The 117,411-nt window shown below is 39.3% G+C and overlaps 1 protein-coding gene and 1 long non-coding RNA gene across 3 annotated transcripts; one reads left to right on the plus strand and one right to left on the minus strand.

The window, feature by feature from the left end:
• Window positions 1-18,012: 18,012 nt before the first annotated feature.
• Window positions 18,013-75,303, plus strand: SLC27A6 (solute carrier family 27 member 6). Its single transcript, XM_045565933.1, has 10 exons — window positions 18,013-18,915; window positions 42,163-42,366; window positions 45,260-45,418; window positions 46,710-46,834; window positions 58,860-59,054; window positions 66,825-66,915; window positions 68,890-69,085; window positions 70,072-70,169; window positions 71,287-71,417; window positions 74,738-75,303. The coding sequence occupies exons 1-10, from the start codon at window positions 18,435-18,437 to the stop codon at window positions 74,912-74,914; spliced, it is 1,857 nt and encodes a 618-aa protein (XP_045421889.1). The 5' UTR covers window positions 18,013-18,434; the 3' UTR covers window positions 74,915-75,303.
• On the minus strand, window positions 56,332-75,999 carry LOC123648227. Of its 2 annotated transcripts, XR_006738532.1 has the most exons (4): window positions 75,688-75,999; window positions 66,509-66,596; window positions 64,965-65,130; window positions 56,332-56,348 (listed from the first exon to the last, which is right to left on the minus strand). It is a non-coding gene; the product is annotated as an uncharacterized LOC123648227 (long non-coding RNA). The 2 variants fall into 2 exon arrangements; XR_006738531.1 differs by lacking the exon at window positions 56,332-56,348 and having other exon boundaries at window positions 64,660-65,130.
• Window positions 76,000-117,411: the final 41,412 nt, after the last annotated feature.

The following is a 117,411-nucleotide window of genomic DNA, read 5'->3' on the forward strand; positions in this document are numbered from 1 at the left end:
ATGCAAATGCTCATTTGTTGATGCAAATGCTTGTTAAATTCCACTGTTGCTTTCTTCTTTGGAACATAATGTTTTGACATTTCAACTGTTGCCGTTGCACAAGAGAATTCAGAATAAATGTTTTGTGTATAAATCCAGCACAGTTATGTTGAAGATCTTAACTCATACTTAAAATGTCACCAGCTTACAAAACTTGCACTGAATTAACACAAACTTGTAAATGTGATGATGTCTTATGACTGCTTCTAAGTCGAGTGAGCACAGATGTATTCCTGCAGCAAATAAGCACTTGTGAAATATCTAATGAAACAAACATAAAAAAGCAGTAAGGTAATAAAAAAGCAGAAAAAGTTAACAATTTCATTTAGACTTTGATTTTTAATTTATCTTAAGCAGTAGACATTTATGCAAATTAATATAAATATTACTCTAATATCAAAATATCAATTTTCATGTTAAAAATTTAGAAAAGTGGTATTTACTTATATTGAGCTCATGCATTTTCATTGAAAAATACAATCTTAGAAATGTTTCTTCTCTTCACCTGCATTGTAATAATGAGAAACAGACGTAAGGCACGGATATTTTTCATAAAAATTCTTGTGCAGTAGGGATTTTAGACACAAGAATGAATAAATAAAGTGCCTGTGGTTTCGGGCGTGCATGCGGTTAGGGCTGTGCTCCCTGCGCTTGCTGAGCTCTGGGATGTGGAGGGACAGAGTCTTTGGGCATCATCTAGGTTATCTGGTAAAGCGTTATGTGTTGGAAAAAAAATAATTCTTGCTCATGGGCCAAATGCAGTCGTGTATTGCCTGACAACGGGACTCTGTCGTGAGAAACGTGCCGCTGGGCGATTCCATTATTGCGTGAACATCACAGAATGTGCGCGCTGAAGTCAGCTTCCAGACGTTGGCGATAAACTTATTCTCACAAATATCCACGTTATCAACAACAAGGAGGAAAATATTTACAATTTCTAAAGTATGAAGAAATAATTTTTCCATTCTTGGGATACTTCGCTTACCAGGAAATTGGTTTCCCTGATCATCACCTAAGTGCACATTTGGGAATAGCACCGATTGGGTGTCGGGCAGATGTGGGGGGGGAGGATGGGTGTATACCTACATGATGAGTGCGATGCGCACCGTCTGCGGAGTGGACACGCTTGGAGCTCTGACTCCGGGGGGTGGGGCATGGCAATTTATGTAACCTAAACTTTTATACCCCCATAATAAGCTGAAATAAAAAGAAAAGAAAGAAATAATTTTAATCTCTGATCCAATCGATTAAAAAATAACTGAAGGGTTGTAACAGCTAAAACAATATGAAGATTTTACTATCTTATTCATTTCATCATAAATTTCTAAGTGCTACTTTATTTAGGAATGGTAACCCCAGAATCTTAGCATGTTTAGAGTCCAGAAAAATGAAAATTAAAGTAAATTGTCTTTCCCAGAGAGTCATAAGTTAACTTCAGGAACTATTTCAGGTGAGTAATTACCTGTGGCTGTGGCAGACCAGCCTCACCAGCTCTGCTTGTCCTCATCTGTGAATCCTGAGCCAGACACTGTGACCCGAACACCGACGATGACTAAACATCTGGTTGCACAGAAACAAGAATAGATTATATTTAGTAGAAGCTTATAATGTGCTAGTTTTCTTTATATTATTTCACAATAACTATGCATCATTAATAATTTAATGTCCACAATAGCCCTTGGTGGTAGGTGGTTAAAGTAAAATACTAAGAGGTCGAGTCGCTTTGTCAGTACCACAGCAAGACCCGGTGGGACTCCTGAGCCTGTGCCTGGCTTGGCTTTACTCCAGTTTGAGAAAACTCAAAAAGGCTCATTTCAAATAAGATTTTCTTTAGAAAGATTTCTCTGACTCTTTTAAGAAAATCAAGAATTCCTTCCTTTAGGTGCTCAATGTACTTTGTTCATTCACTCATATAAACTGTCATACTGATTGTCCTTTTCTACCTCCCTTTCCTGAGAGAGGTGACTGTGGTATTTCCTGCTCTATCCCCAGAATCTAGCAATTACCACTACATAATAGGTACTGAATATATACACTAAAAATGAATGAAATATTTAGCATGTTTCTATGGACATGAGGACCAGAAGGTTTACCATCAGTATCAATAAAATAAGACTTAGCATCAACCAATATGAACATCTTGGTTCTGCTTTGATGAGGAAAATGTAAGCAAGAATTGGATTAAGTATTGGTATGAGGAGTTGAACATGGTCAAACTCAGCCAGTCCAAGCCACATGTGGATGAAATCTGGCATATTGCTCAGTGGCAATGTACCAATGTGTTCCTCTTCTTAAGAGCTGCCTGGTGCAACAAGACATGGTCAACCTGATTGCTCCTATGTCAACATGCTAATGGTAGGGACTTACTTTCTCATATAGGGTACAAGACTTGTTTGGAAATGTCTCCACTTGCTGAGCAAAATGGCCAATCAATGTCAAATGTTTCATTAACTCTCTTAGAAATTACCGTGTCTTATAAATGTATCTTCTTCAAAAAGAGTAGCTCTTACCCCAATAAATTAATATGATGAAATGTATCTGAGTGAAACATACAATATTGCTACTCCAGTGAAAATTGCTATTACTCACAGAATTACCCTTAATCCCAATAAATAATAATGTTTAATTCAATTACTTTATCATGATAACATATTTATAAAGAAGAACAATATTTAGGTGAGAAGTTAAAAAATGTATAATAAATTATTTAGTATAGTACTTTATGTTGCTTATTAATATATTTGGAACTATCTAGGAAGGAGAAAAGGGAAAAAAGGTAAAATAATGACAAACCTAAAGCTTTCATTGATTCAACAGACTCATATATAAAAAACAGCTTTAAACGGTATGAAAAAATTATTGGGCTTTTTTCCTCATTAATAATATTTTTGATCCTTAACTGAAACTTTATATTTTACAAAGTATATATTTTTTACATTAACTCCTCAAATATTTACAACTTCCTCCTGTGGGAGTTTTATTCTTACTTTCCACAAAAGAACATAGAGGTTCAGTGAGGATAGGTTTCTACTTTTTATTTCTATCTATCTATCATCTATCTATCTATCCATCTAATCAGTCTCTCCATTAAATAATGGAGGTAGCATAGATGATACAACATCATGCTGATATTCTTAAAAGCCAAAAAAAGAGAATTTTCATACAATGATAATTCAAAAAAGTGACAAGAAAAATAAATTTTATTAATATCACATATGTTAAATAATTATATTGCAAAAAGGAGCAGAACTAAGTATAAGTAGTTATGAAAATAATCTTGTATACTATACTCAAAGATAAGAATATATCTAATTTATAGTGATAAGGAAACCTTGTGCATGAAGCCAGTTGCTTCTGGTAAAGATGGACTGATAGGATGGACTTAAACCTCATGCCTGAAACAACTTAAAAACTGGTCAAAATATATGACAAAAAAAATGATTTCCTAGGCTTTGGAGGTCTGGAAATGAAGAACAGTGATGCCTGAGAGGTGAAGGAAAAAAATGAGTGAAGCCCATAGCTGTCCCAGTTTTTACTAACTAGAGAGTTTCAGGACATAATACAAGAGAGAGAACTAGGTAGAATCTGACAGTTTCCCTGAATTGAGGAGAAGAAGCTCAGAATCCAGGGAGGCCAAGAAAGCTAGAGGTCACAAGGCATAGATAGTATCAGAGGAGAGAAGTACCCAGATAAAACTCTGAATCTACAGAGAGTACTATTGAATCTTCAGCTGAGTTCAGATCAGTGCATGCATGTGAGTACAAGTGTCCAAGGCTGACAAAAGAGCCAACAAAAAGGATAAGGGAACAATACTCAGATCTCACACAGGGCCAGCAATGACTTCTATTTCAGCCACCCAGAGTGGAAGTCCTCATTATTCACAGGACACTGGTAGTCAGAAAGATTTTACCTCAGTATTAGGGGAAAATTAGCCCTACACTAATCATCACTCTGGTTCTGCCCAATAAAGCTTAAAAACAAGTCTCAAAAGGATCAAACTATATCCATGTTTCCTACCAAGAGATGAAGATACATTATTTTCAAGTGCCACAGGAACATTTATAGACCATATTCTGGGCCATAAAACAAGTCTCAATGAATTTCAAATGATTCAAATCATACAAACTATGTTCTCTGACCACAGCAGAATTAAATTAAGAATGAAAGAGAGAAAGATATCTGGAAAATCAGCAAATATTTATAAACTAAATGACAACTTTATAAAGAACCCATCAATCAAAGAAGAAAGAAAAAGGGGATCATAAAGTATTTTCAACAGAATGAAATTTACACAACATTGCAAAATGTGAACAGTGCACCTAAAGCAATTCTTAGCAGAAAAGCAAAGCATTCGAGTTCCACTTTAAGAAACTAGAAAAAGAAGACCAAATTAAACTCAAAATAAGCAAACAAAGGAAATAAACATCAGAGGAGAATTCAGTGAACCAGAAAGCAGAAAAAAACAGAATCAATGAAACTAAAAGTTGATTCTTTGAGGAGATCAATAAAATGGATAGATCAATAAAATCTAGACAGATTTGTCAGGAAAAGGAGATAGAAGAAACAAGTCACTAGTCTCAAGGAGAAATGACATCAGTTCAGATGCTACAGATACTCAAAAGGCTAATGGCTGTATTAGTTTCCTAACTGCCTCTGTAACAAGTTACATTACCACAAATTCAGAGGCTTATAACAACACAAATTTATTCTCTTACAGTTCTGGAGGTCAGAAGTCAGAAATGGGTTTTCCTTTGCTAAAATTAAGGTGTTGGCAGGACTGTATCCTTTCTAGAGACTCTTGGGGAGAATCTGTTTCTTACCTTTTCCAGGTTCCAGAGATTGCTGAATTCTGTGGTTCATGGTCCCTCCCTTTGTCATCAAAATGAGCAGTGTAGCATCTTTAAATCTCTCTCAGTCGGACTCATTTTGTGTCCCTCTTTCACTCATAAGGATCAGTGTGATTGATTACATCAGGCCTACTTGGATAATCCAGGGTGATCTCCCTATCTCAAGATTCTTAATCACATCTGCAAAGTCCCTTTTTCTATGTCCCAACATATTCACAGGTTCTGGGGATTAGGAAGTGGGCATTTTTGTTGGGCCATTATTATGTCTACCAGAGTAGATAATACTATGAACAACTTTATGCCTACAAGTAAGACAATTTAGCTGAAATGGACAAATTCATTCAAAACAAAATAAAACAAAACAAACTACAAAAGCACACGGAAGAAAAAATAGATAATCTAAAAACCCTCACATCTATTAAAGACATTTAATATGTAGTCATAAAAGTTCTGACAAATAAAACTCCAGGCCAAGATCACTTCCCTGATGAATTCTACCATTTAAGGGGGAAAATAATACCGATTCTACAAAAACTCTACAGAAAATTGTAGAGGAGAAAATGCTTCCTAACTTGTTCTATAATAGGGAATATTACCCTGATAACAAAACCAGAGACACTGCAAATAAAGAGAGATAAGTGAAGATCAATACGGATCATGGACAGAGGTGAAAAAATTCCTAACAAAATGTTAGCAAATAAAATTCAATAATATATAAAAAGGATAATATATCATGACCAATCGAAGTGTATCCCAGGAGTGCAAGGTTTGTTTTTATATTTGGAAATTAATGAATATGATTCACAATATTTTTAGACTGAAAAAATGCTATGTGTTCATCTCAACAGATACAGAAAAAGCACTTGACAAAATCCGATGTCCCTTCCAAATAAAAATTCTCACCAAACTAGGTATAGATGAGAACTTCTTCAACTTGATTCAGGGTATCTATCAAAAATTTACCATTAACGTGACACTTAATGGCAAAAGATTGAATGCTAGCCCCCTAATATCAGCAATAAGGCAAGGATGTCCATTCTGACCACTTCTACTCAACATTGCACTGGAAGATTTGCTAACACATTAAGAAAAAAACAAAATCAACAACAAGGACATTCAAATTTAGAATGAAGAAGTAAATCTTTTATTCACTAGTGGCAGGATCTGTATAGGAAATCCTACAGAGTGTGCAAAAAATTTAATATAATTAGTGAGTTTACCAACAGTTGCAGGTTACAAGAGCAACATACAGAAATTAACTGTATTTCTTTACAATAGTAATGAAAAATCAGATATTGAATTTTAAAAAATACTATTTATAGTAGTATCAAGAATATGAAATCTATCTGACAAAACCTGTGAAAAATACCTGCAACCAAAAAACTACAAAAATTATAGACAGAAATAAAAGACTAAAGAGAGAGATATATTAAAAGACCAATATTGGTAAGATTTAAATTTTTCCAAAATTGATCTAGAGTTCTAATGCATTCTTTATTTATCTTTTTTTTCATTTCAGGATATTATGGGGGTACAAACATTTTGGTCACGTGTTATGACTTTGCCTCACCCAAACCAGGATTGGAGGCACGCCCTTCCCCCATACGATGCTCACCGCATCCATTAGTTGTGAGTTTACCCCACCCTCATCTCCCCAACCCCCAATGAACACTACTACCATGTGAGCACCTTATTGTTGATCAGTTAGTGCCAATTTGATGGCGAGTACATGTGGTGCTTATTCTTCCATTCTTAATAAAAATCCTCCCAGGATTTTTTTTTTTGGTAGAAATTGACAAAATGATTCTAAAATTCAAATGAAAATGCAGAGAACGTAGAAGAGCTAAAACAGCTTTGAAAAAGAATGTTAACATTGGAGGACTAATGATACCTTATTTCAAGACTTAGTAGAAGGCTAGAGTAATGAGGACATTGAAATATTGGTATATAGGTAGACAAACAGATCAATGGTACAGAATAGGCAGTACAAAAGTAGAACCATAAATATACGGACAATTGATTTTTGATGAAGTTGCAAAAGAAATTCAGTGTAGAGTGTATAGCTTTGTAAGTGGTACTAAAACAATCAGATATCCGTATACAAAAAAGGAAAAAACAAAAGAAGTTATACCCATACCTTGTGCCATAAAAAATTAACTCAAAATAGATCCTAGATATAAACGAAAGACATAAAACTAGTAGTCTTTTAGAAGAAAGCATAAGAGAAAATGTTTGTAACTTTAGGTTAGGCAAAAGTCTCTTAATTGTGATACAAAAAGCAGGAACCATAAAAGAAAAAAATGATCAATAAAATTTTATTAAAATGAAAACTTCTGTTCTTTGAAAGACATTCTTTTTTTTTTTCTTTTGAGACAGAGTCTCGCTCTGTTGCCCGGGCTAGAGTGAGTGCCATGGCATCAGCCTAGCTCACAGCAACCTCAAACTCCTGGGCTCAAGCGATCCTACTGCCTCAGCCTCCCTAGTAGCTGGGACTACAGGCATGCGTCACCATGCCCGGCTAATTTTTTCTATATATTTTTAGTTGTCCAGCTAACTTTCTTCCTATTTTTAGTAGAGACGGGGTCTCACTCTTGCTCAGGCCCCTGGTCTCGAGCTCCTGAGCTCAAACGATCCACCCACCTCGGCCTCCCAGAGTGCTAGAAGCCACCGAGCCCAGCCCATGAAAGACATTCTTAAGAGAATGATTTTTTTTAAGCCACAGACTAGGAGAAAATATTTGCAAATCACTTATTGTTAAAGGACTTTTATCCAGAATATATAAAAATATCTCTCAAAACTCAGTAAGAAAACAAAAACACCCAATAAAAAAATAGACAAATGGTTTAAGCAGACATTCACAAAGGAGGATATATGATATATATAAGCACTTTAAAAGTAGCTCAATATCATTACTCATTAGAGAAATGAAAATTAAAATCACAATATCACTACACAGATATTAGAATGTCTAAAATGAAAAAAATGTTAACATGCCAAGTGTCGATGAATTGTTGGTGAAGCTGTAGAGCAACTGGAACTGCTGGTGGGAATTCACTGCTGATGATAGGAATAAAGAACTGAGCATTTTGGAAAATATTTTGGCAGTTTCTTCAAAAGTTAAATCTATCCTTACCCTATGACCCAGGTATATAGTTTTAGATATCTACCCAAGAGAGTTGAATATGCAGGAAAAGATTTGTATAGTAGTGTTCATAGCAGCTTCATTCATAATAAGGCAAAAATTGGGAAACAATTCAATGTCCATTGAAAGGTGAATGGACAAACAAATTATGGCATATCCATTCGGTGGAACACTACTTATCTATATAAAGAGATAAACCATTTCTGCAGGCAACAAACAACATGGATGAATCTAAAAATAAATATGCTGTGCAAAAGTAGGCAGGCCAAAAGAAAAGAGTCCATAGCACATGATTCATTTACATGAGATTCTTGAACATACAAACTAATCTATAGTGACAGAAAGTGATGTGAGGATTTGCTTCGGATAAGGTGGGGCAGATGTGGGAGGGATTGTAAAGTGCAGAAACTTCTGGAGCTGATGAATACATTATCTTGATTGTGGTGATTATTTCTTATGTATATGCATATGTCAAAACTTATGTTGTACAATTTAAATATATGTAGATTTTTATATTATTATAACATATTTTTGTACCTCAATAAGGTTGTTTAAAAAATAGAACATTTACAAGAAACCTATTTAGTAACTATTTAGATATTAAAATATACATACATGCATATATATGCTAATTCTTAATTATTTACTTCGTGAAGGGGTTAAAACAAACAAACTAATCCATACTACTACTGTGAATGCCTATGTAGTAGATACTTCTATGTGTGCGTGTGTTGATGAATCTGTATTTTCAATCCAGTGAAAAAGCACAAATTTTTCTACAAAATCTTCTGCAATACAAGTCTGTACAGAAGCCAAATAGCTCGTGAGAGCACATCAGAAAACAATCTACTAGCTTTGCTAAAAGTAGAAAAAGAACTGTGAAGCAAGTAGGATAGTAAGTTGGTGAGTGAGCCTCAGCTTAGTGCTTTAGATAAGTCAAATATCACAGCAAAAAAATAATATATATATACACACACATATATATACATATATATATATATATATATAAAGGAGCCCATCTCATAACCCTCAACTACATTATTAAATAATTAAGAGCCTTCAAGTAAAAAAACAATTCTTCATGAAAACTTGTCAATTCCTTCCTCATCCTGGCTCCACAATGAATCCGAATAATCTGTAAATTTACTCCACCCTTCTCTTAACCCAATGTGAGGAAATATTCTAAGCATCATGCCTGGGAAGAAAAACGCTGGACTATTGGGGACGTTTCTGTTTTGCTAAATGAGGGCCCTGCTGTCTCCTGCATCTTTTGCTCCACCGTCTACCCTTGTCCCTGCGCTGTCCCTCCTGCTTTATTTATGCTCAAATGGCAGGCTGACCCTTAAATTCTCTGTTGGCAGAACCCTGTTCCCACATGTGGGTCTACGCCTCTCCTGCCTGTGGCCCAGCACAGCCCAGTTAATTTCCTTGCACCGATTTTGGAAGTTGACAGACGTAGAGGGAGATGCTGAAGTAAAACTAAAGAATTAAAAAAGTTCTCAATAGTTCAGCAAATCATCTTTTAGTGAATTAAATTTTGAAGAATTTTTCATTCCCTACGTTGTTCTTCAGCACATTGGTAAGTTAAAGATCAATCAAGTCTGTGAGGGATGGCCGGCTGCAAAAATTGTGAGACTGGGATGTGGCCGTTTACAGATGTCGGGGCCAACAGCACGTCTTGTGGAAGAGCCCAAGAACGGGTCCCAGCAGTGATACTTCCCTCACACGGGGACTGAGGGCATTTAAGGTATCAGACAACGTTGCTTATTAATCCTCCTGGAGGTATTTTATGCTAAAGAATGACAGGCAAGGACCCTTGGCTAGGACTCTGTTGATTACATGGAGTTAAGGAACAAGAATAAGCTTGAGGTGGACCCACATCCCCCCGTTCCACCTGATATGCAACTGGCCATCGTGGTTACGTGAGAACATGCCCTATACCCCAGTTCTCTGCTCTTAGCTCTGAGGCTGATGAAGAGAAAGGTGCAGCCAGGTAGGGTCTGTGGGCTAGACATAGGAGGGAATGGTGAGGCCAAGGTTCAAATCTTGGGAAAAGGGAAAAGAAGTTTCAGGCATAGACTATCCTGGTAGATCAGCCTGACCCCTGACCATCAGCCAAGGAACCTCTTTTCTACTTAGTGGAGGGGCCAAGCCGAGTGTTATGGACAGATGAAAACGATGGCTCTGGTGAGTGTGGACCTGGAGATGACCTGCCTGTTGGCCACAGTTTTGTCCATTTGCTTTACCTGCTCGGGGTCCTTTCATTTGCCATGCAGCTTCTCTAAATCCTAGCCTGATGTTGGGATAGCCACAGTGACAGTGAGAGGAACAACAGCTGTTATAATGAAGGAAGTGTACTGATTAAATGGCTGGAGAGAATTACAGTATGGCAATTTTGTCTCAAAGGAGTGAGTGACAGTCTAGTTGGTACCACCCTGGAGGTATCCCTCAGCTTGCAGTGTTCTCTGCATTGGCTATTGATTTGGAAGTGGGTACTGTGTAGAACTATAAAACACACAAAATTTTTGAAAATAGGGTCCACCAAGAGAAAATATGACTTACAATTTTTTAATCTTATATCATGTGTTCTTGGAAGCCTGAGGACAGGGTGATCTGAGTGTGCAGAGCTGAGGATGATTCATTCAGGGCCTTGAATTGGGCAACTTTGGCTAATCTGAGTGTGAAGACCAATATGCAGGTCTACTGAGACCAGACCCCAGAGTACATGGGGGTCAAGAGCATGTATAGAAAATTCTTGATCCACTTGGTCTAGAAGAATATATTCTGTACAGTGTGGGTCATTATACCAGGTGGGCAATATTAGACAACCCTGAAGCCCAGATTCTCTATGGTTAATATCATCAGTAGTTCACCTGCATTATGCCAGAGCACAGGTACAGTGCCAGACATAAGCCTTTCTGGTGAGATGGGAATTAATTAATTAACATTCCCTCTAGAGCCTTGTCAAGGACGGTCCTGAGTTGCATGAGGCACTGCAGTGCCTAACCTTTGACCGATTATGTGGCCAGATGACAGCAGCCAGGTCTTGCTGTGCTTCTACCCTCTCCAGATACATCCTCTGGCCTGAGGTTCCCCCTGTGTGTTATTGCTGGAAGGTGTATCTCTTCTACTCTGATTTTTAGAGAAAGGTCCCAGTTACTACGTTTATTCCGGTTTGTTGGAGTAGAGCCATAGGATCTAGTGTTGCCTATTTCTTGGAGACCCATAGCTGTGATGGAGTAGCAAGCTTTCTCTCTATTTTTGGATATCTTTTATCAGCAAAAGAATATGCTATCAAATTTGTAGTTCTATTTATGACATTTCCACATTGAAAAGGGACTGCATTAGGCCTTTTGAAATCTTTCTGTGAGTTCAGAATCTAATCCTAAAGAGTGTCAAGTTCATCCTATTGGCAAACATCAGACATTCCTTGTCCACAACCACGAGGTTTTCACTTGATACCATATTAGGCAGCTCATGGACATCATTGATTCAATGAGCCAAAATTTATATGTGCCTCCTGTAGCAACTCAGGACACACGTTCTTATAATGGCTTGGAGAACGACATCTCTTTGAGTATGTGGCCTGGATTTTGAGGCCATATTGCTGTCATATTTCTCAACTCTGAAAAGATCTGTTTGTTTAGTTTAGCTTTTGTCTTACATGTTTTTCTAATTTGCTATGTAATACACACAGGAAATTTAGTACTTCAGGAAACATAGAACTGATGTGGATTTTGAATTATATAGTTTCATGTCAAATAAGACAAAAAATTATATTCAATAGGCATAAAACGTTTTAATAATAGTGTTAGAATACAGAACTAAAACCTTTATAATAGATAACATGTACATATTTTGTGGTAACATTTTATATAGTCTCTGGTATTTCCAATTTAATGAAAAGTAGTCTTATTAGAGACTTCTTTTGCACTTCCTCAATACTCTCATACACCAGTGGTGTGCAAGCCAATGGTATAACCAATATGGAGGGGAAATTGACAATATCCAGAAAAATCATAGGTTTGTTTGCTCTTTGATTTAGTAATCCCATTTCTAATAAGCTATCCTAAAGCTACAGCTGCAGTAGTATGTAACATATGTACAGACTCATTAACTGTAACACTATTTGTAATGGCAAAAGACTGGAAACAAGCCAAAGTGCCCATCAGTAGGGAGTGAGCTGAATAAGTTATGAGATTGCCCCACAATGGAGTATCTGCAACCATAAAAGAAAATGAAGAAGATGTCTGCATAATGACAGGTTGTGATACATTGAGTGAAAAAAGCAAGGTGCAGATCACTGTGTAAAAGCAAGCTACATTTTGTAAAATAAAAGGGAGAAAAAATATTGATATATATATATACATGTATTTCTTATATTTGCAGAAGCAAACATTGGCAGGATGAGTTGAAAACAAAGAAAAATGTACTACAATAAATGCACTGGTAATGAGAGCAGAAGCGCTGAGATGAAAGCCAGATTTTCTGAGTATACCTTTTTATGTAGTTCTATCTTTTTAAACCTAATGTTTCACAAATTTAAAATATAATACATAGTTAAAACTAAACAAAAAAGCATTTTAAAATTTCAAGTTATTTTGTTAATAACAGAGGTTGTTGCACAAAGTCCTCATTTTGAAAGTTGATTGTCGAGGACAAAGAATTAAGCATTTATGTCACTTTCTTGTACAAACTCTATTTCAGAATAATCATACAGCTCTCATCAATGAAAGAAAGCTCTTCTTTTAGAAAAATATCAGATAGTAATGTGGAAGTAATGATAGAATTTAGGAATTATCATTTTCCAACCCTATGAAATAATTGATCTACTGATGAATGCTAAGATAATTGAGTGAAAGATTGATGGAAAACTGCACATCCATAGGGGCAAAGTCTTAACACCCACTTGCTGGGACTTGTGAAGTAGCACAGCACAAGGGGAGAAACAGAACCAGACAGTGGCGCCTGAAACCAGTAGTCAGGTTTATCATCATCAATAGTGACGTGTCAGCTAATCGCCAATAACCAGATTAGGTTTATCCCTAGGTACTACGACATAAAGCACATATCAACATCTATCAAGTATTCTTGCCAAAAATGTGTAAGTCTCATCAAGTATTAAGGTCTGATTACCAGTTTACATGAAGAACAGGGGACAGAGGAACATGTTAAACAAGAGCATGCCTGTTCTCCTTAACAAGTAAATCTTGGGAAAAGATAAAGACGTTGTGATAGGAACCATTCTCCTGACTTTAAAGCTTGAAATAATTTTGGTTTAGACAAATACATACTAAAATATATTTTGAAAGGAATTAAATATGGACTAATATTAAATGGTATTAAAGAATTGTTAATTTTACCAGGAGTGATCATGGTATTATGATTAAGTAGGAAAATGTCTTTTTTGCAGAGACACACACTGAGATATTTAGGGTAACAATGCCATACTATCTGCAATTTATTTAAAATAACTCAAAAATATATAAAATAAATTGAATATAATGTTAATCATTAAATCTACATGATGAGTATGGTGGGGGTAGATCAATATTTTATTTCTACTATTATGAGCATTTAATATGTTTCACCTAATAAAAAGCTAAAAAAAGTAAAATTGAAAGAAAGAGCAGCAGTTGGCATGACTCCCCTGGGCCCCTTTCCTCTTCCTGCCGGCCTGGAGAGCGTGAGAGCTGGGGGACCCGTCTCGAATTCATAGCAGAAACCACAGTTGGTGGAGAATACATTGAGATAGGATTTACACTCTAAACCTCAGAAGTCCTATTCTCCCCTCCTAGACCTGCGAGACTAAACCTTAGACCTCACCGGACATGTACAAGTAGGGACCAAGAGGACAAGTCACTGCAGCATTCGGAGCACTGTTAATTCCTGATGAAAGTCACAAAGAGTTTCTTTGACTTATCTCACTAATGGTCAAGTGAGCTGCATCTGTGTAGGTGGCTCGTATCATAAAATAGAGATGAAGCTGCCCTGAGGACTCAGAGTTGGTGGTAAAACTTTACACCAATATCTTTTTCAGACAATAAATCTTACCAATACTAAAGAAGTGGAAATTGTCATAACCAGAAGTATCTGGATATAAGAAAGTTGTTTTCAAAAACCATGAATAAAATATTAATACATGTATAAAGTATCCTCTTGGCAGGATCCTGATTGGCGTAAATTTCTAGGCACAGTTTCTAATAAATGGCAAAAATGATAGCTAAATATTTAATTTGCTTGAGAATTGCTGTCAAGACTATTATTATAGGATCACTTATTTGGTACTATAAAAGTTTTATATTTTAAGAAGTGTTTGATGTGTCTGACATGCAGTAATGTTAATAGCACCCAACCCTTTAACCACATACCTCATCTTTAATGTTGATGCTGCTTCATGAGTCCTTGTGGGGGATAATATTCTGGGCAATGATTATTCATTAATGTAAGTAAACATTAGATTACAGGGAGAGTAAGCTTCCCATTAAAACCCAAGTTATGATCGGATCCTAAAAGCAATGATCACAGCAGGACCCTGTTCTCGGGCAGAGTTGTAAACAGATGCGTACTGCATTCAGCATCTCACCCTCATCTTCAGAGCCATCCAACTCCTTCACGTGTTCTACTTCACTTTAATCCCCTTTCCCAAGCCTCAGCTGCAGCTCGGGTACTCAGGGCTTCTTGGCCCACTGAAAGCAGCCATCGTGAAATTTTGGCACCAACATGGCATCACTTGGGATCTCAGAGTCTTGTGCCCAACACCCAGACCTCCCATAATCCAAATGGTGCTTGCAGTAGAATTGCATCAGAAGACATCAGGAGACAAGTGATTTGGCAGCATAGAGTCAGAAATCTTAGGTTACAGTGGTAGAATCCTGTGGGCATATGCCAAATTGGTGTCCATCACATGTTGCTGTTTGTTCAATTTTACTTTAATCTACTCACCAAATAATTCATCCTCAACAGAACTGAGGTTGCAGAGATGACTAGAAGTGAGCTAGAAAGGAAAGTCAAATCAGAAATGGAGGAGGGGTTGAGGAGAGCATATGTAGATTGAAAATAAGCTTTTTCTTTTTGAATTGGTTTGCATTTAGTCACAATATTTTTATTTTCAAATAACATTAAAGAAAAACATAAAATTTCTGTATTTAATACAGGGGGAACTTGAGAAATATAGCACTGTCCCTGGTCAAAAGTAATGTTAACAGAAATGTGTGTACTATTTACATGTGTTTATTTCACTTTCTTTTAGTTAAATGATAGATTTACTTACTTCCAACTATCATTTGCTGTCTTTTCCCCATTTCACAATAATTAATTATTGTAACTAAAAATTATATCTATTTTACTTAGCTGTTTTTGTAGTATTTAAAAGTGAATGTAAAATTTCTGGACAAAATAGAAACAGGCACATGGGCTGATAAGGAATACACACAAAACTGCTAACTGTCCCAAGATTTTCACTGATTCCCTCTTCCATGGTGAGATTTCAGGCATGACATTGGTTTGAGCCAGTATACATTTTGACAACATATACTTGTAGTTCTTCCTAATAAATCAAACTGTTTCTCACTTAAGGTGCCAAATATATTCTAGACTCGTTTTTATCAGTTGTTAAAAATTTAGTTCCATGCCTTAGGGATGGTGTTAGAATGTCCATCTTAAGAAAAATAAGTGGAGCCTAATGAATTTTTCCTGAAGTGAATTTTATTAATTTTAAAGACTGTCCTTTATTATAATGGCATTCTCTTTCTTCTTTCTAATGTTGAAATAAGTTCTTCCTTAATAGTGACAGTAGATGGTAAGTGTTGTAATGTGTGCTTAATGTTTTTACTTTAGCCAAATAATAAAAGGCAAACCTGTAATTCTTTACTCATTTTTTTTTTCCTACCGGGGAGGACTGATTTTACTCATATTGGAAATCCAAGAGTCTGAGACCAATTGCTCCATATTCCTGCTCCATATTCTTTTCTGTGCTTCAAATGTTGCTATTTAGGAAGTGACTGAATTAGATAAGAGCCAGGAGAGAAAAGAATAGAATTTCAACGATGCTTTTCAAGTTGTGAACTGCTTGATACCAATAGTTTGTTCTTGACCGAAAAAGATATCCCTAAATTGAAAAGACGAGAGATTCTGAGTAAATTTAGAAAGCATTTTCCTCATCCACACAAAGAGGTTTTAAGAGTCTATGTTTCTTTGGGGTTCTTCACTATGACTTCAAAGTAATCATTTTCAGAATACTAGTTTTTCTTTTATTAGAGAATCTGAGGCCAGCTAAAACCCAGCTGCAAACATAAGACAGAAGGGAGAAAAGCTTGACAATGTGAAGCAATGCTTAATTATTTCAATATACAAAATTAATCATTTATACACACTTAAAAGCAGAGAGCTGGGATGATGGTGTCTACTAGAAAAAAAATGTAATTAAATACTACTCAGTTTTTTCACTTTTAGTAAAATTTCATCATTACCCTATTTACCTGTTACCTCTCCACTCTAAACCCCTCTTTAGATTTATTTATTTATTTATTATTTTTGATACAAGGGCTTGCTCTGTTGCCTAGGCTAGAGTGCAGTGGCCTCATCATAGCTCACTGCAACCTCAAACCTCATACTTCTGGGCTAAAGCGATCCTCCTGCATGAGCCTCCTGAGTAGCTGGGACTACAGGCGTGCATCACCATGCCAGGCTAATATTTTTATCTTTTTATAGAGACAGTGTCTCCCTACGTTGCCTGGCCTCAACTGTTCCTCCTGCCTCGCCCACCCAAAGTGCGGGGAATATAGGCGTGAGCTCTGTATAATTTTTGGTTTGAAGTCCTGATAATTCCTTAAATCTGCGGTCTCCACCCCCTGGGCAGGGCCTGTTGGGAAAACACGGCGGCGCATCACCGAGCTCCCTGGCTCTCTTCCCGCCTCCCCACGCTCCGCTCCCGCCCCTGGAAATAGTGTCTTCCATGACACCGGTGTCTGGTGCCAAAAAGTTGGGGACCGCTGCTTTAAATGATCTAACTGAAAAAAAAAAGTCTTGTTATTTTTAAGGACAGAGTATTTATACTTTGATTTTATTTTTAAATATGGATATGAATACCAAGTTAAGCTCTCAAATCAATCAATATTTTTGGAAATTTTTGTAAATACGCCATCTAGGCCCTCTAAGGATAGAATTCTAATATAAATGTAAACAACCTATCAATATGTTTTCAAAAATAATTTTTGTAAAAAGGCAGACCTATTTTGTGGTCTGTCTAAATATTCGTTTCTCTCTTGCAAAATATCATCCTTGGACCTGTCCAATTCATAAACCCATATTTTCTACACCCCCCCCCCCCCCAGTATTTGCTAATGTTTCCATTCTCTCCTTCAGTTCCCATTGATTCAGTCAGTGATGGTTAGCGCTCTTCTTTCTGCCTCACTGTCTCTCCAGGGCCCTCACGCCGCCCGACTCAACTCCAGCAGCCTGGTTCCCCTGAGACCCCAAGCCTTCTGGATCGCTGGCTGTCCCTCCCCGGGACTGTCGCGGTCCCCGCCAGAGCCCCGTCGTGGGCCCGCTCCCTGGAGCTGGCCCTGGCCGGCGGCTAGTCCAGGCGGCGGATGAGCGCACAGGCTGTTCCAGCTGCCCGGGGCCGGGGCCGGGGCTGGAGGCAGGAGGTGAGCGGGCACCACCCCCGCGCGGTCCTCAGGAGAGACACGCCAGCCCAAGGCAAGGCCACTCGCGGAGGGAGCTGCGGCTGGGGTGGGGGACGTCTCCTTCCAGTGGGCGCGGCGGCCACCTGGGAACGGTTTGCCGGGCCGGTGCGTCCGAGGGAGCCCGGGGGCCTCCGGCGGGGCGGGGCGGGGCGGGGGCGCCCTGGGGCCCCGAGGCGCGGGCCGAGGCGTGGCCCGAGACCCCGCGCGCGTTCTGGCGGGCGGACCCAGGAAGCGCTGCGCTTCTCGGTCGTCGCCACCCCAGCTTCTCCCGGCTCAAATTCAGCCTCCAAGTCACAGCTGCGGGAAGGGCTGCCGCCGGGGGAAGACGGCGGCGTTGGCGGAGGACCGGCGAAGCCGCGGGGCAGGTTCTGGAAAGCGCCGGGAGCCCCGCGGGCCCGGGCGGCCGTCGGGTGCGAGGCGGGCGCGGGCCGAGCTGTAGGTTCCGCGGCCCCGCGAGTGCCTTGGCTGACGTCTCGCAGGAGCCCTGCGGCCGCCCGGTGTCCCTAGCCTTGTCCTCGGCACCCCTTCGGACGACCTCCTCGGTGCGAGCCTCTGATTCTGTTTCCCGGGATCCCCCCTGGGCCCCCGAAAAGCTGGCAGGAGCTGCAGGTGTCACCCCGAGTAGTCTGGACCTGCGGTCCCTGCCGAGAGCGGCGCCCGGACGAGGAGGACGCTGGTAGGGCTGAGAGCAGAGCCGCGCTCTGGCCCGGTGGCCCCATGCTCTGGTCATGGCTGGCAGGACTAGGGGCTGGGATGGCCTTCCTGCACTTTGTGCAGAAACTCCTGTTCCCTTACTTTTGGGACGACTTCCATTTCCTGATGAAGGTGGTGCGCAACGGGATCCAGGTGGGGCTGTGCCAACGGAGAGGGGCGCTGCGCACCGTGCTGGACGCCTTCCTGAGCCAGGCCCAGAGGCAGCCCCGGAAGCCTTTCATCATCTACGAGGGAGACGTCTACACCTATCAGGATGTGGACAAGAGGAGCAGCACAGTGGCCCGCGTCTTCCTGAACCATTCCTCTCTGAAAAAGGGGGACACGGTGGCTCTGCTGATGAGCAATGAGCCAGACTTCGTCCACGTGTGGTTCGGGCTGGCCAAGCTGGGCTGCGTGGTGGCCTTCCTCAACTCCAACGTTCGCTCCAACTCCCTCCTGAACTGCATCTGCACCTGCGGGCCCAAGGCCCTGGTGGTGGGCGCAGGTAGAGTACGGGCTGTGGTCTGCTCCGGCAGCGCCGCGCCCGCCTGCTTTGCTGACCTCCTTTTTCTTTAGAATAGTTCGTAACTAATACTTTGGGTGTGTGATCGAGTATGCATGTTAAGGGTACAAAATGGTTTTGCAATTTATGACAGGGAGTTTAACACCTGTCTCCCTTTTCAAGCACTTACTCTGTTGTGGATTAGTAATATCACACAGTTTCAGAAAAATTTATGAACTTTCTGCTTCCTACCATTTTGGGGGTGAGCGGTTTTACTGTTGTTGGTACTTTCAGTGAATGCAAGAACACGCAGAGTTAGAACTTGTTCAGTTCCAAATTTTATGAGCTCTGACAAAGTGTTTGATGAGTAGGAAAGTTATCTTGACTCCATTGTGGAATACTTTCGTATCTCCAATTGTAACTTTGTCAAGGATGACTGCATGTGCAGAACAGGAATGTTTAATCAGAAGTGCCTGAATTCCTATCTTCTTGTCTGCAAGCTAGGATTTGCCTAGCAAGGTAGGGCTCCAGCCTGGAAGCCAGTAGGCGGGCTCTTGGCAGACTAGCCCTTTTCTTTCTTCTTTGCCCCCATCTGTGCATCATTTTCTTTCTTTCAGTAGGTTCTACCCTTCCTCTTCCACCCACCTTGGATAGGATGTTCTTGGATACAAATATTTATGCGGAACTATGAAGAAAAGTCTTTGCCTTAGTGCCTCATTAACAAAGAGCCTAGGAAGATGGGTTGCTTAACAAGATAGAATTGAAATGTGAAAACTGATATTTGAGATAATCTAAATGGTTTATGCAAATTCATTGTGCATGGGAGTGGGAAGATGCAGGAAGAGGAGGATCCATGGCAAGGACCTTAGTGAAAATACTGAAGTAGTTTAGAGTAATAGGTACATACTGTTACCTCATATAGGGTTTTTACATTCACAGAGTGATATGGAAAAATACATTTACACACTGGTTATCTCTAAAAGTATAGAACTTTCCAGGCAACATCTGTCATATAATATCTGCACATCACACAAAAATGAGTTAGGCAATATACAGACAAAAGGCTAGCCCCTCAAAGCCATCACTCTTCCTAGTTCTCAGTGTCCTTGCAGTTCAACTTGTGGCCTGATAAAGTGGCAAATGTTTACTCTTAAACACTAATTTTATCTTATTTAGGCCACAGGAATAGAAGGTTCAGAGTGTTTCTTGAGTATTGTTTGTTCATTTTTACCACTTGTGCAGGGGCCAATAAAAGTGTGAATGCAGGAGGAAAGATGCTCAGCATTCATCTCTGGCTGTAATCGCACTCATAGTATCCCACTGCCCACAGGATTGCTCTGTTTAATTAGACTGATGAATCTCTGGAGCAAGTGCAAACTCCAAATTATGCTCAAAACTGATGAAGCCTTAAATTCCCTTTAGAACAAACTAAGAGGACCACAGTATCCCTGAAAACATTTCTGTGGCCATGATGTTGAGGCCAACCCGAGAAACATCCCAAAGCCAGTCTCCTGAGGAATTCCTCTTAAAGTGCATAGAGCTGGTTATCTCTCAACATAGAGCATTCAAACTTTGCTGTTGACTGAATTGTTGCTTATTTAGGACTAATTAATCTTGCAGTTTTACTTGTGACAGCTTTGCTTTGCTTGCCAATAACTAATTGCCTTGTTTCCTTATTTTTGTTATTAACACCAGCAGTCAGTTTTTGTACATATAAAAGGCACTTTGGAATGCTGGAGTTTTATGCCAAGACTGGTTAGTCAATTGGCTCAGGAAGTAGGTCACTGGAGAAATCAGCAATAAATTTTACTAGCTATTCTTTTTGGCATGCCTCCAAACCATGAAGTACATATGTTTTGTAAAGATGGGATAATTCTATTTTGATTAATTGATATATTTTTGATGAGATGTAGCTTAGATCATAGTCACTTTTCTGCATTTAAATCTCTTACCCTAAACACTGTATTCTTGGCATCTTGAGTCTCATCATGGAACTATATATATATTATTTTTAGGACTTTAAATTTCCACATTCGTGGATTCTTACTGGATGTTTCTGATGGAGATGTACTATTCAATCCTTTTATCTCCAGGGAGAGTATTTTGAGGTAGAAAGAGCAGTCTAGTGGTTTACACAGAGATAAGGGGATCTGAATTTCATGTATGGTCTGCCACTCCCCAGCTGTGTCATTTAAGATAACATCATCAGCTACCCTGAGTCTCACTTTTTATTTAGTTGTCAAATGGTGATAATATTGTCTACTTGATAGTGTAATTCTGAGGATTAAATGATGTAGCTTTTATACAGTGGCTCGCCGAGTGCCTGATTTGTACTAATTAGACCCTTAGTGAATTAAAATAGTTGCTATTAATATTATGATTATGGAGTCATACCAGGGCTTTTAATAAGGAATTTCATTTGGATTTTGCTGCTACAACCTAATTCTGTAAGAAAGACTATTATATACACTCTTGTATCACTTTAACAACAGAGTTACATACTAAGAAATGCATTGTTAGGTAGTTTCAGTGTGTGAACATCATGGAGGGTACTTACATGAACCTAGATGGTGTAGCCTGCTACACACCGAGGCCGTATGGTGTGGCCTGTCGCTCCTACGCCACACGCTGGTACAGCAGGTTACTCTGCTGAGTACTACAGGCAGTTGGGAAACAACGGTAAGTGTTTGTGTGTTTAAACATATCTCAACATGGAAAAGGTAGAATGAAAATACAATATTATAATCTTATGGGACTGCCATCATATATGCCTTCCATCATTGAACAAAATGTTGTTATCATTGACTATGTGTTAACAGTCCGTTAATGGCAGAAATAGGACTCAAGCCCATGTTTGTCTGACACCAAGATGTATATTTCTCACATTCAGCCTTGCCACCTCTCTGAGTAGGCACAGCCTCCCTTTCAACTGTTTTTGCTTCTGCCAGTATTCAAGCATCGTTCCCTCACAGTAAATCCATGTTCAGCAGGTAGTATAAATAAGAACTCCAGGGTCAGTGTCCCCATAGTCAGTAAAGAAAAAAAGATGGATGCATCAGTGTTTAGAACACCACCATTTCCAGCTACTGAGTTATGAAGCTGTTTAAACTTCCTATTAAAGTCAATTGTTTTATTTTGGAATGGAGGTAATCCTTGAACTAGCTGAGTCTAAGATGGAAAAAAATGCAAAATAGCTATTCTACAAATACAACTAAAAATTTAGAAGTGTTCTAAAAAGTAAAATAGATACAACATAAGGATATCTTAGTATATAGATAAAATAATAAAAGTTCACATGAGCTATTTTTTAAGTCTATCTGAATACATAATGCTTTCTATAAAACTTTTAAAGGGTCTTTATTTTCCTCAAACTCTTCATCTTGTCTTTGAAAAGCAGTTGCCTTTGTGGTTCAGGTCATTTGGAGAATTACAATGGCTTGATTATTAACCAAATCACTGCACTGTCTGATTGCAACAGTTCCTGAAAACTAACAGTGCAAGGCTGCAGGCATTATTCTGTGTTTCTAGAGAAGGCGTGGGATTTTTACTTTTGTGTGAAGAGCAACCCAAAATCCTTCCAAGTAGTTTGAAGCATAAAACACTATCAAATCTAAAGTAAAAGAGTTCAGGGTAATATGAATAGTGTTTTTTAGCTATCTATTTATAGTTATAGTGATGTAATATGTCATATATTAGCAAAGGAGAGAGAGCAGAATACATACTACATGCATGTAAATCTGAAACTTCATGGATGGCTAATTTATCTGTAGTACTTTGTATCTTTTGGGAGTGGTGGTTCTAATGCTTAGCAACATTGCTATCAATACAACAAAGAAATCCCAAGCTTATCTCTACCCTCAAAACCAGTTACCAAATGGACAGCAGAGAGTGGACATTTATTAGCAAAAATATGCAAGTAAGTTAGAAGTTACCACGTGCTAATATGTACCTGCTAGTTTTTTGTTAGGTCTTTCTTTTATTCATTCATTTAGAAAATAAATACTTATTGTATATGTCCTTTGTCCTAAGTCCTGAGAGTTTTGCAGTGAACAAAACAAACTTCCTCAGCTCTAAGAGCCTGCAGTCTAGATCTTGACCTGTTCCTCAAGGCTGTGCCAATATCTGTCTGTGAATCATCTAACAGAACCGTATGATTCTATCAGGTTGCTGTAAATAGCCGCAGTGTACCTGAGGCAGGTGAGTTCAGAGGAAAAGATACTGAGAGAAGGTAGATAGAAGGTTAGAAAAAAAAGGAAAGGATGGGGAAACAACAGGGAAAAGGGAGGGGATGGGAGAAGCTGGAGATGATGGGATGAACACGAGCAGAAAGGAGGACACAGTCAAAGGTGAAACAGCAGGTTTTTAGATTTAGCATCAGAAAATCTGGACTCCAGTCTCCATACTGCCTTGCCTAGATGTATGAGCTTGAGTGTATTATTTGCCCATTATATCCATGCTTTCCTCATCCTTAAAATAAGGGTAATTACCTCTCATGGCTGTAGTGAAGATCACAAAAATAATGTGTAAAAACAGTTTGTAATCTATAAAGTACCTTAAAATGAAAGGGATTATTGTTTATCATAATCATCATTATTTTGGCTAAAAATGTCAAAGGATATAGAGATGATTGCATATACTTTTTAAGTGATATACAAGCACCCCAATATTTTTCTATTTGCACTAAGAAAATCATAGATCAGTAGATGACAATCTTGGCAGCAGACATTACTGGAAATATCAGAGATGAAAAATTGAGGGGAAAGGTCTAGGTTTAATCTAAAACACCTTAATTTTCAATGAGTGCTAAAGTTTTCAGAAAATTTGAGATGTCATGTGATACATTTTCTAACCCAAAATATACAGATATTAGACTTCTTTGCAAGTATTTTTGAGTCTGCAGACCATGTGGGAAGGAAATAATAGTTTTATTAAAATTTTGATTTTTTTCCTAATTATGTATGAAAAACCTGATGGCAACTTTTATTTTCATTTTATTTAATCTGAATGCATTTTTAGTAATTATATCAAAATGCAATTGACAGTCCCAGAAACAATGGACTATATAGGACAGCACAGTCTTAAATTAGAGACCAGGCTTTGAGTCCTTGCTCTGCAACCTACTAAGCTGTGCTACCCTAAACAAGTTACTTAATTTATTTGCATCTCTGTTTCCAAAATGTAGCACTGCAACTGCTTCTCAGAGTCACTGGCAGTGCTTTATCATTGTCAGCCTTGAGTAAATGGCAACTGTTAATATTTTTGTTAATGACAATAACACTGAGAATAACATTTGCCTTGTGTCTATTGCCTTTGGCTTATTTCTAAAGACAGTTACCAGATGCCAACCATGATGGAAACTTTATCTATCACCATGGATGTTAGCTGGCCTGGCCTATAAAACCTGTTTGAAATTGGTTCTATATAATTTATAAGAAATAGAATTTTTCTAAAACCTACCAAAATACTGCATTCAAGGTCCTATTTCAAACAAATTACACTATTATTTGAAGGTATCTGGAAATGCTTAAATATATAATAAGTACCAGGAGATATAACTTAAAAATATAACATGAAATAGTTATAATGACATTTTGGTCAACAACAGAATGCATATAAATCATCCCCCAAAATTATAATACTGTACTTTTATGTTTAAATATGTTTAGATACACAAATACTTGCTATTGTGTTCCAATTGCCTAGAGTATTCAGTACTGTATTACAAGTGCTAAATGGGTTTGTAGCCTAGGCTATACCGTGTAACCTAGGTGTGTAGTAAACCATACATCTGGGTTTGATGATCAGTGAATATCATTGAGTATTGTGTGAATTAAATGTTAAGGACCCAATAGAATACCTGGGCCGTGATGTATATTTAATAAATGGTTGCAATAATTATTCTTAATTGCACAGTGGCAGACAGACACACGTGGTTAGAGGTCAGTTCTGCCCAGGCCTCTTTGAGATGTGTCATGGGTTCAGAGCAACTAGGAGACCCAGGTGACACGTTACAACACTCTAGCGAATCAGCCTTAAGCAGCTGTCTTGTCCTCCCCAGCAGCAGTACAGTCACACTACTTCCCAGCCCTAAGGGCCAAGGCTGGAATGCTATCAGACACAAGTTTGGAGGGAGAAGTTTAGCTCCCCTCTGGCCAAAAAGAGGAGGGTTCTTTTACCATTAATAACTAACAAGGCCTGAGGAAAACAGCCCTGTTGGGATCTGAATCTTGCAGAAATACTACCTTGGAATTAATTGCCTTTTAAAAAAATTATAACCTACTTGCTCATGAGTCTAGTTGTGCATTTATTCTACTAATTTCTACTACTTTGCTACTGAAAAATAGCAGGCCAGGTATAACATATGATTTTGTCCCGTTTGAGTAATAATTATTCACTGGCAATAGGAGATGTGTTGGAAGTAACATCAAATGAAGTATTATAATTTTTCTTTTTTGCGTAATTTTGTTCATGGTAAATATACTGACTCTTCCCCCAAAAACTCTGAAAACAGCTGAGAGTGAAAATACAAAAAATCACTTACAAACTTGTGTTTCAGGGCAGTAAAAATCATGTCAGGGAAGAATAGGTTATCACGATAGAAAGACTTGTGCTTCTGTTAAACATCAAATTCACATCTTGTTCCTTGAGAACTTTGGTAGTTTAAGTGAGCAGTGAAGTCCGGACTCGCCCTTGCCTGGTTACATACTTTTCAGTAGGAAGAGGAAGAGCAGTGGTCTGACTTGGAAACTACACTGACCAGAGTCCCCAGAAGCTCCTTTCCCACGCAAGGTCTCACATTCCCAGTTAGTTCCTCCCCCTTCCAGTCTCTGTGATCTCTTCTTTTCAGGCCTTAGCTCTCTATTTAAAGAGTTTGGGCTCATTACATGGTCATGATCATCACCATAATCACAAGCAGTAGTACCAATAATAACAACAACATTAGTAGCCACCATTTACTAAGGACCAATGCTGGGCTGGACACCAGAATGAATGATTTGTGTTTATCACTTAATTTTCCCAACAACTGTAAGAGTTGTATGGAGGCTCAGAGAAATGAAGTGACTTGTCCAAGGTCACGCAACTGACAAGTGGCAGAAGCAATGTGTAAATCCAGATCCTCTGGTTGAAAATCTATACTCTAAGGAATCAACCTAGAATTTCAATATTTTGCTGAAACTCTATGTTTTTATTTGAGTAGGGTCCACACTATAGGTTGGAACCCATCCTTGGGCAATTTCTCTGTTTCCCAGTTGTTAACTTTTTTCACTCTTCAATTCCTTCCTATAGACTCCAATTCCTGCTCCTGCAAACACAGAGTAAAGCCAACATTTGTGTGGAATCTTTATTTTTTTTAAGCATTAATAAAAAGAATTTATTTATTTATTTATTTATTTGTTTTTATTTATTTATTTATTTATTGAGACAGAGTCTCACTTTGTTGCCCGGGCTAGAGTGAGTGCCGTGGCATCAGCCTAGCTCACAGCAACCTCAAACTCCTGGGCTCAAGCGATCCTCCTGCCTCAGCCTCCCGAGTAGCTGGGACTACAGGCATGCGCCACCATGCCCGGCTAATTTTTTCTATATATGTTTTTAGTTGTCCAGATAATTTCTTTTTATTTTTAGTAGAGACGGGGTCTTGCTCAGGCTGGTCTCGAACTCCTGACCTCGAGCGATCCACCCACCACGGCCTCCCAGAGGGCTAGGATTACAGGCGTGAGCCACCGCGACTGGCCAAGAATTTATTTTTGTCACAACTGAGTATGACCTGTTAGATGCATGAGAAATTTGATTCATAATTTTTTTTTAAATTCCAACTTATTTTTTCATCAGTAAAATATAGTATTTCACAATGTTCCCAGAGAATGAGCCTCCTGTGTGTAGGAAGATGATAGTCTTACTACATCTGCTATCAATTAGGTCAGCTACATGGATAATTTATCCAAAATTTTCTCACACTGATGTTTCCACTTGAGTAAAGTAATATCAGTAGTCATTATCATGCCAATGCTAGAGAATTAACCATTCCTGAAACAAAGACCAATCTTTACATTAGCATTTCTTGGTTATGGTTCTTAGTCTTGGTATTATTAAACACAATGAATTTTCCTTAATGAAGATGGATGGATTAAGGCAAAAGGATATAGTCTAGTCCCCTCAATCACTTATTCTCTATTTTATTTAAAATTGTTGTTGAGGCTACACAAATTGCAGATCTGCTGGCTCGAAAGACACAAGTTGTCCCTTGGATCAACGTCTGGCCTTTTAAGCATGAGATTAAAATTTTGACGTTCACCTCATCTTCTCTTGATTATCATTATGATCATTCCTCAGTAGAACTCACAATGCTGATTTTCAAATGATATAAGTGCTATGTATCTTGGCAGTACACAGAGCATTTTTCCTTATTAAAATATTTAAGAATAATTGGGCTCATCATATTTGGAAGATTCCTACTCCATTTGCAAGTCATGCTTTTCACCCTGTGGATGGCTTCCTTCAGAATCTACCTTACCTTATATACCCTTTTATTTTTCTATTGCATAAGGTGTTTTATTTAGGTTTGCATGTCTTGCTTAATATCTGGGCAATTTCCATTCATGATGGTGATTTTTGTGTCCCACAAATGTTTAAATTATCTTGGCAAATGACACCTGAAAAATCCAAAAGGAACAGAAGAAGTGAGTTTAATCAGCTTTTTGTTAGGATGAAGTTTCTTTTTTTTTTTTTGGTCAGGTTAAAGTGACTTTCAGATGCCTTCTCCAGTATCACATTGCAGACCATCCAAATACACATTTTTATTTACATTTTTCTGAGAATATTATTAGTTTTTATTTTATATCAATAGGAAAGATACAATATAACAAAAGCCATCTGAAATTATCAGTTACTTTATAAATAATACAGTTTAAAAATCAAATTAAACAAACTATTTTCTCTAGTGCTCTGTGATTGGTGTTGTTAAAGCCCATGTAATATGCACTAAACAGGACAACAAACAGTTTCCGAAGTATATCAGAACACTGCATTTTTGACTACCTAATTGTAAGCTTCATCTTGAAAAATGAGTGAAAATAGCAAAACAAACTTTTGAAATAATAATGGTTAATGAGAGGTTAGTAATACAACTGGCTCTATGAAAAAATTATAAAGCTACACTAATTAAAAAGCATGGGGAACTAGAATCTATATAGAACTCAGGAAAATCAACAAGAAAAAATCAAACAACCCCACTGAAAAGTGGGCAAAGGACATGGACAGAAACTTTTCAAAAGAAGAGAAAATAATGGTCAAAAACATATGAAAAAATGCTCAACATCTCTAATCATCAGGAAAATGCAAATCAAAACCACAGTGATATACCGCTTTTCTCCAGTGAGAATAGCCTTTGTCAAAAACTCCCAAAACAATAAATGTTGGGGTGGATGTGGAGAGACAGAAACACTCATACACTGCTGGTGGGACTGCAAACTAGTGCAACCTCAGTGGAGAGTAATATGGAGATACCTTAAACAGATTCAAGTAGACCTACCATTTGATCCAGAAATCTCATTACTGGGCATCTACCCAAAGGAAAAAAAGACGTTCTATAAAAAAAGACATCTGTACTCGAATGTTTATAGCAACACAATTCATAATTGCAAAGATGTGGAAACAACCCAAGTGCCCATGAATACATGAGTGGATTAATAAAATGTGGTATATGTATACTATGGAGTACTATTCAGCTGTAAGAAACAATGGTGATCTAGCACCTTGTATTATCCTAGATAGAGCTGGAACCCATTCTGTTAAGTGAAGTATCCCAAGAATGGAAAAACAAGCACCACATGTACTCACCATCAAATTGGTATTAACTAATCAACACTTAAGTGCACATTGAGTAGTAACATTCGTCAGGTGTTGGGCAAGTGGGAGGGGGGAGAAGGGGATGGGTGTATACACACCTAATGGGTGCGGTGTGCACCGTCTGAGGAATGGACATGATTGAAGCTCTGACTTGAGTGGGGCAAAGGCAATAAATGTAACCTAAACATTTGTACCCCCGTAGTATGCTGAAATAAAAAATAAATAAATAAAAAGCATGGTATAATCACAAAACCAGACAGAGAATTGAGTGGGACAGAATGACCTATCACTATCAATGGAAAAGGGATGAATTATTCAACAAATAGTATTGAGATTACTAATTTTGAAAATAATTATAACAAATGGCAATATAGTATATGTCTTAAATTTAAGAGAATAGATTTTGGATTCCAGTACATGTGAATTAAAATACAAGCTCTATCATTTATCTACTTAGGTAAATTTTTCTAACCTTCAATTGCCTTCAAATTCGTTATGGTCAATCTCCTTAAAATGGAGATAAAACCTAGTTCTTAGGGTTATCATGGTTATTAATGAACTAGTATTTGTAAACATATCTGGTACATTATGATAAAATGAGTTTTGGGGCCTTATATGAAGTATTACTATCTATATCTCAATGTAAATTGCTTTAGAAATTGCTTATTTAACCATCAATTTTCTCAGAAACCATAGCCTACCCAGCTCGTTGAGTTGCTCTGCATAGTAGGATGGTAGTTATGTAGTGAGATCTATAATTTCACTTTGGATTATAATATTGTTTTGCAATATGGAAAGCTAAAGTTAACCATTTGTAGATGAATTTTATATTAGATTTATTAATGCATAAAAGTTTAAAGGTGAAATGTTTACCAATGTATTAGGAGCTATAATCAATTGATTCCCTTCCCATACTTTTGAAAGTATTAGATTTTTAAAAATGTAGAATAAGATAATATCAAGAATTTTTAGTGTAGCATGAATAGCATAATTCACAGTAATGGCATATTAGAGGGATATATGACATTTCTGCCCATTGATTTTACAGTCTTTGAAATGTGAATAAGAGACATGATATTTAATTTTATTATTATTTTTTTAGAGACAGGGTCTTACTCTGTCACCCAGGCTGAAGTGCAGTGGTGTGATCATAGCTCACCCCCCGCAGCCTCATACTCCTGGGCTCAAGTGATCCTCCCACCTCAGCCTTCCAAGTATCTAGGACTACAGGCAAGTGCCACCACTCCTGGCTGATTTTTAAAATATCTTTTAGAGATGGCGTCTCACTGTGTTGCCCAGACTGATCTCAAATTCCTGGCCTCAAGCAATCCTTCTGCCTCCACCTCCCAAAGTGCTGGGATTATAGGCATGAGCTACCATGCTCAGCCAAGAGATATAAATATGTAGAAATAAGAAATCAACTTGTTCAAAAAATGCTAACAGATCATAGGCAGGGATCATAATTTACCCATTTTTGTACTCACAACCCCACCAAATGCAGTGCCTTGAATGTGGGAGAAAAAGATACATAATTTTTGTGAAAACAGATTGCTATGAAAAGGGAGATTCATTAGAGCACAGGAAATCCAGCTGTTTCATTTTCTTGCAGTAGTTCACTGTCAAGACGTATATCTGCAGTGGAGCCTATCGGGTAGAGCTCAGTTCCTCTAAGCGGCCATCTATCCAGCACGTTTGGACGGTGTGGCCACGTGCAGGGAGCAGAAGGACGGAGCAGGGCACACGTCATTCTGAGACATTCACGGTCTGCAGGCATCCATGGTCGTACATGTCACTAAAGCGTAAATCCTCATGAAACAAAGTCAAGTTTCCCTAAAGTATTTAAACAAGTGGCATTTTTTGTCAGGATGCCATATTCGGAATTTACTTTCAAAATGACATGAAAAGATTTCATTTTATTAAGAATGGCTGGCAGTGATAAGTAACTCATGATTCTTTATTCCTACATGACTTTTCAAATTTGTTTTTCAATTTTCACTATCTCCACCCACATTTCCTACAACTATTGAAGAGATAATTTGGTTGGGCAGAGTTCTATTTGGGAATTCTAAGTGTCTCAGCTAAACAAATTTAATTTTAGTATGTGAAGGAAAGGAAACTGTAATTTCTCTGATTCCTTGGAGCCTGCTCATTTCCTTTTTTCTTGCTGTAAAAGTTGTCACTCTGAAAAACTTGCTGTTTGTCTAGGCTCTACAATTCCAACAAAGATTTGGCGCCACAATTAATCATGTTGTAACTTGCTTAATGCTTATTTTCTCAATTTAAACATACTTATCATTAAGAACATATAAAAATTTGTGCTGTTAATTTATCATTCCAGATGAAAGATTGGAAATTAAAGTAACAAAATGAGTCCGTTCAGTGACTTGTAAGTTCAAAATGCCAGAAAGAGTCACTAAAACAAAATCTAGAACTAACATTTAAAAAAAGAAAGTCTAGATCATTTTCTTGTCCTGTTTTTTTCTGCTTATAACTTCTCTTCCCACCACCCCCCCGCCCCGTCTCTTGTGGTGTTTCACTTCTCCTTGCCAAAGCTATCTGTATACAGCAGCATACTGCATATTTTAAGGAGAATTAGGTATTTTCCCCTGGATGCTTACATTTTATTTTATGGATGTGCTATAGAAATAAAAATTAATAAGACATTTTAAACCTCCCATCCCCATCCCCTGCAGCATATCAACTCCGCATTATTTGTGTTTCATTCTGGTTTCTCACAGGTTTCATTTGTGAATTGCCTAGTCCCAGTTGACGTATTGCTCTTGTGACTTCTTAGCGATCAATCTTGGTTGTAGATTTTGAGAAAGTAAATCGTGAGTTTCTCCTCAATGTATTGCCTTATGGTAGAACTAAACAGTGATGGGCAGATGGCTTGTTGGGGGAATCAGATGCTGATTTACACTTCCAGGAAATGTTCGATGTAGAACTCTGAAGCCAGATTCAAAGCACAATATATCCTGGGATTATTTTTAAAGCTTTATTTAAAAAATTAGAAAAAATATAACTGCTTTAGATGTCCATATTTGCATGTATGGTACTTGAGCATTCTGATCTGGCTTTATTTTACATTTAACAGCATTTTTTCTGTGCCATTGATTTGTGTTATGAAGTGATGTATAGTTTTTGAGTTAATTAGGCTTGGGTTAGATTGCCAACCCTACCTTGCACCAACTTGTGACCTTGGGGTATTAATTTCCTAGGGGTACTATAATAAAGTACCACAAACTAGGTAGCTTAAAGCAAGATAAAATTATTCTCTTATAGTTCTGGGGGATTAGAAATCCAAAATACAAGTGTCCGCAGGGCCATGCTCCCTCAGAAGGATCTAAGAGAATCTTCCTTGCCTTGTCTTAGCTTTTGGTGGTTGCCAAGTAACCCCTGGCTTTCCTTGCATTAGCTCCCAAAGGCCAATGCAATATTATTGTTTAGTCTCCCTAAGGATGTTACTGTAGGTTTTAAGTAACATAGCATTCAGAAATTCCCTTATATAGCATGTTACAGGAATAAGAAAATAAAATTGAAGTGGCCCTGTAGAATATAAAAGTTGGACTTCACTGTCAGAGATCCATGTTATAAAGTAAGGGGGTAGTAAATTTAAAAAGAATTTAAAGAATATGAGCAACTGTATGTCTCTGTAGGGGAAAAAAATGATGCCTTCCTTGCTTACTCAAAAGACTGTAGAAATGATGACATTTTATTTCTTTTGTGTCCCATAGGGTACAGGGTACCTTAATACTTAACATTTCCTTGTCAAGCACCCACTCACCCCCTCATCTCCCTTCTTTTCTACTGGTACACTCCTCCAGAGCATGTGACACTTTCCCCTACATGAATGGCCAAATTATTAATAAGAAGGTCTGGTTCAATCTCACAGATTAACTCAACATAGTCTCACCTCAACAATTGCTCTTTTGTTATCCTCGCAGCAGATACTTCCTGAGAAATGTGTCCCTTTTTCTTTCTGAACCCTGAATTTCAACCCAGACCCACGATCTTGTCAGGATTCCTATGTCCTTCAGGCCTGAAGACACCACTGCAGGCTGTTCTAGCTTCTCTTCTGCCGTTTCTGCTTGACTTAGGTTCTGTCTGGTGTCCTGACCAGCGGGGCATACAACGCAGGGGCGCGAGGAGGACTACCTGCTGCTGGTGAGGGAAAAGAGACAGGAGACACACAGAATGGAGGCAAGACAAAATTCTGATCAAGCCTCAAAATTTTATTGCTGGGTGGCTGCTCATATGCACTGTAACGGGGGAGGGGGAATAAGGACTCGTGGCAGCTGCTGATAGGAGGAAGGGTGGTGATGTGATATGAGGACAGGGAGTGGGAGGGGTGTTGCAGGCTTTACGCGGGCTTTCTTCGCGCTCTATCTCTATGCAAGGAGGAAGAAGAAGACCTAAGATGGCACTTAGGCCTAAAATGGCGCCTACATAAGGCTGAGCTGGCTCCTGACATCTCCTCCCTTTCCGTTTTAAAAACAAGAAGGAAGGTGAGCGTTAACTGGGTGAGGGAGCAGGGGCCTGGCTCCTCCCGTGGGTCATCTGTGCCCACCAGTGATGGCTCTTGGTATCTTTTGGGGAGGAGAGGCAGAGCCGAACTTATTTTAGAGAATAGTAGATACCAACCTCTATGCAAGCCAGGCATGCTCTCAGGGATACCCAGAGAAGGTCGAAATTTTTGTGATCTTCCCTTGCAATACTTTGTTTTGCACTCATCCCGGTACTCATACCCGTCTCCTGTGAAGGGAGGGAGTAGACATGTCTCTGGTTAGCATGTCGTCCCCGTAGGGAGGGAGCCTTAGCAATCTCCACCAAAGCCATCCTCTACTGCCAGTCGTTGGTAATGAATTTGGATGGGTTTAGCAAGGATAGCATCAATTTGTCTTTTTATAAGATCTGTAAAATGGCGAAATGCCCAGGGTCCAAAGGTTATAAGCAGAAGGAGGCAAAGGAGGGGGCCCAAGATAGGGAGAAGGTAGGGGAGAAGTCCGTTAAGTCCGGTCCAGAGTGGGTTTTCAAATAATTCTTTTCTTCATTTGATGAGATCTTCTTGTAACTTTTTGATCTTGTCCCGGACGATGCCAGACTTGTTGGCATAGAAACAGCACCGTTCCTGCAAGGCTAAGCAAATTCCTCCCTGTTCCACAGTTAGTAAGTCTAATCCTCTGCGATTTTGTAAGACAACCTCAGCCAGTGAATCAATTTGGTCTTGTAGGTCATTGATGGTCCCAGAAAGGGTTTGAACATCATTGATTAACTGGAGGGACAACTTATTATAGGTATGGGTGGCAATCCCGACTCCTGCACCTCCAGTGGCCACAGCAGTCGTAATACCCAAGCCTATAAGCAAGGGAATGGCCTGTAGAGCGCGTCGGTGACGTCCCCCGTCAAAACTAGGGAGGGGAACAGGTTCATCCCCGGGGACGATAGAGATGTCGGGGAGGAGGCTCGCTAAAATGCAGAGGCCTGTCCAATTGGTGGGGAGTACAGTGTAGGCGAGGTTGCCCCCACAGACAAATACCTGACTCGGAGGAGAGCAAACAGGGGTGGAGATGTTGGTTATGGTATGGCAGTTAGAGAAGGTAATAAATCCAACCTCAACATCGTAAGAGTTATTTTGAAATGGTCTTTGGAGGCAACCGGAGGAATTAAAGCCTGAAGGCTGTACTCTGAAAGGGGGTGAGAGTGAACAATTGGTCTTATCGTCAAGGGGCACATAGGAAACGTTATAGGTGGGGATTGCAATAGGCATGGGCTGACCAGAAGTCATGCATAGCCAGCAATCCTCCGCAAGGGAGGGGTTAGAGGCATTTAACAGGGAGAATGTGGTTTCGAGGATTGTCCGTGTCGCTGGATCCAGAGCAAGGTCTCTGGGCTCAGGGCGTGCAAGTGGGTGATAGTCCAGGAAAGGATTTAGGGGCCGGGAAAGTTCTTCTAGGCAGTGAGCGACATGGAATTGTTTTTGAATGTCGCTGGGGCCCCCACCGTCCGATATATGAATTGGGGCAACGGTGTGCCAGCATACATCCTTGCCAACAGTTCCCAAGCAAGATGCCTGAGCATATTTTTCTGCTTCCCGGGATAAAGGCACCATGGCATTAGGGGAGGAGCGCTGTAAAATGGCAGTATAATAGGTTTGATTATTAAGGGTGCATAACTGAGCAGAAGTGTAGCAACTTGAATGGATTGCTGTGTAGACTGCACTCGAACAGCTGCTAGGACAAGGCCCAGGGCGGCCCTGTGTGGAGGGAATAATTGTGGGCTTGGACACACAGGTCCATTGTTGATTTGAAATCCCTGAGTATGTGGTACTATAGGATAGGTAGGCTATTTTTGAGGAGCAGTCAACTGTTTGAGTATAAGAGGAGGGGGTAATCGTGGTCCTACCTCCACCGCACTCACAGGGGTTCCCAAAAAGGAGTCTCTTGAGGTCCTGCGGATTTGGCGGGGGTCCGAAGCCGGCGTATGTGCAGGAGGAGCATATGAGGAGGATAAAGAGGCAGAGCTTCATTGCCTGCAAGGAGGAAAACAAGTTTTCTCAGGGACTTGTCCCTGGAATGGTTGAGTTATTGTTTTTGGGGGGATTCACAGGCTTAACTAGGCGTTCAGGTAGCCATCGAGGCCCTCCTTCTTGAGTGTCATAGACACAGGCGGAACCGCGTCCCCATATGAGGACCGGGTCGGGACCCTGCCATTTAAGGGTCGAGGGATTTTTCCACATGACCTGAGCATACTGGTCACTGGTCATTTGATGCCAATGACGATCGGCGGCTGATTTTCCCTGTATATCAAGTTGTAAAAAATTAAGAGTAAATAGAGCATGGTTAAGGAGGTTACGCGGAGAACCTTTGGTGGGGTAGAGAGTGGTGGTTTTTAGTTTGTTTATGGCATTTTTAAGAGTTTGGTGAGCCCTTTCCACAATACCCTGGCCTTGAGGATTGTATGGAATTCCAGTAATGTGTTTGATTTGCAGCTGGGCGCAAAAGGTCTTGAATGTTTGAGAGGTGTATCCAGGGCCATTATCTGTTTTAATAACGTTAGGTTTGCTTAGGATAGTGAGGCAATGGAGAATATGAGCAATTACATTTTTGGTGGCTTCACCGCTTTGGAGTGTGGCAAGGATAAATCCACTGAAGGTGTCAACAGTGACGTGAACATATTTTAGGTTGCCGAATTCTGGGACGTGCGTGACGTCCATTTGCCATATATCATTTGGGAGTAAACCTTTAGGGTTGACGCCAAGGTGTGGCGAAGGTAAGAAGGTCAAACAACCTGGGCAGTTTCTAACAATGTCTCTAGCTTGTTCTCTGGTAATCTTAAAATGAAGACGCAATGTGCGTGCATTTACGTGGTGCAGGCTGTGAAATTGTTGGGCATTCTTAAAGGGGTCCTGCAGCAGGGGAAAACAGGCCCGGGTCAAGGAGTCAGCTTGTGTATTTCCTAGAGAGAGAGGCCCAGGGAGGTCAGAATGGGCTCTCAAATGCCCTACAAAAAAGGGCTTTGACCGTGATAGGATCAACAACTGTAGCTGTTGAAACAGAGGCACTGCATTGGTGGAGGGTTTAATGTAGGGAACTGTCTCTAATAGGGGAACAGAGGAGGCAATATATGCACTATCAGTATATAGATTGAAGGGCACAGTGTTCAAGAGTTTAAAAACCTGTATGATGGCAAACAATTCAACAAGCTGAGCCGATTGAAATGGAGATGAAAAGGCATATTTTTTATCATTTATGACATAAGCGGCCGTGCCCGAGGAGGAACCATCAGAAAAAACTAAGGCCGCCCTATCCAGGGGTTTAGATGAGGTAACCCTTGGGAATATAAAGGGGTACAGCCGAGAGAATTGGAGGAGCCGATCGGCAGGGTAGTGATTGTCAATCTGGCCTTGAAATGAGATCAGGGAAATAGCCCAAGAGTCATCATTCTGTGTTAGCCAATGTGTTTGTTCTTTAGTATAAGGGAGAACAAGGTGGTCAGGATCTCTTCCAAAGTGTAGATGACTCTTTTCTCTCCCTAATTTTATTAATTTTGAAACTAGATCGGTATAGGTAGGTAAGACCTTACTTGGAGAAGAGGGTAAGTGTAACCACAGTAAAGGGCTCTGCTGCCATAAAACCCCAGTAGGAGTGTGAGGGGTGGCACAAATTATTAGGGAAAAGGGCTGACTATAGGTCAAAAATGTAACCTGTTGCTTGTGTATTGCTGTCTCCAAAAGTCGGAGTGAATGTTGTGCTTGAGGGGTAAGAGTGCGTGGAGACAAAGGGTTGGCATCGCCCTGCAGAATATCAAAAAGAGGTTTAAGTTCTCCTGTGGTTAATTTAAGATAGGGCCGTAACCAATTAACATCTCCCAGGAATTTTTGAAAATCGTTAAGGGTACGTAAATGATGGGTCTTTAACTGTACCTTTTGAGTAGTAATAACAGTAGAGTTGAGCTCAAAACCTAAGTAATAATAGGGATCTTTTAGCTGTATTTTATTGGGAGCATTTGTAACCCAAGGGCAGTAAGGGCCTTTTGTAATTGGACACTACAACTGAGTACCTCGGAGGTAGTTTTGCCTGCTAAAAGAATATCATCCATGTAATGAACAATATAAATGTGAGGCCATCGGTCTCGAAGGGGATCTATGGCTTGTGCAATGTATTTTTGGCATAAAGTAGGACTGTTGGCCATTCCTTGTGGGAGTACTTTCCACTGAAATCTTCGCATTGGTCCCTTGAAGTTAATTACAGGCAGGCTAAATGCAAAGCGTTCTCTGTCTTGGGGGTGTAATGGGATGGTAAAAAAGCAATCTTTGAGATCAATGATGATCTTAGAATAGTTAGATGGAATAGCCACAGGAGAGGGGAGCCCAGGTTGTAGGGCTCCCATGGAAAACATCGTTTTATTGATTTCTCTTAGGTCTTGGAGCAATCTCCATGCTCCGCATTTCTTCTTTATGACAAATATAGGTGTGTTCCACGGTGATGTGGTGGGCTCAATGTGGCCAGCCATTAGTTGTTCCTGCACTAACATTGTGGCCGCAGCTAACTTAGTTTCAGTCAGTGGCCATTGGTCTACCCAGACGGGGGTATCCGTTTTCCATTTTATTTTGTCCGCATGGGGTGCAGGAAGATCAACGGCCACTAGGGTAAATTTTGGTTGCCCAGTCCTTGCCTATTGACATTGGGTGTGACTGAAATGGGCTTTGTAATACCTTGGTTGTTTTTTCCTAGCCCTTGGCCGGGAAGGAAACCTTGATTCAACATTTGATTAGCCACCACCTCATTTGGGCTACACATGATAACTTTTAGTTGTGATAATATATCTCTCCCCCAAAGATTGACGGGGATTCCTGTAATAATGTAAGGCTGAACCTTTCCCGTGTTTCCTTCTGTATCAGTCCATGTTAGAATTTTAGAACTTTGTTTAGGGTTGGTGGATTGTCCAATGCCCTGGAGATGGGTATAGGAGGTCTTAGAAGGCCAGGAGGGAGGCCAGTGTGCATCTGAGATAACAGTAGCCTCAGCCCCTGTGGCCACCAATCCCTCAAATTTCTTTCCTTCCAAGAATAGGGTTAATAAGGGTCTTTCAGGAGTAATAGGTTGGACCCAATAGGCGTCGGAAGAGCCGAAGGTGGAATCAGAGCGAGGATAGGGTGAATTACTACTATTTTGAGCATTTAGGGGTAATATGAGTAGTTGAGCTAGTCGCTGACCCTTGTTAATGGGGATAGGACCCAAGGATGTGGATATTAAAATTTTGATTTGTCCCGCATAGTCATTATCTATGACTCCAGGGACAACAGTCAGGCCAGCGAGAGAAGAGCTCCCTCTCCCAAGGACCAGTCCGAAGGTCCCCGGAGGCATGGGGCCAAAAACAGTTGTGGGGAGTATTTGCACACCGTGTTCAGGGATTAGTATTGTGTCGGTGGCGGAACAGAGGTCCAATCCTGCACTTCCGGGGGTGGCTCGTTGGAGGGCGCTAACTCCTGGGCGGGGGGTGTCTGCCTCGGGGGGACGAACCGTACTGCCCCTAGGTTCTGTCCCGGGGATGGGGCCAGGGGCTGGCCCCACTTGAAGTTTCCCTGCCTTTTAGGGAGAGGGGTCCCATCTATGTCCGTTTTAGAATAACAATCCGATGCCCAATGCTTCCCTCTCTTACAACGAGGACAAATAGTGGAAGGAGGGGGGCGGGGTTGTTTGACATCATTTTGGGAAGTAATTTGAGGTTTTGTTGGACATTCTCGCGAGAAATGGCCAGGCTGTTTACATGTGAAACAGGTTTCTGTTTGTGGGTGTCTATTGGTGGCAGCGGTGACAAAAGGTTTAAGGGCCGCCCCGATGGCAACACCGATGGAGTGGGAGGTCCCAACCCCTGAGCATAATTTGATATAATCAGCAAGAGAGCCGTTACGATGTGGGCGAATTGCTTCTTGACAGGCGGGGTTGGCGTTTTCGTAAGCTAGATGTTTAAGGAAAACACTTTCGTTTTCTCCTTCCCCAACCAGTCATTCTGCTGCATCTGTCAGTTTACTGATAAAGTCACAGTATGGTTCATCTGGGCCCTGGCGGATTTTGGCTAGGGATGTGGTGGCGGACCCCTTAGGCGGGAGACGGCGCCAGGCCTTCAAGCCAGCATTTTGAATTTGGGCTAGTAACCCCGGAGGGAAGGCGGCTTGTATTTCATTAGTCTGGTAAGGGGGTCTTCCTAAAAGTTTGTCTCTGGTCCAGGTCCTAGAAGTTCTATTTTCTGCATTGCGTTGTGCTGTTTCTCGGCAATTTTCAACAAAGTCTGTACGCCAGAGGACAAAATCACCCCTGGAGAGGGTGGCACGAGCTAGCATGAGCCAATCATTTGGTGTTAGCCATCGGTCGCTAAGGCCCTCAAGAAGTGCCAGGGTGTAGGGCGCAGTGGGCCCATATAAACTGACCGCAGCCTTTAGATCTCTAAGATGTTTAAGATTGAGTCTGCGATATTTTTGCCCTGAATTATGGGAAGGGTCACCCTCAGGCTCCTCTGTGTCAGAGGCCTCCTCCGCAGAGGGCGGGTCCTGGGAGTCAGGGTTTTCTTGTTCCTCTCTCCCTTCCTCATCTATGTTATCTGAATCAGGGGGTCTGGGGGCGCGACTCCGTGTGACTGGGAAGGCCAGCAATGACAGATCGGGAGTTTTTTGTTTTTTGGATGGCGTTTTAGAGTCTCTGAGAAGGAGTGAGCCGAGCTCACTCTCGAGGGCTCTAAGCTCTTTAACTAAGCTAATGTGTTCCCGTTTTTGTCGGAGGGTTGCCTTAAGGGAGGAAATCTGTTGGGTTAGAGAAGAATTTATTTGTGGCGGGGGGTCATTTGGAGGACGTGCCTCGGGCGCAGGGCGTAAAAGGCTTTCAAACGGCGGAAGTGGTTGAGGGAAGTGATGGGGGGGGGTTGTGGGGAGCGGAGGGTAACGGATGAAGAACTGGCGCAGTAAGCCGCCAGGGGTCCTCCTCATCATGGTAATGAGCCGCCTGGTCATCTAAGACTTCCTGGTCCTCAGGAGGGAGCTGATCATCGTGAGGAGGGGAGGAAGTGAGGGGAGGGTATAATTTTGGGACCTTTTTGAGAGTTTCTTGGAGGGGTTCAATATTGGAGTTGTTAGGCTCTTCCGGCATACTTATGGTAACCGAGTGGCAAGCCGAGGGGGGGCGAGAGCTGGCTTTAAGAGCCGCTTCGCCCGTCTGGATTATATGTTTAATGTCCGAATCTTGAGAATGAATTTGTAAAATATCATTAATTAAGTTCCAGTAGGAAAAGGTAGACACAGGGACCTTGCTAGGGCCAAAGGTGCGATAATAGTCATTGAGGCAGTCACCAACCCATCTCCAGCACTTTTGATCAATGGTGCCCTCTTGAGGGAACCAGGGACAGACATCAGCCAGGAAACTAAAAAAACTACGTAAATCTTTCTTTTTAGCCTTAATTCTGCGTGCCTTGAGGGAATCCTTAAGACCATTAAGGAAGAGCTCATGCGAGCTCAATTCCTGTCCCATTATGATCACCTACTCACCGTTCCGATGTCCGCTGGGGCGGCCAATCCAGCGACGATCAACGCGGAGTCTTATCCCGTGGGCTGATGGCTCACGGGCTCCAAGCGAGCTCTCGGGCTCAGGGGGTGCAATCGCGGAGTCTTACCCCGTGGGCTGATGGCTCACGGGCTCCAAGCGAGCTCTCGGGCTCAGGGGGTGCAATTGCGGAGTCTTATCCCGTGGGCTGATGGCTCACGGGCTCCAAGCGAGCTCTTGGGCTCAGGGGGTGCCCGGCCGGGGCGTCTTCCGAGTAGGTGCCAACAGCGCTGTTCCGTGCCTCGGGCCCCACGTTGGGCGCCAGTTTATGTCCCGACCAGCGGGGCATACAACGCAGGGGCGCGAGGAGGACTACCTGCTGCTGGTGAGGGAAAAGAGACAGGAGACACACAGAATGGAGGCAAGACAAGATTCTGATCAAGCCTCAAAATTTTATTGCTGGGTGGCTGCTCATATGCACTGTAACGGGGGAGGGGGAATAAGGACTCATGGCAGCTGCTGATAGGAGGAAGGGTGGTGATGTGATATGAGGAGAGGGAGTGGGAGGGGTGTTGCAGGTTTTACACGGGCTTTCTTCGCGCTCTATCTCTATGCAAGGAGGAAGAAGAAGACCTAAGATGGCACTTAGGCCTAAAATGGTGCCTACATAAGGCTGAGCCGGCTCCTGACAGTCTGGGCCGTGGGTCTCACTGCTAGTGACAGTGGTCCGTTCTCATCAGCCACTGTCACCTGCTGTCACGCCTGCCCTGCTGGAAAGCATGCTTTTTCCTTTTCTATAACAGTTTCAAAGGCTTTTATCTTTATTTATTGTGATCCAGAAACGAAAAGCCATCTCTAAGTCTCCTCACTTAACTTTTGGCTCTGAAATGGTCTCTAACCCGCAATGATCCTCTGACCTCAGAGCAGTCAGGGATTCTTCTAGTTGTACTTGATTACAGCAGAACTAAACAGCCACAGACAGACAGACGGATTTTTGGAATAACTAGCTACTGAGTTGCATTTCAAGAAAAATGTTTAGTGCAGTATCCCGAATTTAGATTTAAAGTATAAAAATACTTTTATTTAAAAAATTGAGGAAAAAACATAATTTGGGTAATGAAGTTTCTAAAATTCAGTCTGAATTGGCCTACTTGCACTGATTAATCAGGTGATGGATAACTAAATTTCCCTTTCAATTTAGTCCTATTGAAACAGAACCATAAAATAGGTGAGATATTATTCATCCGACATTTAGAAGGAAATCAGTGTTTTATTTATATTTTATCCCTGTTTCAACATGCAAAAGCAACCCCAAGGTGAATGGTTTGAAATTTAAGTTTTATTTACCTATTTCTGAACTTTTGGCTTTCAGACTTGCTTGGAACTATAGAAGAAATCCTTCCGGACCTCCCAAAAGATATCAGTGTTTGGGGGATGAAAGATTCTGTTCCACAAGGCATAATTTCACTCAAAGAAAAACTGAGCACGTCATCTGATGAGCCTATACCACACAGCTACCATGTGGTCTCAAGCCTCAAGTCTACTTGTCATTATATTTTTACCTCCGGAACAACAGGTATGACCCAATTCTTTTTAAGAAGGATGCAACAAATTTGCAAAGCAGCGGTATTGGGCAGCTTTCTGCCAGGTCTTGACCAACCCTCTGAGAAATCATGCATACAGGAAGACATAAGGTTCCTGGACTCTTGAACTTTCAAACTTGGATGAGAAAGTTAAATTGTTTTCACTTTAATTTGACAAGTCATCATGTTCGTTTGGCCTTTGTCTCACTGGAAAAGATTTTCTTAAAGTTCGGTAGTACAAAGAGTACATTTGAACACCTTGATACAGCCCCAGGTTCAGTGTATAGTATCTGGCCACCTTTGTTAAGCAAGATCTTTGCTAGCTTCTCTGATTCTCAGATTTCTGATATCTAAAGTGAAGAACTTAGTTTAGATAGTTTCTAGCTATTCCCCTGGATTAAAAAATCTATGAACCTACTTGAAAACAATTCTCTATATTCCTGTGTAAAACGTCAAATCCGAAGCAAAATATAGCTATAGCTGCAATTTAACACCTGCATTTTGCACTTCTGATTTTCCTTAGGGGAATTGGATCATGTGACAAATAGGAAGTCTTCAAGGTGTCACAGGTTTGGGAGAAGATATAAAATAGAATCACATAACTAAACTCCTCTTTTTAAGGGAAACAGCAATAGCAACAACAAAAAAGAATAATGAAATTGCTTGAGAATTCAAAAGAAATGTTAAACTTAACTGGTTCCTAGGAAAAATCGAATGGTATTAAATGTAGGCTAAATAGGCTTTTGTAATTAGTTTGAAGATGGTCAGGGATTTGACTTAGGCATGTTTAAAATATTCTATTACTAATTTCTGGTGCATAGGTAATATTGTAAGCAGCTACTATTGCATAGTATATTTTTTCTTATTTTTAAAAACTATTTGGTGCTTAATAATCTTTTAGACTGGAGAGTAGAATATATTTTATATACTGTTATTAGAACAGCTTTGATAAATGAGCTGGGAAATGCTGATATGTGTGTGACTGTCTGTCCAGGCTCAGACAGCTTCTCCCTGAGATTCTTGAGGTGACCTAATCAGACAGGTCTAGAAGATTGAATAATGGCAGACTGAACACATACTATAGGCCCTCAGGACTCAAATAATGGGACTGGAGACGGTGGCAATGACAGTGCGGCAAAGGTGAGGATAAATGAACGCAGTGCCTGACACAACAGCCCCAAGAAGCCGGAGCTTAAGGCGAAGCCCTGATGAAAGTTGATTTGCTCCCACAGAACCTCAGACAGGCTCCGACACTTGGGTACAGGTACCTCAAAGAGCATAAGATAAATGTGGAATTATAATCAGAAAGGTTTATAGGAAGTTGTGTTTAAGAATAAGTTGTAAACCTTGGATTGCTTTCTCCACCCTGGTAGAAGATCTGAGTTTTATTCTCTGGAGAAGCTGAACATATGGAAACCCCAGGAAGAGCAGAGGTTGAAGAAATAGGAGGGCATAGAAGAAAGTCTATATACATCTCCAATTACTCTTTAACAATTTGAGAATTTTACTTTTCAAGATTTTTGACCAAGGAATCTGAGTAGCCCACATGTAAAAATTGAAAAATATTTATAGCAACGGATTCCCCCCAAAAATGCCCTGAACAATGAGACTAGTAAATAAGTCCTACTCAGGACACAGAACTTCTAGTTAAGATTCTGTTTGTTTGTTTTGTGTTTTGGTGTCTTCACTTTTAAATATAAACTGACAATCAGTACTTCAACCAGATATTTGAGGAAACCTCTAGGATATCTCCTAGATTTGGTAAAGACCAGTCTATCTTAGATCAAATTGAGAGCAATATAAACCAAAAGATAAAAAGGTGTTGGGGAAATCAGAGGTAAGCTATACAGGAGAAATTTTCAAAAAATTATTATCATTAATAACTTCTACAAAATATTAATAATACAAAAATAAGATATTCAAAAAGAGGAATAGTCAGAGAACACAAGGGTGGGAAGATAAATCTCTCACAAAAGTAAATGAAAAGGTAAGAAAAGGAAAATAGGATGGAAAATAAATTAGAAAATTAATAACTCAGTTCAGGAGGTCCAATCTTCAAAAACATAAGAGTTCCAAAGATGAAAGAACAAACAAATGTCTTCAAAGAAGGGAATGAGCAAAAAGAACAGAAATAAAAAGGGAAAGAGAAGAGGATGTAGAAATTATGTTTTTCAAATTTAAAAAGTACCTAGAACTGTAAGACATGAGTTTCTAGACTGAAAAGGCCTACACATTTCCCAGAAAAATGGATAAATAAGACTAGTCCCGGTACAAATCATCATGTCATAGACCAATAAAAGATTCCAAAAGTTTCAATAAGAAAAAAATGAAAGTACCAGATTGCATGCAAAAGATAAGAAATCAGAAAGACAAAAGATTTCTCAATATGTATAATGGAAGTCAGAATGTTATAGAGCAATGCCTTCAAAATCCTGCAGAAAGATAATTTCTTATCTAGAATTCTATACCAACTATCATTTAAGTGCAAGTGTAAAAAAAAAAGATATTTTCAAACATGTGAGGACATAAAAAAAAACTTACTTTCCAAATACTCTTCATCAGACAGGTACCAAAAGAAAACATGAGCTACTGCTACAATTAACTTCTAGAATCTTAGATCTGCCCAGAAAGATGAAACTATAAGATTACATAGAATTTGAGATGCTGTTCTACGCAGCAGCGTTTCAAAGGGATGTTGCTAATGTCACCACAGCCCCTTTTACAAAGTACAAAGAATATTGTGATGTATTTTGTGTCCACTGCTAGAGTAGTTGATACCAGCATAGACTTCCTTTCTCTGACACACACACACACACACACACACACACACACACACACACACACAGATACACACACGCATTGCCTGTTCTTTTTCTTTTCTTCCAGGTCTACCAAAAGCAGCTGTGGTTTCTCAGCTGCAGGCTTTGCAGGGGTCCGCTGGACTTTGGGCTTTTGGTTGTACTGCCGATGACATTGTCTATATAACCCTTCCTCTGTACCACAGCTCAGGAGCGCTCATGGGAATTGGTGGATGTGTTAAGTTAGGTGAGTTTTTCTTTTTTTAATAAGTTCTCAAAATGCTTAATAATTTGAATAAGTTTTCATTAAGTTTGATGCTCTCAGAATTCAGAGTGATTGCATGCATATTATGTAATTAGAACACAGTATTTATTAAAAGGACACAATTTTATGGCATATTCAGAGTATTTTTGACGTGAAAAGAGCAGTTGCCCGGGGATTCGGCTATGTAGTTGGAGCTGGCTATTGACTGGGCTTGTCTCCTTGTGGTCACTCATCCTCAAATAGTCTGCCCCCAGACTCCGTAAATGGTGGTGAGTGTTCCAAGGGAGCATGTGTGGAAGTTGTATGACCCTTAAGGCCTAGTCTTGGAAGGCGCATAAATTATTTCACCTGCATTTCATTGGTCAAAGCAAGTCGCAGGCCAGCCCAGACTCAAGATTCCAGCAATGGGGAAATAGACCCCACCTCTTCAAGGGAGGAGGAGCAAATCTACATTGCAAATGCAAGTGCTTAGAAGGAATTTTTGAGGTCATCTTTGTAAACAGTCTATTCCAGACACTCAGTGAGTCAGTTGGTAGAACTTGTGACTCAGTAGATACTATTCATAAATATGCAAGATTATGCTATGTGTCAGTTACTAGACCTAAAATATATAAATAGAGACCATTTGTTACTACTTGTATATGTCCAAAATACTATAAAGTAACTTTTTAGAAGAGCATATTTAGAATATGATCAATATCTACCATAAATAAAGATGAAAGTCAAGACATTAAAATTTTCTGTTGACACTCATTGTTGTCAAAATTGTGTTGTTAAAATTAGGTTCTGCAGTTATTGGTGAACTTTTTTGCTTATGCTACCATACTAATTCCTCACCTTAAGATATGTTGAGGCTGCCTTAAGCTTTTAAAAATAAGTAGTATGTATATATTCAAGGTCAAAAGTAACTGAATAATCTTGGTCTCTGTGAGGAAGGAACATGACTTTCTATGGTCATGTTCTTTTCCTTGGTCCTTATCTATGGTCATGCTTTAATATTCATAACTCTTGTACTTATTTTGACTGTTGCTTTCATCTTGTATATTGCAATAAGCATATTTTCAGTCAAACTATAGAATTACAACATGAATTTTTTAAAGAGTTCATTAAAAATAAGATCAGTGTTTTTAAATGAGTGCATTGTAAACAATCAATGATGAATTATAAATGCTTGAAAGTGAGCAAATATGTTCCAGAGTAACATCTGTGTGTTTTATGATAATTCTGCCCTTGAATTTTTTCCCTTTATGTCTGTTTTTGTCTTTTCTTACAGGTGCCACTTGTGTATTAAAGAAGAAATTCTCAGCAAGCCAATTTTGGAGTGACTGCAAGAAGTACAATGTGACTGTGTTTCAGTATATTGGAGAACTTTGTCGCTATCTTTGCAAACAACCTAAGGTAAGAGTCATTGTTATCAGAGAAGAAAAGTATTTCAGAAAGAATAAGTATTGAGAGAGAAAAAGTAATTTTTATTTCTTTGTTTATACTTCACCTTCTTCTAGAACATAATTTAGCTGACTTACAGAGATCCATGCGATACTCCAAGATAAAATAGTATAAAACAAGTCAGAGAAAATAAAAAGAGAGTGATCCAGTTGTGTACTAACGTGCTTTGTATTGTAGATGGATAGGATAGACCGGTAATCCAATCCACTTTGATTTTAGGCTAATCAAAATTTCTATAAACATAACATGCTGATCAGATTATAAAATTAGATGCATGTTATGTTTACAGAAAGCAATTATTCCAAGGTTACAATAATGTTTTAAAATGCTGTTCTTAAAAAAAACAACTAATGGCACTGATTATACTTGTTTTTCTGTTTTTTTTCTTTTGAGTAAGTTATTACATTAGGATATTTCTTGTTTTGTTTTACTTTAAATTAAAAAGAAATTTTCCTTGATTTACACTTGTCTCTACACCTAAAGCTGTCATTTCTACATTCTTTTGATCAGTTACCACCATCTGAAAAATAGATCAGTAAGCAGAGAGATTTGCAACAGCCTGAACTTTGTCTTTATTGGTTTGATTTTTTGCCCTCTGAAGTTATTTTCCTTTTCCTAGACTCATTTATCTCTCCAAATTCTTATTTTTTAACTTCATGACTTCCCAAACATTCCTGAGGCCACGAAGGGGAGTGACTTTTTCTTTAATCAAATCCACACCGGCCCCTTCAAGAGCAGGAGTCAGGATACCTCTCCTGTGGGAGGGACAGCAGAACCTTGGCCTTCAAGACCCACCTTTCCTAGACTAGGGGGTCTCTCGCTCATCACCTTTGCCATCATCACACCTGCAAAAGGTAGATGGTGGGCTGGGATATCTTCTCTTGTTCTCTCAGGCTAAAATATGTACACATAATTCTTTTATTAATTACAACACCACTGAGACTGGGCTGGGGCCATTTAAATAAGATCTATTAAAGATATGGGCTTACATAGGGAAGATGAACACGGAAAAGAATGTAAAATTGGATGCTCTGATTTACAAAATGCTTTCTTTCATTTTGAGCTTGGAGTTTACCACAGAGAGACCTCCAGTCTAGCTCCTAACCCACCTCCTTATGCCAGAAGCCATTTGTTTTCATTTTTTGTCTAGAGTGCTTTAAATAAGCAGAGATTCCATAGATCCACAGCCAAGAAATGGAGTTCCAGAGAAATGGTTTAGGTTTTTGAAACTTTTTTCTTTTCATGGAGATGTTGCTTCAGATAAAGATTGTTACCTAAGGAGCCCAAATTGAGCAATTACAATGCTACAACTTCATGTGTTTTCTCTTCTGGTTTTCTTTGTATTCTTTGGTAATGTGATATGTGGACTAGGTTCATTTAAGGCATTGCTGCCTCCAGTAAGACTAAAGCCACCCTCAGATGAAGTTCCATGACTTTAGTACACAGCAGGCACTACCAAATGAAATTCTTCATCTTCTTCCTAAATTGTGAGCCCTGTCATTCCTGTTTCCTTTAATAGCGACATCAGCTCGTGCAAGATCATTTTTCCACTAAGTATGGTTGAGTGCATGCATTTTTTTTTCCAAAATTTTACCCACTTAAACAATGTTGTGATTAGTATCTTTATGCAATATAGCCAATATAAGGTCTCAGAAGTGAGTGTAAATTATCAAAGTCAATGGATGTTTTTGAGATTTTTTGTTATGGTATGTTTCCAGATTGCTGTTGAAAGTGGTTTAAGTGATTTAGACTCTTGCTCACAATATGGGAGTGTGCCCAGTGCAAGGTGTCTTATCAGTACTGGGTGTTATTAAAAATAGTGCTTCATGGAAAGCTAGAAGCTCCTTTAAGCTCCTTCAAAAGTCCCTGAAAGATGGAGGTAGGAGAAAAAGCAAGCCAATCTCTAAGGCCTACCTATTTGCTTGGGCTTCTGAGTAACATTTTGTTTGAACAAAGGATATTTCTGGGTTTTTTTTTCTAATTGAGAAAATGATTATTTAATTTTATTTATAATTTTATAGACTAGAAACATTAATTTGCCTCATTAAGGTTACTGGCAAGGTGAGATAGTTCTTAGCTGTATTTCCCCTTGGAAATATCTCTTCTGAGTCTTTTACTCATTTATCTCTTTGGCATATGATGTTTTACCTTATCTGTTTGAATTCTCACTTTATATAATAAAGGTATTAATAGTTTTTCATATTGGCTCTACATTTTTCTCAGCATTTAAAAAAAAATTTTATTAAATGAAATATTCTTTTTACCTCTCTGAATTTGTATTGCACTAATTTTAGGAAAATATAACTTCTGAGAATTTGAGAGAACTGAGAATTGAAAACAATATCTGGTTGCTTTTTAATTATTAATAATTTAATTTTTAATTTTAATTCTTAACTAAATATCTTTGAAGAAAAGATTATGTTTAGCAAATAATCTCTAAATGCTTATGTGAATGCAAATTGAGGAGGAGAGAGGGAAATAAATATAGCTTTACCAGAAGGAAAGCTTAATTTTTTTTTAAGGCAGAGAAGCATTGTACTATCTAATGCCCTTTTGTTGACTTCACACAAAATGAGTACAAGTGGTTTTTGGCATTAAAAATTAGGAAAAGAAGAAAGTAATTCTGTTTTGACATCTTCTCCCTCCAAGGAAGCTCTGCTGTCCAACTTTCCTTTCCATGACCTGCCCTTGAACGGAGGGGCGGAGTCTGCCAGGCAGCCGGCGGGGCGGGGCAGCGCCTGAACACGGCCCTCACCTCCAAAGAACTGAAACTGAAGGTCTCAGGAGCTGTGGTGTGAAGCCCCACAGGCATTTATTTAAAAGTAATCCTTAATTTAAATTTCAAAAATAGCAAAACCACATTTTCTGGGAATAAATTCAGATTTGTTGTCAACTGCAGGGTCAGTAGCAGTATGTAATCCAAAGGAGATTTACCCGCAGGTGAAAGTTACAGTCTGAATTGAGAGTTCCTAGGCAGTTGCATAAGACTCCCTAGAGTGGCTTTCCTTGGCCAGAGGCACTTGTCCATCCCCGTCCCTCAAACCTTCCTCCCCTGCTTCTTTTCAAAACTCCAGTTACAGCGGTTCCTTTGGCATAAACGTTGGATGTGCCTCTTTAAAACTGCTGGCAGCAGCACTGTCCTTAAGAAAGCCAGTCCCTTTAGTCACAGGGGATAGAATGGTTCTTCTCTTCCCCTGAGACTAGGAAAGCAGCTCTTCCCCACTCTCCATCTTCTAAATGTTCTATGTGACTGAAGTGCCATCACACAATTTCTGGTTGATCTAGTTCTGTATGTTTTTAATATTAATACTGTCTTTAATATTGATCAGGAGGAATGTGGTAGAACTCTAGACATCAGTGGTCCTCTGGGGGAGTCCTGCTGCAGCATTTATCTTATTTAAATATAATAACTGCCCAAAATGCAGCCAGCAGCCATATCTAGGGATGTGTCTAGGGATAGGATCACATATGTCGCTCACTCAGTCATTCAGGTAGCAGCAGATTAAGGTATGCGGGAGCACACAGGACAAAATCAGATTGCTTTTCTCATAGGGGGCGGGGGAGAAAATAAGCCAGCAAACAAACGAAGAAAAGTAATTACAGACAATTACAAATGTTATGAAGGAACAAAACAGGACTTGGCGATGGAGAGTGATGGGAAGTGGGGGGGCATTGCCAACGGGGTAGGGTGGTCGGGACGACTTCACAGCAGTGGTAACCTGGGAGCCAGGACCTGCCATGACAAGCGGGGTGCGGTGCGGGCACAGGACAGCTGGGGGTTGCAGTCGTGACAGAAGAAACTGAAAAGGGAGAGGCCCACACGGCCTGCATGTTTGGAGAGCAGGGGAGGGCCGCCGGCTCACCCGCTGACCAGGGCTTAGGATCTCTGTAGGCCCTGGAGAAAAAATTTGGATTTTATTCCCCTGAGAGGATTTGACAAAATATGAAGGAAGAACTGGAAACAATTATACTACTTTAGCACCTATTTTGAAGGAAAGCCCTCAAAACTTGTTAGATTAGGGATAGGGAGCGAAGGAATGGATAGCATCAAGAAGGACTCCGAGGTTTTGGGTTCAAGTGTCTAGGTAAACTAGGAACCATTTACTGAGACAAAGAAAACTGAGGTTGGAGGAATGAAAATTAAATTTTCTATGGAAAATTGTTAAGTTTGATGTGTTAATTAGGCATTCATTCGGGTGAAGAAGTAAAATAGGCAGTTGGAGGTAGGAATCTGGAGCCCAAGGAGGACAGAAGACAGAGCCTAATTAACAAAGCAAGGACCTATGTTACAATGCATATGCATGAGGCCTGTTTTTCAAGTTAGTATTTATAGTTTAACATTTAGACTATATAATTTGTCCATAGTTTTCAATGTAGAACACCCACATTTTGACATTCTCAAGACACAGTGTATACTTTTTAGTAGTATATTTTCTAAAAATTATATCCCTTTTATTTATTTTGTTTTTCTAAAAGGTAAGAAATTCACTGAAAGCCAGAAAACATACTTATGATTCTGGATACTTTCATTAAAGTATATTAAAATTTTGGCAAAATGTATCATAATTGATTCCCATTATGAAAAGAGAGGCATTTTTAAAGCATCTGTATATTCAATAAGTATTTGTTGTTCATTAAAAAACATACAAATTATATTAATTTTTCAATAGTAATGTTTAGACAATTCTGCAGTGACCACCTAAAAGTTGGCTAGGTTTTTTGTCTGTTTTGTTTTGGGTTTTTGAGGGTAACAAAATGAAAATGTTGAAAGATAAGAAGCAAATGATGGCAGTGTGAGATTTTTTTAAGAGTTCAATTTGAAAGGATACTTACTTTATTTTTTCTAAAAAAAGTCTATCATAATACCTTTCAAGAGTTTTTTTGGTCATATATAGATAAGATATTGGGATAAGGAAGATGCAACAGTATCAGAGAATAAAATTCCAATAAAGGAGATTGAATGATGTTGACTTGATCTTGGTCATTTGTTTTACCAGTTATCTTTTGAATGGGTTGAAGACAGTCTCAGGGTAAAAGCTTAGCATTACCTTATGCCTACTTATTCTTTCTTTCCTATTGAACATGAATATATTAAAAACATTTGATCTTTTATCATGTTTTCACTTTTGTAGTTTCTATATCTTCAAGTGTTTTATCATCTTGTTTTCTCTTTTCTACATCTTGTAAAAGATGTGGTCTATCAAATCAGTAAGTTTTAGAAAACTTTTCCCTCACACTTCAGTAACCTTGAAAGATGACAGTTTCAAATAATATAAACTTTAATTGTTATCAAGATGTCCTGATTTAGTTTCATACAATTCTCTGTAGTACTAAAACAATTGATTTTGTCTCTAAGATCTAGTTATTTAAATATATTTATACATTTTTATTATTTCTTCCCCCCAATACTTGAAGAACACTATTATATGGTTGAGAAGGTCACCTCTCTTTTAAAATCCAGTTTTCCTTAAATAAATATATTTATTATTTCCTTAAAAATATATATTTATACATTTTTATTATTTCTTTCCCCCCAATACTTGATATTATATGGTTGAGAAGGTCACCTCTCTTTTAAAATCCAGTTTTCCTTAAATAAATCAAAGATGTGTTTACTATTCTCATAATACATATGAAAGCATTTAGAAAATTTGACAAGGTATCAGAGCCAGATTTTCTCCTTAGAAATTACAAATGTAGAAGTTTGAGGGACTAAGATAAATAGCTATTAGCTGCTTAAATAGAATTTAGCGGTCGAGAGTGGTGCTGAGAAGAGGCTGTTGCAAACGTTTCTGGGGGAAGTGGTGCTGATTTAGATCAAACCAGCAGTGCAGGTGGCAAGATGAGGCTTGATTGGGGATGCATTTAAAGGTAGAATCTGTGGGATTTCTCCTGGATTGGACAGGAGATGTGAGAGAGAGGAAATCTTCAAGAGTGATTCCAAAGGTTTTTCTTTTTTCTTTTTTTGTTCTTTTTTTGGATTGATCACCTGGAAGAATGGCATTGTCATTGACTGAGACAGTCAAGATGCAGGCAAGAGCCACATTTTGATGGGAGAAGGGGTTAAAAAGTTGGACTTTGGCCATTTTTGAGATAAGATGTCAGATTTCTAAGTGGAAATGTCAAGTAGGAATCCAGAGATATAAAACTTGAAATCAAGGGAGAAGACAGGGCTGGAGATATAAATTTGAGTTAGGTTGTAGATGGTATTTGCAGCCAGGAATATGTCTAGGGAGTAAGAATAGAGAGAAAAGAGGAAAGGTCTGAGTGTGAGTCCTGAGTGCTCTAACATTTAGAAGTCAGGAAGGGTGAGGAAGATTTAAAGCCATAAATTTGCATCTTGAGCCTGGTTTAGGTGAGTCTAATCTAAAGACATGTACTGATAAATTGGGTTCTGAACCTATAAGGCTGCAGACTAGATCTTCAATTTTGGCATATTCACTGTGATAACAAAAAACATCTTGTGAGGTCTCTTGAGAGAAGGGTAAGTCTCATCTTCCAGAGAGCCCCCACTATTGTGGTCAATCTGTTTCCACTTGAATTTCCACACTTAAGCTAACTCATTAATCCTTATGTCAACTCTGGATATAATTGTTATTACACCCATTTTATAGATGAGAAAACTGGGGTGGAGGCTGTTTAAGAAAGCAAGGTAACTGGCCCAAGATTACAAAGCTTCTATGACACAGTTGTTGGTTAGGCTTGAATTTCACACTCCCCAACTCCAAGCAGCAAAGAAACCAGACAAATTGCCCCTGTGTCACATGGTCAATTAATGGAAAAGCTAGAATTAAATCTTTGATCTTTTTTATCTAAATTTATTGTGTTTTTTTCCCCATTAGGAATAAATAATCTAAAATGAAAAATTCTAGTAGTTTGCCATTTGCCAAAGATTCTTGTGTTTTCTGGAAAGCCCTCATTACAGAGCAAAGATCGACCATTTCTGACCTTGACTTTATGTGTCCATAGTAAGGAAGTGAAGAATAGACCATTTAAGGAACAGGCATGTGAAAAATAGAAGATAATCAAATAAATAATTCTGGATAGAAATTTTCAAACTGCTAAATCAATTTTAAATATGGAAAAATCTTATATACTGTATCTACAATGACAAGATATAACTCCAAGAGAAGACAGGCATAATACTTTCAGGGTTTCTGATTTTATATTTTTTAGTCATTTTGTGACAAGATACTATAAAATTGTTAATATTTTAATACTATTAAAGTTTTATTTTAAAATGATCATGATCTATTTAAATGAACTTTTATAATCTGTATTGTATGATTTTTATTAGTCAAAGAACAACTATTTTTCAACACCCACAAAAATGACTCTAATTTTTAATGACATTCATGGAAATATTCTCAGACTATTATTTATGCTCTAAAATGGTTTGTTAAGCTGAAGGCTGTTATCTGTGCAGGCATTGCCCATCCAGACCCAGGCTTGCGAGGCCACATCACAGACTGTTACTGCTGCAGGAGCCTGCGCTGTCCTTTTCAAGGTCCCTCCTTTTAAAGACTCTCCAACCCTTTCTTAAAAGAGGTCCCCACTCTCTCCCCCACCATTCCTTTCCTGCTTCAGTACAAGAAAGTTCCCTCTCTTTATCCCTATTTTTCCTGCCCCAGGATTCTCTGACATCCTGTTGGAGGGTTACTTTGTGCTCATTCTGCAATCCCCATTTAACTTGCTGTCCACACTGTTTCAGTGTGTAATATTGCAGTGTCTTTGAAGAAATCAAACTGGTTTCTTCATTACTGTTGTTCTTATTATCACATAGGGTGTGTTGCTGTGACACACCAGCATGTATACTTATGAGTATGTTTTAGGGAAAAAAGCTCTTACATTAAATAGAATCAAGATGGAAGAATCATAATCCCTAACGTATGTTGTTTGTATTTCAAATGGTCCTTTAGGAATGAGACCACATTTTTGTGCATTAAATAGCTAGCTATGCAGGGCTAAAGGCAGAAATGATTTTTCCCTTTGTTTTCATAATTTATTTTTCTTTTCTCTCTCTCCATCTATCAACAAACATTCTCTTACTGCCTGAAAAATTAAGGTTAATACACAATCACCTGTTTTTAGACTGAACCTCCCTAGTTTCACTTTTCTTAGGTGTATAAAGAGGCTGTTCAGCCTGGAGATGTTGGAGATTCTCTAAGTAGGACAGAGCACATGCCCTGGAAGAAAGCGACTTTGTTTCCAGGAGGGCATTTTTGAGGCCTGCATACTGCAGGAAATGAGTAGCTGAAGTCCTAGGTTCGCACTGTCTCAGCCAGGGCGGCGCAGGAGGCTCTGCTGGGAACGCGGCGCCCAAAGAGCCTTTCCAAGAAAGCAGAGCCTCGGTTCAAGCTGATTCTGCTCCTTTATTGACATCCTCATGTTAGGGACAGAAAAACAAATGAAAGGTAATGGAAATCGGAAAAACAGAAAGGAGAAAGCAGTGATACAAAAACAATAAGGAGGATAGGGTTGCAGAAAAATAAAAAGAGGGAACGGCTACTGCAGTGTCACAGAACGGGGTCACGGGCCCCGGGGCGCGGGTCGGAGAGAGACGCCCGGAGCGGTCGCGGCCGCCCGGCCCGCGCGGACTGGGAAGAGCGACTGCGACCCAAGGCTTCCTCGCGTCCCCGACAGCGACGGGCAGCTGCGGGCAGCTACAACCAACCCTCCCTAACGTAAAGCACACAGAAAGAGAAACGGAGAGCGGACACTGGTGGAGACAGACCCGGTTCCCCTCAGGCCATGGACTGTCGCTTTGCGCCCTGAAACTCTGCGCTCGGCGGGTCCGTCCCCGTGGCTCCTCGGCCGCAGCCGGGACCGCAACGCTCCGGGGCCGCGGGCCGCAGCCTCGGTAGATGGTAGTTTCCGAATATGCTCAGCATCAGTAGCTGCTGGCAAACACTATCAAAGCGGCGCTACCCGACACTCCCAGCCCGGTCTGTGGGGGTCCTGCTGCTCCACATCCTTGCTAGCGTTTGGGGGAAATGCTTTGATGGAAAAGTTGTAGTGCTAAGGAAGAAATAGTTCGCTATTTTTGTCAATGTTTGTCACTCATGCGTTTTCATTTGCATTTCTCTGAGGACTAATGATGTTGAGAATATGTTCATAAGCTTATTAGATGCTGGGATATTTTCTTTGAAAAATACCTGCTAAACAGCGTGTCAGGCGGTCCCGGGGTGGCAGCACGGCCGCGGGCGGGCTGGGCGCCCCGCCGGGAACCCGGCCGGCCGGAAAGCGCGCGCTGAGCCCGGCCGAGCTCCGCCTATCACTCGGCACGCGAGGCTTCCCGAGCTTCTGTGCGCGGCTCCTGTCGCCTCAGTTCGGCACCCCCACGTGTCCCCTGGGGTCCAGGGCGGCCCGGTGGTTGCTGTCGTGGCGCAGACTGTGCCTCCCCTGAGATCCGCCCTTAGGAGCCTCCCAGTCGTTTAAGGGGCTGAGACCTGCCCCTTCTTTACATCTGAGGAGGAGTTAATAAAAATATGTAAGCACATCTTCTCCCAGAAGAGGAGGGAAGGTAAACAAATTTGCTATTTCTAATTATTCTATTCTATCTTGAAAAGTAAATAAATTTTCTTTGTTACCCAAAAACTAGCTCTATCTTCCAAGGCTATTTGCTACACAAATATCCTTAAAAAGATAGTCTGATATAGATATAAACTATATGGCTATAAACATATACATGTACATATTTATTATAGTTCTATGTATGCCTATGTACCTACAAACATATTACATAAATATACATATATCAGCCTATCGTTTGTACATATATAATTTTTAATAATATAATGTACATACTATTTGCTGTATAAACATCTTTGAAAAGACAGTCTGTTATAGTCAGATGCATAACAAATAATATTTCAATCAACAGACCACATATGACAGTGGTCTCATAAGATTGTAATAGTGTATTTTTGCTGTACCTTTTCTATGTTTAGGTATGTTTAGATACACAAATACTCACCATTGTGTTACAGTTTTCTGCAGTATTCAGTATAGTAACATGGTGTACAGGTTTGTAGCCTAGGAGCAATAGTCTATACCATACAGCCTAGGTGTGTACTAGGCCATTCCACCTAGGTTTGTGTAAGTACATGCTATGATGTTCATACAAAACGCCTGAGGATGCATTTTTCAGACCATCTCCATTAAAGATATATGACTGTGTATATCAGAATATATATATATGTGTATGTATGTCATGAAGAATTATCTCCCAATAGACTTTTGCCTATTTTTCTATGTGGTATCTGCCTTTTTCTCATTAATTTTGAGAAACACACACACAGAGGCACACACATACACATACATAAACACATAGATCATAGCTTTTCAATATTTCTTCTTTAACACAATAAATTTTCCTCAAAGCATTGCTTTTGCTGCATACTATGATTTTTATCATGTCTTATGTTTCTTATCATTCAGTTTCAAAGTATTTTCTAATTTCCATTGTAATTTTTTTATTTTGATTTGTTTAAAATTGTGTTGATGATTATGCATACATTTGGAGATTTCTAGTTTTTGTAATTGGTTTCTGGTTTAATTTTATTGTGGTCAGAGAACATACTTTTGAGTAAAGTTTAATGCTTTGAATTTTGTTAAGACATGCTGTAAGGCTCAACACATGATCACCTTATTTTGATAAATGTTTCATGGGCACTTGAAAAGAATGTGTGTTCTTCAGTGATTCATTATACTGTTCTGTGTACATAAATTAGGTCAAGTTGGTTATTTTTCTTTAAACTTCTATAGTCTTATGATTCTTTTCCTGCTTATTCTATCAGTACCAAGAGAGGTAAGTTAAAAATACATTTGTCTGTTTCTCCTTTTAACTCTGTCAATTTTTGCTTTATATATTTGACTATGTTATTCAATGAATAGAAATTTAGAGCTGGTATCTTTATGGTGAATTGATCCTTTTATTATTATTAATTGTTCCTTTTTATCTCTAGAAATGTAGACTTAACGTCTACTTTGTCTGGGGAAGGTTATGTTAGCTTCCTCTTGAGTGATGGTTGCATGATAGATATATCTTTTTCCATTCAACTACCTTCAATTTTTGTGTCATCTAATCATTTACCATGACTATATTGATAATATATTTTTACTCTAAGTTTAGGTCAGTGTATAATTCATGTTAATTAACACAGTGCTTATTGAATATAGAACAAAGTATATCCTATTTTTCCTTTAATTCTAAAATATGAACTAGAAATAAAAATATGAGAATATTGCACATTCTAAAACAATATTTATGTATAGTTATCACAGTTTTTTTTGTGTTTGTTCTGAGATGGGGTTTCACTATTATTGCCCAGGCTGGTCTCAAACTCCTGGGCTCAATGATCCTTCCACCTCAGCCTTCCCAGGAGCTGGGATTACAGGAATGTGCCACCGTGCTTGGCTTTTCATAGTATTTGAAAGACAAATGTTACATTGATTCTATGGCTTCAGTGTATTGTTTACTCTATGCTAGGCACTGTAAATTACTGTACACTGCAGTATATAAGTGGAATAGGTTATTATCTTTTTTTTAAATATGAATAAACTGAGAATCAAATTGGGAATCAACATCTTGTTCAAAATTATATAGCTAATAAATCATAGACCTGGGAGTATAAACTCAAGTACTTTTTATAATATTTTTAAAGTAATGCTTTTATTCTTAGAAAATTCTTTCTTCCTTAACTGACATCTACCAAAAAAAGGCTTCAGTAATCTGGAATTTAGAATGAGCTTCTCCCCAGATATAGAGAAACACAAACTATCACCCTTGGCCAGTGTTAACTTTCACTAGCTGTTGGACACAGTTCTGCAACAGACTTATGTGTTTTTTTTTTTTACTCCCCTTCTATTATTGCATGCAACTTACTTCTAGGATATTTGTCATTTAAGCAATAATAATGAAAAAAAAGAATTGAAAACTGAAATTATTTACAAGTAAAACCTTTTCTTCTAACAGAGAGAAGGAGAGAAGGATCATCAGGTGCGTTTGGCGGTTGGAAATGGCATGCGGAGTGATGTATGGAGACAGTTTTTAGACAGATTTGGAAATATTAAGATGTGTGAACTTTATGGAGCTACTGAAGGAAACATTTATTTTATGAACCACACTGGGAAAATTGGATCAGTTGGGAGAACAAATTTCTTTTACAGAGTAAGTACAATATTTTCTTTATGAAAGAAATACATCAAGGTCTGCTGACTCTCTTCTTTGTGCTTGGAAATCATGGTAAATATTATCACCTTTTTTTTTTTAAGTTGAGAACTTCTATAAATAAAATAGTGGCCTCTAGGTGAGAGATGATGCTCTGGGTTATGCAAAACTCAGTCATCTCCCATGGTTTCCCTCTATGATATGGGGATAACAATGTCTAATTTTTGTTCAGTTTTTAAATGTAATGATATAATGTGTTAATAGCAAGCATTAGTCCTGATATGTATTAATTTGACTCTTTCCATTTTCCTTGAGGACTTTGATTGCATTATTTCTACTTTTATCATTCATATCATTCAAAAATTCTGTATAGGTTTTTAATATATATATTTTCTTAAACTATTAATATTAATATATCAAGATAACACTAAAATCCTAAAAGCAGCCAAAGCAACCACCTTTTTAGGAGTAAAAAACTAGTAGTTGATTTCTCAATGGCAACCACAGAAGACAAAAGACAGTGGACAAATATCTTCAACTGGCTTGGAGAAATAACTGTTAAACTGGAATTAAACTCAACAGTAATATTTTTTAAAGAATAAAGGTGAAAATAAAAATTTATAAAGCAAATTGATATAACCTCAAGAGGAAACAAATCTTCAATAATGCAGAATATTTGAATAATAAACAAACTACTAATCAGCATATAAAGGCCCCTGCATCTAACAACTTCAAAATACCCATTCTTTCAAGCACTTATGAAATATTTTATAAAAATTACTGGGTCACTTAAGGGAATTCTAACAAATTTCAAAGGATCAAAGAAATATAGATTATGTTCTTTGACGACAGTTTGAGATAGAAATAATTTTTTTAAAAGACAACTGGATAATCTCCTATGTATCTGGAAATAAAACATTTCAAAATTGCCATGGGTTGAAGAAAAAATCATAATAGAAATTAGAAGATATTATGAGTTCATAATAAAAAATGTTACATTTAAAAACTTGTGGAATCAGCTAAGAACAGCTGAAAATTTATTGTATGGAGCCAAATATCCATATCTGTAAGTTAATTTTAAAAAACTAATATAGGCCGGGTGCGGTGGCTCATGCCTGTAATCCTAGCCCTCTGGGAGGCGGTGGTGGGTGGATCACTCGAGGTCAGGAGTTCGAGACCAGCCTGAGCGAGACCCTGTCTCTACTAAAAATAGAAAGAAATTATCTGGACAACTAAAAGTATATATAGAAAAAATTAGCCGAGCATGGTGGCGCATGCCTGTAGTCCCAGCTACTCGGGAGGCTGAGGCAGGAGGATCGCTTGAGCCCAGGAGTCTGAGGTTGCTGTGAGCTAGGCTGATGCCACAGCACTCACTCTAGCCCAAGCAACACAGTGAGACTCTGTCTCAAAAAAAAAAAAAAAAAAAAAACTAAAATAAACTCAAAATAAAAGGAGGAAAATAATAAAGAGCAGAAATTAATGAAATAGAAAAGAAACATTCAGTGAGGAATATCAAAAGAAATATAAATATAATATTTTTAAAAATAAAGAAAGGGATTCTGATTGATAGAGCACATAATATCAGAAATGGAAAAGGGGACATTGCTACAGATGCTTTAGACACTAAAACAATAAAATAGGATTTTATTTGAATTTTATGTAGTTTAGTGAGTTGATTTTATTTAGTCGAATGAGTTCATATCAATAAAGTTGAAATTATGAGATTACTTGGAAAATTTTCTAGAAAATACAACTTACCAGTACTGACAAGAATTACCACACTAAATAAAATAAACATACCCAAAAATCTTACTGTAGCTCTAGATAGCTCCCCTGTTAAATGTCCTGAATATTGAAAGAGCAAATAACTCCAATCTTACAAACTCTTCCAGAGAATAGAAAAGGAGAGAAAACTTCCCGCTCACTGTTTGACTCCCAAACCCGATGTGACAGTACAAGAACAGAAGGTGACAGGCTGGTCCAGTCACAGACAAGCGTGTATGGAGCAAATCTGGGTGTTAATCTCTCTCTGCTCGGGTGCGTTTTCTCAGGGGCCTTGCTGTGTCCTGAGAGGGGCCCTATACTGTGACATTGCTGTTGGTGTTTCCACAGGGCCATACTCAAGCTTTTGAAAAGAGCTCTAAGAATTCCTAGTGCAAGCTTTGGTGCATCTGTATCACTTGCATCCCTGGCTGTTTTAGTTTTATAGATGAAGATTTCTGCATAACAAACTGCCCTACATCAAAGAACACCTGGAAGCAACAAAAAACAAGTGTTTGGTTTTCTAGTCTCTGGTGATTTTTTTTCAGTGTCTGTAAGTAATTGACACATGTTTTTCATGCCACAGTTGTTCGCCTTTTTAGTTGAGCTGCGTACCCAAAGCTGGTGTAAATCACACTAATGTTCTAATTCTAAAGAAGGTGCAAACTGCTTTTATAATGCGTTCTTTTAAGATTTTGAGGGTCTAGTTGACTTCTCAGAAATGTGCTTGTATTCTGAACAAAAGTATTTCGGGGAAATTTAGTACTTATATTGCCGGGTTTTTCATTCCATGCAGTTAATTTCTCACCTTCTGTGCACTAGTTCCATTACAAATTCGGTAATCACATTAAGCCCTCTTTGCGCAGCTGAATCATATTAAGTAACCATCCAACAAGAGCATGTGAAGATATATTTTGTATTACTGATTTGACTTCATTATAATTTTCTAATGTTTTAAATTTCCTGTCAGACTGTAATAATACCAATAATGTAAAAAGTCATTTTTTTGTCTCTGATTTATTAGGAAAACTTGGTTTTCAACTCAGTTTTCTTTTTCAGTTTGGAAATGAAAACATCATACCTAATACCATATGTATGCTAGTCTGTCTTTTATCATTTTATTCACATGCTGGTTTGTTAGATGGCAGGTAATGGGAAACATTTGCCCCAATAATTGTTTCATAATTAAGTGGGGAGATTCGCCGAGTGTCTCTCAGAAATGTCAGCCCCACGCGAGCTGGTGCCTGCTGTCTCCCAGGGAAACCAGCTCCAGGCAGGAGGAAAATCAGGCGGCAGCACAGAGTTCCTGTAGCCCAATGTCCTTTCCATGTGCTGCACTTAACCATTTACATGCCTAAAACTGAGGAGATGGCGTCCCACGTGTGCCCCCAAGGCAAAAACTTTTGGTGACGATGTATTTGAGAGACAAACCCAAGTAAAATTATGAGCTTCCTTCTCTTTCCTACAGTATTTTCACCTGGGGAAAATAATTATGAAGGGGCAGACATGAAATCCATAGATGAAATAAAGCCTGAAAAAAGGAATAATCATCAATCTAAATAAAAGCAACTGAAAAAATATGAATTCACATCGAGATAATAAGTCCTCCGAAATGGCCGAGAAATGTTTAGAAAAACAAATTCCTGCAGGCTCAAAAAAATTGCTATATTATTCTCTATAAAAATAAGAGCTCAAAGGAGAGGATCAAGGAAAATATAAATCATCAAAAGGAATGCAAAAGTAAGCGTGATCAGCTCAAAGAGAAAAACAGAAGAAAAGATGAACATATTACAGAGAGGAGGTCCACAGTGAAGGTCTCAGAAACCAGCAAGACCGTAACCCTGCAGGGAACAAGCTGGGTGGGATTAAGGAGTCACACAAACACAATAAAAAGAACGAACAAATGATAATTAAAAATTAAGAAAAAGGGTTTTGAAAACATAGGTGGTGATCTGACGTGCTTAATTGGTGTTCCTGCAGAAAAATAATTATTTCAACCCTAACAAAAGAAAACCTCCTTAAAGTAAAGACTTGAATATTTAGCAAAAGAGCACACTATGGTCCTGCGAAAAAATATATGGTAGAAAATGATCATCAGAAAAATATATCCTGGTGAAATTAATGAACAAAAATTAAAGAACTATAAGGAGATGATGAGGCAGAAAAAGCAAAGGATGTATAAGATGTAACATAGGTGAAGATGGGAAGCATCTCTGGCATCTCTCAAAATAAAAACAAAACACTCAATACTAGAAAAAAAAGAGAGAAAAATGCCTTTACCTAACAATTTTAGTTATGGCTAAATTGCTTCTCAAGTATAAAGGCATCCAAGAGGTTTTCTTAAAATCTTAATAAATCAGAGAATATAATACCCACATATTTACAGGACTATAGTACTTCTTTATAAAATTCACTGAGAAATTCTGGTCAACCTGAAGATAAAACAGAACTTAGAAATGAAGGAATCACCTCCAGTTAAAAGGTTGATGGTGAACATTGAAACCATTTACATATAGAAGACTGAACAGCTCTGAATTATATTTACACAGGGAATAGAAATATAAAACCCAACAATATAAAAATAATATAACACTAAGAAATGGGAGTTCGGTGGGAGGAGAGGAGAGGAGGAAGCATAAGTGGCCGTTCATGGTGCTAAATCCGTGGACACACTGCAAAGGCAAAAGATAAGATTCATAAAAAGGCTCATTTTCTTAAACATTTTCACGAGATTTTTTTATTGTCTTAAAATTAGGCGTCTTTTAGGGACAAGGAAAGTTAGCCAACTGTGAAGTAAGGGGACAGTCTCCACAAGATCACCCTCACTTCTGACATCAATTGCAATTTGGGGAGTCCCTAAGACCACACTTTGGTTTCATAATTTTCTAGGACTCACAGAACTCGCTGATAGCTGTTCCATTTGTGATTACAGCTTATGACAGCTAAAGAATACAGGTTAAAATCAGCCCAGGAATGGGGCACTCGAGGTAGAATCTAGGAGGGTCCCAGGGGTACAGCTCTCAGTTGTCCTTTCTTGGGGAGTCAGAACGTCATTACACTCCTAGAACTGATGGGAGACAGTACACATGGAGTATTGCCTACTAGGGAAGCTCACCTGAGATTCTTGTCCAGAGTCTCTTTGGGGCTTGATCATGCAGATCTGGTTGACTTCTATTTCCTGCCCCGCAGGAAGTCAAGCCGGGTGACACGAAGCCCCTCCCCTACATAACATTGTTGGTGAGGCTCCCGAGATCCTTTTCTAAATCATGTTGTTACTATCTGCGTGGCCCAAGGCCCTAAGACAAACAAAGACACTCCTCTCAAAAATGACAGCCCAAAGGCATAGTTATAGATTACCTCCCAGAAGATGAGCTGAGACCTGTTTCTAGGTAAGGTTAAATTCTTTACTACCCAGGGACGGATATCTCAGTTCTAGGCCGAACTCTGCCACTACTGGACTTTGTAACTTTGACAAGTTACTTCCCTCGGGGTTCAAAGTCTCCTTATGTATTAACTGAGGACACAATTTTGTGTTCCTTTTCCAACTCATAAACTTCCAAAGCTGAATATGCAAAGTCACACGAGGGTCTGTAGAGAAAGTCCCGGCCGATGAGCACAGCCAGGCGGGTGCGGATTGCGGGGCTCTGGGCAGTGCGCCCTAGACGGCCGCCTGTGGCTGTGCCCCGACACGGGCACGCGTCCACGGGCAGGGACACGCGTCCACGGGCAGGGACACGCATCCACCGGCAGGGACACGCGTCCACGGGCAGGGACACGCGTCCACCGGCAGGGACACGCGTCAACGGGTAGGGACACGCGTCCACGGACACGGGCACGCGTCCATGGGCAGGGACACGCGTCCATAAACATGGACAGTTAGGGATTTTGAAGGTATGAAGTCCACTTTTTATATGTGTTACTATAATGCAGCCATTTTTGTGATCTCATAGGCACCTCTTGAAGGCAGGAAGAAGGGGAATGCTTCTAGCTGAGCAGTAATGCTCTGATCCAGACTCCTCCTAGAGATACTGTGACATTTAATTTCATTTGAATTATAAAATTATTCAGTTTTTGACCACCAAGTTCCCTATATCTGGTAACAGACACACTGCACAGTAACTGAGTGCGGAATGGCTCTCACTCACGTACGTGGGTGACACTACGCTGGTGGCCGCGTGACGAGACGAAGCAGGTCAGCGCAGGAGGAAGCAGGGCGCGGACAGGGCAGTGTCCTCCTCCGGCCGAGATGAGAGAGGCAGTTCCTGAACTTCTGGAATCTTTCTTTCTACTGGTCCTTAGGCAAGTGGCCAATGTCCTGTTATCCAGTTACAGACAGAGACAGACCAACAAGGTGTCAGCTTGAATTTTAATAAAGAATTTTTATGTCTAGAATAACAATGCATTTGCTTCATTGCGTCTTGCATTGGCCCTAATCTTAAAATGGGATACTATTAGTTTCTACCCCACAGAGTGTTTTGGTGATTAAGTTAAATGTAGCTCTTAAGCTCTTAGCAGTGTCTGGCATACAGTAAGTGCTCAATCAATGCTAGTTGCTATCATTCGTATTTTAATTCAAATTGTGATTCTAGTTTCATGCTGATTCGACTAACATTAAAAACCATAAATTTTATGCTTAATTTTTTTTTTTTTTGAGACAGAGTCTCGCTTTGTTGCCCGGGCTAGAGTGAGTGCCGTGGCGTCAGCCTAGCTCACAGCAACCTCAAACTCCTGGGCTTCAGTGATCCTACTGCCTGCCTCAGCCTCCCCAGTAGCTGGGACTACAGACATGCGCCACCATGCCCAGCTAATTTTTTCTATATATATTTTAGTTGGCCAGATAATTTCTTTCTATTTTTTTAGTAGAGACGGGGTCTCGCTCTTGCTCAGGCTGGTCTTGAACTCCTGACCTTGAGCAATCCACCCGCCTCGGCCTCCTAGAGTGCTAGGATTACAAGCGTGAGCCACCGCGCCCGGCCAATGCTTAATTTTTGATAATAAATAATACTAACACATTTATCTCACTAATGTTATTCATCTTTCCCACTTACTTGCTCTATTAATAGATCTGTTCATTTCTCTCCTCCCCCCTCTCTCTCTTCTCTCTCACTCTTTTTCCTTCCCTCCCTCCCTCTGCTATTTGTCCTTTCTTATTATTTTCTCTCACTTAATTTTATTACCTTTATGTTAGTTCACTATTTTCTAATTTAGCTTAGTAAGATCACAGGTTTCATTGGTGAGTGAAACCTCAGTTTTCTTATAGAAAAAGTGAGGGGGTTGAACTAAACCCAACCTGCAGTTCTTCCCCAGGGTCAAAACTTAGTTGATATGTGAGTCTCCATGACATGGTAATAATATGGACATTACAGGGTCAGGGGAACTGGAAATATTTGTGATGGAGGGGACAGCTGATTAGCTTGGTTGCCAGTGCAATGAAGATGTTTAAAGAAATCTGTCATCTTACACTACAATGGTGTAGAGAAGTACTCAGTGTTAGTTTATGGGCGTTAAGGTGAAAAACCCAGGGGAAAAGGCCGAAGTAGTTTTCAAGTAACTGCACTTTTTAGGCATTTGGTCACTTTTCTAGAGACTATAAGGAAAAAATGAGCAACAAAATCTTTGCATTCACATAGCTTACATTTTAGTTCTATTCAAACTTTCCATTTCAGGGGTGACTGCAAAAATAGTCCTCTTACCTGTAGTTAGTAGAGCTTGAAACTGAATGCCTGGATTGTTTCTGTGTCTTGGCATCATTCATTCATGATTAAAATTAGTAGTGTTTGGCTAAGGGAAAGTGCAACACAATAGAAATGAAATTAAACGCCAGTAAGTAAATGCTATTCACTGATGCCTTCAGTTTTGATTTTCAAATAATTTGTTTAATTTTGTATCAATAAAAGTTACTTGTTTTAATAAATCCATATTCTATTTATTTCAACTGAGCATAAAATCTATTACCAGTAGATGTCATTACACAAATAACCAAATGCTTGTTTAATTTTGTTTCTTCAGCTTTTTTTCAAATTTGAATTGATAAAGTATGATTTTCAGAAAGATGAACCCATGAGAAATGAACAGAATTGGTGTAGTTGTGTGAAAAAAGGTAAGACTTGTATTTAAAGACGTCTCCTCAAATGGAAGTTTCTGCACTTCCACCTGGAGTTGTCCCTCAGCATCCTCAGAGCGATTGGCTCCAGGACCCCTGGTGGACATCAAAATCCACAGATGCTCAAGTTTCTTGTATAAAAGGGTGTAGTGTTTACATATCATCCTCCCAAATACTTTAAACAGATTACTTATAATACCTAATATAATGTAAATGATATGCAAGTAGTTGTACTGTATTTTTAAATTCATGTTATTTTTTATTATTGTATTGTTTTTTAATTGTTTTTGCCAAATATTTTGGATCCACATTTGGTTGAATCCATGGATGCTGAACTGCAGATACCAAGGGCTGACTATAATACTGAATTAGTAGTAGTAGTATTTGATGAAGAAAAATGACTAGGTCCATTATGTAATTTGACTTTTCTGAATTTTGGTACAAGTGGAATGGTTTAATTATTAGGTGTTAAGAGCCCCAACTGGGTCACTGAGATGGTAAATTGTTAAAATGGAACAGTGGTCACTATTTGGCTCATATTTTCCTTAATCCATCACTTCTATTTTGTACCAATGGCATATGTCTAATGTCCTATATCACCAAACTATAATACAAAAATTAATGAATTAATTTATAATTCTGGATATAGTAGAAAGTCAGGCCAACTTGAATTTAAACCTAGGTTCTGACACTTAGAAACTGTGCAACTTTGGGCAGGTTAGTCAACCTGAGTCTCATTTTCTTCATATGTAAAGAAGAGGTGACAATATTTATTTTGTGGGTTTATCATTGACAATTAAATGAGATGTATGTAAATTCCTACAGGGCCTGGCATGGGACTTGTTTCCTTCCTCCCTCTCTTCTGCCTCTCATTCCCCTCCCCTACCAAGATAGATTTTCTTACAATTTTGGGTTAGAAATTTCAATGGAAGCACGTGCCCCTAGTAACTTGCTGCTATGTGTAATCAAACTAGGAAATAAAATGTAGAGATGTACACTTAGAGCTCCAGTCTGAATAAATCCAGCCAAAATCACTGTTTACTGCCTCTGGGTATGAGATAACTTTACTTCCTCTACATTTCAGAGATAACTTTACTTCCAATGTGAAGATTAAGGTTGCAGACCTGTTATTATTTTCTGGTAGCTGAAAGATTGAAAAAAAATTACAAGTGTTATCTGTCAAAAAACAAATCTCCCAAATCTCTGTATTTTAACCCTGGGGGCTTTTAGCAAGTATCTTTCTCTAATTCTACTCTATGGATACTGTCCAAGAAAAAAGCACTTTCTGAAGAGATTACAAAGAACTTAAACACATTTTTCTAGTGTTTTATTTATTACAATTACAATAATATCTGATTTGGAACTTGAATCTCAGAACTGTGCTTATATAGCCTCAGAGTTTCTTAAAAAGCCAGTTGACCCCAAATATCTGCTTTACTATTTTGGAATTCAATATTTTTGTCAATATTTTTGTTTCCATTAAGGCCTTATGTCTTCACAATGTAAATTATTTCTAGACAGAAACATATGAATAAACTATGACCTATTTAAATATTTGGAATCATTAATCAGAGAAGAAACTGTCACCTGTGTCCTGAAGACAAAAAACAAAGAACATAAATTCTAAGAGAGATGTAAGAGTCTTAAAAATTCTGAAGTAAAGGGCACCTAGACTAACAGGATGCCATTGATCTATCCACCCAGGGAGTAAAAGAAATTTAATGCATCTTTTCTTTCATTCAGTTCCCTTTTGGTTGGTTTTTCCAAAGTAGTTTGTGTTTGTGGTAATTTGTAAAAGGATGCACTAGATGTAGGCACCAAGAGTAAGTGATGTCAAATCTAGAAATACATTCAGAGGAAGATGGGATGGCAATATCGGTTGTGTTGACCAGATATAATTTAGATGTGTGCAAGGCGTGTGTAACAATAATTTTAATCAGATAACTGCAAAGATTCCCTTCTCTGTTGCAGGAGAACCTGGACTTCTCATTTCTCCAGTGAATGCAAAACATCCCTTTTTTGGTTATGCTGGGTCTTATAAGCACACACAAAACAAATTGCTTTTTGATGTTTTTAAGAAGGGAGATGTTTACTTTAACACAGGAGACTTGATGGTTCAAGATCAGAATTTCCTTTATTTTTGGGACCGTATCGGAGATACTTTCAGGTATGAAATATCATGGGATGCACAGCTTGTTCTGTAAGTGTGAACCCTGCTCCTATGGAAACATCAGAGACCACATGCTCTTTAGCCTTCAGGGAGGCAGAGCCTTTTTATCTCCATAATGTTTTTTCACTTAAAAATTTATTGGCCATCTCTTTCTAGATTGAACTACAAGTTAAATTTTGATGTAAAATTTTATAATTATTTCAATGAGCCAGTTTAGTTCAAATCACTGTTTTCCTTTTTTAGGTTATAAAACTGGCAGACAGATGAGAAGTCGAAATGGTAGGGTTAAAACAGAAAACCAGTTTAGTCAAATATGGTCTAATTCTTAACCTAATGATAAAAAATTAGAACAGCAAAATTCCCCTTCGTTACATTTTTAAAAATTCTCCAAGATTATTTTAGGCCTATGAAATTATTTTGCTTTACTAGCCAATGACTAAGTAAAGCATTCAACAAATGCTTGAATGAATAAATTACTTCCTATACTCTTTTCTTCTTGTACTATACTCTAAACTCACTTTATGCAAAATTATGTTAATTAAAATAAAATATTTATATGCATTAAAGGAGCCAAAGGGTTTAATACCTAGAAATTAAAGTGGGCGAGTATACTGAAAGACAACTGTAGCTTTACTTTCATCAGAAACAGGGAATGATTTGCACTTAATTGTTGTTATTTTACAAAATAAAGATTTTTGCAATGATAATCCTTATCACTACTTTATTTTCATGTGTATTATAAAACATTTTACTGTAAGCAATTTATATTAATGAGATATAAAGTCATTTTAACTGAAAAACAGATGCTGATTCCGTTGAATTACTGACAATGTACTTTCTTAGAAATATCTTTCATTTTGAAAACTACAGTTAGTATTGATCACTCGATGCTTGGAGGAGCCAAATGCAAGACATTAAAACTAAAACTGGATGTCTAGTTCTTCAAATACGGGTACACTAACTGGAATTTGTTTTTCATTTAGATGGAAAGGAGAAAATGTTTCAACCACAGAGGTTGCAATTGTTATTGGAATGTTGGATTTCATACAGGAAACAAACGTCTATGGTGTGGCTGTGTCAGGTATAAATATATTTCAGATTTTGGAAAGATGCTCAGGATAGAATGTGGTACTGTTCTTTAGTTTTACAACAATCTTACTAATTCAGCATTTTAATTTTTATGTATTAAGATAAACATCTTAGTCCTGTCTTGGCAGATAATGCCCTTGACCAAGCTAACAAACCTCATGGTCACATCAGGGGAAAGGTACCCAGTGAATTTCAATGCCTGTGTTTATTTTTAAGCAGAGCTTGAAAACTCTGGTCAGTGACTCACTGCTTGAAAATTGTTATAGCTTTTCCATAGTCTGTTATCTTTCTCTTTATGACTAGAGTTTGTACATACCACTAAACAGGAAGGTGTTCTACATTAAATGTTTACTAAAACTGACTTGTACTTAAGGTGGGTCTTTTTAAAAACATTATTTAAAATTTTTTCCTCATTATTTTTATAAATACACATATGAGGATCATCTCATGACATTAAAAATAGCACAGAAAAGTGACTGATTTGAAGTCACAGGACAGCCATTCTCCATTTTCCAGCTGATACTTGTAAGTGCAGGGGACACCAGGGGTGGGAGTGTTTGGGTAGGAGAGCGGAGGAAGGGACTGGTTATTTAATATAAGAGAAAGGCTCCAGAATGTTCTGAGCCCCTGTAAAGATCCATAGGATCTTTATGTTCTGACCCATAGCAGTCAATGAGCTGTGGAATTAATTATGGAAATACTGGTTTCTAGTTTCTTAACTTAAAAATATGCCCTTTAATTTTTTTGCATTAATGCTTAAAATGTACATTTCTACATTTGCCTTTAAATAAATGTTTCCTTTCTTAATATTTGTGTAGTAGTGTTAGGATACATATTATAGGGAACTTGTAGTGTTTTCCATTCCATCTATTTTATCTCTGTAGTGTAGACAATTAGGAATAGACTGTGGTCTTCCCTATTCTTGACGTGTTTCTAGAGAGTAAATAACATGCTCAGGGAAGGACACAGAGCCGTTGATGCCACATTGCCTTGTTATCACCGCGACAGGGTCAATGTCACTGTAACGATCAGTAGGTAAGTAACAGAATTGATTTTAAAAAATTAATCTAGTACTTACATGATTGACTCTATTTCAAACTTTTTTTCAGGTTATGAAGGAAAAGCAGGAATGGCTTCTATTATTTTAAAACCAAATAAGTCTTTAGATTCAAAAAAAGTTTATGAACAAGTTGTAGCATCTCTACCAGCTTATGCCTGCCCAAGATTTTTAAGAATTCAGGTAATTTTACTGTTTGAATTTACTATGAAGTTTAAGACCAGGAAACCAGGAGGTAGTTTCATTGTCAAATAATATTGTATGCTTTAGATATGTGTATTTTATTTGTATTAGAGAATTTCAAGAGTAGTGAGAAGCACCAGGGTGTCGAGTTGATTCTGACTGATGCCATGTTTGATGCCTAATTATAGAGGGAGCGTGATGAAATGCTAGGACATATTTATCTTTGTCCTGATTATAGAATTGCTCTGTTCCTCTTCAGTCAGGACCTCAGAGCAAAATGTCCCAGTGATAGCGGCAAGCCAACACCATGTCTCACATATACCTTGTGGACACTTTTGGTGCTAAGTGCCTAGAATGAGGTTCTGTCAAGTAGACATCGAGGAGTCTGCGGGGATGTGTGTGAAACCTGGAGGCAGTTGGCTTCAAGCAACTCTGTTTTTAATTTTATTGTCATTCTACTCAACCTCTCCCTCATCCGGACCTTGTATTTTGGGGAATTCTAAGTGTAGTTATTTTTGGGCAAAGCTCTGTCTTGTTAGGTTGCTAGTATAAAGTACAGTGAAAAGAAAACAAATTTACTCAACTACTGGGTAACTTTGCTTACTCAACCATTGATCATCTCTTAACATCCAATCACATAGACTTATTCTGAATATATTTAATATATCACTATTAGGTCCCTTGGAGCAATAGACTGCGTCATATTCAGCTTTAAAGCATTTACCAAGCAATCCTCCTAGCAAAGTCACTACTTGTCCAATGAGACACATCATCTGAACTATCAGAAAATTAGTATTTCATTTGCATTTTTTACTTTTTAGAGTTTTTACATACGTTGTCTCAGATTATTTTCATAACAATCCTCTATAGTACTAAAGATAAGTAAATATGAAGCAGAAGTAATATATTTTAATTGAAACTTGTATAGAAATGGCTATAGATTTACATACAGTTATAAGAAATAACAGAGAGAGATCCTGTATGTCCTTTACCCGGTTTTCCCCAAGGATAAAATTTTGCAAATCTATCACAATGAGGATATTAACATAATCTACCCATCTTATTAAAATTTCTCCTGTTTTACTTGCACTCATGTGTGTGTATTTTCCATATACTTTATCACTCGTGTAGCTTCATGCATCCATGACCACAGTAAGGATATGAACATTCCAACACCACAAGGATCCCTCATGTTGCCCTTTTATACCCACAGCCACCTTCCTCCCATCCCTCCTGACCCTACCCCATGAGTAATATATTTTGATGGAATAGAAAGTTGATACAGCAATAATACTTTCCCCCTATGGCTACTTAAAATTCACTTTCATTAAGCTGAAGAAAATATTTTGCCATAGGACTACCCTAGAAGACTAGATTAACCTTGAAAAAATTTAGAAAATATTTCAGGATTATTAAACACCTAAAAAGAATGTGGACCATGACTGTTATGTTTATTACAGTATTTTCTACAGTTAGCACAAAGCCTGACATTTATTTAATAACTGTTATAATAATAAATGATCTGATAAAAGGAATGCAAAAGTAAAAGTTACTTGTAACAAAATGAGTAAAACTATATTATTAAAAATCTATTTAGTGCAAATTAAAAAAAGAACCTTTTTGTCAGTAATGTATAAAAAAAATTTTAAATATCATAATAGCATAGCCGGAATAAAACTAACTTTGTCCTTTTGTTCTGTTTGTGGAGACATAAGTTGTTATAACCTCTCAGAAAACAATTTGGTAATATATGATCAGATCCCTAAAAGTTTGCATATATTTTGACTTACTAATTTCACTTTCAGAGATTTATCCTTAGGCAGTAATCAAGATGCATCAATGTTATATATGAAGATATTCTTCAAAGTATTATTTGTGGTAATAAAAGTTTTGATATTCTCTATAAGTTCAAGAATAAGGGCAAGATTACCTAAAATATAATTAAATGAGACCTTATAAAACCATTTTTAAAAGTGCTATTTTGAAGAAAATTATAAGACCTAGGAAAATATACTTTGTATAATATTAAGTTTAAAAATAGCAGAACACCAAATTGTGTAAGTACAGTAAGCTTCTAATTTTTTAAAAAAGAGAAAAAGGACATGTGTGCCTGCACAACCACCTCTGATTCTGCGAATACCTTGCTGGGGCCGGGGGCTGCGGGGGCGGGAGGTCAGGTCAGGGAGGGGTCTCATAGCGAAGTTGACTGGAATTAGTCCAGAAGGATGAATGGAAATAGCCAGGTCACTCAGAATTTTATGTGGGTCCCTCCATGTCATCCCATTTAAACAGGTTGTTTTCTGTCCCTGAAACTCCCACAAAGAAATACACTGTATCCTTTAAATACCTTGAAGCAGAGATTCTTAAACTTTCTAGATTGGTGGTACCTTTAGTGTCTCAGTAAGTTTTTTCATAGCAATCCTGGGTCAAAACAAATACCTAAACCTTTGTTTATTCACTAGTTAAAACAAATAAATAAGTATTTAGGTTTATCAAATTAGTAGCCATTTGAAAAAATAATGGATATCAATCAAAAGGAAAAATACTTTTGTTTCATTTGCAAATGACCACAGTTGCTTCCTAAGGAGATGTAAGCTGGGCACTGTGCAGCTCTTCCTCAGCTTGGTTCCATGTTCCAACATGATTTTTGGCTGTACTTGCTCTTTATCACAGCAACCACCAAAACCCCATTTTGCAAAGATATGGCATCATTGAATGAAAAGTATCATAAACTACTTTGAGACTATAAACTACCTTGAGCTGGTAGTTTGTGAGTGGTGACCAACAGATATCACTGGGTTTCCCTTGAAAACTTAATATATTCTGTGAGCCTGCCGGGAATTCACTGAGTTGCTACAAGTTTGGGGACCCAGGTTTTAGGGTATCCTGTATCCCCTGTGGTTCTTGTAGTATTCTGCCTTGTGTAATAGATTTGTGTATACTTGCAGAAATTGCTTTTATCTCCTTAGTGTCTCATAGCATTCTCTATACATAATATTGAATTGGTATTGAATCAAAGAGAGAGCCTATGTGTTTTAGACCCACTTGTAATCAGTTTATTGATTATGTTCATAATTCTTATATATTGAATGAGTTAATATTTGAGTAAAGTTTACAGCTAAATCAAACTAAAGACTTAAATATGCTACAAGGTGATTTTTTATTTCCAATGTTTTTAGTAGTAAATGTAGAGAAGATTATTAGATACAAAATGTTATTTTTACATATTATATTCTATAGTGTTAAATATTTTCATTACATATAATAGCTCTTATAGATAATATTAAATGCATCCACTCATCTTAGTAATTGTTTTATAGGAAAAAATGGAAATGACAGGGACATTCAAACTACAGAAGTATCAATTGGTGGAAGATGGATTTAACCCACTGAAAATTTCTGATCCACTTTACTTCATGGATAACTTGGAAAAGTCTTATGTTCCATTGACCAAGGAAATTTGTGATCAAATAATGTCAGGGGAGATAAAGCTTTAAGATTTTGTCCAGTGATATTTTCATACACTTTCCTAGGAAGAGTGAGAGGAGAGTATGGTATTCTTCATTATGCAATGGGGAAAGGGAACTAACATTAATTATGTGCTATATTTCCTTAATATAGAAGGGAATTTCTTTAATCAAGTAAAACTTTAATTTGTTTTAATTGACACAAACTTTAATTGATTATTGTTTTTACCATTTGGGGATTCGGGGCATAACTAAATATTTGTCTTAAAGATTTTAAATAATGAATAAGTGGCTAACAGACAGTAAAATATTTTTTCTAATGTGTAAAATTTCTAGTTTTGAATAAATGGTTAAATTTTATTGAAATATTATATTTTTATGCATCCTGTCCTGTAACTCAATAAAGTGATCTTCATTAATATGTGTTTTGAGTTTTTGTTCTGATTTTTTTTACCGTAAATTTCCAAAGGAACTGACTAAATGCACCCACACTCATATCTCCTTTATTTTAAACTCACATTAAGATGATTGATAGAAGAAATATAAAATTTGAAGCAGCACAGCAGAAAAGCTGGTAAGCTCAAAGCATTTAGGAATTTTTGAAGATATATAAATGGGATCAAATTGACAATAAAACCAACAGAGCTGTTGTAGCCACCAATACCACAGGGAAAGAATAGAATAGGACCCTGGTATTATCACCAAGATCAGAGTCAGAAAAGCCTTCGAGTTTGAACAGGTTTGTGAGTAGTTAACTGGGAAATTTATTGCAAGGATAGTCTAATGAGCACAGTTGTACTTACCCCAAGCTGGAAGCAGCGGACTCCAATGTCTCTCTCCTTCAAGCCAGAAACACAGAAACTGTTGCCGCCCAACCGGGTTCGTTGGCTGCTGCCCAGGAGGAAGCCAAGCCGCGCAGACAGCAGGGTTTAGGCAGAGGGTTTATTCTGCATGGTGCTAAGTGGGAAGACGGGGGAGAATTTCTCAAATCCTCCTCCCTGGGAACTTGGGAGACAGGGTTTTTAAGGGCAGGTTGGCAGGCAAAGGGTCAGGCAATTAGGTTTGTTAACTGGGGCAAAGTTATAAGGGTGTAGAAATCATCTTGTGTTGTTTCATCATGCACGTATCTAAACTATCTGGCCAACACAGCCGATATTGGCATCTCACTTCCTCTGAATGTATTTCTAGACTCGACATCACTTACTCTTGGCGCCTACATCTAGTCATCCTTTTACAGATTACCACACACACAAACTACTTTGAAAAGACCAACCGAAAGGGAACTGAATGGAAAGAAAAGATGCATTACGTTTCTTCTGCTCCCTGGGTGGGTAGATCAATGGCTGTTTGTGGTGTCAGCCGAGCCAGAGTGGGCCGGTCCTGCGGGAAGGTGAGAGCCGGTGGACAGCTGCGGTAGGCTGGCAGAGGGCTTGTTGACCTCTCAAATTCCAGGTGACAAGATTAATGTACCCTGTGTCCCTGAGGGGTCCCTTCCCAGCAGGCTCTGGCTGGCTGCAGACTGGTGCAGGTGTGGAAGATTATACCAACTTTTCTTTGATTTTTCTTTAAAAAAACAAACAGGGAAAGACAGCTGAAAACAAGAACCTTATTAGTGGGCAGGCAAGAACTGTCTTCCCGTAAAGGGAAGTTATGGCCCTTTCCCAGGTTAGACCTCGGGGAGCCCGGCTGCGGTGGAGCCACAGGGAGACTGTGGGGAGCGCTGGGCAGGGCGGCCCTGGGGTCTCTGTGCGTGGGGGCAATCAGTGGCTATTCCTGGGGTCTCTGTGCCCAGGGGGGGGTCCTCAGGAGCTATCCCTGGGGTCTCTGTGCGCGGGGGCAATCAGTGGCTATTCCTGGGGTCTCTGTGCCCGGGGGGGGGGTCCTCAGGGGCTATTCCTGGGGTCTCTGTGCACGGGGGCAATCAGTGGCTATTCCTGGGGTCTCTGTGCGGGGGGGGGGGCCTCAGGAGCTATCCCTGGGGTCTCTGTGCGCGGGGGGGGGCCCTCAGGGGCTATCCCTGGAGTCTCTGTGCGCAGGGGGGGCCCTCAGGAGCTATCTCTGGGGTCTCTGTGCGCGGGGGGACCCTCAGGGGCTATCCCTGGGGTCTCTGTGCGCGGGGCCTCAGCGTGGAGGGGGGCGAGACGCAGCTTTCCCTGTCGCTGCCCTTGGCATGTGCCCCAGGCGGCCAGTGTCAGCGGCCACCCCAGGTCGCGCTCCGCAGCCCCTACGTGTCACTTCTCCACTCGGGCTGAGGATGCTGTGGGCCCGAGCAAGCGCAGCCCGTAGCCTGGCCCTCACGGGGTGCTGTGTCTTTGATTCTGAGCATGTATTTTGCTGGTTTTGGTTTTGGTGGTGGTCTGTTGGAAACTGACGGCTTGGAGGAAATGCCCTGGCTATGGGCGGTTTTCCTGCCCCGGCCCTGCCGGCGGGTCCCGCGCGGGGGCGGCCCTGCCGCAGCCTGTGCCCGGGGCCACGCGGCCGGCGGGAGCCAGCAGCCCGGCGCATCCTGGCGGGGGTCGTCCGGCTTCAGGCCGGCTTTGCGCTTTCACAGGAATAATCCGGATGGAAAAAGCAAACAGCTGTAGCAACATTCCCTGCCCAGCTCTGTTCCTGTGAGGAGTGGGTTCCTCCCCTCCCGTCGAACGTGGTTATTCAGACAAGACATCGACGTTATGGAAGAAAGAAAGAAAGATAGATGCATATTTCCAAAAACAGACACATCTAAGGCTGTGAGGTAAAGGAGAATCTGTGTTTGGGTTGCACAAAACCAAATCCGTGCTGGACAAAGTGAGGTCCCTGCGTGGTGACATTTGGATGCCCCACGTGCCTCTGTCCCTTGTGTGAGCCCCGAGCCCTGTTTTCCGGTGCAGACACTTTGGGTGGCAGCGTCCTGCTCACGTGAACCCCGGGTCCGGAGCACAGAGGGCCCGCCAAGGTAATGCACCGTGTGCTTCTGCTGTTTGCTGGGCAAGCGTCCGACGTGCACTCGGCCGTATTGGGCGGCATGTTCGTGGCCGTCCCCTGTGTTTGCCCGAGACACCGTGCTCTGAGCAGAGCTTTCCCCGCCCATCACCTCCCTGCCCCGGCCCTCAGCGTCAGCTCCCGGGAGTGTCCACAGCCCCTTGCGACAGAAGACAAAGATGGAATTTCAGACAGAACTCTGATTGGATCTTCAGTCCACGAGCTCGGACCAGCTGCGGCCCGACGGCAGCCCTGTTTGGAGCTGCGGGAGGCGGCTTTGGCAGACGTCGCAGGCACCGCAGGGCCTGCTGCCCTCCCCGAGCCGCGGGCGCTGGTGTGTGCCCGCGGCTGGCCGCAGGGTCAGCAGCCTGCACCTGCCTTTCCTGCCACCATTTCTAAAATCCCAAATCACCCACTGAAGTGTCTCAAAGAAAACAACTTTTACTCAAATGAATCCTCCTTCAGTTAACTGAGCAAATGGGTGAATTCTGCCCCTCTCAAGTGTCTTTCCCCAGTCACAGTGGGAAACTTCCCAGTGTTAACTGTCGGATTCACTGCAGCGTCCTGCCCTGAAGGCACAAGACAAAAATGCAGCCTGAGAAGCTGGACTTGATTCCCAGGTCACATGCTGGTTCTTGCTACGAGGGGCTACCCTGCTCCAAGACAGAGAAGGAAATAGAGAATTGAAGGAATAGTTAGGGGGGCAGGGAGATTCGATTGAGTCTGTTTTCAGGTGAATGAAAAGGCAAGGTTAGCAGCCGGTCTGGTGCTGGAGTCAGATTTGCAGGTGCTGTCACATTCCTGCAGGAGGCACGCCATCATTTGTCAGTCATTGTGAATATGTGTATTTAAACAATAAGATTCAGCTAGTCAGATTCCCCTGGGCAGTGTCAGGGACACATGTCCCATGCTGTGATTGTTTTGAAGACAGAGTGGCTCTAACCACTGTGGAAAGCCCACATAGGCGGGTGCAGTGGCTCATGCCTCTCATCCCAGCACTTACAGAAGGCTGAGGCGGGAGGATCACTTGAGCCCAGGAGTTTGAGACCAGCCTGGGCAATAGTGGGGTCCGCGCATGAAGAACTATCGAAAAGAGCCTGGGGCAGCCACAGCCACTGAAGAGTGAGTGACAGTCTTCCAGAAAGGAGAGAACCGGAGAGGTAGCCTTCAATTTCTGTGGATAAATTTTTCCTGTCTCTCTGGCTGATGTCTGATTACTCATGCGTGAGGCAGACTTCAAGTAGCCCCGTCCAGGTTAAAGCCCAGTGAAGACACCACGGGCACCGCGGGGCCTGCCTCGCCCTGCTGCATCCAGTGAGCACAAGAAGGCTGCCGTGTGGCCGTGGTTGGCTGCGGGCCGTCAGCAGCCCTCAGGCTAAAGGATCTGGTCTGAGATTTGAGCTGCCGAGAAAAAATTTACAGCTTGAGTCCAGTCACTTTACTTGCCTGCTAAAACAAAATTAAGCAAAAAGTAAACCCTCTTCAGAAGAATATATCAGAATCTAATATCAACACAGTACAAAACACTCACAGCGCTCAGAATATCATTCAAAATTACTAGACATACAAACAAATAGGAAAATGACCCATCCTCAAGAGAAAAGATAACACAAGTGTTGGAGTTACCTGAAAGGATTTTTAAAATACCTATTATAACAAGTGCCTTTTGTGAATGAAAAGATGGGAAATCTCAAAGATTTCCCTAGCTATACTAGGGAACAGCTATAAAAATTAATCAAATGAAAATTCTAGAACTTGTACTATCTGAAATTTATAAATTCACTTGTTGAACTTAGCCAGCAGAATGGAGATGACAGAGGACTGAATCAATAAACGTGAAGGTAGAACAATAGAAATTATCCAATCTACAAAAATAAATTAAAAAATGAAATAAAATGAACAAAATTTCATGGATCTTTGGGGAAATTGTGATATTGGACTCCAAGAAGCAGACATAAGAGAGAATGGGGAAGAAAATTTATTTGGAAAAAAATGTTCAAAGTTTCCCAAATTTGGCAAAAGACATACATTTTCAGTGTGCAAAAAGCTCATGGTTATGGACTGAGTGTTCGTGTCACCTTAAAATTTATATGTTGAAACTTTAACCCGCAATGTGATGGTGTTAAAAGATGGGCCTCTGGGAGCTGATCAGATTTAGACGAGGTCATGAGAGCAGAGTCCACATGATTGGATTAATGTTCTTATGAGGAGAGGAAGAGCGTACAACTTGCTCATGCCATATGCACCCACGCTTTGTCTTTGTCTCTGTCTCTCTGGCACACAGCATAACTGAAATTGAAAAATGCACAGAATACCACACCTCGGCACATTATGATCAAACTGCTGGCAAGCAAAGATAAAAATAAAATTCTTGAAAGCAAACAGAAAAAAATTACATCAGAACACAGTTTGAAATATGTCTGACTTCTCATTAAAACTGTGAAAGCCAGAAGAAAGTGGAACAGTATCTTTGAAATGCTAAAGAAATAAACAACTGTCAAACCAGAATTCTAGATCCAGAAAAAATATCCTTCAAGAATAAAGGTGAAATAAAGGCAGTTTCAAATACACCTGTCTAAAATGATTTATTGATAAAAGCCCTGTCTAAAGAAATGCTAAAGGAGGTTCTTTAAACTCAAGAAAAATGATACCAAATAGAAACTCATATCTTCAGGAAAAAATAAGATTATTGAAAATGGTAAATATAAGGGCAAATGTAAAAGGTGATTTTATTTCTCTTTTTAAAAAAGCATATAACTATTTAAAGCAAAATTTACAACACTGTCTTGTGTGTTTATACTTAATGTAGATGAAATACAAGTGGCAACTATAGCATAAAGAATGGGAAATCCAGTGAAAATAATAGATACATTTTAAGCACTGGGAAACAAATCTTAAAACTCATTACTAATTAGGAAACTGCAACTTAAAATAAGGATGAAATATCTATGATAGTTGGCAACAAATAAGAAATAGGACTCTTAGAGGCGTTGTTGACAGAAGTGTAAATGAATGAAACTTTCTGGGAAACAATGTCTGTCAGAATATAAAATGCATGTAACTATGACTTAGCCATTCTATTTATAGGAGTAACAAATATTATTCTTGATAGTGAGCTGGGATTTATGCCAAAGTGTATTCAGTTCAAGACAGTATTATTTATAATATTGAATAATTGGAGACAAACTAAAATAGAAAAAGATTAAATGAATATTGATAGGATCCATACTTTGTTATGCTCCGCAGTGATTACAGATAACTGACATGTCAGTATTCACTGACACCGAATAATACCCGTGCTGTATCACTAAGAAAAAGAAGTACAAAGGGTGTTTATGATTTGTTTAAAATATATTGAGAAATAGAAATATTTTGGAAGACAATTTTAAATAATTTTACTTAGTTAAATAATTAAGAAGTGTAGAGCTGGATCGAGTATGGGTGAGTTTTTACTTTTTACTCTATACCCTTTGTATTATTGGAATTTAAACATTTCTATATTATGCTTTCCTATGCTTTTAAGACAGTTATAAAAGTTAAGTATTAATACACTGCCTTCTTTAAGGAAAGAAAGCAAGAAATTAAATAAGTGGTATTATAGGAGGGAATTTAAGATACCAAACCATTTCTCAGTAGGAATAAATATTAGGTTGTCACTCTCTCTCTCTCAATATATTTCACTTTCCTGTAGATTTTACCACTTCTTGACATACTTAAGACGAATCATTTTAAGACCATTAAAGAGTGAAAACACGTGATGTTTTGTATGAACCTTATACATGAATGTTAATTTCTTGGGGAAAAACAATCTAGCTGTTAATTTCAGTAAATTTGTAAGTAAATTTTTAAACGTGTTTAACAAAAGCCAAGTTTGAACCACATTCAAGATGATCTTTCTCTGAGGTGCCTGCACATCTGTAGCTGTTTTGCTGGTGAAGGGACTCATTGCTGGAACTGTGGCTTTCAGACAGAGAAGCTCTGAGCAATATATTCAGTAAAGTAAAAGTCAAAGTTAAAATGCAGTAGTAAAAATGTCTATGGGGCTTATTTTATGAACTTCTTGCAGTGCTTAGCCTTGTTCAGAATACTGGCTTCTTGATTTGATGTAACTGACATTTAATCTGTGCATTGTACTCTAATCCTTCTAAAGACAGGATAATAGCTGTATGATTACCATCTGTGTCTGTCTTTCAAGGAGGAGGTGAAAGGGATCAAAGTGTGAACAGGTTTCTCAGGCGACGTGCCTGACCTTGTGTACAGCGAAGGCTCCTCCTCCCCCATCAAATCACAACGTGAAATCTTTATTACCTTAGTTCCGTACAAATGGCTCTCCAGGCTAGAGTGCAAAACAATCATTTGTGCAACTTTTAAAATGCAGATTCCTGGGTGCTAACCAGATCTATTGAATCAGAAACCCTGAGTAGAAATCCTGAGAACATGCATTTCTAACAACACGCATGGGATTCTGAATTCAGGCTATGTGTAATATCCCATTTCTTTATTCTCATACTCTAACTGTCCCTGCCTCCCAGACTTTCTTCTGGGCCCTTTTGGAGCCCCAAATCTAAGTATATTAAATTCCCTATAAATTATCAGTATCTTCCCAAACTCATTCTTCCAACCAGAAACCTGGCTGTCCCTGGAGGCTACCATTTTGCTTTTGGTTTATGAAGGTGGAGGTTTTAACTCTCATACACATCGTATGTTGTTGTCAAGAGGTGGTTCCTTGTACCTCTTAGCCCCATCCAGGCCATTATGCTTTCTGCTCCTGTGGGGGCCCTGCCATCTTGCTTTAGCATCCTCACCTCCTGGTCCTTCCACCTCATTTTCTGATGGTGTCATCAAAGGGCTCGCAGCTTTCTTCTCTCCCAAGTTTGTGTCATCAGTCAATACCAGGATCCATCCAACCACCTCAATTTGTCTCCACTATGAATATATCATACTTATCCATGCTTTTCCAATCTTTCATTCCCTGCCCACCCCACTACATTCAGCTGATGGCTTTCTTTGTACTTAATTGAGAACATATAGGTGATCAGACGAGGACACCATCATCTTCACAGAATCCTAAATAACTTACATATATATGCCAGTTATCTCCCTTCTTCTTGCCATGGAATGTATGTTCCTTTTGCTATCAAAAGCCATTCTCATATGGCTTTTAGGTTAGGTTGCACATCTAAAGTCCTGACTTTTCCAAATGCTGCCTAACTGTCTGGCTTCTAACTAGTCCGTCTCTGCGAGCTGGTAGGGCAGGCAGTCACTGGTCTTCCAGGCACTTGAACGGGCATATGGGAAATTTCCATGGCTTTTTCTTTCTAGCTTGGTTGAGCTATAAAACAGCCACTTGTATAGGTTTTGCCTAGCACTTGCGAGGCCCCTAGGGAAACAGAGAGCAAAGCAGTGTTTCAAAGGAGGGTGCAGCTCCGAATGAGCATGCAGGTGTTTGCCACAGCTCCCTTCTCAGCTTAGTGCAGAGCAAGCCAGTGATAACGTCCAGCTATCTGTTTCTCCCTGAGGAGAGAAGGGATTGTGCCATCCATCTAGCGTCCCACCTTTCCAGCTGCTACTCCAGGGACGGGCTTCTCTCTTGCATGTCTTGGGACACTGGTGGAATTTGGCATACTCTAGTCTTCTGGGGCCACTAATAACAGAGACAACGGTTTGGATGAGCACAAGGGTTTGACAGGCACTCAGAATCTCTGGCCAGGCTCATTGGGGAGGTTCGTCTCCTATATAGGGGCACTCTGTGAAGACTCAGAGAGGTTGCTGTTTTGTTTAATGCACAGAAACCAACACAGAAAATGAAGAAAAATGACTAAACATGTTCCAAATAAAAGAACAAGATACATTTCTAGAAACCAATCCTAAGGAAATGGAGATATGTGATTTTTCTCACAGACTTCAAAATAATGGTCTTATAGATGGGCTCCAAGGTCAGGAGAGTAATGCATGAACAAAGCAAGAATTTCAACAGATAGAAAATGTTTAAAAGTACCAAACAGAAATCACAGAGCTGAAGAATACAATAAATTAACTGAAATATCAATAGAAGGGTTCAACAATAGGCTAGATCAAGCAGGAGAAAGGACTAGTGAACTTGAAGACAGATCATTGGAAATCATCCAGTCACAGGTGTAAAAAGAAAAAGAACTTTTTAAAAAAGTGAATGTAAGGGACTTATGGGACACAGTCATCTCCATTTAGTGATGGGGTGTTGCTGTGCATGCCCGTACGGCTTGGTGGGTCAGTAACCCCCATGCATGGCAAGCAGCTCAGGCCGCATGGCATGATACCTTGGCAGTGCATGGTCAAGTGTTCAGGCTCTGCTAAGACACAGTAGGAAGCCAAGAGCTGTCTCTCAAAAGAAGACTAGTTATCTTCAAATAACGTCAGGGTCTTGCTCCCAAATCTCGAAGGCTCACACTGTGATTCACCTATGGGGGCCCTACATAGCATCCCTACCTGCCACTGTCACTTCAAGCCCCATTAGATCTACCGGATCCGATGGCACAAGTGGCAGAGCAGCTTGCACAGCGGCTGGACCTGTCGCAGAGATGTGCTCTAGGTCCCAGCACATTAAAATAAGCCTTTGATTCAACAGTCCTAAAATCTTTGAGTACTCTCTTTCCTTGAGTAAAAAGCCACGTAGTTTCCTTAGGTGAATGGGAAATTACTACTGTATATAATTGCCCAAGTATTGCAGGGTCCTTCTTCATAGGGCCCCAGCCGCTTCTCCAGTCAAAAAGGGGTCATCATGCAATTCTACAGGGGAAGGGCAGAAAGAGGAAGAAATGTTGATTGGCCTCTCCAAGTGCTCCTTTGAGTAGTGTGAAGGTCAGGGAGAGAAGTTATGAGACAGAGAACATAAGAAATGGAGTTTCTACCAAAGATCCAGTTTACCAGGATGAAAAGTGGAGGGGAAGGGCAACTTCCCAATTTTAATATTTAAAAGAACTAAAGTGTTTAAGAGAATGTAAAAAAGAGGGATTGAAGAAGAATGCAACTTCCACCTAGAGAAGAATTTCTCTGGCCTTAGAGGAGGAGAGATGTATGAGAACTGGTAAGAATATTTCTGAAACAGAGTGATTTCTACAACTTCAGTTTTGTCAGGAAATTAATGGGAAAGCCACTGAGCTTTAAGAGACCTGGTGGCTGGGAGTGAGGAGCATTTCAGTGGATAATTGCGTGGTTCTTTGCTGGGAAACCAAATAAAACATTGACTGTTTCAGAGATCATTGCATGTCGGGTAACCCAACACCCGCCTCTCTCCAAGTGCGTTTAGCACACTCTCCAGATGTCCCAGGAAATGGCAGGCAAAAGAGACCAAAATTGCCTAAAATGAAGTGCTGCTGTCTTGCTTTTTAAAATGGAAATTAGATTAATTGTGGAGGGAACTAAAATTTAAATTGCTTCCTGGGTAACTTTAAATTCTTAACATACAAGAAAAATTACAAAAACAAATCTCTGCAGGTAGATACTCAGAGGATCATTAATCTGTTAAATATTATGCTTCTTGGGGACGTCTACTATGATGTACAACTCAGATCTCTTAAGATTGACAGATATTTTGCCTCTTTCCATCTGTTTGTAAAATAGGGCTGGAATAGGAGGAACATCCAGGAGACCTCCGGAGCCTCAGCGTGTGTGACGGATGAGCACTGGGACCCCTGCCAGCGACGGGAGGGCCGCGCGGGCCCAGACTGGGAATGCAGCTGACCAGCTAGCTCATTTGCTCTGTTTTCAATGTGGCTCTTCTTCGTGCTGTTTCTTGAATGTACTATTACCTATAACTGGATGTCTGAGCCCTAAATGCCATGTTTTCTACCAACATAGGTTTTATGAATTGTCAATGACATAATGGAAAATTGAAACAAGTCTCAGTACATTAAGAGCTTCAGTATTCAGACTGGATATTATATTCTCATACAAACAAGCTAAAAACATTGAAGATGATACATGAAAGCTTATGCCAAAAAGGCAATAATGTAATGAGCAAATCCCTGTCAGACTGAGTTTAGTAAACAAAAAGGCAATTCTTTTTTGATGTTACCATAGAAACCCGGTAAGGGAGAAATATGAACTAATTGGTTTAATAGAAGATAAAGATGAAACCTATGTCTATAAATCCTGTATTAGTCAAATATTTTGGTGATTAATAAGCAAAACTGTTAAGCTTAAAAAGGAAGTCTATTCTAAAGTGAGAAGTATATTAAAAAAGAAACAAACAAAAAGAAAGAAACCGTGTAGTACAAACACGGTTTCAGAATCTTGTCCATATGACAATTCAACAAATCAAACCCCTTCTTTGGGGTTTTCAGGTTTCCTTTCTGGCACTACAAGATGCTCTGGGCTCAGCTTTTATATTACTTGCCCCAGTCCTCACTTCGGCCATTCCTGTTTCCTTTTAGCAAAGAAAAGGCGAATCCCTCCCAGGCTGCTGCTGGGCTGCTGTGGTTCTTGCCCTGCCGACTGACAGAGCGAGGAAACACATGCTCCTGTGAACCTGTGGACATGCACACACCTGCGAATGTTTCTATCGGTGGCCGTCTGTATATTAGGCTAGACGTGGATGCATACTTCACTCCGTCCCGACGCTAATCCTGAGCACACGGCTCAGTCCAGCCTTTTCACCTGGCTTAGCTCAGCCTCCCGCCCCACAGGTGTCCTTGCATTCGGCCACCCTCCCGCACAACTGGCTCTTTCAAGGGCATAGAAGCACTCAGTGACTCTGTAGAAATGCTTAGCATGTTAATATTCAAGTATTTATTCAAAGTGTGTGATTTTGAGTTAAAGTTACCAGCACCAAATGAAGGCCAGAAGACAAACACTAATTTAAATTGCTAAAGTTACATAGATCTTTTTTAAAAAGCACATTATTGAATAAGCTTATACCTATAAATGGAGTTTTAATTTCATATTGCTTATATATTGGGTAATTTTGGAAATATTGTCTTTGTGTAGGAGAGAGATCATTTTAACAGTCTATAAATAATATAGAATAGAGAATAGCAATATTGCTTTTGATTATTAATCTGTAGTGATTTTTTTATGTCTTTAAAATTTTTCTGGCCAAATGATGGCCTCTGTCTGTTGGCCCACACTGCAGAGCAGTAAGCTTAACGTGTGGCAACATATTTTCTTTTATTATAATAAATGAATTCTGAAAATTAAATTCATTGCCACCTTGACTTTGCTGTATCTAGTGTCTAGTCATGATGACTTCCTACTTAAAGCTCTCAAGTTCCTTTAACTCATAAACTTCATCCGTGAGATGAAACTGGAGTCAGGATTACTATGTTCTATTTTATCACAGTTTTGCCTTTTTACTAGCTGGGCACCTTGGCAAATCACCTTTCTAAGCCTTATTTTCTTCATCTGTAAAGTAAAGATTACAAATCTACCTTACAGAAATATTATAAGGATGGAATGAGCAAGAAATATGAAGGCCATGAATACATTCAATTTAAAAAATGTTTGTCACATCTATCTACAGAAAATAAAAATTGTGTGTAGCTTTCATTTTGCATAAACAAAGATGCCTATTTTTCTAACCTTAGGATTATATTGTGCAGCATCATTTCTATTGAATAAACAAATGGGCATATTAATTTATAAAAAGGTATTTAAATTTATAGCCATTTACTAATTCAGATAATAATTGAATTTATGACAGTGGAAATAACAAAAGATAAATTTACTTTCCCATAGAAAAGTGTATTTAGAGGAAGGTAACATTCCTGAAGGGATAGATTGCCAAACTTTATTAATCAAGACATGATAACAACTATCGTAATTACCAAACAAATTATATTCCTGTGTAGTATTCATCACAAAGCCAGCTAAAGTGTATATCAATCAATCAGCAAGTTCATACAAGAATGAACAGCATACATTATATGCATTTGCTTTTATTTGTAGACTCCAAGGAGTTGGGAAAGGCTTAGAGGAGGGGCCTGAGCAGGAAGGAGTTGGACACATGTCTAGAAAAGACTAGGCGAGCTCCACGCTGAGGCAATAGTCTGCTGGAGTGAGACGGGCACAATGCAGCGGTGGTAATCTCTAAGAGGAAAGAAACGTGCATAGTGAAAGCCAATGTGTTTAATTTCCTATGCCTGTCTTACACCGTGGTGGTGATGAGGATGATTTTACCCTCTTCTATTCATAAGGAACAGTAAGGTTTGTGCAGTTGACTTTGGCTCAAAGGGCACAACTGTCTGGTCTTGGTATTCCCTTCCCCAGTGGCTTGTTAATAGCAGACATGAGCCTCACATTCTGGTTAATGAAGCACAAGGGCAGGTTTTCTGGGGAATTCTGGGAAAGTCCTTCCTTACAGATGTAGGAGCGCAATGGAAATCAGCCCCTCCAGCCAGACGTGAGGGAGGAAGCATGTTGCCCTAATTGTTGATGGCAGCCACGTTACAGTTGCAAGGGTGGCAGTAGGGGGTCGGGCTAAGGAAAAACTAGAGAAGTGCGCGTTGAAGTTGAGAGCATTGCAAAGAAATGAAGCAAAAGCTCTGATTGGACCACTCCTGCATTTGTTCCCCATTTGGACTTCTAGTTATGGGGGGGAATGAAGTCCCTTTCATCTGAGTAGGGTTCCCGTGGCCAGTTACTGCGAGCGCCCTGATGTGCTTACCTCCTACTAAAAGCACATCAGAGACTTTCGGGAGAGCAGCTACATTGGTTCGTGTGTGAGTCAAATACAATGCCTGACAGAGTTAGCAGCAGTATTAAGACATAACCAGAAGGAGGAAAGAGAATAAAATTAGAAGTGGTCATTACTGTAAAGAAATCACTTATATGAACAAATTTTGCCAAACATTAACCTACGCAAATAGGACTTTAAAAGATGAATTAAATAGGTTTCAAACACCAGAACAGACTGCGTGGGCAAGAGAGTATCTTATATTGCTTTGTTGCTCTCTGGGTATCAGCGGTTGGCTGCCTGTCTGGAGTGCCCACCCTCTGCTGAGGCCCGCCTGGGCGCCCAAGCAAGTATGCCCAGCTGGCCATCTTCAGATAGTTCCCTTTCTCTGTTGGTAGCGATGGCCAATGGAGACCAATACAGTAGTGCCCTCTTATCTGCAGGGGGTGTTTCAAGACCCCCAGTGAATGCCTGAAACCCCAGATAGTACCAAACCCTATACTGTATACTGTGCTATTTCTATACATGTATACCTATGACAAAGTTTAATTTATAAGTTAAGCAGAGTAAGAGATTAACAATAACTAATAATGAAATATAATAAATTATAACATACTGTAATAAAACCTATGTGAATGTGCTCTCTCTCTCACAGTATCTTATTGTACGGGACTCACCCTTCTTGCGATGGTGTGAGACGATACGGTGCCTGCATGATGAGATGGAGTGAGGTGAGGGGTGCAGGCATCGTGATACAGTGTTAGCCTGCCATTGACCCTGCAATGATACATCAGAAGGACGACCAGCTGACTTGGGTGGTCCTAGATCATCCAGCCACGACGATGCCGATGGTTGGATGTCAGGAGCAGTGCCAATGGTTGGGGATCCTTGATACTTGAAGTTTTCTTTGCTGAAAAATTTGGAAGAGCATTGTAATTGAATTTGTTGGTCTCTTTCTTTTTAACTCACCGAGGAGTTGCTGCAGAAGTTGTAATCCTTTGGTGATCATATGGTAACTTTAATATTGTATTCCATCAAAGGATCATATTCCATAATATTGTCCTTCCATGTCTGTGCAACTCTAAACACTTTGGCAAATTTTGTTAATGTCTACACTGCTAGTTCTGCTTCAGTTCCTCCTCTTCATATTTCTCTTCCTCTGAAGATGACTCAAATTCTTCTAATTTCTCATTTGTTAACAGTTCTCCATGGCCTTTGACTTGTTTTTCCACTTCTTCATCAACCATGTGGACAAATCCTTCTCCACTTGTCTTGTTGTGTGAATGATTTTCCTAATTTCTCTATCAGTCTGCAGGAAGCCATTAAAATCATTCATGACTTCATAAGTTCTTCAAATAGGCATTTACAGTTTCTGGTTTTAATTGGGCCATTGCAGCTTTGATGAATCGTTTTGCAACAGCAATAGCAAATGATTTCCAGACCTACTTTATACCCAGATTAGGGTCTGCCTCAGTGGCTGATTGAAGGCAATCAAATTCTAGGTGGGTATGAACTTGACAAACCAAATGATGCCTTAGTCACAGGACTGAAGTAATAAAGTTGTATTTGGAGGTAAAAATGCAACCTAAATGTCTTCATTTTCATGGCAAAGAGATTCAGGATAGCCAGATGCATTGTCTATTATTAATAGCACTTTAAATTCCAACACTTCCTCTTCCAAATGTTTTTTCACTTCTGAGATAAAGCATGGTTGGAACCATTCCATAAACAAAATGGCTGTCACCTGTTGCCAGAATACAGGCAGATAGTTTTTGGTTTCATTTTTGAGAGCATGTGGGTTCTTCATTCTGAATCCCACATCTGATTTTATTGTATGCCCTACAGCATTGCCACATGGTGCCAGAATTCATCTGTCCCTCCATGTTTGGTGCCTGGTGCCTGCCTCCTTTGCACTTTTGTCAACATAGGTTCTATTAGGCATGTTCTTCCAGAGGAACCCCATTTCCTCACAACTGAAAACTTGCTGTGGATATTTTCCTTTCTCCTTAATAAACTTCTTCTATCCTCCCAGAAATGTGGCAGCAGCTTTTTCATCAGAAGTTGAAGTCCCTCCAGTAATTTTTATATTTTGCAGTTCAAACCTATTCCTGAATCTGTGTAACCATCTTGTCCTTGCAGTAAGTGACTTGGTGTCACTCATTTCAGGGCATCCCTTGCTGAAGTCTTCGAGTAGGTTCAATGCTTTCTGGCACAACAGGTTGCTGTCAATCAGAACACATTTTCTTTTTTGTTCATGTTTTCCACCCACAAATTTAATGCCTTTTTCATCTTAACTAAGCACTTATCACACACCATGGCTGTAATTTTGCCATCTGAGGTGACACAGCAAAACCAGCGTGAATTTCTTTTCCTTCCTTCACAATTTCATGGATAGAAGACTTGTTCTTACTATAGATTTTAGCAACATCAGCATATGACTTTTTTCTTTCCCACTTATCAAGTTGAGATCTCTCACCTTTTCACTTAAAGAAAGCACTTCACGGCTTCTCTGTGCCATGTCTGAATTGCCCGCATCACTGCTTTTGTGCTTTGGGGCCATTACTAAGTAAAACAAGTGTCACTTGAACACAAGCGCTACGACACCGCACCAGTCGAGCTGATACTTGTGATGGCTACTGAGTGCTAAGGGGCTGGGTGCTTCTGCAGTGCGGATGTGCTGGACCAAGGGATAAATCACAGCCCTGGAGGGACAGCACAAGATTTCATGACACTACTCAGAACAGCATGCAAGTTTAAAACTTCTGAATTGTTTATTTCTGGAATTTTCCATTTCTTATTTTCAGACTATAGTTGACCTCAGGTAACTGAAACCCAGGAAAGCAAAACTGAGACTAAGGGGTGACTACTGTATGCTTTCTGCCCTGTTAGTGTACAGCTCCCTTTATAGACTTCATTCTCCTCAGAATTAAGCAGATTAACTACTTACACCTGGAGAATATAACACCTTCATGGGCTGGTCCCTAGATTCTTTTGCTGTTACTGTATAGAATAGTATTGGCAGTGTGCTTTGGAAGATACAATTGTCTAGCAAAAACTCTGGTATTACTTTAACAACAATCCAAAAATGTAAATTTAATAAGGGGAGAGAGTGTGAGAGAAAGAGAACTCCCTGTCATAATACTTGGTACCATCTGAGGTTTAGGATTCAGTCTCCAGTAAGGAGAGAGGATGATGAGGATGAGTTCTCCCTTTGTACATTTTCCCGAGGTCAAATTTTTCAACTATCCTATGACTTGAGGAGAACAAGCTTTAAAAGTGTGAGTGAATTATTTTTCTGTCTCAGTACATTTCATTCCTCATAACAACTAAAAAATATAAAATTTAATTTACGTCAAGAAAAATTTCAATAAATAAAATTCCATACACATAGAAGAACTGGTTAATTAGTATTTTTCTCACTCTCTCACCTGTGTGGATAAGTTTCTGTTCTAACCGGAATTTTACTCTCTAACACTATTCTTTCTTAAGTAGAGCCATTTTTGCTTCACAGCTCACCTAATTTCAAGGATTCCACATAATTTAAAGAGCTCCGCCTCAGATATTCACTCTTACACTCGTCCTTTCTTTGTTGCATGAGTCTGAGACTCAGGTTCCACACCTGGATGTCTGCCACAGCTACCCAGGAGTGGTCCCTCCAGCCCCTGCCTCCCTGCTGGCCACCCCCCAGCCAGCCAGGCAGCAGCCATCCTCAGCTCAGCGTGCCTTGTTAATGACGGCAGCACAAGAACAAAAAGGTCAGTACTCAGCTTCTGGAATTGAGAAGCTTAAGCTGCAAAGTCAGAGCCAAAGTTTCCTGTCTCTGGAGATAATATTCAAGTCTGCCAGACTGTTAGGGGGTGGCTGTAATCGGGTCAGATGTTGGTGTGATTCCCAGAGGCGGGCTCTGTGCTCGGGATGATGTCTCAGGCAAATGTCATGGAAGAACTGAACGATAGAAACCCTAACTAGAGGTGGTGGTGGCAGTGTCTGAACCAAACGAAGCTCAAGTGAATCCCTGGGTGGCAGCACGATCCCAAGGGCCGCTGCTCCCCGCGTGGAGTCGTGCGGGCAGGAGTTGCCTGTTGCAGGTCCAGACGGAAATGGTCTGAGACAGCCTGACAGCGTCCTTCTCGTGCCAGCTCGGCGGGAGCAGGGCCCAGCACGCCCAGGCCTGCTAGAGCGGCGCTGCAATGATGAAAGGATCGCAACGAAAGCTTTAAGGTCAGGGAGGAGGAAAGCTCAGCTGCACCTGCCGCCTGCAGGTGAGATGGGCTCGTGTGACGCCATACAATTTGGCAGATGCCAGCATCGAGCCATCAGAGTGACCAAGGGCTGATTCCATCTCCTCTGTGCCTGACTTGGTGATCTGATTCAGTCACCAGTCACTGCTTATGTTTTCCCACCTTCCCCAGGTTTACTTTGCTGAAGGAGAGGAGCTAACTGCTTGTCTGTCATAAAATTTTTGACGAAAATAGCTTCTGCCTACTTATTTATCAATTCAGAATTGTTAAATATATATACATATCTGAAATAAAATAAGGAAATAGGAGTTTGAATCTGATTTGTGGGAAAGGTATCTTCCAGGTATGTAGTTATTTGTTTAAAAATTAATTTTTAAAATACTTCCTACACTAATATACCACTCTTAATTGCAGTTTTAAATTGTAATATATTAAAAGTTTATTTAAAAGTAATAATAGAATATAAATTTATACATTATTATAGTTCATAATGAGAGATGTTCAGGAGGAATATAAGCAAAATTAAAAGAAAAAATAAACTAATTTCAAATATTGCTGACAGTGATGTTTGAACATTTGAAAAGCAGATGGCTCAGAACCTTAACATGCATGACCTAGATAATAAACTAATATAAATTCATCTACTAAATCTGTATAATCAAATATAATAATTCAGAAAAATTTTGTACAATGATTTGTTGACTTTAAAGGTTAGTCCTTTTCCTATAATTGCAATGTGATTTTTTTTAGGTTATATAAACCTAAATTAAAAAAATAAGGACATAGTAAAAAACAAAGTATATCGCCATCATCTAGGATAGTTCCTTGGCTTTACAATGTTTTTTGAATGAATTAATGTTATCTTCTTTTCTAAATATTTTACTACTATTGATGCAATTTAAAACTGGATTATTTTATTTTATTTTTATCTGTACATTTGTTTATTTTTGGCACAGGGTCTCACTCTGTTGCCTGGGCTACAGTGCAGTGGCACCATGGTAGCTCACTGCAGCTTCTACCTCCTGGGCTCAAGCGATCCTCCTGCCTCAGCCTCCCGAGTGGCTCAGACTACAGGTGTGCACCACTACACCCAGCTAATTTATTTATATTTTTTGTAGAGATGAGGTCTTGCTATATTGCCAAGGGTGGTCTTAAACTCCTGGGCTCCAGCGATCCTCTTGCCTCAGCCTCCCAAAATGCTGGGATTACAGGTGTGAACCACCATGCCAGGCAAAACTACATTACTTTTAAAACTCATATTGAGCATGGGATCAAAACCACAGCACTTTACTTTTGACAATACTTTTGTGCAATCATGTCTTTCTCATTGCATGCTCATGGTGTTTTTTTACACATACACTTAAGTACAAGACCTTTAGATTGATTACATCAGGTCTCTTTTTTTTTTTTGTAGAGATGGGATCTCACTATGTTGCCTAGGCTGGCCTCAAACTCCTGGGTTCAAGGAATCCTCCTACCTTGGCCTCCCAAGTAGCTGGGACTATAGGCAACACCATGCCCAGCTACATCTTACATCCTATACTTTTAAAGTAAACTGTCCACTGTTTTTTTTTTCTTTTTTGTGGTTTTTTTTTTTAGTTGATCTCAAAATATAAGATAATTTGATCAGGTTGTCATTGTGTACAGATTATATGTTAGAGGATTGGAAGCAAAAATAAAGAACATTATTATCCTGTGAATATAAGAATCTAATTTTAGAAGTTTTTCGCATTTTGTGGAATGGCTATTCAGGTCACTATGTCCTACCGAACACTAGAAGTAAGTTAAAAACACTTAACTGACATTCACAGTTATTACTAATTTTATTCAACTCTTGTTGAAAATTATGATAATCAACTGAGAGCTTATGTTAGAGATGAAAATAAAATGGGTACTATGGTAGGCAGAATGATGTGTCCCCTAACCACAAAGATGTCTATGTCCTAATTCCCAGAAGCTTTTAATATGTTAACTTAAATGCAAAAGGGACTTTGCAGGTATGATTATGGTAAAGATAGTGAGATGGGAAGAGGATCCTGGGTTATGCAGGTGGGCCCGATATAATCACAGGGGTCATTATAAGAGAAAGTAGGAGGCAGGATGGTAGAGTCAAAGTTGGAGATATGAAGATGAAAGTGGAGAGACTGGAAGATTCTAGGCTGTTGGCCATGAGGATGGAGGCAGGTGCCATGTGCCAAGGAATGCAAGTGGCATCTAGAAGCCGGAAAAGGCAAGGAAACAGATTATCCTCCTGGTGTCTCCAGGAGGAATGTGGTTCTGCTGATACCCTGATTTTAGGGTTTCTGACATCCAGAACTGTAAGCTAATAAATTTGTGTTGTTTTAAGGCATGTAGTTTGTGGCAATTTGTCACAACAGCTAAAATTAATATAAATGCCAAGTTCTGTGTCAGGTCAGCAAGGGCCTACCCCATCTTGTTTCTTAAATCTTCTTGGAAGTAACCTTTCGTATCAGGATTGGGAGACAGCTCACTCCTCAGGAAGCAATCAATACGAAACACCTAGAGCAAGAGGTTCTTAATTTGGAAAACAGATTCCTCAGGAGATCTCTGTTTCCCAATAAATTGTATGCAATTACGTGGAAAAACTATCTGTAGCTTACTCCAGTTTCCTAAATAAGTCTACAGACCCAGAAAAGATCAAGAACCACAAAATTAGAACAATGGCTTACCATTTATTTAATTTTATTAAGTAATCTGTAAAATTGCAAATTATCATTAAAATTACAATCATATGAGGAAATGATATTTCAATGAAAATGTAAGTAAATAAGGGAGCTAATGTATCCAGAGGCAAAAGCTGGAGATCCTCAAATTCCAGACTGCAGATGAGCTGTTTTCCGACTTGCTCGTGTGTCCAAGCTGTGCACACTTAACAACCGAGGATGCTCTCATTGGTGCTATTTCTCTGGCTCCTCCAGGCACTGTGTTGGTAGCCAGTGGACTTCTGCATTTGTGACCAGGCACCTTGGTAGCTATTTAACTTAACATGTTCTCTCTTAATTTTCACAAGATTTCCCCGAGGGTCAGAGTCTCCCGAAGCACATGGCTGATTGGGAATAATTTAGGATTTTTTTTTTTCAGGAAAGTTAGAGGGCACAAGTGTTTTTTGTTACGTGGATGAATTGTATCAGCCTTAAGTCAGGGCTTTCAGTGTACCCATCCCCAGAATAGGGTACATTGTACTGAAAAGGTAGGTTTTTATCCCTCACCTCCCTTCCACCCTCCCCCTTCTTAGTTTCCAACGTCCATGTCCATCACAGCTCTTTATGACCATAGGTATCCTTCATCATCTAGCTCCCACTCATAAGTGAGAACATACAGTATCTGTGTTTCCATTCCTGAGATACTTCACTTAGGGTAATGGTCTCCCTTTCCATCCAAGTTGCTGCAAATGACATTATTTCATTCCTTTTTATGGCTGAGTAGTACTCCATGGTGTATATATACCACATTTTCTTATTCCATTAACCAGTTGATGGGCACTATGGGTAGCTATATGTTTCTATTTCTGGATTCTCTATTCTATTCCATTGGTCTATGTGTCTTCCTTTATACCAGTACCATGAAGTTTTGGTTACCGTAGACTTGTAGTGTAATTTGAAGTCGAGCAATGCGATGCTTCCAGATTTATTCTTTTTGCTTAGGATTGCTTTGGATATTTGGGGTATTTTTTGGTTCCTTATGAAGTTTAGGATTATTTTTCTAGATCCCTGAGAAATGACATTGGAATTTTGATAGGAATTGTGTTGAATCTGTAAATAACTTTGGGTAGTATGGACATTGTAAATGGTATTTTGTATTTCTGTGGTATCAGGGTATCAGTTGTAATGTCTCCATTTTCATTTCTGATTGAGCTTATTTGAGTCCTTTCTCTTCTATTTCTGGTTAATGTAGCTACAGCTAGAGGTTTATCATGTTTGTTTACTTTTTCCAAGAACCAACATTTTGTTTCAATGATCCTTTGTGGGGTTGGGTTTTTTTTTGTTACTATTTCATTTAGTTCTGCTCTGAGCTTTATTATTTCTTTTCTTTTGCTAGCTTTGGGTTTGGGTTGTTCTTTTTTGAGTTCCTGGAGGTGTGACATTAGGTTGTTGCTTTGTGATCTTTCTGTTTTTACGATGTAAGCATTTAAGACTATGAACTTCTCTCTTTATCTTGCTTTTGCTGTATCCCATAGATTTGGGATGCTTGTGTCATTTTTTGTTCAGTTCAAGAAATCTTTTGATTTCTATCTTAACTTTATCATTGACCCAAGGATCTTCAGCAGTAGGTTGTTTAATTTCCATGACTGTGTAGATCTGAGAGTTCCCTCTTGAAATTGATTTCTAGTTTTATTCCACTGTAATCTGTGAAGATACATGGAATTAATTCAATTTTTCTGAATTTTCTGAGACTTGTTTTGTGGCCTAACATATGGTCTATCTTGGAGAATGTCTCATCTGCTATTGAGAAGAATGTGTATTCTGCAGTTTTAGGGTAGAATATTCTGTAGATATCTGTTTAGGTCCATTTATTGAGGTCCTGTTTAAGTCTAGTGTTTCAATGGTGATCTTCTGCCTCAGTTATCTGTCCAGTTCTGTCAGTGGAGTGTCGAAGTCCCCAGCAACTATGATGATGCTGTTTGTGTTTTTGCTTAGATCTAGTAGAATTTGCTTTATGAATCAGAGAGCTCCTGTGTTAGGTGCATGTACATTTAGGATTGTTATATGTTCTTGCTGAATTGCTCCCTTGATCATTATATAATGACTTTCTTCGTCTTTTTTTTTAACTTGTTGATTTAAAGTCTATTTTATCTGATAGAAGAATACCTACTCCTGCTTGCTTTTGGTTTCCATTTGCATGGATTATTTTTTTCTATCCCTTTCCCTTGAATCTATGAGAATCCTTGAAAGTTAGATAAGTTTCTTGGATACAGCATATATTTGGTTGTGTTTTTTCATCCATTCAGCCAATCTATATCTTTTAAATAGGGCATTAAGATCATTTACATTCAATGTTAGTATTGATATGTGAGATACTGTTCTGTTTATCATGTTGACTGATACCTAGTTTCTTGGTTTTCTTCCTTGTGTTACTATTTTATAAGGACTGTGAGCTTTAACTTTGGGGTATTTTTACACTGGCGAGTATTGATTGTTCTGTTCATGTATAGAGTACTTTTAAGCATTTCCTGTATGGTAGGTCTAGTCGTGACAAATTCCCTTAGTGTTTGCTTGTCTGGGAAGGACTTTATTTCTCTTTAACTTATGAAACTTAGTTTTGCAGGATACAAAATTCTTGGCTGAAAGATACTCTGCTTAAGAAGAACTAACAATAGGACCCAAATCCCTTCTGACTTGAAAGGTCTCTGATGAGAGGTTTGCTATTCGTCTGAGGGGTTTTCCTTTGTAACTTGTTGTTTTTGTCTTGTAGCTTGGAGGATTTTCTCCTTCACTTTGACTTTTATCAGGCTATTGACTATATGTCTTGGTGATGTCCTATTTGCTACGAATCTTCCAGGTGTTCGATGACCATCTTTTATGTGGATATCTAAACCTCTAGCAATACTATAGAAATTTTCCTCAATTATTCTCTTAAAGAGGTTTGCCATGCTTTTTGCTTTTTCTTCTGCACCCTCAGGGATACCTATTATTCTTATATTAGCTCTCTTTGCATAATCCCATATTTCTCACAGTGATTGTTCATTCTTTTCTACATTCTTTACTGACTCTTACTAAGAAATACTTGTCTTCAAGCTCTGAAGTTTTTTCTTCTGCTTGGTCTAGTCTGTTGTTAAAACTTTCTGCTGTATTTTGAAATTCCCTAAATTACTCATTCATTTCTTTAAGTTCTATTATCTCTTTTCTAATGTTCTCTATCTCTTTAGTTAGTTTTTTGTTCATGTATTGAATTATTTTTTTCGTTTATCTGAGATAATTTTCTACCATCTCCTCAATTCCATTCATTTTACTTGCCACCCATAATCTGAATTTCGTATCTGTCATTTCAACAATTTCATTTGGGTTAGAGTTCATTACTGGAGAGCTACTGTGATCCTTTAAGAGCGTCAATACAGCTTTTTTTTTTTTTTAGTATTTCCATAGTTTTTGTGCTGGTTCCTTCTCATCTGGAACCTCTTTCCTCAGCTCAAGACAGACAGCAGACATGGTGCACCTGTTCTCCTCTGCCGGGACCTCTGTTGCCTGGTGAAGATAGGGATGGGTCCCTGGATGGGTTGCTTGGGTCCCACTCTGTAAGCTTGACCCGGCAGGAGAGGGGAGGATGCACTGTGAGCTTTTAACAGTGCTGCTCTGCTGCATCTCCTCCATTCCCTTACAGTTGTCACAGGGCTTCTGTAGCAGGGCAGGCCCATGGTGCAGGTCATGCACGCAAGGCTTGTGGGGTGGGGCATGCATGTGGGACTGAGGAGTTCTGCCAGGCACATGCACGTGCACGGGCCAGGGTGGCCCAAGTGCCATGAGCACAGGCAGGGCAAATCACCTGCAGGGTGTGGCACATATGTAAGGCATAGTGGGCCCAGAGGGTGGAGTGGGCCCCCGGTACTGATCTAGGATTTTTAATGCAGACATGAATTTTCACGGAATCTAGGAAGTAGTGTAGTAGGGGAAAAGGGAATCTGTGTTTCTCAACTACAGTACGAGGGAGAAGGCGTAGCTAGGCAGTGGTTCTCAGGTGCGGTCCTGGAGCAGTAGCATCAGCATCCCCTGGGAACTTATTAGAAACGCAATTCTCAGGCTCCACACCATATCTCATGCAACAGAAACTCTGGGGGCAGGGCTCAGAAGTCTGTGTACTAACAAGCCCTTCAGGCATTTCTAATGCCAGAATTTGAGAACCATTTATCTTCCTATCTGCCTAGAGAGCATTTTGCATTGGTTTTGTATTCATGAAACAATACTCAAAAGCTATTTTTCCAAGAGTGGGAGGGAGACAGAAAGAGAAAGAAGGAAGGCAGAGCAAATTAATAGAAAAGAGAGAAATTAATTTGATTTTTCTTTTTCTTTTTTATCTCCTTTAAAAAAACTAATAAAATTCTTTCCTGCTCATTTGTGACCACAACTAATTATTTCTTTCTAGGACACAGGCTCTTCACTGAGAGACTGCTAGGAGGCTGTGATAAGGCTTCTGGGGGTTTATGAGCCTCTTAGGCATTTTCCCTGTCTTTGCATTTTTATTATCAGGTCAATAGTTCACTCTTAGCTAATTTACTGTAGTCTGAACAACCAAGTTTATAACACCAAGCCTGCTCATTAAAGTCAAATTAGATTAAAACAAAACACATTGGCTGGGAGTGATTTAAAGTAAACACCCATGGGCACAGTACTGTAATTCGGAAATGTCTTAGCTATCCTAAGTCAACATATTCACTCAATTCCAGCGTGGCTTTTCTTAGTTTAAAGTTCAATCAGGTTATTCCAAAATCTAGGATCACCATATGCCAAATGCTGAATGGGGAAGGACGGTGTGACAACAGGCATGAACCATGCAAACAAGGATGTGTGGTTATGATCTAAATTCCAAAGGCAAATGTAAATAGGCAAGATTATCAGGTGCAATGAATTGTTGCAAATGCCTCAAAACTGCTTTTCTCAGCTATTATTTCATATCACACTTTTAGGAAAGTCCTCCTTTTTGACTTCTGCCATCTCAAATATTCACCCTATCCTGACCACCAAGGTTTGCTTTCCTTGAAAAGCTAGATATCCTTGAAGTCTAAGGGCAATCTTACTGATAAGAATATAGCCATTGTGGAACTTCAGCAACTCCTTCCATCCCATCATAATTCAAGCTCAGTCTTGCATACAATATTCTTTTCTTAAAATCTTGTTGGATTTGTTCACAATATAAATTATTTTATTTTGAGTCCTCATTATGTGGATGACTATTAAAAGTTATCTTATTTCTCTTATTTGTAACATTTGTACTAAAAATAAACTTCAATCGAGTTTTCAGAGTGCGGCTTAATCGACGCACTTTGCATCTTTTAGGGTCTGAAAGTGCCTCATCTACACAGCTAACTTTCTACAAACATATTCACATGTGTACCTTGATTAAACAATCTTTGCTTACCTTTGTTGTTAAAAATGTCATATAGTTTTATGGCCAACCACTTTCCATTACTTTGCATCAAGAGTCCTCTTTCTCTCTTAATATTTTCTCTATCAGTTATAAACTTTTTCTCCTTTATTTATTCTACCAGTCCCCTTGGTCCACTTCAGTCTCTAAGTTTAGCTCCTTCTGAAGAAAACAAGCAAACAAACAAACAAAAGGCCCTCCCTCGATTTTGCCTCCTTCTATGGATACCATCCCATCTCCCTATAGCCGAGATTCTGGAAAGTCACAATTCAATTCATTGATATACACGCTCTTGCTATTTCTATTTCCTTACTTCCTTTGCATCTTAACCCATTGAAATCTTATTTGGATTCCATAATGATGTTAAAATTGCTCTCCAAATGTTCTTAGTGATCAAAATATTGTTAATTCCAATGGATTTATAGTATCGTCTGTTTAGATTTACAAACTTTATTTGATATCTTTGAGCACTTATTTTTCTAAAACACTCTCTAATCTCTTGACTTCTCAGCTAGTATTTTCTTTTGGTTCTCCTCTATTTCATCTCAAAGTCCTTTACTCCCTCCATTTTCATTTCTCAAACATTCTTAAGCATTGATATATCTCTGAATTTCAGCCTATTGTCTAGCTGATCACAGCAAATGTCATCAGTATCCATCCACCTAATCACTCAAGTCGGAAACTGTTTCTTTGCCTCTTACATGATAAGACCTTTAAATACATCTCTTACTTATCTCCCTTCGTTGATTACCCTTCCTCAACACCCTTCACTGCCTTGCTAATTCATACTCATTATTCAACAGTCAGCAGGGACTTTGTTTTCACCAGGAAATCTTCCCTGCTCTGCAAGTAGTTTTCAAACAGAACTACATTAAACAAAGCTGGAGGTATCAAAATAAAGTAACTGAATCCCTCTCTTGTCTTTGACAACACATTTTTTACTCACACTAAGAGAAGCAACTAAAACCTTTGGGTTATTTAAAACTAACTCTCTGAAGTTCTGTAGCTATCTCATAGAGCTCGTTACCATCTGGCTATGTTTTCATTATCAAGAATAATCAAGCATAACAACTATGAAACTGAGATGGGAGGAATATTCACATGAGCCTCCAATTCAGCATTATTTGCATAGTAGGAGAACTGCCAGCCATGCTAGATCAGTTCCAAGGGGCCATAGTCGATCTTAGGAAAATCGAGAAAAGTGGAATTTGTTTTCTGTACATATCCACCTTTATTTCTGCACTTCCTTTCAGCTTCTTGGTGCTTCTGTCTCTCTTGTATCTTCCAGATTATAAATATCTGGAGTCCACTTGCTGCATATCCCTATTCTATCTGTGACTACTCTGTTTTTCCTTAGGGTTAGCTAAGTTAAAGGAAGTTGATGTTAAATATCCTTGTACAAGATATATGTCCATCTTAATATGGATGGAATTGGGTACTGGGGAAGTGCACAGAATGAATCTGTTAAACTTTTGAATTATAAATATTAAATATAATATTAATGATTGAAGTCAGAGATTCTCTTAACTTTTAATAAGACTTTTATGCTGTTTTATTAAGTGTAAAATTTATATTCTTATTTTTAAGAAGTTTAAGAATTGGAGAAACTATTTAACTAGATCAGGAAGAGGTAAAACGATAGCTCTTATGCCATGTTTAAAAACAATGAGAGGAATTCCCTTAACTGGCGGCAGCAAACTAGTAATTAGGACCAATCTTCCCACTAAGAAAAACTAGAAAACCTGCAAAAAATATGTTGTAAAACCTTTACTTGAAGTGATCATATTCTTAACAAGGCAGTAAAGAATTATTAGGCGAGAAGACAGAAATGCAGAAAATGGCATTTGGGGCTGCTTTGGTCCACAGATCTTTCTTGACACAAATTTTAGATATGAAGCAAAAGTTAAACTCCAGAGCCCACTGATGATGGGACCCTTATAAACACATAATACTTTAGATTAGGGCTCAAAAGATTACACTTTAGGAACAAGGGTGAACTGGAAATGAATCAGCTCTTGCAGAGACTGTAGAATAGCTTTAAATCATTGAGAACTTCTAAAAACTTCCAATTCTAGCACTTAGTCCATTTACATTTAATGTGACTAGTATTGAGTTGATGCCTCAATAATGTTTGAGTTAAAGCCTGTAATCTTGCACGTGCATTCTATATATCCTGCCTTTTTGTTGTTCCTTTTCCTATTTTTGTGATTTGTTTTACTTTCTTCCCACATTTCTTTCTCTAGCATAAATTTTATCTCTTGATTGAAGATTGAGTTTTTTAAATCTATGGATTGAAGTCTTTCATCAGTTTTGGGAAATTCTTAGCTGTTATCTTTTCTATCTTGGTATCCCTTTTTTTCCTTCCTGGGACATCAGTTAAATATATGTTAAAACTTCTACAAAAACATAACTTACTTAAACTAATACAAAAAGAAATAGTAAGTATGAATATTCTTCCAACTATTAAGTAAATTCAATCTCTAATTAAAGACTTATTATATAGTTAACATAGTTAGGGCATTGTCACAGTGCTGCAAAGAGAGAAAAATAGGACAAGGATGAGACGAGGAAACCAAGAAACACTCCCATGTGCATGTGGACATCTGATGGCTTGTGAAGACAGCAGCACTGGAGAATGTTGGGAAAATGACAGTGATTGTAAAATATTATGCTGGTTAAATTGGATAGTCATAGGGGAGAATAATGAAACATGTTTCAACACCATGCCATAAATAAAAAACAATTACAAATTGATTGTAAATCTAAATGTGAAAATCAAAACAGTAAAGTTATTAGATAAGATAATAATATCTTTATGAATTTAGGATATGAAAAATTTTAACAGAACCAAACACTAGCTATGAAGGAAAAGATATCTCTAATTCAGTTAAAATTAAGATCTTATGTTTACCTAAGTTTATTATTAAGAAGATGAAAGTTCAAGCCACAGAGTATTAGGAAGTATTTGTCCTCTGTGTGTGTGTGTTTATGTAAATATTAACATATACACATATATGTATAAAAAGACAGAGGGAGCTCACTTTTTGTTGAAAAGAATACATAACCTTAAGCAAATGTTTAGAATAATAAAAGTGTATGACCTTATATTTGTAAGCCTTCTTATTTCTGCATTTTGCCCTCTGGGCACGAATGTTTTTAGATTCTAATCATGATATGCATTAAACTCTGGGTTCTTTTAACATAAATATGTTTTGATTTTTCTATATTCTCTATTTTTAAAGTCTTCATATATATAAATAATAAGATATTTATATATAGCAATATTTGGTGCTTATATATTAATATTTTAAAGCAAAAATGATAACTAAAGGTAGCTTATTTTTTATGGGTGCAAAAAAGTATGGCAAAAGTGAATGATGCAGGAGAAATATTTGTTCAATAAAATAGTTTTTAACATTTTGTATGTTTACATTAATTATTTCCCTAATTTGTTTGGAAGTGGAAGAGCAAGTCTATAATGATAAAATAACATAGAACACTTAAAATACATTTCCTTTAAAGAAAAATTTTATAAAATTTTGTAATGAATATTTTGTAAATAAAGGTACATTTAGCTACAATTTCCCATTTTATCTATGTGTGGAAACTTTTGGGACACCCAGTATGTTATTATAAATTATGAAAAATAATTGCAAGATAAAAATTTGTTTTTAATTTTAAAATTCCAGCAGAACATGAATATGAAACTCATACCATGATTCTTATTTGAAATTCATCATGGAATATATCATAATATTAATAAAAATATTTAAGTCTCAAAGTTAAGGGACATAATGTAAGACTATGACCAAGGGGACTAAATTCTATTCCACATTCTGCCACTAAACAAATTTTAGAACCTTGGATAACTTCCCTGTGTCTTAGTATCCTTTACCGTATAAAGAATCTTACATGACAAAGGTTACAAATTGCATTTACATTTTATATATCTGTGTACATGACTTTATATGTGTACATGCACAGAAATATGTAAATATATTAATGGTAAGGCATTTCTCTACTAAAATGTGGTTTTTCATGTTTTATATTTATTGCTTTGCCATCTACATAAACTTTTTCTCAGTAGTAACATTTCACATTATTTTCACTACAAAAAGGGCAGTTTTATTTTAGTAATAACTAGTCACTGATAACCAATTACTTTTCAGGCACTGTATTAGGTGCTGCTTCCAGAATGCAAGAATATATGAACAATTATTATTATTATTTATTTTTTAGCAACTTTCAATAATTGCAATCTAGAAGAGTGCAAACCTTAACACACAATTCACCAGAAGATGTTAAAATTCAGGCTCTGACTCCGTAAGTGTAGGCCCGCCGGACACCAGGCGGCCTTCTGCTGCCGCGGGGCCGCTCTGCTGGGGGCCCGCTCTGCGGGGGGGGGGGGGCCTGCGCTGCGGGGGGGAGTCTGCTCTGCGGGGGGGGCCTACTCTGCGGGGGGGGCCTGCACTGCGGGGGGGGGCCTGCTCTGCGGGGGGGGGGCCTACTCTGCGGGGGGGGCCTGCACTGCGGCGGGGGGGCCTACTCTGCGGGGGGGGCCTGCACTGCGGGGGGGGCCTGCTCTGCCGGGGGCCTGCTCTGCGGGGGGGCCTGCTTTACTGGCTTGCGTGGGAGAGCTCCTCAGGCCTTTTCCTTTCCCGCGCTTACCCCCTTTGGCGGGTAGCGTTCTATCCCCCCTCCTGGACGGGCTCACTACCTCCTGGGGTTTTTCCTGTTGAAGTGCAATCTACATAGTAAAAGATACCCCCTCGCTCTCTCATCTAGAATTTATTTTTCGGCCAATTGTGTCATCAGTTATGGAAAACAATTGTGGTGTATTTTCCTTCGAGCGATGTTCTTTGTCTCTTTAACAATGTCCCTTTCTCGTTACAGACCTCTCCGCGGCGCGAGCCCGGCCGGCGCTCCGAGGCGGGGCGGCCGCAGACGAGAGCCGCGTTTGCTAGTCCCGGGGCTTCCGATTAGCCGGCGCCCGCGGGAATTCAGCGTTGCAGATCTAGCAACGGAAAGGCCAGCCCGGATGAAAGCGAACCGTGTCACGTCCCGGGCCCGTCTGCCTCTGTGGGGCACAGGGCTTCGGCGGCATCACGTCCCGCGAGGCCCTCAGCGCGACCCCGCAGCCCCCGCACCTGCTTCGCCAGGTGGCGCCGGGGGCCTCGCGGGGCGAGCGACACGCCGGGGCCTCGAGAGCCGGCTGGTCGCTAAGGCTCCCAGGGAAAGCCCGGAACGGCAGTTTTCAGCGCTTCTCAACTTCCGAACGGATCACCTGTCTCTGTTAAACTAGCGTGTGTCAGTGTGTGTGTGTGTGTCTGTGTGTGTCAGTGTGTGTCTGTGTGTGTGTGTCTGTGTGTGTGTCAGTGTGTGTGTCTGTGTGTGTGTCTGGGTGTGTGTCTGGGTGTGTGTACTGGAAGTTAATTTGCCTTTTCTTGCTGATCGGTCTCCATATTAAGAATAACCACCTCCAAACCTGTGGCAGAGACTGATGAATTTAACACAGTGGTCCCCAACGTCCAGCTTAAAGCCATGACTGAGCGGTTGTAGAGTTGCCTTATTTGGAGTGGGGATAGATGCATTCTGTGGAGGGGACAGAGTGTGAACCAACTGAGTAGTCTTTGGTTGTCACTGTGCCGATTGCCACACAGGTCCACTTCACCTCCTTCCAGGAGCACCAGGGATGACACATCAGTTCCCCTTGAAGTTATGGGTGGCCCTGAGATTTGCCTTAGACAATCCAGTGTGATCAGAAATGACGCCCAGTTGACCCTTGAACAACAAGTTTGAACTGCGCTAGCCCCCTTACATGCAGATTTCTTCCACTTCTGCCACCCCTGAGATATCAAGACCACCCCGTCTTCTTCCTCCTTCTCCTCCTCCTCCTTCTCAATGTGAAGATAAAGATCCTTTCGAAAAATCCACTTTAACTTAGTAAATATATTTTCTCTTTGTTGTGATTTTCTTAATACCATTTTTTTTTCCTCCAGCTTACTTTATTGTAAGAATATAGTATACAATACATATGTAACATACAAACTCTGGGTCAGTCAACTATTTACGTTAAGGGTAAGGCGTCCAGTCAACAGTAGGCTATTAGTAGTTACGTTTTTGGGGAGTCAAAAGTTATACATGAATTATTGACTAGACAGGATTTGGCATCCTTAACCCCTGCATTGTTCAAGGGTCAGTTTGGGGAGGAAGTTCTGGTGACCAAGGAAGTGTCTATCTCCTTGAGTAACTACATCGGATGGAAACAATATAATGTAAGCAACAAAAAATTTTTGTCGGGTTAAGCCATTATTATTAGTGATTATATTTTATTGCAATATAACTTAGCACCTCTTTTGACTAATGCAGACTTTAATTTGTTGAACCTCTGCCCTCCTAGTGTTTTCTGACTCTTTGCATCTTTTTCTCTCACCTCTCCTCTACTTCCCCCAAGCTCTATTGCTTGTTTCAATCTGTACCTCATAATGGTAGGTGAGTAGGTAGGTGAGTAGGCTTTGCAGAGCCCCTTAATAGTCAACACATAAGTAGCCACCAACATCTATTCTTAAGGTCAACCCTGGTAGATGTCACACTACTCAAAAATAATTCATGCTGACAATATGAATTATCTCTATGTCATCTGGAAATGACTCACATCAGCTAATGACTGGTTTTCTAAGTACTGGCCATATGTTTTTGTTGTAAATACTATTAGGTGATGGACTGTAGCCATTATCTTAATTAGCAGATATTTAAGCTTTGATGAGCAGCGCAAAAATCCTCGACAGTTGGCAGCATGTTTAGATTTTGTTGTCTTTAGCTGCAGGGAAGGTGAATTGCAAGAGGTTCAGTGGCTTGTCTTTGATCTGTGTGGAATGTACATTTGTTCTCAGAAATCCCTTTAGGGAACCACATGTATTAATCACAATAAAAACAACTGGAAAATTATAATTTCCTACCAGAGTTATCACATATTAGTTTGATTTTTTACTTTATTTGTTAAGGAATACATCAGGCCACAAAATGGACAATGACATTTGACATGTTTACATCTTAAAATGAGTTTAGTTTTGAGAATATATATATTCTCAGATATATATGTGTGTGTGTGTGTGTATATGTGTATATGTGTGTGTGTGTGTGTGTGTGTGTGTGTGTGTGTGTGTATCTCCCTGGTAATAAATAAGTAAAATACGAACACAAATATCAAAGAATTAAACAGTTAAGATGAAATCTAAATGTCTAATAAACATGTGAAATGTTTACCCTCATAATTGGTGAAAGGAAAATTAAAACCACAGAGAGATATCATTAAATACCATAGGATTGGCAAAAGAAAAAGAAGGTGGAATATTTTAAAGCATTGGCAAAAAGATATGGAAAATTGCACCTTATATATTTTTAGTGCAATATAAACTCAGTAAGAGTGATTTAGCAACATTTTATAAATCTCAGTATTATCATATCTTACAAGCTAGAAATTTCACTTCTGATAATAAACTCTAAGGAATCTATTGCATATGTTCACAAGGAATGAGATATATAAAAGAAATGTTCATTGCAAAATTTCTTTGGAAGAACAAACAATTGGAAACTCCTTAATATCCATCTTTGGTGATGAATTAATGGGTTGTATTATATTCATTCAATAAAATACTATGGAACTTTTCAAACAAATGGACTAGATCTATATAATCAATGTGGGTATAGCACATGTAATATTTCATAGAAAAAACAAATCCAAGTTAGATATCATTCATATAATTTTAAGAATTCTGAATAATCATATTTCATGCAAATATACTTGCACTGATAGAGTAAAATGCCTGATCAGGAAGATATACACAAACTCAAAAAAATAGTTTTCTCTGGGATAAAGGGAGACATATTAGGTAGGGTTGTAAAAGGAATCTCAACTATATTTGTAATATTTTATTACTCAAAAGAATTTTAGGTAAGAAACAGAACAGAAAATGCAAAGAGAAAAACAGTAAAATAGTTACTAAAAATTCAAAAATATAAAAATTCAAAACAAAACAGTGAAAAGTCACGGACAATAGTGATTAAATTTTTTAACCTAGTTAAATGTATAGTCTTTACAAATGTCTCCTGCTTTTTAAATTTATAATATTTTATAAATATTTCCCCATAGTATTATGTAAACTTTGTAATAACTTGTAAATGACTGTATTCTACTGAATGCCTGTGACATGATTAACTTATTAATATATTTAGATATTCCAGTTCAACAGTAATAACTGTAATAGAGATATATTTGTATATAAAACTTTGAAATAGCAATAGTAGTAACCATTTAATAAATGATTAATTTGTAACAAATAATTTAGTTAAATGCTTTAAATACAGCGTTTTATTTGATCTTCACTAAATCCCCTTGAGAAAGGATTATCTGAACTGTAAGATGAGACAATTAGTAACCTGGCTAAGAGCCCCAGCTGGTGAGAGCCAGGGACGGCGTTCACACCTGAGTCGACCTCTCTGCCCCTAAAGCTCGAGTGTTCTCGGTACTGGCGTAGATTATCTCTATAGCATGTTTTTGGTATAATATCCAGCATTTTTTCTTTTGAAAGTTCTACATAGCAGAGATTGTTAGTCAATCAGCAAAAGATCAGTTTCTCTTGTTTTAGGACATATTCCTTGACTACATTCTTAGTCTCTCTTACAAGTAGGTGTATGATGAATTTTCACCAATGCAGTTCTAGGAGAAGTGACGAGTATTACTTCTGGATCAAAGCTCGAAGTGATCATGTCCTCTCCCATGCTGTCTTTCCTCTCCCGTGTGCCAGTTGCAGATGATGGGGGGACACAGTGGATAGGAGTGCCTTAGAGGGAAGAAGCCGGGCCTCTGAATCACTGTGTTGAGGAAAGTTACCCAGCCAGGGCTGTTAAATAAGTGAGAAAAACACTTCTATTGTGTTTAAACCAATGTTCATGTTTGGGTTTATCAGTTATAGCACCTTAACCTACCCTGACTTACACGATAGGATTCATAATTAAAGAGTATGAATACTTCAAAGGTTCCCAATGCATGATGTCAAGCTGCTTTTTAAAAAGATTGGATTAATTTACATGTCCACCAGAAATGTATTGAGGAACTGTCTCATTCCATCTATTGGCCCATAATATTTAAAAAAATGTTTCTATTATTTGATATGGTATTAATCTTTGAGTACATTTTTGCGGGACTTTGTAAATAACAATTCTTGTGGTGTCCCAGCACTGGGGGGACAGGCTAAGGCTGCATACTGAGGCGCATGTGAGCCACCATGCTGGTTTGGCTTAAGAGAGAATGGGGTTCATATGGAAGTAAGATGTGATCTTCATGTGGTAATTTGAAGAACTGTGCAAATTGTTTTGGTGAAACTCAGAGTGTATGGGGGAGAAAAGCAGAGAATGAATTGGTTAAAAGGGAACTATAAAGAATGTAGACCTGGGAATGGATATAAATACAGAGCTGTCAGAAAAAGATCCCCAAAACATGCACACTGAAATGGGCTGCTTAACCTGAGCAAAAAGCAGGTCAGAGATTTCAAGGGGCAGTCTTTAGGCTCCTTACACCAAAGATCGTGGAGTTGTCTGCTAGGAGTTTGACAAGTTTGATGCCACAGATGTTCAATTTAGAAACTCTTTCCTAGGATCTAGACGTTGCACAAGAAGCTGTAAGAAGGCTGGAGTATCGTGGGTATGGGAGTCTAGCAAGTTGTTCTAGAAGGGTCTGTGTTTAAAAGTAAAAAAATGATAAAGAGTATCTACAAAAGCTATGTACTACTTATTGGCAACTCAAACATGATGTTCTTTTGATGGATTGGTTAAAAGTCCACTAGTTTAGTAAATAGTTCAACTGCATAGAGTTTATACAGCACACATTTCTCATATTACTCTGAAAGCCCTGCACTTAAAGTGATTGTATATGTATGAGATGCTAAAGGGCACATGGAACAAGCAGTCCTGCCAAAGAGGAGAAAGTGGGAAAATTCCGCAACCCAGGAGGACTGCCTTTGGAGGAGAAACCTCTTTCCATTTGACTTCTATCCCGGCACACTCTGTCTGGGGAATTCTTCTACATGGATTAGTTTTTCATTTACTTCTGGTGGCAGCTAGTTTTTAAAGTCACAAATTTCTTGAGTTCAGATCCAGACACTGCCACTTAGTGGCTATTTGAGCTTGAGGAAGTTGTACAACCTCTCTATGCCTCAGTTTTTTCATCAGTAAATGACAATAATCACAATACTTAACTCAATGGCTGTGTGATGAAGTGAGTTATAGGTAAGAATACTATAGCAGGCTGATTTATGGCTCCCAAAAATATCTGGGCCTAATCTCTCAAACCTATAAATGTGAACTTTATCTGGTAAAAAGGATCTTTGCAGATGTGACTAAGTTAAGGATCTTGAGATGGGGAGACAGTCCAGCTAGGCCCTAAATATGGTCACGTGTATCCAGACCAGAGGGAGGCAGACAGGGATTTAAGCACACACAGATACAGGGAAGGTGGTGTGAGATGGACACAGAGATTGGGACTGATGTGACCACAATCCAGGGAACATCTGTAGCCACCAGACACTGGAAGAAGCAAGGAACGGACTCACCTTGAGAACCTCCAGAGGGAGCGCACCTCTGCATTTGATGTTGACCCAGTGGTATTGATTTGGGACTTCTGGCCTCTCGAACGGTGAGAGAATACATTTCTGTTGTTTTAAGTCACCTAGTTCCTGATAATTTGTTACAGTAGCCAAAGGAAATTAATAGAAATACTTAGATGAATGCCTCTAGCATCCCAAGCATTATAGGAGTGTTTTCCATTAGTATTACAAGAAAATGGCCATAAGGTCACTCTCTGAAGCACTAAGAACTAGGACAGCTCAAGGACTGCTAACTGCATGTTTTCAAGGAACTTGTGTCTGCTTGAAGAGAGTCCCAGACAGAAGTTTATTCTGATGAGGGAAGTGAAGAGAACATGCCATGTGGCAGTTCCCTCTACCAGTAGATGTTTTCATCAGATGTAAGAGGGTGGAGAGGCCTGTGTAGCCTCCACATCCTTCTCCTTTTGCTTAACGAAGATGCCCTATTTACGTTCCTGACAATATCACCTGGAAGGGTACGTGAGGTATTGGTCAAACCTTTGACAATAGTGGCTGTAAGCAGATGCTGGAGCTAAAATTTGCTTTCCAAAGAATGATAAAAAATGCATGCAAGAGAAAGGTGGTCTACTGTAGTGGTTTAAAAGAGCCTTTGGACTCTTTGAAACTGACTCCCTGCTGAGTCCCTGCTCTGCAGGTACAAGTTACGTAATCCCAAGTAGGCCATTTCACCTCTGAATCCTTGTGTTCTCTGTCAACTGCTGGGGAGGGGGAGGAGGAGTGGAGGGAAGAAACATTGCCTCATTGATAATTGTACGAATCAGATTAAATAATAGATGTAAAGTGCTCAGTCTTGGGCCTGATTAGTACTAAATATTCAATGGAGAGTATCCCCCAAAAAGTGGCACCAAACCACTCATTTGTTCAGAAATGTGGAGTGTAAAGTAGACAATTGATTTACAAGGCTATGGAAACTGCAACATTTGTGCATAATACTCCCATTAGGTTTTTTGTTTGTTTTAGCCCCAAAGATTATTTTCTTTAAAGCTTAAAAATGTAGTAGCACAATGCTTGGCAGTTGGAGTGCTTGTTCCTGAAAAGAAAAGTAGTTGGAGATCAAAATATTTCAGTCAATTTTTAATAAATTTAAATTGGGAAAAAAACCCTGCCTTTGATAGTAGACACTGGTGTCAAAGTAATATTAACTATAAAAATCCTATTTTTTCTAAGTTTAGGCTTCAGAAAGGAGGTTATGAGATGTCACTTAAATCATAGCTAGATTTTAAAATTTAATGGAGATGACAGAATCGACAGTATGAAATGGCCACAGAGGCCACGTAGAAAAGCCAGGAATGTACATCCTTAGTGGGGAAAGTGCCAGGCCTCCCTGTCTGCTTCCATCACAGGGTTCACGTGTGGAGAGACGAGCCAAGATCGCGGGGACGGTGACGCAGTGGAAACTCAGCAATTGCCAGGTGCTGCCTTCACCAAGCAAAGCCAAAAGGGAAGTTCAGATTGGCTAATCTTGTGATAGTTTATAGTCCTTATTCTTTGGTTTCCACATGGATGCCATTCCCTCCTTCTTCCTTGGTAACAAAATACCTACTTTTAAGTTTCAGGGTGGGCATGTGACCCACTTGTAGCTAATGATATGCCAGGAGTGGTTTGCTGAAAGGCTTCTGGAAAAGATATTTTCTCTTCAATAATGGCAAGTACAGCAGAGAACTTTTCTCTCCCTGTGCTGCTCTTGCCCCAGGCTGGAGCCTCTGAATACAGTCGTGTGATGCTTGGACCCTGAGCCGCTGCCCTGAGACCACGAGAGAAGGAAGGATTTGTAGAATTAAAGAGACGCCAGTTTTAGACTGTGACCCCACTGCAGCCACCACCCTCCTCTGAACTTCTAGTTATATGGAAAATATAAGCTCATATTTTTCAAACATTCTGTTTCTTGCAAGTAAAATAATTTGCAATTGATATGTATAAATAAATTTGGATTGTCAATACAGTAGTTTAGGGTCCCTGGAGCACACTAAGATGTAACTGTAGTTGGCCCTTTAAAAACATGGGTTTGAACTGTACCAGTCCACTTACATGAGGATTTTTCTCCAATAAATATATTGGAAACTATTTGTAGATTTGAGGCAACTTGAAAAAACTTGCAGATTACTGCACAGCCTAGAAATATCCCCCAATTAAGAAAAAGTTAGGTATATCATGAATGCATAAAATATTTGCAGATACTAGTAGTCTATCATTTGCTACCATAAAATATAAACAAATCTATTATCAAAATTTATGCACACAAACATTTACAGACCATACATGGCGCCATCCACAGTAGAGAGAAATGTAAACAGAGTATTAAATCATAACTGCATGCAGTTAACTGTAGTATAGACTTTACTGCACTACTGTAAGAATTTTGTAGCCACCTCCTATTGCTAACTGCAGTAAACTCAAATGTTACAAGTATCAGCTTAAAACAACAATTGTCTCCACATGAGCAGTTTCTCTCTCCAGTGAATTGCGCATGGCAGTAAAAGCTGGTCTCTGGCGGACCTCCTGTATTTTTCATCCTGTTTACTGCAATACCATAAACCTTGAATAACACCATGGGATCCACACGAAGTGCAACTAGTGGTGCTGGAAGTGCTCCCAAGAAGCAGAGATAAGTCAGGACAGTGCGATAAAACGCTGCGTTGCTTGACGATACTGTAGCTTGAGACCTGCAGCCGCAGTCGCGGCCACTTCAGACGGCTGATTCATCATGTAAACAGAGAGCATGAATTTATGCATATTGATAAATACAGTACAGTACTGTAAATGCATTTTCTCTTCCTTATGATTTTCTTAGTAACATTTTCTTTTCTCTAGTTTACTTTATTGTAAGAATATTTATAATGCATATAACAAAAAGTATGTGTTAATTGTTATTGGTAAGGCTTCTGGTCAACAGTAGGCTATTAGGAGTTAAGGTTTTGAGGAATCAAAAGTTATATGCCGATTTTTGACTGGGTGGAGCCTAGATGCCCCTACCTCCTGCATTGTTCAAGGGTCAACTGTGTATTACAATGTCTTTGGAGAGAGAATGGGAAATGACTTCAAATTACTCAACCAGAGGTTGCAAAAATTGTGAAGGAGAAAAATTAATCAATTAAGTTTAGATGTTCATTGATTTGTTCAACAGGTATTTATTGAGTTTGTGTTATTTGGCAGGCACTGTACTGGGCATGCGCGGATGAAAGAGCTGGACAAAGTCTCTGCCTTCATGTGGTGTGTACATGAAGTTTACAAATAAACTTAAGAAGAAGGTGAATACTAAATGGCAAATGCTAAGAAAAAAATAAAGAGTAGAAGGTCTTGCTGGAAGAATGTACTCTGGATAGACCTGAAGGCAAGAAGGAGCAAGCATGGGAAATTTTGGGGAAACAGCCTCACAAGCAGAGTAAGTACAAGGCTTTGCAGCAGGAAAATTCTTAGAGAACCTAGTGTGGCTGGAGCAGTGTGAGTTCAGAATAGAAAGATGAGAGGAGAGAGGAAAGGCAGAAGTCAGACCTGGTAAGACCTGGCAGGCCAAGATAAGGAAAGAGATTTTATTTCATTTTAAATATAGTAGGAAGCTAACAAGAGGTTTTAAGTGGAGACGTGAGATGTTTTCATGTATGTTTTCAGTAGTTCACTCTGCTATGTGGAGCATGGAGTGGCAGGCAAGAGCTGAAGCAGGGAAACCCCTTAGCAGTGATCCAGGTGAGAGCGGACGGGCTTCCGCCAGGGTGGCTGCAATGGAGCAGAGAAAAATCAACAACTTGAGAATAACTGGTTGGTAGAAGCAATGCACTTTGCTGAAGAACGAATGTTGTGATGTGAGATGAGAAGAAGCCAAGAAAGACTCACAGGTTTCTGGCTTGATGATTGGGCTAAAAGTGGTGCCACTTTCTAACATGGAAGAAGACTTTGAAGAAAAATGTTTATAGCTCTGTTTTGATCATGATATGTTTGAGAAATATTCAAGTGCAGAGGCCAGTCAAGTAGGCAGTTTGAAGTGAAATGTAAAAGCTCAGAGAGGAGTCAGCACTGGAGATATAAATTTGGTTGTTGTGGTAATTAATTAGGGGAGTAGGTCATATCATTTAGGGGAAGTGGCAGAGAAAGAATAAAAAGGGCGAGGACTCAGGCCTGTGAATGCTGACATTTAAAAGGCAGATAATGGAAGAACAACAATTTAAAAAAAGAAGGCTGGTGAAAATAGGAGGAAAATCAGAATATAATATAATGGCAGCTATGACATAACAGGATTTTAAAAAGCAGAGCGTGACCAGAGATGCGTAGAATATGTTTGAAAAGTCTAATAAGTTGAATACATAAACATAGTCCTTAGCCATAGACATGGTCATTGTTATGGTTCAGAGTGTGAGAAATGACCACCTAAAGACCAAATTGAGCCAAATCAGGAGTCTTTATTAGCTGGCCAGCGACTACCCTCTGCACTGCCAAAGGCAGCGGCACAGAGAGCAGCTTTGAGCCTTTGAAGCAGAAAGCTTTTATCGTGGATGAAAAATCATTGGGGCAGAGCAAGCATGATTACAGGGGCAAAAAGCAGCATTACATCCGTCTCCTGTCCTGGTGCAACAGGATCTGGGCAGTTTAGGGCTTGGTCATGCAGAACATAGGTGCTGCATTCCCACACTTGGGGCACTGTCCTTAGCAAGCAGTTTTACAGAAGCGAGATAGTAGGTTAATGATTTTTCGGTGTGAAACTCACACTGTGACATTACAGAAATATCTTTGACAATGTTAAAATTTCAGCCTTTAACATTATATAGCCAAAAGTTGTAACAGTCAGTAGTCTTGAAGCTTTTGGCCCTTGACAGTCATGTGATTTGGCATCACGGAAATCACTGGTGACCCTGATGACAGCCGTTGTCATTGACTGAGGACAGCAGAAGCCCTGCTGGGGTGAGTTAAGACATAAATGAAAAGAGCAGTTGAGTCACTGTTTTGAAATTTTTCTATGGAAAGTAGAGAAATGGGTTGATATTTGTAGGAAAAAAGGAGGAAATGAGTTATTTGATTATGTTCTCCCTTTAAAAACAATGTAATGCCTGATGGGAAAGATCCAGGGGGGAGAGAGAGAGAGAGAAATTGTTTTTGTAGGAGAGGGCTGGGGACAATTGCAGACTAGAAGCCCCCCAGAGCCCAAGTGCAGGCTCCGGTGGGAGGAAGGATGTGGATGGTAGACGCTGTGCTGCCTGGAAAGGCTCTGCCAACCGCCAGTCACAGAGAGGCCAGTCCCACCGAGCTGCATCTGCCCGGGACCCCTGGCACACCGCAGCAGAGCGGTGATGACAGCAACAGTGTGACTACGAATTCCAAACCAGCTCTAGGTGAACTTAGGGAAATTAAAGACAGCAAAATGTGATGCGTGAAGATGTTGCCAAACTGTCTTGCGGTATGACTTCAAGATGTTAAGATAAATCTGGAGACAATGGGAGTTCCGGGTTTGGGAAAGAGTTTATAATTGGCTTTTTCTTTTTCCATTCCAGGAGTCCATTTATTGAAAAATGAACCAGATACAGCCCTGAACAGACACTTCTTGATGAAATACACAGAAATTCTGCAATATAAAATATAATCCTTTGTAAACACCTTTCTATCCACAGAAAAGATGTTCATGGAGAGGTCAACGTACTAAAATAGAAACGTGTCTCTGAAAGTATGTTCTTTGAAATGAAAATAAGACTGAGCTAGGAGTACCAGGCCAGGTCAGAGTTATGGATGCCTTGAATATAGTAATATATATCTAAACTATACTAAGAAATAAGGTTACTAGACATTTAAAAATAGTATATAAAGTTTTATATAACAAAAAGAAAATATGATTAGACAACTAACTTCTTCGTTTTCCTATTTTAAAATTATTAACGTACCTGTCTCTTTAACCACATTCTCTGCCTTTCATTTTCAATGGAACAAGTAAGT

This window comes from Lemur catta, chromosome 12 (genome assembly GCF_020740605.2).
Source record: "Lemur catta isolate mLemCat1 chromosome 12, mLemCat1.pri, whole genome shotgun sequence".
Classification (NCBI taxonomy): domain Eukaryota; kingdom Metazoa; phylum Chordata; class Mammalia; order Primates; family Lemuridae; genus Lemur; species Lemur catta.

Bases quoted from the DNA above. Each gene is read 5' to 3' on its own strand.
- SLC27A6 (XM_045565933.1), top strand. From the start codon at position 18,435: ATGCTCTGGTCATGGCTGGCAGGACTAGGGGCTGGGATGGCCTTCCTG. The intron at 45,419-46,709 runs GTGAGTTTTTCT...CTTTTCTTACAG, and splicing joins TGGTGGATGTGTTAAGTTAG to GTGCCACTTGTGTATTAAAG. The intron at 46,835-58,859 runs GTAAGAGTCATT...TTCTTCTAACAG, and splicing joins ATCTTTGCAAACAACCTAAG to AGAGAAGGAGAGAAGGATCA.